General features: G+C 41.9%; 3 protein-coding genes across 4 annotated transcripts; 2 read left to right on the plus strand and 1 right to left on the minus strand.

Moving 5' to 3' along the window:
- Positions 1–246: 246 nt before the first annotated feature.
- si:ch73-264p11.1 (uncharacterized protein LOC100000923 homolog) lies at positions 247–26,667 on the plus strand. The gene is made up of 5 exons (XM_067992349.1): positions 247–347; positions 10,360–10,585; positions 19,048–19,111; positions 25,962–26,112; positions 26,627–26,667. Exons 2-5 carry the CDS (start codon positions 10,440–10,442, stop codon positions 26,665–26,667), a joined length of 402 nt encoding a protein of 133 aa, XP_067848450.1. The 5' UTR covers positions 247–347; positions 10,360–10,439.
- Positions 26,668–33,374: 6,707 nt separating this feature from the next.
- LOC137326973 (SH2 domain-containing protein 1A-like) lies at positions 33,375–40,701 on the minus strand. Its single transcript, XM_067992350.1, has 4 exons — positions 40,511–40,701; positions 39,164–39,227; positions 34,901–35,042; positions 33,375–33,929 (listed from the first exon to the last, which is right to left on the minus strand). The coding sequence occupies exons 1-4, from the start codon at positions 40,660–40,662 to the stop codon at positions 33,859–33,861; spliced, it is 429 nt and encodes a 142-aa protein (XP_067848451.1). The 5' UTR covers positions 40,663–40,701; the 3' UTR covers positions 33,375–33,858.
- Positions 40,702–51,599: 10,898 nt separating this feature from the next.
- cip2a (cellular inhibitor of PP2A) lies at positions 51,600–111,383 on the plus strand. 2 transcript variants are annotated; one of them, XM_067993054.1, is made up of 23 exons: positions 51,600–51,645; positions 56,604–56,656; positions 57,102–57,205; positions 60,091–60,238; positions 63,995–64,104; positions 67,904–67,998; positions 69,092–69,188; positions 71,668–71,790; positions 73,027–73,172; positions 74,912–74,987; positions 83,171–83,398; positions 84,803–84,962; positions 88,587–88,728; positions 89,875–89,974; positions 91,667–91,785; positions 95,284–95,464; positions 95,985–96,059; positions 100,647–100,757; positions 101,943–102,139; positions 102,878–102,991; positions 103,140–103,222; positions 109,585–109,724; positions 111,044–111,383. In XM_067993054.1, exons 3-23 carry the CDS (start codon positions 57,104–57,106, stop codon positions 111,212–111,214), a joined length of 2,718 nt encoding a protein of 905 aa, XP_067849155.1. In that variant the 5' UTR covers positions 51,600–51,645; positions 56,604–56,656; positions 57,102–57,103; the 3' UTR covers positions 111,215–111,383. The 2 variants fall into 2 exon arrangements, with proteins under 2 accessions (XP_067849155.1, XP_067849154.1); XM_067993053.1 differs by having other exon boundaries at positions 51,627–51,726.
- Positions 111,384–125,959: the final 14,576 nt, after the last annotated feature.

Consider the following 125,959-nt stretch of genomic DNA (forward strand, 5'->3'; position numbering starts at 1 on the left):
AACTATAAATATTTTAATGCTCTGTCAATTTCAAATGTAACACCGAGTTTACCAGTTTCTGCATGATAGTAATTTAGTGTACAAATTCAGATAAATTGGAAACACTCCCCCATCCAAAGTTACTGAAAGGATCCTGTGGTTTTTATACTTGCTCTACTCATTGTGCAATGTTGTTTGAACTTCCTGTTTGACCAACAGCTCAGAGTGCTTCATTCTATCAAAGCTTTTTCAAAGCAAATAGTTTATGTTCTATGAACTGAACATAACTTTTTGACCCTTCTATAAATTTGTATTGGTATCTTTTTAAAAAAGGGAAAACAGCAAGATTAGTTCTAACAGAAGACAAGGTAAGAGTTCCTCTTCAAATGACAAATATACATGATCAGGTTTAGTAAAGTTACGGAAGCAGGGAGGAAAGCCGTAAAATAACCTGCTTGGTAATTTCTACCTATACTTTGATACTTAAAATCCCAAATTGATTATGATGTATATTAACTTGTGAACCTTGCAGAGATTATTTTCAGGGTTTAAAGAAAAGGTCTGGTTACATATGTGAAAATATAATATACCATGTCTCTTCATGCAGTTAGATCTACATACGCAGTACTGCCGCTACAAGAATGTCTTGAGGAGACAGTAGCAGTTAACAGACAGCGTGATAAATGGCAGCCTTATAGTGAAAATGGCATGCATGTATAGTCTTAATGTGACCAATTTGCCAGTGATGTGCTGGCATATCTATACTTCATTTGGATTGTGAGCTTCTCATATGTGTTATCAGTAAGTAGTATTTATATTGCAAGCAACAAAATAAGCATCTGCTGGTAGCAATCACATTGGGCCAGATTTTGTTGTGAACTGTGAACGAATGGCGCCAGCATTCGTTAGACTTGCAATGCCCAAAGGATTTCTATGGGGTTTTGCACGGCAAGTTGCTGTCAACGGGACATCCAAATTGCGTGGTGCCCTCTATAGGGCATCTGGGACCTGTGTGAACAGGGCAAACAACTGTGTGTCTCCTTAACCGATCAGATTGAAGAATCGTTAATGAGCAGCGCAGAGTCTGAACCATGGAGTGTAAGTGAGAATAGTAAATTCAATGTTAAATCAGGTGCAGAAAGTGAAATAAAGAGAGGGAAAGAAAGAGTGGATTAAGCTAGAGAGATAAAAGAGATAGAAAGAAAAAGTAAAAATAAAATTTATTTAAATTTTTAAAAGAAATTTTATTTAAATTTTTTAAAAAAGTCTCCAACAAATATTAAAAGCTGAAGGAATGAGATTCCACACTTGTAAAAGTTAATTTTCAGTGCCAGAGTGGTTATTTGGCAGTAATTAAGACCTACCACCACATTAAAAGGGTGCTTAGACTGGAATGGACAAGCCTTAACTTTTGTGGCGAGTTTAGCCCGTATCTACGACCTCAGTACAGGAACTTCACGCCGCTCAGTACGTTTGGATGGGGAGCCAGACGATGAGATGCTGTTTTCGCGCAGCTTACGAAGGGGCAGCGCATCTTGGACAGCAACTGTACACGTGCGCTTGCCAGAAATTGCTGTCCGACTTGTGCATAAATAACGGTGAGCACTGTTAGGCTTACTGTTATTTTTACAGAAAAATCTGGCCCAATATGTTTCTTCACTATCTCTGAAGATCAATGTTAGTGAGCTGCCACCTGGGCTCAGACAGGGGAAGAGGTCAGGACAGTTCAGCTGACAAAGCCCATGTGTAGTTCTTTGTTTTGCTCCCTTTACTGAGAGCTTCCACCAGTAGAAGTTACATGCTATCAGACAGCATCAATGAAGCTGTTATTGTGGCGTGGAACCTTGTGCTGGTGAGATTGTACTTCAGTCCTGTATGATCAACAAAGTTATCTTAAATCTATCAAAGAGTTATAAAGAGCAGGAAAGTCCCAGATTTGAATGTTAGTCTGTGCTGAGCTAGCTGATCACAGACAGGGCAGCGGTAAAAGTGGTTAAAGTGGCATCAGTGTCTCACGGCTAAGAAGGAAAAGACTTTTGCATGACGTCTGCTACTGATCTATACTCATGCTGGCTCAGACAAGGTAAGGGGTCAGGACAGCTCTGCTGCTAAAGCTATACTAAGGTTAAATCTACAGCCCATGTAGATGCTCCCTTTTCAGAGCCTTTCCACCAACAGAGGTTACATGCTATCAGAGAACATCAATGCAGCCTTTATTTTGGTGTGGACCTCTGCGCTAGTGGGATTGTACTTCAGTCCTGTATGATTTTGTAACCAGGTGAAGCCAGAATCTGGCTTGGTTACGATGCCCTCCATGATGGAGTAGTGCACTGCCACTCCGCTATCTAGGCTCACATATGACAAACGTGCAATGTACTGGAAGATGACCAGCACTGATGGATGTAAGGAATCTTACAACACCAGGTTATAGTCCAACAGTTTTATTTGAAAATCACAAGCTTTCGGAGGCTTTCTCCTTCGTCAGGTGAGTGTCGGATTCCTTGAAAATTACCGCATATATAGTCACAGAACAATGCCTGGTGATCACATTTTCTGCTGGGACCCAAACAGGATAGCTTCAATTTTACAGTCTTGAATTGGAGAAAGTTCTGGCTTATCCATGATTTGATGTCAGACAGGCAGTTGGACAGGACAGCAGCAGTCATGGAGTCGAGGGTGGAGGTAGGGAGGTAAAGTTGGGTGTGTTATCATACATGTGAAAGCTATTCTCATATTTCTTCAGTGCTATTTACATTCATGATGTGAATTAAGAAGTGAGGCACAACTGAGCTGGCAGGTTGAGGTGGAGTGCTGCAACCTTGTTGAATTAGTCATGGCCTTGAATCATTAAACCCGGGGTCATGCAATGTTCCTGCAACAGTAAGAGCCATGTCCAACAATGCAGTTGCTTCCAGCATGTGCCTGCTCTCGTCATTTCCTCAATCTTTTGAGAGGCCTATTTGGATTGAGAGCATGTGTGGCACCTTAGCAGGAATCTGCCTTATTGGGCCATTCTTCTGTCATGCTTCCTATACTGGGCACCCTAACTGGATGCATCAGAGCAGTCCATATGGTATCTCTGATGTGGGTAAAGTTCACTGTCGCTCTTTCCAAATGATGTCCCATCCTGTCAAACCCAGGAGTATCAGATTGGGCAACTGGGTGTCCAAAGTCTCAATAGCACCATTCATAGTGTTATGAGACATTTGTTGCCTCACTGTTTTGGGGCTCTCATGCAGGTGGTTGCAAAGGTGCCACTCCTCCGTGGCATTTCCATAAATCCATCCCGTATGACTACAGTGATATCAGAGATGCAGTAAAAGGAACAGAAAGCAAGAACTTGCATTTATTCAGGGTCTTTTACAACCTCGGGACACCCCAAAGCGCTTTACAGCCAATGAAGTACTTTAGAAGTGTAGTCACTATTGTAATGCAGGAAATGCGGCAGCCAATTTGTGCACAGCAAGGCCTCACAAACAGCAATGAGATAAATGACCAGATAATCTGTTTTTTAGTGATGTTGATTGAGGGATAAATATTGACCATGATACTGGGAGAACTCCCCTGTTTTTCTTCAAATGGTGCCGTGGGATCTTTAACATCTACCTGCAAAGGTGGTTGTAGCTGTTCAAAGGATGTAGCAAATGCATTTTGCTCTTGCATTTACTCCGGCCTGAAGGAAGCCCCAGCAGGATATGAGTCCCTTGCCCATACAGTTGACTTACAGCGTGGGCTTGCAGCCTGGCTCGATCTTTCTTCTTCTTCTCCTACTACCTCCACTTGGTCCTTTTCATCTGTTGCTCCTTCCTCAAACTAATTTCTTATGTTCTCTAGGGTGCTAGGATCTGTGTTAATGATGATGGCAAGGGGTAGCTTGGTGCAATGTGCCAGGGCCTATGCTGCCAGTCTTGCCTCATCTTGGGAAGGACCTAGCTGAAAAGGAAATGGGAAAAGGTTTACAATGCATCTCCAAGACAATGCCTTCGAAGAGAGATAAGATCATAAGGGGCTTTAGGACCATGCCTTCCATGGAGAAAGAGAAAGCATGTATAATAAAGAGGGTACACTTGCCTCAGAACATTCCAGATACTAGCAAACTTCTTTCTCATTTGCTCCCAGGTACAATGGACCTGGAAGACTGCATTGACTTGCTCAATGACTTCCCTCCATGCTTCTTGTATCTCACCTTTCACAAAAGGATGGGCTTCTCCACCAAATAGCAGCAGGACCTCCAAAGTATTGTTAGGGAATGGGACCGTTTTGCCCACATTTCTCCTTGCAGCCATTTGCTTCTGTAGCAGAGGCTTTTTTTTTGCATCACAAAAACTGATCTCCTCTTTAATGTCCAGCAACAGCCTTTTAAGAGCTGTTTCCTGGCTGGATTTTCTAACTCTCAAGCCAATAGTGTTCCTATTTGGAGAAACAGTTTTAAATCTTAGGCAAGTGTTTTTTAAAATCTTTACTTGTAGGCTGAGACAAAGAAGGAACATTAAGAACAGGAGTAGGCCATTCAGCCCCTCAAGCCTGCTCCACCAAACACTTGAAACACTGAGCCTAACACTGTGAACAGGATTTGAACCTGCATAGGGAAACCCCGTTGGATTTTGAGTCCAAAAGGCCCATCAGACCATTTTGACCTCGTCCTCCCAGAATACAAACTGTGCTTCTCATTACAGCGTCCAGCTATTTTTTTAAATGAGTCCTGTTCAACTATTCGTTCTGGCAATGCTTTCAAGCTGTTAATCACCCTCAGTAAAGAAATACCTGGATGTTAACTCTAAACCTGCCCATCACAACTCTGAACCTGTGCCGTCTTGTCCTGCTTCAAAATTCAAACCGGTTGAGATTCCTGGAAGTACGTTGTTTACTTTTGCTCAGTCTAGTTCAATACCCACAGAATCTTACTCTGTATGTGAGATTCCAAAAAAAGGGAGGGGCAGTAATTAGAGCAGTGAGAACAACTGGTAAATAGGGAAGATAAGCTAGAGAGATAAGCATGACAGAGCATGGACAGTGAGTGATAAGCAGGACAGAAACTGTGAAAGCTGTCAGCAGGAGCAAGAGAGTTAAGCCAGGCTGAGCCAAGGAAGGATAGATCTAAGTGTACCAGAGTCCTAGAAATTTAGTGTGATTATCAAGGAAGTGAAGAGGAATAGTCGAGATACAAATTATACGTTTGATACTGCATACCAGATTTACTTCTGTAACATACATCTGTATAATTTCTTTATTTCCATATTCTTATATATAAAAGTAGATACAACAATGAGGAAGAAAACAGAAGCAAAGAGAATATTCTTGTGAGGTACTGAAAATCTGATTTGATTTGAATATGCTGTGTCACCGACTGATGAAATTGCCAAATGCTATTTATGTTCACTAGGTGGTTGCTGTTTTTGGAGTCAGAATACAGTGACTAAGAATGGTGTGAATTTCTATGATTCATTGATTGTATCGCATCTGTGACGTGAGCAACATCCATTTGATCTAGCTGCATATTGGAAACTAAACCAATTTGTCATGGAACCCAACCCTCCCACTACACTTATAGACAGAGGTCATTTGGGTAAGATGTGTGGGTGGTAATCACTTACTACTCTTTTGAAAGTATAATTTATATATTCATAACGGGGTACAAATCGCTCCCGAAATAACGGAGGAGCTCACCAACACTCTCCGTTGTTAGTGGCGAATTAAAAGAGCAAGTTCCGGCGTTGGCACATACGGAGTGAAACACGGAAATCCGGAACTCGGTCCTTGTGACACCTTCGAATTAAAGGGACATCGCACGCTGCAATCAGAGAAATCATTGAAAAAGCGCCAACTTGCTTATCTGCCCAGCTGGAAAGTAACTAATGACTGCCAAACAACTAAAAATTAACTTTTAAAAACGATGAGTCCTTATTTTAATAGTTTTTGGTCATTAAAAACATTTTTTTAAATTAAAAAATTAATTTTTTTTTACTTTTCCCTTCCATCTCTTTTATTTAATTCAATTATTTCTTTGGCTTTTTATAAAAAAATTAAAATTTTTATTTACAATTACACACAGAATACTAACTTTCAATAAATGAAGTCTGCTTGCCTCCTTGAGCAATGCAGCCTGAATCTGTGGCCGTGACTTCTCTTCCTAACAGACTTTGTGGGTGTGAATTCTCCTCTCACAGACTTTTTCACTGGACACAACCCACACTGGGCAGAGGCTGGGTTGATAGCGCACAATTTTTTTAAAGTTCAAATTCAAACAATTTGAAGCCACAGAGCCCGCAGTAAATAATTTTGCTAATTTAATTCGCAGGAGCGTTGGTGACCACTGTCTCACCATTCCGTGTGATTTCTGGCCCTTTATAAATAGACGCTGCATCTAGCACACTACACCAGGTATCACAGTTTCCATAGTTTCTTACAGAGATAAGTGGAAAGATTGTTTCCACTGGTTGGTGAAGTCATAAAAAGGGGCACAAACTCAGGGTTGAAATCATCTTTTTCCACCTCCCACAACCCTGGGTCTAACTGTCTAAAAGAGAAATGGATAAGTACCTGAAAAGAAGAATACAAAAGGCATTGGGGAAAGAGCAGAGAAATAGGATTAAAGTAGATAGTTCCATTTGAAGAGTTAACACCAGCAAAGATGGACCAAATAGCCTCCTTCTGCGCTGAGATTTCTACAATTCTATGAGATAAAAAAGCATATAAAATAATTTTTAATAATTGTACTAGCCTTTCCTCCCTGAATCCTCTCTCTGCATCAGGAAGAGTGACAAACATGATAACAAGCTTGTCACACCTCTTGCTACCACATAATAGGGCTGATTTTCCTGATCCTTGCCTCTGGGGAACACTCAGAAAGCGAAAGGCAGAAGAGGGGGCAGAGACATTGCTTTGGGTTTTCCAAGGCTTTAATAGGGGGCAAAGCTTGGCCTGTACCTGATCAGATGCAGTCCTGAGAAAACGATTTCAATGAGGCAGCTGGGGGCGTTACCAACCTCCAGCTTTATTTTCATAATGAAAGGCTTCCTGGATACTGTGGCCTGCCTCTGGACCACCTCCAACTGGAGGGTCTGCGGGAGTCTCGGGAACAGACTTGAAGGTAGGCCTCCCCCAAGACCTTCTGGCTGCCAATCTCCTTCAACAGCCAAAAGGACTCAATATCTCTGACTTTCCTCACACTACTGCTGACACTAGTTCCTGCCAGGACATGGGTCTGTGTCGGGAGTGCCCCAGGGCCTTGTAAATGACCCAGGGCAGGAAAGTCTTGATCTTGGAGCTGGACCAGGAACTTCTGTCTAATGTTGGAGTAGGGAGGAGGTGTGACTGGGAAAACTGACCTAATGTCTGGGAAATAGGTCATGTTGCAAGTGGGCAGAAACGCCCCTGCACTGAAAGTAGTGCCCTGATGGGACAGCAGAAGCATGTTTCATTTTAAAAAAATTGGATGCATCTGAGTTTTATTGATACCATTGTAATAGTGACAATTATGGTTGGGAATTTCTTTGGAGCTGCTCCTGCTGTGCCATTGCAACTTTACCAGAAGTGTGGTGGAAATGGGGTTTCCGTCGCACTTCCAGCGTTGTTATGTTGGCGGAACTGAAGCAGCTACGAGAAAATTAATAGAATACCATTAATAGAAGCAATTGAAATACATCAGCCTTCTAAAGTGCTACAGAGTATTACTACATTTTCTTGATAATGAAATGATGTGAATTGTGTCAAAAAACATAAAAAATCACTTGTGCTGGATGAAAATGTTACAGGGCTCTATTATGATCTGAGTTTCCCTCAACATTTTGTGTTCCAAGCAAAAAACTGGTTTCCATAAGCAGAAAGAGCTGCTAATGATCTGAAACTACCGCCGTTGTATATGCCATTTATGGGTAAGTGTGATTAAGAATGAATCCTTAAGAGGCCTACATCAGTGGCAATGGCTCCTGACTTTGGAACCTTTTGGCTGCTGTCCAAAGATAGCATTGAGCCTTGAGAATCCATGGGGGATCTGCAAAAAAAACGTACAACTAAGCTTCAGAGGCCACCCCAGCCTTACTGTGCCCTGCTCAGATCCACCAGATTAGACAACTTGGATTGCTCTTGTGGAAAACTTGGGGCAGATTTTCTGATTCTTTCCACCTGGGAAATCCCATTTCCTCAGACACAAAGGTCAGTAAAAAGGGATGGAGACCCTTTAAAGTTGCCCTGGGATTTCCATGGCTTTCCTGGGGGAAGGTGGGGAGGATGTAGAGCTTGCTCTGTGCCTGTAGTAGAGTCAGGCCAGATGATTTCATTCAAATGAGGTAGGGGAATATTCCCACCTGCCTTTTGTCCTGTCCTAATGTCAGCTGGGTACCTGAAGGATATGGTGCTGTGGCTTGCCCAGAATCTCTGCTGACCAGAGGGTCCACAGGGATCTGGAATCAGACTGGAGAATTGCAAAAAGAACTTCTCTTAAATTTTCTGCCGTCTCCATTTATGTCACTTAAATTGGGACATTCTGATTACCGACCTCCAAAAACCGCGGGAAGGTCCCAATGTCTGAGGCCCAAGACACAGCTGTGCCTCATTTTCCTGTCCCCTCCACTGGTGCAAGGACCTTCCAGAGGTAGAACTGTGCCAGGAAAGCTCCCAGAGGCCATCTAATGGCCTCGGACAGAAAATCCCAGCTATCCTGGGGCTGGACAGGAGCAGCATACTGTGGGTGCACTGCTACTTTCTAATGCTGGAGTGATGTGGAGGAGGAGCAGGAAAATCCACCTTCTTGTCTCCACTGCCTTCATTTTGAAATTTGGTAAGGGAAGATAACTTCCATTTCAACTTTAGCAATTTCAACACTATATGAAATCTCTTCAGATTGTTGCAAGATGTTGTACTTCTCCTTCTTGAAACAGACTAAAAAGATTTTCTTTATTCGTTCATGGGATGTGGGCGTTGTGGCAAGGCCAGCATTTATTGTCCATCCCTAATTGCCCTTGAGAAGGTGGTGGTGAGCCGCCTTCTTGAACCGCTGCAGTCCGTGTGGTGAAGGTTGTCCCACAGTGCTGTTAGGAAGGGAGTTCCAGGATTTTGACCCAGCGACGATGAAGGAACGGCGATATATTTCCAATTCGGGATGGTGTGTGACTTGGAGGGGAATGTGCAGGTGATGTTGTTCCCATGTACCTGCTGCTCTCATCCTTCTAAGTGGTAGAGGTCGCAGGTTTGGGAGGTGCTGTTGAAAAAGCCTTGGCGAGTTGCTACAGTACATCCTGTGGATGGTACACACTGAAGCCACAGTGCACCGGTGGTGAAGGGAGTGAATGTTTAGGGTGGTGGATGGGGTGCCAATCAAGCGGGCTGCTTTGTTCTGGATGGTGTCGAGCTTCTTGAGTGTTGTTGGAAATGCACTCATCCAAGCAAGTGGAAAGTATTCCATCACACTCCTGACTTTTGCCTTGTAGATGGTGGAAAGGCTTTGGGGAGTCAGGAGGTGAGTCACTCGCCGCAGAATACCCAGCCTCTGACCTGCTCTTGTAGCCACAGTATTTATATGGCTGGTCCAGTTAAGTTTTTGGTCAATGGTGACCCCAGGATGTTGATGGTGGGGGATTTGGCGATGGTAATGCCGTTGAATGTCAAGGGGAGGTGGTTAGACTCTCTCTTGTTGGAGATGGTCATTGCCTGGCATTTACCAAACACTAAGCTGAAGATCACAATAAAGAATGATGTAAGCATTATTTCCAGCACTTGACTGTTTCTCAGTGATCAGAGCTGAACACAGTACTCAAGGTATGATCTGACTAGAGCATGTCGAGTTTGATCAGAGCTTCCTCTGACTTACATTCAACAGTTTTGGCTATGCACTTCAATATTCTATTTTTAATTGCTGCTCTGCATTGACTGGACATATTGACCATTGAGTCTACTAAGTCTCCTAGGTCTCCTTCAACTTCATCTTTAGCTATTTCAAAGCCATTCATGAAGTATGTATGTTACCCATTTTTCTTCCTATGTGCAACACTTCCATCTGCCATTGTTTGGTCTACTCACACATTTCATTCAGTTCATTCTATAATTTCAGGTCTGTCTCCTAAAATTCCACTGTCCCACCTACTTTGATATCATCTGCAAATTTAATCAATTTACATCGAGTTTCAGATTCCAAGTCATTGATGTAGATTAGAAACTAGTGATCCCAACAGAGCCCTGGGGCACCCCATTCAGTATCTCTCTCTACCTTGACTTTACCCCTCTAACCAATACCTGTTGTTTTCTACATTTCATCCAGTGTTTTGATCCATACTCAAGCTTTGCTCCGAATCCCCAAAACTTTGAGCTTAATTAGTAGCCTTTCTTTTTGCTTGCTACTCAGAACAGAACAATGTAACATCCTCATTCTTTTTTATTCATCAGTTAATGCTGGGTTCTCAAGACGAAGAAACAAGATTTCAAATGTAAATTGGGGAGAAGATATGAGATAAAAGCCAAACTAAATGTCTGCTGCAACATCACTCCGGTATTTTCATGGAAACATCAGCAAAAAGGCCTGTGAAGTTTTATTTGCAGCAAAAGGGATAGATGGAAGTTATTTAGTGCGAGAGAGTGAGACAATCCCTGATGCTTTATGCCTCTGTGTCTAGTAAGTACTGATGTGATAAACATGTAGTTTGTTTACAGGTCCGATTTTTACTGAAAGTCAAAAAAAAACAGAAAGTCAAAACTTTTCTTTTAGCAAATCATTTCTCACTTCCAGAGATTTTGACAGAGGAGATTTATTTGTGCCTGCCAACTAGTGTCATCCAAAAATATTGCAAAATAGAGGAGAGATGCTTTGGGAAACATACAGTGGCCAAAGTACAACAAAGAGAAAGGAAGGAACTTGCATTATAAAGCCCCTTTCACAAACTCAGGATGTCCCAGCGATTTACAGCCAACGAAGTACTTTTGAAGTGTAGTCACTGGTGTAATGTAGGAAATATGGCAGCCAATTTTGCACAGAGCAAGGTCCCACAAAAAGCAATGTAATAATAACCAGATAATCTGTGTTTTTTTTAAATGATGTTGGTTGAGGGATGAATATTGACCATGACACTGGGGAGAACTCCATTGACTCAGACGTGAGAATGCTACCACTGAGCCACGACTGACAATCATAGAGTCATAGAGTCATAGAGTTATACAGCATGGATAGAGGCCCTTCGGCCCATCGTGTCCGCGCCGTCCATCAGCTCTGTCTACTCTAATCCCATATTCCAGCATTTGGTCCGTAGCCTTGTATGCTATGGCATTTCAAGTGCTCATCCAAATGCTTCTTGAATGTTGTGAGGGTTCCTGCCTCCACAACCCTTTCAGGCAGTGAGTTCCAGACTCCAACCACCCTCTGGGTGAAAAAGTTCTTTCTCAAATCCCCTCTAAACCTCCCGCCTTTTACCTTGAATCTATGTCCCCTTGTTATAGAACCCTCAACGAAGGGAAAAAGCTCCTTCGTATCCATCCTATCTGTGCCCCTCATAATTTTGTACACCTCAATCATGTCCCCCCTCAGCCTCCTCTGCTCCAAGGAAAACAAACCCAATCTTCCCAGTCTCTCTTCATAGCTGAAGCGCTCCAGCCCTGGTAACATCCTGGTGAATCTCCTCTGCACCCTCTCCAAAGCGATCACATCCTTCCTGTAGTGTGGCGACCAGAACTGCACACAGTACTCCAGCTGTGGCCTAACCAGTGTTTTATACAGCTCCATCATAACCTCCTTGCTCTTATATTCTATGCCTCGGCTAATAAAGGCAAGTATCCCATATGCCTTCTTTACCACCTTATCTACCTGTTCCGCCGCCTTCAGGGATCTGTGAACTTGCACACCAAGATCCCTCTGACCCTCTGTCTTGCCTAGGGTCCTCCCATTCATTGTGTATTCCCTTGCCTTGTTAGTCCCTCCAAAGTGCATCACCTCGCACTTTTCCGGGTTAAATTCCATTTGCCACTGTTCCGCCCATCTGACCAACCCATCTATATCGTCCTGCAGACTGAGGCTATCCTCCTCGCTATTTACCACCCTACCAATCTTTGTATCATCAGCGAACTTACTGATCATACCTTTTACATTCATATCCAAGTCGTTAATGTAGACCACAAACAGCAAGGGACCCAGCACCGATCACTGTGGTACCCTTCACCCTCTGCCTTCTGCCACTAAGCCAGTTTTGTATCCAAAGTGCCAAGGCACCCTGGATTCCATGGGCTCGTACCTTCTTGACCAGTCTCCTGTGGGGGACTTTATCGAAGGCCTTACTGAAATCCATGTATACCACATCCACTGCGTTACCCTCATCCACACGCCTAGTCACCCCCTCAAAAAATTCAATCAAATTAGTCAGACATGATCTTCCCTTGACAAAGCCATGTTGACTATCCCTGATTAATCCTTGCTTCTCCAAGTGGAGACTAATTTTGTCCTTCAGAATTTTTTCCAATAATTTTCCTACCACTGATGTTAGGCTCACTGGCCTGTAGTTCCCCGGTTTTTCCCTACTCCCCTTCTTGAATAATGGTATTACATTAGCGGTTCTCCAGTCCTCTGGCACATCCCCTGTGGCCAGAGAGATTCTGAATATATGTGTCAGAGCCCCCGCAATCTCCTCCTTTGCCTCACACAGTAGCCTGGGATACATTTCGTCCGGGCCTGGGGATTTATCCATTTTTAGGCCTGCTAAAACCGCCAATACCTCCTCCCGCTCGATGTTAATATGTTCGAGTATATCACAGTCCCCCTGCCGTATTTCTATGTCTACATCGTCCTTCTCCATAGTGAAAACAGATGCAAAAAATTCATTTAGAACCCCTCCTGCATCTGCCGGCTCCACACACAGATTGCCATTTTTGTCCCTAATGGGCCCTATTTTTTCCCTAGTCATCCTCTTACCCTTAATATACTTATAAAACATCTTAGGATTTTCCTTTATTTTGCTCGCCAGTGTTATTTCATGGCCCCTCCTTGATCTCCTAATTTCTTTTTTAAGTATCCCCCTGCACTTTTTGTACTCCTCTAGGGTTTCCTCCGTCTTTAGCCTTTTGTATCTGCCAAAAGCCCTCCTTTTTTTCCTAATCCATTCTCGTATATCCCCTGACATCCAAGGTTCCCTGGAGTTCTTGGAACCACCCTTGACCTTTACGGGAACATGTTGCCATTGTATGGTCTCAATCTCCCTTCTGAAAGACTCCCATTGCTCCGATGCGGATTTTCCTACAAGCAGCTGATCCCAGTCCATTTTGGCCAGATCCTGCCTTATCCTATTAAAATCAGCCTTCCCCCAATTTAGAACCTTTATTTCCGGCCCCTCCCTGTCCTTTTCCATGACCACCTTAAATCTCACCGAATTATGGTCACTGTCACCAAAGTGCTCACCTACTAGCACTTCTTCCACTTGGCCGGCCACATTCCCTAGAATTAGGTCCAGTACCTCCCCCTCTCTTGTAGGACTTTCTACATGCTGGCTCAAAAAGCTCTCCTGGATGCACGTTAAGAATTTTGTACCCTCTAAGCCTTTTACACTCTGAGTATCCCAGTTAATATTGGGGAAGTTGAAATCCCCCACTATTATTACCCTATTATTTGCACAATTTTCTGAGATTTGCCTACATATCTGTTCCTCTATCTCCCCCTGACTGTTTGGGGGCCTATAGTACACTCCCATCAAAGTGCTTGCCCCCTTTTTGTTTTTAAGCTCCACCCATATGGCCTCATTAGAGGAACCTGCTAATATATCATCCCTCCTTATGGCAGTAATTGATTCTTTAATTAATATTGCGACCCCCCCTCCTCTTATACCTCCCCCTCTGTCTCGCCTGAAGATTCTGTACCCCGAAATATTGAGCTGCCAGTCTTGCCCCTCCCTCAACCATGTCTCTGTGACAGCAACAATATCATACTCCCATGTGTTTATCAACACCTTCAGTTCATCCACCTTATTCGCAAGACTCCTTGCATTAAAATAGATGCCATCCAGCCTTGCCCTCACATATTTGCCCTGTCTTCCAAGCTGACTTGTTTTTTTCTCTATATATGGCTGCACATCACCCCCTATTGTAGCTCCACTCTGTATCCCATCCCCCTGCCAAGTTAGTTTAAACCCCCCCCAACAGTGCTAGCAAACCTCCCCGCAAGGATATTTGTCCCGCTCTGGTTCAGGTGCAACCCGTCCGACTTGTACAAGTCCCACCTTCCCCAGAAGCAGGCCCAGTGATCCAGGAAACTGAAACCCTCCCTCCTGCACCAACTCTTTAGCCACACATTCATCTGTTCTATCCTACTATTTCTATACTCACTAGCCCGTGGCACTGGGAGTAATCCAGAGATTACAACCTTTGAGGTCCTGCTCTTTAATCTGCTACCTAGCTCCCTAAATTCTTGATGCAGGACCTCATCTCCCTTCCTACCTATGTCGTTGGTCCGAATGTGGACCACGACCTCTGCCTGCTCACCCTCCCCCTTGAGAATGCCCTGTAGCCGCTCAGTGACATCCATGACCCTGGCACCAGGGAGGCAACAAACCATCCTGGAGTCACGTTTACGGCCACAGAAACGCCTGTCTGTTCCCCTTACGATAGAATCCCCTACCACTATAGCTCTTCCACTCTTTTTCCTCCCAGCCTGTGCAGCAGAGCTACCCCTGGTGCCAGGAAGTTGGCTGCTGCTGCCTTCCCCTGATAAGTCATCCCCCTCAACAATATCCAAAGCGGTATATTTGTTTGAGAGGGGGACGGCCACAGGGGACCCCTGCACTGCCTGCCTGCTCTTCTTACTCTGCCTGGTGGTCACCCAATTACTTCCTGCCTGTACAACCTTTACCTGCGGTGTGACCATCTCACTAAACGTGCTATCCACGACGTTCTCAGCATCGCGAATGCTCCTTAATGAATCCATCCGCAGCTCCAGTGCCGCAATGCGGTTTGTCAGTAGCTGCAGCTGGATACATTTCCCGCACACATGGTCGTCAGGGACACCGGAAGGGTCCCTGATTTCCCACATAGAGCAGGAAGAGCATAACACGGGGCTGGACTGTCCTGACATGACTTACCCTTTAACTAATTAATTCAAATTAAATGAATCCCACCAATTTCACTTCAATTAAAAAGGTATACTCAAGGGCCCTTGCTGAACAGCAGTCCCCCACTACACAACAGAGACCAGAGAATCCACAAACTCTAACCTTAGACAAATTCAGCAGGAAAATACTCACCAGCCAATCACTTACCTCTTCCTTGGTGACGTCCCACTTGGATTACTTTTTGCTTCTTATTTATCTTAGGTCCAGGAGTTGAGTGATGGTGAAACTCGGCAGAATACTTGAGTTTGTCTAAAAATTTCCTGAAGTTGAAATTTCTCTTGGCCTGACACCACTGCCATTGAGTTAATGATGAGCTGGCAGTTTGTTTTGTTACTTTGTACCACTGTTCCTATAACTGATAGAGCTAATATCTGAAACACCTCACCTGTTCAGATGAAACTATGTTGTGTCAAATTTAATAGAAAGAAATGGCTATTTGAAATTTGGAGAATTCTGACTATAACAGCAATTTTATTATAATAATAAATACATTGAAAAATCTGAAAGCAGTTCACACATTTAGAGTGCAGTGAGTGTTGTTTTGTGCAAAAGTGGCAGCCTTTTCTGTGCCAGCAACATTCCATAGAGAGCAATAAGATGAACGACCAATTATTCTGTTTTTTCAGTGGAATTGGTGGAGGAAGGAATGTTGGCCAGAATATAAGAAGAGCTCCTTGTTTTACTTTGGAAATGATCACAGGATCTTTAAGATAGGAACATATTAACGTACAAAGACGAAGGACAGCAATAGACGAACTGGTCCATCAAGCCTGTCCCATATTGCCATAGTGCAACTTATGCACACTATGACCCAAATCGCCTGACCTCACTAACCAACTAGCCCACACAATCTCCGGAGAGAGAAAAAAACCCACAAAAAACAAAAATGTAGGCCAATTTAGGGAGAAAAAATTTTTGAGAAATTCCCCTCTGACCTCCGACGGCGATCAAACAAGTTCCAAGTGACCACAGTGATTGGGAGACACATCGCCCAACACCCCACCTACCTTCTATATATAGTGATGTCGGCCACAATCAGAAACTCATCCAGCTCCCTTTTGAATGTTCACAGCAAATCCGCACTCACTGCACGAGCCGGCAACTTATTCCATAGTCGATGGCTCTCCATGACATGAAATACCCTCTGACATCTAATCTGATTCTATGCTTATGTAACTTATACTCATGGCCCCTGTTCCTCCCTAACCCACATGCCCATCAAATTGTCCTCCTTATGATTACACATTGCTTCCTCCTTCAGCTCATCGCAGAAATGAAAACCAACAACAAATACAAATTCATAACCACATTTATAGATTTACACTTGAAATGATTCGAGCAAACTGATGCTATTCACGCTTGTGCTTTCCCTTAGTGCCTGTTGTTCGTGTGCCTTTACCTTTCCTAATGCTTCTACAAGGTGCATCCCCAGTCACTGGAGCATGGGTGGTGGACGGCTGCTGACCTTCAATTGAAGAGTGTGCAGATGGCCGTGTAGGGCGACCTCGAGCAACTCTGGGCCGGGAGGGCTCGGCTTCAGACTGCACCATCTTGGCATGGGCTGCAGCAGTCTGGCCTGGCTAGTTGACAGGCAACAGCAAGGGCACTGGCGGAGTGGCAGGGTTGGGAGCAGGAATGCTGTCATCCTGAGAGAGGACAGTAGGTTCGTCTTCCATGGCGCTACTGCTACTCTCCCGGGGCAGCACCTCAGCAATCCTGGTGATCTGCTGAGAACAGATTGTTGTACTGCTGTGATGCCCTGGAAACCCTCTTCCACAGTGGAACCCAGAGCCATGATAGCAGCAGTCTGAGCTTCTAAGGCAGCAGTCAGACCTTGGATGGCAGATGTTTGTGCTGCAATGGAAGCTGTGACATTGGTCATCAGTCGTTGCATCATGGTGGGTTCCACAGGTGCGCTGATGGAGGTGACTACCCATTCCATGTGGGAAAGGATGGGCTCCAAGCTCTGTGCAAAGCCCTGTGCCACGTTGGAGCTGGGCTTCTCCATGCCTCTTGACATTATGCCCAGGCTTTCTGGCAGGCTTTCCAGTGCACCAAGCATTTGGTTATGTACGGCCATCAGCCTTCTTCTGTAGCCTGGTCCATCGAAGTCATCATCTGACTCCTCTGCAGCAGAACTAGTGAGCAACCTCGCCCTCTGGCCAGCTGGCACCTGCGGTATCTATTCCTCCATTCCCCCGCCCCAGCTCCTGCGCACTTGAGCCCAGTGTCTCACCATGTGCAGATCTCTCCTTTATCCTAGCCTCTAAAGTACGCGTAGTGTCAGCAGCTGGTGGCTGTGAGTGTAAGTTCGAGTGATGGTGTGTCTGCATCATCATTGTCATCTTCCTCTGCCTCCTCTGACTGTGCTGGTTCCAGTTCTTGGGTATCTGAAATGACAAAGGGACATGGGTTGGGTTGTGGTGCGGGAAGAGGAGAAAGTAAGACGTGCGTGTTTACGCCATCTGCAACAGTTGAGTCAGAAAAGATTGTGGGCTGAGGGAGAAGTGGGAAGCGAGAAGGAGGATTAGGTATGAGAGACCCTCATCATCTGCCAATGGCCATGGCCTCAGCGACAGGCCATCCAATGATAGACAGCACTGTCTCCTCCATAGGGTGAGGACGTGTAGGCTAGGCCTGTTCTCCCCCAGTTCTTTCCTGCTGCCTAGTGTTGTGCGCCACCTTCTCCTGCAAGAAAGAGGAAAGTGTATCACTAAGTATCCTGCAAGATGTTTGGGTGATGTGGTTGTCATTGTTGAATATCTGCCAGTGTGCGTGGACTGTGAGTTGTGGATATGCGGCTTGCAAGAGTGGTAATATGTGACGGGGAGATGCAGCATCTGACTGGAAGAGTTGTGCATTGATTGAAAGAGTTTGTTGGTAGGTGGGTGATGGGGGGTGTAGCACGTGGAGCAATTGGTGAGACTAGTGGTGCAGTTGACAGCATATGCCACGTGACAGTTGAACTCACTCACCTTGACCACTCGTGTCAAATCATTGAACTTCTCCCTGCACTGCATCCATATGCGTGGTGTGATGCTCCTGGCATTTACCTCATCCGTCACAGCCTCCCACCGCCTCGTCAGCATATGTCTGAAGGCCTTCCTGCCCCTCTGCGGATATAGGATGGCCCTCCATCTGTCCACCTCTTCCACCAAGGCCTCTAGTGCGAATCTTACATGCTGCCTGTATCGCAACCAATGGACATGGGTTATTCGCACACTGCGATCCCAGCACCTGTTTTCATGGGTTATCCAATATAACCCCCAATATGTTTTGTCACCTTTACCACATTCTAATATATTGGAAACAGTTCAATTTATTTGGTCTGTTACTCTGAAAAAAACTCAACATTCACTCATTACATTAGGCTTGTTGTGTGAATGGCTTAAGGCTGTAGCATGTAGAATTTACAACGGCTGCATGGAGTTTGTGGGATACCAGAGCTTCAGGAACCTTAGGCTACATTTAAACTATAACTGTAGTATTTGGTTAAAATGGCTTCACGAAAATTATAGTGCTAATGTGGACTAAATCTGAAGTCAGGACCTCACTTGACACCAAAACAAAGCGGAGTGAGACTCCCTGGATGAGAAAACCTCATTCCAATTCACCCTTGAGTCAGGTGGGGCCTCAACTCTGGATTTACAAGACACAAGGTTAGCATAAGCTTGTAAAGGTAGAAATTGTGAGGGTCTATTGCTTGTGTGGCAACTCACTAGGCACAAGCATGGGGTGTAGGATAAGGGCAACGGTTTTGTCATCCTATCTCCTGCCTGCACTTGTGTCTAGTGAGACTCTGTGCTGACAGCAGAGTCTCTGACAGCAATTTCTGCCTTGTAATGTTAATGCCCTCTTACAATTTTCAGGTACAGAAGCATATCTCTGTACAATTTACCCAACACCAGTTCTGTAATGGTGCTTATTTTGTAGTTTGGTTAGCAATTTAGGCATTGTCCAACGATGCTCACAGACAATATCTTTCATTTTTTTTTAGCTTTAAGAGAACTGTATATACTTACCGAATTTTTAAAAACCGTCGAGGACGTTTTATGGTTCAGGTAAGAATACAATTAAAGTTATTTGATCTACTACTGTGCTTTTCACTATATTATCTAGCACAGAAAATTATTTTTCAAAGACATGAGAGGCAATTTTCTGATTGTTCACCAGATTCACCCAAGGTGCACTTGAGGTGCAAGGTTAACTCCTGGGAGACCAAGGCTACCATCATGAGCCCTGGCTCATGACACTTCTCTGACTACTGCAAATAGCTGCCCATGCACATAAATAAAGTCTTGTCCCTGGTGTTAAAGGGACATCCCTGCTGGCATTTATATCAATGTGCCTCCTTTATCCTTGTGATAGTATTCTTTAGGGTTTGGTTTCTGAATCAATTGCTTTTTTCAGCTGTAAAAATGATAAAGTTTCATGATCAGTTCATTAAAAAGATCTGAGTCACTCTCCCCGGATATTGAAGAACTAATGTAATAAAAACAGTAAATGTAATAAATTAATGTTGCATCTTAATTTTATTCAGCAATAGATAAAAATATTTAGATATAGATTTGTACAATTTAACATGTTTGGTACACTTTAAAATTGAAACTTTTTAAATACTGAAACAACATAATGTGGTCAGTTTTGTTTAAATTTAAACTTTTCTTTGAATTGTCAGACATCAAACCACAAATGCTATGTGGTGTTGGACACCAATCTCTGATAAGAATCTACATTGGCTATCTATTGCTCTTTCCATACATGTGTGTATCTTTATCTTTAGCTTATGTATATCTGCAACTCTTTGACCCTTGTGTGCAGGCAAGCTGCTCTTTATGAGAACATAAGAAAATAAGGAATAGGAGCAGGAGTAGGCCATCCTGCCCCTCGAGCCTGTTCCGCCTTACAACAAGATCGTGGCTGATCTTCTACCTCAACGGCATTTTTCTGCACGATCCCCATACCCCTTGATGCCTTTAATATCTAGAAATCTATCAATCTCTGTTTTGAATGTACTCAATGACTGAGCCTCCACAGCCCTCTGGGGTAGAGAATTCCAGAGATTCACCACCCTCTGCGTGAAGAAATTTCTCCTCAACTCAGTCCTAAATGGCCTACCCCTTATTCTTAGACTGTGACCCCTGGTTCTAAACTCCCCAGCCAGGGGAAGCATCCTCGCTGCATCTACCCTGTTGAGCCCTGTAAGAATTTTGCATGTTTCAATTCGATCACCTCTCATTCTTCTAAACTCGAGAGAATACAGACCTAGTCTACTCAATCTCTCCTCATACGACAATTCCGCCAGCCCAGGAATCAGTCAGGTGAACCTTCGTTGCACTCCCTCTATGGCAAGTATATCTTTTCTTAAGTAAGGAGATCAAAATTGTACACAATACTCCAGGTGCGGTCTCATCAAGGCCCTATATAATTGCAGTAAGACATCTTTACTCCTGTACTCAAATCCTCTTGAAATAAAGGCCAACATACCATTTGCCTTCCTAATTGCTTGCTGCACCTGCATGTTTGCTTTCAGTGACTCATGTACAAGGACACCCAGGTCCCTTTGAACATCAACATTTCCCAATCACCATTTAAAAAATACTCTGCATTTCTGTTGTTCCTACCAAAGTGGATAACTTCACATTTTTCCACATTGTACTCCTTCTGCCATGTTTGTGCCCATTCACTTAGCCTTCCATATCCCCTTGAAATCTCTTTGCATCCTCCTCACAACTCACATTCCCACCCAGTTTTGTGTCATCAGCAAATTTGGAAATATTACATTTGATCCCCTCATCCAAATCATTGATATAGATTGTTAATAGCTGGGGCCCAAGCACCGATCCCTGCAGTACCCCACTAGTCACAGTCTGCCAACCTGAAAAAGACCTGTTTATTCCTACTCTCTGTTTTCTGTCTGTTAACCAATTCTCAATCCATGCCAGTATATTACCCCCAATTCCATGTGCTCTAACTTTGTTCACCAACCTCCTGTGTGGGACTTTATCGAAAGCCTTCTGAAAATCCAAAAACACCACATTCACTGGTTCCCCCTTATCTATTCTACTAGTAACATCTTCAAAGAATTCCAATAGGATTGTCAAACATGATTTCCCTTTCATAAATCCATGCCGACTCTGCCAAATCCTATTATTATTTTCTAAGTATCCTGTTATCACATCCTTTATAATAGATTGTAGCATTTTCCCTACTACTGATGTCAGGCTAACAGGTCGGTCGTTCCCTGTTTTCTCTCTCCCTCCTTTCTTAAATAGTGGGGTTACATTTGCTGCCCTCCAATCTGCAGGAACCGTTCCAGAATCCATAGAATTTTGGAAGATAACAACCAATGCATCCACTATCTCTATAGACACCTCTTTCAAAACGCTGGGATGTAGATCATCGGGTCCTTGGGATTTATTGACTTTCAGTCCCATTAATTTCTCTAGTACTATTTTTTTACTAATACTAATTTCTTTCAGTTCCTCATTCTTGCCAGACCCTTGGTTCTCTAATATTTCTGGGAGGTTTTTTGTGTCTTCTTCCGTGAAGACAGACAAAGGGGTCAATTTTAGGATGGCCGAGAGGGTGCGTTCGTGGCGGGGGGGCTCTGAAAATTCAGGATTCCCGGGGCGGGTCCGGAACCCGGCTCCAACCCGCCCACTTCCTGGTTCCCCAATGACGCACTTAGATGTGCGCACAGCCCCCGCATGCGGGACTTCCACCAGCAATTAAAGCCGGCGGGATTCCACTTAAATCAATTAATTTGATAGTTCAGGTCATTTGCAGACCTGATTGGGAGGATATTTTAGGAGGGGTGGGATTTTCATCTAAACTGAGCGTATTTCCCGTACTGGGGGAAACACTCCCAGTTGAAACAGACGTGGAGCTGCAAAGGTCCGTTTGACAGGTTGTGGGGGAAGACCCTCACTCATTGCAGGAGGCCACTCTGTCACTTTGGACAAAGTTTGGCCTCCACCATCCTCCTCCTAACACAAAAATTCACCAACTTGGAACCTCAACCCCAGTGTGCAGACACATTTACCTACCTTGCAGACCCCCTCAAACGTACATCTTCCGGATGGGGGCCGCCATAGCTGCAGTCATGACCTCCTCGGAGGACGAACAGCTTCACCAGCCTTGACGGCCAAGCTGTCCACCTCTGGCATGTGGAGCTCCACAATGCAGTGCTGTGACACATCCACCTGCACAGCAGGAGGGAGGGCAACCGCAGAGAGAGATGTGTCGCAGAAGGCACTACCCTTGCCATAGGGTCTACAGACCGAGGCTCAGCTTCGTGGACCTCTCTGAGCAGTAGTGCACACGGAGGCTCAGAGTCACTCGACATGTAGTCGTGGACATCTGCAGCCTCCTTGATGCCTAGCTGCTCCCGGCTGGCCCAAGCACCATCTTCTTACTTGTCAAAGTCACCACTGCCTCAACGACTTCTCCTCCGCATCCCTCCAGGGTGCCATCGGGGACATCGCTGGCGTCTCTCAGTCGTCTGCACAAAAGAGCCCTGCAAATACACCTACACCTACTCTGCAGTGACACAATGGGTGGCATCAGGTGTGGGTCTTCATGGTGATCCTCACGAAAGGGAATTATTGCACAAACCAGACAAGATTTGCAAAGACGTGGCAGTAGTGATGATAACAAATTTTAATGTGCTTGGCAAAACAAACAAAACTACATGAAAAACATGATATTCTGTCATACACCCTTGTGCATCCCCTTTGTGCTCACAAAACCTTAGCCGTACGTTTACGGGAACCCCTACGTGGTGCTACCCCTGTGGCTTCAGCAGAGGTAGTGGCAGGTTGCTCTTATCCATGCCCTGACCGATGAGATGCTTTGCGCGGGTGCCCTCTGGGTTTCGGTGCCTGTGAGGGCCCCTCCAAAGACTGCTCCACCTGCACCTATGCAGGGGCAGACTCGGCCACCTGGAGAGGAGGCAGCATTGCAGGTACTGGTTGAGAGGGGGGCAACGGGTGAGACATGGGAGTACTTTGAGTGGCGTCCCCACTTCCATGTCCCCTTTCGCCATCATCCCTCTCCTGGGCCTTCTGGCATCTCTTCTCCTATCAAGGCAAAACACAGAGAGGCGTGATTGAGTGATGGTTGCATAGTGACCCACTGCATGTGGGTGGGGGTGATCGTGAGGGAGATGCATGGGAGGGTGCGTGTGAGACATAGCCATGAGATTGTATGAGGATTGGGTTGCGTGGTAGTGTTCGAATGGGAACTGGGGCGGTGAGTAAGTGCAGGCAAGGTGAGGATGATGGTTGAGTGGATGTGAGGAGTGATGTGAGAGCATTGTGGTGGCAGTGCAGAAGGATATGTGTGGTGGTGGAGGTGATGTGGAAGATGGAGTGTGGGAGAATGCGTAAGTATACTCATTTTGGCTGACCTGGTTAGGTCATTAAAGCGCTTCCTGCACTGGACCCGGGTTCGGGAGATTTTACTGCTGATGCCGACCTCCTCTGTCACCTCGAGCCAGACCTTCTTGGTGGCAGAGGCAGGCCACTTCCTCCCGTCCGCTGGGAAAAACGTTTCCCTCCTCCTCCTGACCCCATCGAGCAGCACCTGGAGTGAGGAGTCTGAGAACCTTGGAGCAGCCTTGTCTCTGGGCTGCTCCATGTTGCCAATTTGGTTCTTTGCTGCAGGAGGAGCATTGGAGGACTGCCCCTTTAAATAGGGCTCCTCCTGCTGACAGCCTGTGATGCGGGTGCGCAGTGCGCCCGCTGCGCAGGTCTGGAACGGGAAACCCGGAAGCACGCGTACGTACCTTCAATTAGGCTGCGATTGCGTGCAGAGCACCCCGATTTCACTGCGCCCAGTCGACCCCCCGCCGCCAACCCACCTCCCTCCTACTATCGGGCCCAAAGTATTTGTTTAATTTCTCTGCTATTTCTTTATTCCCCATTATAAATTCTCCCGTCTCTGTTTGTAAGGGACCCACATTTGCCTTCGCCACTCTCTTCCTTTTTGCATACCGAAAGAAGCTTTTACAGTCCGTTTTTATGTTTCTCACTAGTTTTCTCTCATATTCTATTTACCGTTTCTATATCAATTTCTTGGTCCTCCTTTGCTGAATTCTAAAATGCTCCCAATCCTCAGGCTTACTGATTTTTCTAGCAACTTTATATGCCTATTTCTTTGATTTAATATTATCTTTGATTTCTCTTGTTAGCCACGGTTGGACGATTTTTCCTGTTGGGTTTTTGTGGCTTAAAGGAATATATATTTGTTGCAAATTATGTATTAATTCTTTAAATGCTAGCCATTGCCTGTCTACCATCATGCCTTTTAATGTAGTTCCCCAATCAACCACAGCCAACTTGGGCCTCATACCTTCGTAGTTTCCTTTGTTTAGAATTAAGACCCTAGTTTTGGATTGAACGACATCACTTTCAAACTTAATGAAGAATTCTATCATATTATGGTCACTCTTACCTAAGGGCTCCTTTACAACAAGATTATTAATTAACCCTTTCTCATTGCACAATACTAGATCTAAAATAGCCTGTTCCCTAGTTGGTTCCTCAACATACTGATCTAGAAAGCCATCTTGTGTATATTCCAGGAATTCATCCTCCACAGTATTAGTGCTAATTTGGTTTGCCCAATCTATATGTAGATTAAAGTCCCCCATGATTACTTGTTACATGCACTTCTAATTTCTTGCTTTATACTGTGCCCTCCATTACCACTACCGTTTGGTGGCCTATAAACAACTCCCACCAATGTTTTCTGCCCCTTACTGTTTCTTAGCTCCACCCAAACTAATTCTACATCTTGATCTTCTGAGCCTAGATCCTTTCTGACTGTTGTACTGATCTTATCCTTTATTAACAGCGCTACCCCACCTCCTTTTCCTTTTTGTCTGTCCTTCCTAAATGTTGAATACCCTTGAATATTCAGTTCCCAGTCTTGGTCACCCACTTGAGGTGGGTGCAAGGGGGACCACCCTGTTTGGCACTCCAAGACGACAGTGATGCAACATGTCTAGTTGTTGCTGGTGGTCAGGCTCAACTCTGTATATTGTACCAGTAGGACTTAGGACGCTGGTTCTGCACACGCACAATCAATGCAGCTGATCAGGAAATCTGCCCTCTTTCTCTTTCAGGTACTGACCAACCTGCTCTGCATTACCCATAATTTCTGTTTTTTTCAGGTTTCCAGCATTCATGATTTTTCTTTTTATTCCACCCAATTTGTATTGTTAAGGTACTAGCGATAATTGTTGAACTGTACACAAAGATGTTACTACTATTTTTTAAAATGTAGACTATTGGTCACAAACTAATGATAGATTATTTAATTTTTGAATCTTTATATTAGAGGACTGGGTGGTCCTTTAACCTCTAGGATGTGGACTAAACTATAGACCAGACTGATGGACCACAATATTCTTTTATTAGCCTGCTGCATGAGTACGAAGCAAAATGAATTGGGCGGTCTTAATTGAAATCCTAATGGGCGTGGACCCATAGCACCAAACTGTACCTAAATTGGGAGAGCTGGATATTAATACTGTATGCAAAAAGCAGAAACATATACCATTCCCCATCACTGACATTCCTCACCTCAACAAGCATTCACTGATTAAACGAAAACGAATCTTGAAATTGCAACAAGTACTTTTTTAATTTTTTTGTATATAAAGGACTGTACGAAGGGTTTTGTTACAAGGTAGGGGGAGTCATTATGTGAGTTTTCTACTAGTGAAAGAGGTGTATGAAAAGGTTGGGAAACTTATTTAGGAGACCTAATCTATTATTTCAATACAAAGCACTGTTAACTGTAGGTCCTAGTATGTGAATAACACTCTGGTAAGTTGACTATTCAGTGAACATGAATGGATTGTACTGGTTTTTAACAGGATGCATTGTTATTTTCATTGCCCAGACTGGATATGGAGTTAAAGAAAAGTTCTTCAGAAGCCTGAATGATTTAACTGCATACTATAAAAAACCTGGCAGAGGTCTAGTGACTCAATTATGTTGCCCTCTGGAAGAAAGCAATACTAAGAGTGAGGACAAAGATAACGTTTATGATGGTATGGAAAGATCTTCCAGTACTTTTACTAGTGTTTTTTTTATCCCAGTTTCTATGTATGCTATTAATCTGATGACAAAAATAAATGAGTGGGGTGGGGGGCAGGGGGCCACAAAACAGGTAATCACACTTTAATCAAGGCTAGCCATTGTCAGGTACTTTTCTTGCAGCCACTGCCAGACTTCTCATTCTTTTATCCTCTTTCTTTTGCAGAACTTAATTAATTTTTTTGAGGAATTTATGTCATTGATAAGTTATTAGAGGGAATGTTATCAGATGCATCACTTGAGCTGCTTTGAGGCTGATCTGCACTGCATTGACATTCACGTGCACCTACCCTCTGAGCTGTTGCAAGGGGCATGGGTTGCAGAGATCTAAAAAGAGGAAACAAAACAGAATAAAGTAGGGACACAAATAGTTTTGCCAGAAAGTAGGTAAAAGTAACTTTTAAATGATTTAAACACTCTTTCAATACAATTCCATATTTCATTATTCATTTATCTTTTATTTTGCAGAAGTTGATGATCCTGACTATGTAGAAGTCCTCCCTGAATGAAAATGTCTGAAATTATTGCACAGAAGAACATTCATTTTTTTTCTTAAAGGGGCATTGTCATCATAGAAAAAATATTTGGCAAGTTTATTTATTTGCCAAAAAAAAGTGACAAAATGTGTGTGTAAGTACATAATTGCATTGTAAAAATGTAATCACTTCATTTGCACACGATATGAACATAACATAAAGCACACAGATACCTCCAGCTCTTCTCTCCAGCAAACAAACTGCATTTAATGTAAATAGCTTTTAACATTCTAAGTAAATACAATTTGCTTAAGTAAAATGACTCCACCCCTTGTAAAGCGCTGGGCGTTTGAGTTGACAAGTTCTTCATAAATTATTCTATATTTGAAGCCGATGATACTGGTGGAAAATGTATAGAAAAAGGTCTTACTTTTTTTTTATTCGTTCATGGGATGTGGGCGTCACTGGCGAGGCCGGCATTTATTGCCCATCCCTAATTGCCCTTGAGAAGGTGGTGGTGAGCCGCCTTCTTGAACCGCTGCAGTCCGTGTGGTGAAGGTTGTCCCACAGTGCTGTTAGGAAGGGAGTTCCAGGATTTTGACCCAGCGACGATGAAGGAACGGCGATATATTTCCAAGTCAGGATAGTGTGTGAGTTGGAGGGGAATGTGCTGGTGGTGTTGTTCCCACGTGCTTGCTGCTCTTGTCCTTCTCGGTGGTGGAGGTCGCGGGTTTGGGAGGTGCTGTCGAAGAAGCCTTGGCGAGTTGCTGCAGTGCATCCTGTGGATGGTACACATTGAAGCCACAGTGCGCCGGTGGTGAAGGGAGTGAATGTTTAGGGTGGTGGATGGGGTGCCACTCAAGCGAGCTGCTTTGTCCTGGATGGTGTCGAGCTTCTTGAGTGTTGTTGGAGCTGCACTCATCCAGGCAAGTGGAGAGTATTCCATCACACTCCGGCCTCGCCAGCGATGCCCACATCCCATGAACGAATAAAAAAAAAATTCCCATTGACTTCAATTTTACTAGGGCTCCTTGGTACCACACTCGGTCAAATGCTGCCTTGATGTCAAGGGCAGTCACTCTCACCTCACCCCTGGAGTTCAGCTCTTTTGTCCATGTTTGGACCAAGGCTGTAATGAGGTCTGGAGCTGAGTGGTCCTGGCGGAACCCAAACTGAGCATCGGTGAGCAGGTTATTGGTGAGTAAGTGCCGTTTGATAGCACTGTCGACCACACCTTCCATCACTATTACTATTTCTATTTGTGCTTCTATGCAAACTTCCCAGTTATGAGTAAAGAAAATAAAGTCATCAAGCCCCAGTGCTCCATAGTCATCAAAAAATTATTACAGTCGTACCAGTTTATTTGCAACGCACTTAATTGTAATTCCCATTTTAATGCAACCATTTCTAAAGTCCCATTTTTACCCCTATACTTCCAATTGTGAAAAGTTTGTTTTATTCCAATTTCATTTATTGCATTTCCCGCTTATATGCAAGTGTGATGCACAGAAATCCGTCTTTAACAAGACTTTTTCACCTTTGAAGCTGAGGCTTTTCTCTCTCAATCTGATTGGGTTCAGTGGCCAACGTGCCTGAGAACCAGTTTGACCTGGTTTCCACCTGTTAGTGTCGTGTGAGTGAGGGAGGAATGGTAGTCGAATTTTCAGATGACTCAATGGAAAAAGCACCATGAATTGTTGCTGCATGAGCAAATAGATGTTTTGAACAGTTTGAAGGAATTGAGGATTCAAAAGCTAGTCGCATTTCTGAATCGCAGTTTTCTAGAATTCTGAAATGAAAGAAGATGCCTTGAAGGACTGGAAAAGAAATGAAAACCAGATAAGAAATGGAAGCATGTAATACGATGGCAGATATTGATGAAGTGCTGCTTAGGTGGTTTAATCACAAAAGAGCTCAGAAAATCCAACTTGACGGCTGCCTGTTGAAAACTAGTCAATAAACCAGTTATTAAGCTTGCCAAAGAACTTGATGTGGAAAGCTTTGAAGCATTAAATGGATTTCTATGCCGCTGGAAAGTGAGACACAACCTTATCTACAAAAAGCTGTGTGGTAAAAAAGTGGACAGTGACCAAACCGCTGCTGATGAATAGACTGAGGAAGTGTTGCCAGGTTTGTTAGCAGAATATCCACCCAACTGCATTTACAGTTGCGATCAGACTGAACTTTTCTATTGTGCTCTGCCTGATCAAACCTACGCAAAATGAGGTAAGTGGTGGCAAAATGGAAAAAGGGTGCTGTATTTTGTTGTTGTGCACCAACCAAATGGGCTCGGACAAGGTGAAACTGCTCGTGAGCAGGAAAAGCAAGAACCTTTGCTACTTTAAAAATATGAAAACTTTTCCAACTGATAATGAAAGCAGCACTAATGCTTGGATAATACAAACAATTTTTGGAAAGAGGCTGCGGTCTTGCAATGCCAGGATAAGAAAGCAGCGCAAGAAGGTGGTGCTTTTAATGGATAATATCACTTGCCATGATGTGGCTCAAGCTTTCACATGTGAGGGTCCAAGTTTTTCCATCTATCATCACTTCCATCATCGAGTCTCTGAAACAAGGTGTCATTCATAGCATGAAGCAACATGTAAGAATTCTGGGAATTCCACCTTTTCCCTGAGTATGTAAAACTTTGGCCATTGACCAAAATCCTAAGATGGAAGGATAGGTGAGAGGTCACCAGACGAATCAACAACACACACAGTGGAATGTGGGAGAATTACTGCTTCAGACACGTCTCTGTTTTAATGCAAAACCTACAGCAGGTGGTCAACAATCAGCATTAATTCGAGAGGCAGTCGGCCATTGAGAGATGCAACTGCTCCAGACATGACGGGATCATGCCTCGGGTCTGATGCAAAACCAATCGACACCTAGGACGTGGGACGAAAGGGAAGCCTTGTGTGGCAAGTGCTCAACAAATCGGAATGAACAATGGCCCATCGAGAGAAGCAATTGCAACATGATGAGAGACCATCAAAAGCCATCAAAGATTCTTAAGGACTTTGTAAGAACTGTTTAAACAGACGTGAAGTGCCTCATTTAAGTGACGAAGACCATTGTAAGAGAGGGGTATATAAGTGGAAGCTTGAAACCCCTCTCTCTCTTGTTCTGCTCTCTTGTTTTGCAGTCTTGCTTTTGCTGGCTCTTTTTCTGCTCTCTTGTTTTGCAGTCTTGCTTTTGCTCTCTCTTGTTCTGCTCTCTTGTTTTGCTCTCTCTTGTTCTGCTCTCTTGGTTTGCTCTCTTGCTTTTGCTGTCTTTGGTTCTTGCTTCTTATCTCTTTTCCAGCTCTCTCTCTCTCTCTCTTCCTCTTAGTTCCTGCTCTTCTTTCTTTTTTTTTCACCCGAGCTCTCCAGGGAGGAGAGCAGCTTCCAGCAAAACCAACGAACCCTATGTGAGAAAACCGGTCAGCCAGACCTGCAAGTGCAAAGGATTGGTGAGCCTCGACCATACGTGTGTGTGTGTGTGTGTGATAGGTGGCTCCAGGATCCCCACCAACCTCTTAGTTTAGCGGGATAAAGTACTGTAGTGAGTGTGTGTAACTCAATGTTCTGTGTAGGACCATTTGTATCGTTATTTTCTTCGTGTTGACGGTATAATAAAACCAACATTCCAATTCAATTCAAACACCGAGTTTGTGTGTTCTCTGTGCTATTCAGCTACGTGATCCATCACCGGGTGCGTTAGCATAAGTCCCATTTTCCTGAACCCCCCGATCCTGAGGTGTAAGTGTTCATTGGCTAGACCGGGGAACCAGCTATCTGCACCGATGAATAGGGTGAGAACAACCCCAAAACACCCTACAAACACTACACCTGTGCAAGATGGTTTCTGTTTCAGATTCCACTGAGGAAACAGGTGTTTCACAGGTTATGAAAAACTATAGTGTGTTGGATGTTATGCACTTGTCCAGTAGAACTTGGAGTTTATGCACCGGAAGGGAAAGTACAGAGGTTGATGACTTCTAATTTCTACCAAAAAAAAATCACAGAATTCTTTGCAGCAAAGAAAACTCACAAGAAAAGAGCATTTTTCTTTAATTTTTAAAATGTTAGACTGTATTCACCTGTTGTAAGAGTTGTACAAAATTTAGGCAAATAAAGCTTTTGCTCCAGACCAGCCTTGATTTCTGTTGCTTTGTTGCTTCCTGCTATATAGAAATTCCTGTTTCACCACAATTTGCGAGGTTGTCCCCAGTGGTCCCACTGTACTTAACACTGGTTATAGGTAGAAAATGAGGAAATATTTAAAATGTTTTCTTCTCAATTTCATTTGTCTTAAGGACATTCAAGTTCTTCCTGGGGAGAGAAGGTCTTCCTTAGAGGAGAGATACAGGTGGGCCTCTTTGAAAGAGCAACAGTAGGGGGGAGCACCACTAGTTAACAGAGACAGTTTGGGCAAATAGACAAAAGGAGTTAGGCACATTGATTAGAAGTGAGCATACGAACATATGAATTAAGAGCAGGAGTAGGCCATTCGGCCCCTCGAGCCTGCACTGCAATTTGATAAGATCATAGCTGATCTGATTGTGACCTCAAACCTACTTTCCTGTCTACCTTTGACTCCCTTGTTAATCAGGAATCTATCTAACTCAGCCTTAAAAATATTCAATGACCCTGCCTCCACCGCTCTCTGGGGAAGGGAGTTCCACAGAATCACGACCCTCTGAGAGAAAAAATGTCTCCTCGTCTGTCTTAAAAGGGAGACCTCTTATTTTAAAACTGTGGCCCCTAGTTCTAGTCTCTCCCACAAGGGGAAACATCCTCTCAGCATCTACCCCTTCTAGTCCCCTCAGGATCTTATATGTTTCAATAAGATCACCTCTCATTCTTCCAAACTCCAGTGTATACAGGCCCAACTTGTCCAACCTTTCCTCATAAGATAACCCCCTCATCCCAGGAATCAGTCAGAAGAGTCAGAAACAATAATATTTCCCAGGGTCGCTGTTATAAATTAGATTTCCCTTTAGCACATCAGTACATGGTCGAGAATACTCAGCAGCAAGGCTTGTGTTTGTGAGAAAACTTCTGAAGTTTGATACATTTTTCAATAGTGTGGCAGAAGTCACTTATAAAACCTATAATGGATATGGAACATAAGTAAATAAAGCAATTTTTGAGAGAATCTTTAACTGAAAAATGTATTTTTAATTCCACTGTTGTGAGTTCTTTAACACTCAGAATGTCGAGAACTTGACACTGACCAAAACACCGTATATAAACCACAGGTCTCTACTCAGTTGTGTGGTATCAGTGTATATCCGGCAAACAGAAATCAAATTTTGCTGCAAATGTCGTTTAGTATATACTGTAAAAGGGTTCACACGGTTGCAGCTTTAAGTGCTAATGTCTGAAAATACTGCTGCTCAAAAATCATTGATACTGATAAAGTACCAAATGCTTAGTTACTGATCTGCACGTCCAATGTTTTCCAGGGGAAACACATTTCTGCAAGTCTCAGGCATTTTTGGTACCTGCTTTGTTGTTCTAATGATAAAATTTATTTTAATAATAATTTAAAATTTTGGAAATAAAATGGCAATTTTGAAGAAAAAGTGGAAATTTCTGTGCCAACTTCCAGAAACATTAGTCATAATAATCTGTCTCATTAACCCTTCCTGCACTGTGGATTAGTCACCCTGTGCAGATGAGATAACTTGTATTGCAAAGGTAGCTCTCTGACACCTTAAAATCGGCAAGATAATCAGTATACTCTGGCACCTGATCGACTGAAAAAAAGGGCCTTTGGAGCTTTGATTACAGATCACTTGTTTCCAGTGATTGAAGGGTCCAAAAGCGTTTTTTATACAGACCACTGGCAGGAGGCCATCACCGGGGACCATCTTTGGGTCCCTGGCGATGGCCTCCTGCCACCCAAAATTCTGCTCCTGTCTGCAGGCCAGCTACTGCTTCCCATCAGGTTTGGGCAGGATGGTTTGCCATCCACTAAGGCCCTTGCCTGCATGACTCCCGGCCAGGAGTTAAAATTGGGGCTTTTGCATTCGTTTACAATGTCACCACAAATAGAAACAAGAGGAAATCATCCTCACAGGTTGATTGAATCAATTCTGGGCTTTTGAGTATGGCTGTCTGCTTCCATTTAAGTCCCTAAATTCACCAATAGCTCAGCTACAATCTGTGCATGAACAGCCCATTAATACTTACATATTAGTTTGTCAAATTAAAGGAGAAAGAGAACAGAAACTCAGATATATGAGAGTTATGTATTTTCGTGCAAAACGAAAGATGTGATGCTCAGCGAGCTTGTGGGAGACCATCAGAGTTAAACATAAATATTTTGAGAATTAAGCTGAATATTCACAAATACTACATTTACATCATTTTTGTTCCTTCTTAACTCCAATACACTGTTCTTTCTTCCTACATCCTCACTGTGGTGACATCAAGACTTGTCACACAATCTTCCACCTAACTCATTAATTCCCAGGAATCCAACACTGTGAAACTCCTGACTTCCCTTGGTCTTCCCTTCCTCCAATAATCCTCAAGCTTCTAGAATCCAAGCCTTGTATTGCCTGATCACTAAATTTTTATTTACCTTGTCTAATCTTTTATTCTTTTCACCTTTGATGGTGTTGTCCATATGGACCGTGGCCCTTTACCTTGGTCTCACTTTTTTAAAAAGTCACTAAATGAACAGGTCAACAGCTTTCTGCAGGTGTATTTATTTACAAAGAGTAAAAATAAATCAATAAATACTGTGATCTTTAAACAAATAAAATACATGCAGTTCAATTAATTGTCACACTTCAGATATTGCACCACACATTGTCACTCTGTTACAGATGCAAAGACATCTTTTAACAAGTATAAGAACAAAGCCAGTCATTCCCTGCTGTTTTTTCTGACCTTGGTAAAGAGCTAGAGATTTGCAAACAGATCTACAGAGAAATTGGTACCCTCTAAATTATCTCAAATGTGCTTAAGAGGAATTAGTCTGCAATGGAGCTCCTGGTTCCATATTTACACCAATTAGACCTTAAAGGAGGACAATGCCACCTTATCATTGGAAAAATATATTATGCATTACTTGGTATAGTGCTTCTGTCCTAATCTTGAGTTACAATGAGCAACGCCATGGGAGGTCTGGTATTGATATAATAATTTTCACAGCGTTGAAGTCTTATTCAGTGATTTTCATATATAATGTTAAATTCAGACTATGCTGAGAGAATAATAGAAAGAATTTTCATGGTCCTGGTATCATCATTTTCGGGGGTGGGAGGGGGATGACGGTTATATAACCATTCCTTTGGTCTTCTGAAAAGAAAAGTAAATAAGTCAGTATTGCACTTTGTGGAATCTGCATAGCATAGAGCTAAGAAACTAAAGGAACTCTATATTGTTTCCTGGAAATATTTGTTTAATAAGAAACAGATGGAAGACTGCATTGTTAAAATTCATTGTACACTATACTCTTATACATTTCCCATGTACCTGCAGAAGATCCTGTTCATTGGCAATTAGCAATTTACTATAAATTTATCATTTGATGCTTGGTGAATAGCCACAGTGCTACTCATTAAACTGATATTCCAGCAAACAAACAGAAATGATATGATAAATACCATTTTAATCACATGCAGGTGACCATTCCATATTATCTTAACTATCATGCTAATTTGTACACCTCAAGAAAATATTTGAAGACCAGCAACAAAGAAGACTGAGGTGGGATTTGAGTTTCCAATCTTTTAGGTGAAGAATTGATCACAGGCTATGCATCTCCCCACAGAGAAAATTAAACATTCTACAACAAAACAAATTCACTGCTCTTCACAAGATTTTTAGAATTTTACAAGCCTGGTGCCCACTTCCCCCTGAGTATAGAGGAATAACAAATTTAATGAAATTATGTAAACATGAGCAACGACTGGATTAAATACAGCAGAAAAACATCAATGTCAATAAAGTTTGTACAAAGTTGATAAAAATAATTCAATGGTATTTTTTCAGATTGTGAATCAGACTACAGCATAAACGTATTCTCCATTAAATATACAAGAGATTCTTGTTTGCAATATTCATGTATGAATATTTAACACCTTCATTAAAATAGCAGATAGAAAAATGCTGTACAAAAGTGCTAAATGCCCATACACTAATATAAATTCTAGGCCAAATTGGCTTTTTTTCATATGGGTTCATGGTAATGCATGCAGTATAATCAAATGAAAATTGAGCAAATTCCATCTCAAAAGATACTTCTAAAAATAAGAATATTTTCATACCTTGGTCTCTTTCCTGTGCTGAGAAAATGATTTTTTCCATGGGGAAACGTAAAGGAGCCACTAAACCTTGGCCGAGTTTATGGTAGTTAGCAATTATATCAAAAAGATTTTGAAAGTATTGCTCTTCAGAACTAGGCAAAGTCTATACAAGGAGAAAACCAATACCAGGTTGTCAAACTGCAATGCCATCAAATCATATTGATCTAAAAATCTGTTTACAACAAATCAGATTCACTTATCAGGAATTGATATTCAACATTAGTAGACATATATTGTTGTATAATTGGTACGTTCTGAACTAAAATATAAAGGGGGTGATATTGGACCTCGTCGTGCCAATTTGCCAAGCGAGCGGGTACAAAGAGGTCCAATTTAGAAGGCCAAACAGTGTTGCAAACACGTCCAATGCCATATTAGTTCAGGCATTGTTGAGGCTTCCCTGGTAGCCATATAAAGCAGGCATTAGGCCCTTGAATAGGCTAATAAGGGGCCTAACACCTATTTTACTTTGTCGACGTGTGGCCTAACCAGCAACCCTTAAAGGGACCGCTGGAGGCCACCACCAAAAAGGTTAGTTCAAAAAAAAACTTATCTGACCGTGGAGCAGGGAGGAGCAGGAATGGTCCTCGCGGCTCCACATTAGAACCGGGGCCGTTGCAGCCACCGCTTGCCCCCTCCCGATTCCCTTGGCTGGCGTCCCAACCAGCAAATTCACTCCCTCCCGTGAGCTGCTTCTGGGGCCGTGACTGGCGCCTGCAGCTTGCCGGTACTACCCTAATGAGGCTGGTAGACCAATTTGCTGTGGTCCTGCCGCAGGCCTCATTAAGCATATGCAGCGTGTGCTGCACCGGGATCGCGCCAAGATTCAGACACAATCCAATTTCTAGGCAATCTAATCAATTTCCTTTTTTAAATTAATACTGTAATATTTTTCTGCATGTATTTTTCCCTCTCCTTTCCATAGCATGGTTCATGAGTGCCAGCCATCCAAATGGCCATTTATCAAGTATAAGCCTAAACAGTGAATGTTGACAGACAACAGCAGGTCTATGTGGAGAATCACTCCAACAACAACAACTTGCATATATATAGCACCGTTAACATAGAAAAACATCCCTAGTTGCTTCGCAGAGGCATAATCAGACAAAAATGGACATCTGATTTGGTCAGATCCCAATCCTGTCCTCGCATGACATACACACAATGCACACTTTCTAGTATCGATCACTGGACAGCAGTCAGGTGCAGGAATCCTTGCCAATTTTCCTCTTCTTATCTCAGAGGTGCTGAGGCTAATTGTAACAATGCTACTGACAGGACAGCCAGCTCAGCATAGACCAGAAATCAGGTTTGGGATCCACATAGTCAATTTGGCTTAGCTACTCATTGCTTAAACCACCTGAACTGTTGGGGAGGTCTTGTCCTGCATTTTTACCTACATCTTCTTTCCTGCCTCCAGAAAGTGGGATGATCTAGGTTGCTGACAGTGCTTATTATTAACAATGCAGTGCTTAGCTGGGTGATAACATACATGCTTTAAGTGGGGTGAGTTGTTGACATTAAATTTTCTCTCTCCCCAACATCAATCATCATATTGTTGCATGACCCATCCTGTAGTCCAGGTAACAACTAGTCAAACCCTGGCCTAGCCAACAGCAGCTGACTTTGAATTACAGGCAGCCCTAAGATTTAAACCAATAATCGAGTGGGAGTTAGCGTGGTATCAGCAGGTTTTTTATTAACTTTTCACAACAGGACATGTAGGAAAAAATGTGAGTAAATGTGATTTATGGTGAAACCACTGTTCATTGTGATTTTCTTTGGGGGGAGGGGAGATCTGTTCACCTAATAGAGGTCTACAGTTTGGAGTACTCTGAATAAGCTTTTATTCTTAATTCGAAATGTTTATTTTAATTCTAGCCATTCAATTCAACAGGATTTCACTCAATAGGACAAGATTAATAATAATTTCAATACGGTTTGAGATTTTCAATTTCGATCTATTTATATTCACGAGAAAGTTTGGACTGTTTTCTTTCCAAATGAACTAAAATATAAATATTCTTAAAAACATTTTTATTATTGTAGTATTTTTCTTCCTGTAATCTTCCCTTTCCTTGCTGTGGTACAGTTCGTAGGTGTCAATCACCCAAGTGGCCATTTATCAAGTATGGGCCTAAACAGTGAGTGTTGGCAGCCGACGGCAAAATGTTTCACAGAGGCATAATCAGACAAAAATGAACAATGGGGCAGTGGTTTGATCCCAATTGAACCACCACGAGGAAGCACTGAAAAGGGAATAGAACTTCATCACAGGGAGAACTCAAATGGTGACTAAGTCTGGTCTGCTTTCTAAGCCTAGGGGTCATTTATAAAATGACACTGATTGAGACTTGGATTAGGTTGCCTGTCTGCCCTCTCATCTTCACTAATTGATAAGATGTACAGGATGATTATATAGATACTGGGCTTAATTTAACATTTCCTGAGCATAGACATGAATTTAGATCATGTTCCTCAAAGTTGAGTTTGGGCTAGAAAATGTAATTTCATACCAGTAGTACATAGTGTTATATATAGAAATAAATTAATAACCTTTCAAAACTAACAGATGTCAAGAAACAATGTCAAGATGGGATGTACAGACTATCTGCTGAAAACTGTGTTTATTTTCCAGTCCAGGACAGGAGCCTATTTTCAAATTGTCCTTGTTTTTCTAAAAAATAATTTAGTGGCAAAGCACAAGGCTAAGTCAGCAGTATTCAGCTTTTCTACCGTCATTACTGAAACTCTCTTCAAAGACTTTCAAAAGATTAAGCAGGGATACTTTTCAGCTGACAAAGTCCATTAAGTAATAATATTAAATATCTAGGCACGTTTATCAGAACATGTCTCAATAATGAACTAGTGCGGGTTTAAAAAAATATTACTTCAATTAATTGACTTAGCGACACTTTATAGATGTAAACAAGTCAGAATCTTGAAGGCATCACCATACTGAATGCTGTGTCATGACAACTGTGAGATCTGGTTCAAAATACAATGGAGATGTCAAGTAAAAAAGAAAGTCTCACTAGAAAGAAAAACAAACCAAACAAAATAAACTCATAAAAAGCATTGAATACTTCTGGGATGGGGTGTATGAAGTTACTGCGACTGATGTCTCTTAAATGATTGGCTTAATAGAGGAAGTTGAGCCCTTCCTGTTTTCCCCCTACCCCTGGAATGTGTACAAATATCTTTTTCAAAGTTTAAAGATGGCCTCCTTTTGAAAGGGCCCACAGGGCCACCTAAATGTTACTTTGGCAATAGAGGACTCAGCATTATCCCACGCTCCACCCCCTGCCCCCAAATTCATTGGCTGGACTTCCAGGTCTCTTCTGTGGGTAGGGGAAGCATCACAAATGTGCTCATATCCCCCCCTGATTCCGCAAACTTTAGCAGGGTCAGCGGTGAAGTTCAGGGTTGCCTCATCTCAGCACTCACGCCAAGATGCCCCTTCCCTATGGGCTTTCGGGGTCAACTTAATTTTGCTGTAATCGCCAAACCTTATGATGGCATTGATCACATCATTGCAATTGTAGTTAAATAAAGTAGTGTTACTAGTACACCTCTGTTCCCCTCGGTCTTTTGATGTCTCTGGCAGGTACGAGTTAAGTTGCACTTCACAGTATTGTACTGCGGGTCCTGCTGTTGAATGATCTAGTTTGGTCAATAATCAATAACTTTCAGACTGGGTGATGAATCGGTCACAGATGAATCAATTTAGGCATTGTAAATAGAGTGCTAGGCACAAAATGATGCATCCTAATCTAATTCTTGAACATGCGTATATTATTAGGAGAGGAGGAGATTCGTCTGTGGGAGAACCTTCACCACACGGACTGCAGCGGTTCAAGAAGGCAGCTCACCACCACCTTCTCAAGGGCAATTAGGGATGGGCAATAAATGCTGGCCTTGCCAGTGACGCCCACATCCCATGAACGAATAAAAAAAAACTACCCTTCCATTACTACAGGCTACAGAGATTTTTTCAATACAATACATGCTATATACTGGGGGTTTTGTGCGTATATTCTATGTGAGTAAAACCATTTTGATGTGTGGTTTATATGCTGCAAAGTCAAAAAGGAATGGCATTGTTTTTAATTAAAATAAATATTACTAAGTTCTTGCCTAGAAAGCAGCATTGAATATCAGCAAATCATTTTATCAGATAAATACGATGAACACAGCAACAAATCTAATCAATTTGGTCCTTACCTGAATCAAGCAATATCCCGAAGTGACCTGCAGAATCCGATAAGTATGCACAGCATTCCGAAAGCTAAAGAAGAGCATTAATCAGCATCAACATTGAATTAATTTCAATAATTACCGCAGTTCAAGATAATGGTTAGTTCCATGCTTTTGTACACTGATAAAAATCTACAAGAATTTGTAGAGAGAAATACAAAGATAGTTTCAGAGCTCATTATGGTTTGATAAAACTCTCACAAGTAGAATGACATATGTGAAGATGAGCATTCCGAATAGAAAGCTAACTTAATTTGTATTAATACTTTCAATAAGGTTGGTTTTATTCTAAAGAAATGATCTAGAATCAGTTTGAATTGAGATGGGTTGGTGAATTAGGTAAGGCATTGGGGGACCAAAAATGTATAGGCTTTTGATCCTGGTGTAAGTGCCAGGATTGGTCAGCGAGGAACCTCTGCCGATGACCCTGCCAAAGTATCCTGGGTCAGGAGGAAAAGTTCCTTCATTTAAATAATCCTGGCAGGTGCCTGTATAACTTGGGGTGATTCTTGGGCTATGGTTGGTCCAGAGAGGCTGTCTGCTCCATGATGTTGTGGTGGAGGTCCTCCCCTCCCGCTCCCCTCCCCCCCACTTCAGAAACATGCCATAAGGGGGCCAAGAAAAATTTACCGAATAAAATAAAATCTTTGAGGTTTAGACCATGGCACAGGCCTGGATCCCCAGGTGGGCACTACTTGTGTCCCTGCAAAGGCTGGTGCATCTTCTTTGACTGTGCATATCATCTGCTGCTATTCCATCAGGCTGGAGATGAGGAAGCTCCCAGCCTGCGAGTCCCTTTCCATGGTCACATTCGTTCTTTGTTTGGGTAAATGGAGGTTTTGCTCCAAACAAGGCTCTGCAGAAACTAGCCGGCATGGATGGGACCTGGTGTATCCGGGTACTGGCCTAATTTCTAGCCTTTCTGCTGCACTTTCATTGAACTTATGATGGGAGTGCATAGAATTGCTGTGAATTTTCAGTCCCTGGTTGTTTCATTCACATAGTGTAGCCATCTACTCCATGTGGTCTTATATTCCTTGCTAAAATTTGGTGCAGCACCAGTTTGGCAACTTTACCTTGTACGACACCTGAAATTGGTTGTGAAATGAAAAGAGATCTTTAACAGTTACCATTGACTTAATTTTAACTTCAAAGAAACTTTGAGCCATGTTAATGTCAACAGTTGATCTTCTGTGCGATTGCTCATTGACAGGAATGTAAAAAAGTGGTATCTCTATCTGCATGTAACTGTCGCTCTGCCATTTCCCATCTCTAATTTCTATCCTGCCATAATGTTACTGTGTTGGTACTTACACTAGACAAAGACACAAAGCTCCAGGGATCATCTTACTGTCTCGCAATAAATAAGTTCCATCCTCTACCTCTTCTAACAATTCTGCAGCAGTCTCACTGCTGATAGTCCCATGATAAAATGGCAGTAGCTTTGCAGCAAACTTCATATCCATCTGTATAATCCGATGTCTTCTTTTTTAAAATCTTTTTTCTCTAGAGTCACTGCCAAAAGACGAATAAAAGAATGAAGTTGAGACACTGAAAGCAGGTATAAGTTAGTGACAAAAGCAAGAAAATAGATTTGATTCGTATTCATCATAAACAACGTTTTTGCGGGATTTTCACCATTTTTGATTATCATCTTTCTTGGATGATCTGTACATTAAATTCATGTTTGCTATAATTCTACTGGTCAGATTTGTATAGTTATTATATAGGACAGAAAAAAATTGCTGCTCAGGTAAATGATATATCGTCCTTGTGGAAAACACAAACAAGAGGAGACAAGTTTCAACTAGTCTTCCACATGTAACAGTGAGAATACTTGAGAGTACTTTCCATGCCTCCAGACTATCTAATCTGGACAAATCAGGTAAACATTAATGCATTATTGAAACTGAGCTGAGAGGCATCTATACCATAACTTCAAATTTCTGTATATCCATGTGATGATGTAAATTTGTTAAATATTCTCACATTTCATTGAAGCATTATTGTGAAAAGAATTATTTTAGTAATTTCACTGGAACCGTTGCACACTGAAGCATCATGACTCACTCATGACTTTGTTTTTTGATAATTATTGTCACACTGGATCCTCATAATGTACTGTCATGTCTACTCACTAACATTTTGTGGAGAAGCACATTACAAACACTCCCTTATTTCATTAAAAGCCTGGCCCTAGTAACATTTCGGAGCTAGCAGGTTGTGAACAGAGATCCAGAGACACACTGAGCAGCATGTTTGCTAAGGGCCACAAGTGAGTGGAGTGACTAATAATTGGACCATACTATGAATTCCACCCATAATCATTTCTACATAATCTTAAAAACAGTACTATCAGCAGTACCTCTATCAAGTTACATAATAGTAGGTAGCCTTTTTGGAAAAAATAATTATTCTGCTTAATCTAGTTCTAGGAAATCTAAAATCCATTCATCATATATATCTAATATAAAACACACACAATTTTAGTCAAAAATGTAACACAGTTAAAACATCTGTACAAAATACTAAACAAGTGTTTAAGATGGTTAAAGGATTTGATAGGGTAGAGAGAACATTTCAAAACTAAGATTGATAGATTTTTGTTAGGCAAGGGTATTAAGGGTTACGGAACCAAGACGGGTAGATGGAGTCAAGGTACATATCAGCCATGATCTAAATGAATGGCAGAACAGGCTCGAGAGGCTGAATGGCCTACTCCTGTTCCTATGTTCCTAATAATGCATCAGTTTTCTTTTTTACATCACTAATAAATATTAGAGTCATTTTAAAGACATTTTAATACATTACTTTTTTGTTCAAGAGGGATACTTGCCTTATTTTAATGGTAGAAGGAAATTTGCTAATTCTTTTCCTACAATAATCAAAAGCGGTCCTCTGTTGGGAGAAGTAAATTTTCTTGGTAACAGATTTGAACATTCAACTGCTTATGGAGTAGCAAGAGCTGCATGGCACTGTCATACAGGAAGTTTTAAAACATTCATATTAAAACCAGAAGTGGTCAATTACTAATGTGATCAGATGGCACATCTTAACTTGATGATCCAATCAACAGTGTATGAATCCAAATTTTTCCCAAATCAGTTCCTAATTTTTCTGCATTCCTCACCTCCATTTTTGAAGTTATAGTAGAATTCTGTACAGTGATCGATTTGTTTAGGAGCCAAAAATGATCACTGTAACTGACTGATTAGTATATTAAAAGGATTCTGAATGTGTACTACTGATCTCACGACCTACGACATATGCTGTCTCGTGAGCAGCACTGCTGTACATTCACCAGCACTTTACCATTAAATAGCTGTTCAGTCTCTCATTCCATCCGATATGCCGTTCAGAATGTTACTGCTATAAGAATGTTAGCACTTTTTAATTTGTTGACCAAAAACAGCGTCCTGGGTAGAGCACTGCTCAGCTATTTAAAATGCTGGTGATTGTTAAGCAGCACTGCTCAGCAGGCATTCATTGAATAATTCTTAGGATCCTTTTCAGTTAACTAGTTTATGCCAATAAACAAACTATTAGTAACATTGGCCCCAAAAATCAAGAGGCCTTGCGTAAGTCGGCTGGGAGTGCAATGCTTTGGGTGGAAAATTGGCCGGAACCAGCTCCCGGTCTCCACTCCCAGTTTCTGGAGGGGCCTGTTTGGGGCAGAACCTGTGTCCATTGCAAAATTGAGCCAATGTCAGATGGGACATGTTCAGCAGATGCATTTCTGATGCTGGAATTTTGCTCGTCCCCAACCATGCTTTCTGCTACGCAGTCAGAATCAACCAGGCATAGCAGCAGTCAGAGGAGTGTAAATGAGGGGTCCAGGATCAACCAGGCATAGCAGCAGTCAGAGGAGTGTAAATGAGGGGTCCAGGCATGGACATTGAAAAAAATTTGCCGGTTGTTCTTTGAAGTGTGCCTCCTTGTAAAGGGGCTGATTGACCCTTCCAAAAGTACCAGTGGTGCCGGCAGTGTAGGGAAAATATCCTGTAACTTGCCTGAAATATGTTCTCAAAATGGAGTTTTAGCTGAAAGATGTCCACACAAAATAGAGTCAGTAGTTATACAGAATGCTGGGAAATGGCTGTGAAAGTGAAACTAACTAAAACCATGAAAGTTCCTAAATCCACTATAGCCATAAAGACTTGTGTATATAAACAAAATATTCCTTACAAGTGACAGAAACCCCATTTGGAAGTACAGGTCCAGAGATAGCTGCTAAGGGATATATAAATAAGTAATTTTTTTTCATTCATGGGATGTGGGCATCGCTGGCAAGGCTAGAATTTATTGCCCATCCCTAATTTCACTTGAGATGGTGGTGGTGAGCCGCCGCCTTGAACCGCTGCAGTCCGTGTGGTGAAGGTTCTCCCACAGTGCTGTTAGGAAGGGAGTTCCAAGGATTTTGATCCAGCGACGATGAAGGAACGGTGATATATTTCCAAGTCAGGATGTTGTGTGACTTGGAGGCGAACGTGTAGGTAGTGTTGTTCCCATGTGCCTGCTGCCCTTATCCTTCTAGGTGGTAGAAGTCACGGGTTTGAGAGATGCTGTCAAAGAAGCCTTGGCGAATTTCTGCAGTGCAACATGTGGATGGTACATACTGTAGCCACTGTACGCTGGTGGTGAAGGGAGTGAATGTTTAGGATGGTAGAAGGGATGCCAATCAAGTGGGCTGCTTTGTCCTGGATAGTGTCAAGCTTCTTAAGTGCTGTTGGAGCTGCACTCATCCAGGCAAGTGGAGAGTATTCCATCACACTCCTGACTTGTGCCTTGTAGATAGTGGAAAGGCTTTGGGGAGTCAGGAGGTGAGTCACTCGCTGCAGAATACCCAGCCTCTGACCTACTCTTGTAGCCACAGTATTTATGTGGCTAGTGCACTGAAGGTTCTGGTCAATGGTGACCCCAAGGATGTTGATGGTGGGGAATTTGGCGATGGTAATGCTGTTGAATGTCAAGGAGATGTGGTTAGACTCTCTCTTGTTGGAGATGGTCATTGCCTGGCACTTGTCTGGCGCGAATGTTACTTACCACTTACCAGCCCAAGCCTGGATGTTGTTCAGGTCTTGCTGCATGCGGGTACGGACTGCTTCATTATCTGAGGGGTTGCGAATGGAACTGAACACTGTGCAATCATCAGCGAACATCCCCATTTCGGACCTTATGATGGTGGGCAGGTCATTGATGAAGCAGCTGAAGATGGTTGGGCCTAGGACACTGCCCTGAGGAACTCCTGCAGCAATGTCCTGGGGCTGAGATAATTGGCCTCTAACAACCACTATCATCTTCCTTTGTGCTCGGTATGACTCCAGCCACTGGAGAGTTTTCCCCTAATTCCCATTGACTTCAATTTTACTAGCGCTCCTTGATGCCACATTGGGTCAAATGCTGCCTCGATGTCAAGGGCAGTCACTCTCACCTCACCTCTGGAATTCAGCTCTTTTGTCCATGTTTGGACCAAGGCTGTAATGAGGTCTGGAGCCGAGTGGTCCTGGCAGAACCCAAAATGAGCATCGGTAAGCAGGTTATTGGTGAGTAAGTGCCATTTGATAGCACTGTCGACGACACCTTACATCACTTTGCTGATGATTGAGAGTTGACTGATGAGGTGGTAATTGGCCGGATTGAATTTATCCTTCTTTTAGTGGACAGGATATACCTGGGCAATTTTCCACATTGTCGGGTAGATGCCAATGTTGTAGCTGCACTGGAACAGCTTGGCTAGAGGCACGGCTAATTCTGGAGCACAAGTCTTCAGCACTACAGCCGGGATGTTATCGGGGCCCATAGCCTTTGTTGTATCCAGTGCACTCAGCCATTTCTTGATATCACGTGGAGTGAATCGAATTGGCTGGAGACTGGCTTCTGTGATGGTGGGGATAACAGGAAGAGGCCGAGATGGATTATCCACTCGGCATTTCTGGTTGAAGATGGTTGCAAACGCTGCAACTTTGTCTTTTGCACTCACGTGCTGGACTCTGCCATCATTGAGAATGTGGATGTTTACAGAGCCTCTTCCTCCCGTTAGTTGTTTAATTGTTCACCACTATTCACGACTGGATGTGGCAGGACTGCAGAGCTTTGATGTGATCCGTTGGTTGTGGAATTGTTTAGCTCTGTCTGTAGCATGTTGCTTCCGCTGTTTAGCATGCATTTAGTCTTGTGTTGTAGCATCACCAGGTTGGCACCTCATTTTTAGGTACGCTTGGCACGCTCTTCAACACTCCTCATTGAACCAGGGTTGATCCCCTGGCTTGTAGGTAACGGTAGAGTGAGGAATATGCCGGGCCATGAGGTTACAGATTCTGTTGGAATACAATTCTGCTGCTGCTGATGACCCACAGTGCCTTATGAATGCCCAGTTTTCAGCTAGATCTGTTCTGAATCTATCCCTTTCAGCACGGTGGTAGTGTCACACAACACATTGGATGGTGTCCTCAGTGTGAAGACGGGACTTCATCTCCACAAGGACTGTGTGGTAGTCGCTCCTACCAATACTGTCATGGACAGATGCATCCGCCACAGGTAGATTGGTGAGGACGAGGTCAAGTAGGTTTTTCCCTCATGTTGGATCACTCACCACCTGCTGAAGGCCCAGTCTGGCAGCTATGTCCTGCAGGACTCAGCCAGCTCAGTCAGTAGTGGTGTACCGAGCCACTCTTGGTGATGGATATTGAAGTCCCCCACCCAGAGTACTTTCCGTGCCCTTGCTACCCTCAGTGCTTCCTCCAAATAGTGTTCAACATCAAAGAGGACTGATTCATCAGCTGAGAGAGGGCAGTAGGTGGTAATCAGCAGGAGGTTTCTTTGCCCATGTTTGGCCTGATGCCATGAGATTTCATGGGGTCCAGAGTCAGTGTTAAGGATTCCCAGGGCCACTCCCTCCTGACTCCGTGTCACTGTACCGCCACCTCTGGTGGGTCTGTCCTGCCGGTGGGACAGGACATACCCAGGGATGGTGATGGAAGAGTCTGGGACATTGGCTGAAAAGTATGATTCTGTGAGTATGGCTATGTCGGCCTATTGCTTGAGTAGTCTGTGGGACAGCTGTCCCAATTTTGGCACAAGTCCCCAGATGTTAGTGAGGAGGACTTTGCAGGGTCGACTGGGCTTGGTTTGCCTTTGTTGTGTCCGGTGCCTAGTGGTCCAATGCCGGATGGTCCATCCGGTTTTATTCTTGTTATGACATTTTGTAGCAGGACTGTACAACTGAGTGGCTTGCTGGGCCATTTCAGTGGGCGATTAAGAATCAACCACGTTGCTATGGGTCTGGAGTCACGTATAGAAACATAGAAACATAGAAAATAGGAGCAGGAGTAGGCCATTCGGCTTTTCGAGCTTGCTCTGCCATTCAATATAATCATGGCTGATCCTCTATCTCAATACCATATTCCTGCTCTCTCCCCATACCCCTTGATGCCTTTTGTGTCTAGAAATCTATCTAGCTCCTTCTTAAATATATTCAGTGACTTGGCCTCCACAGAGATTTCCACAGGTTCACCACCCTCTGAGTGAAGAAATTTCTCCTCATCCCAGTCCTAAATGTCCTACCCCGTATCCTGAGACTGTGACCCCTCGTTCTGGACCCCCCAGCCAGGGGAAACATCCTCCCTGCATCCAGTCTGTCTAGCCCTGTCAGAATTTTATATGTTTCAATGAGCTCCCCGCTCATTCTTCTAAACTCGAGTGAATACAGGCCAAGTCGACCCAATCTCTCCTCATACAACAGTCCTGCCATCCCAGGGATCAGTCTGGTGAACCTTCGCTGCACTCCCTCTATGGCAAGTATATCCTTTCTTAGGTAAGGAGACCAAAACTACACACAATACTCCAGGCGTGGTCTCACCAAGGCCCTGTATAACTGCAGTAAGATATCCTTGCTCCTGTACTCAAATCGTCTTGCAATGAAGGCCAACATACAGTTGCCTTCCTAACTGCTTGCTGCACCTGCATGTTTGCTTTCAGTGGCTGGTGTACAAGGACACCCACGTCTCTTTGTACATCAACATTCCCCAATCTATCACCATTTAAATAATACTCTGCCTTTCTGTTTTTCCTTCCGAAGTGGATAACTTCACATATGATCAGCCATGATCATATTGAATGGCGGAGCAGGCTCGAAGGACCGAATGGCCTAGTACTGCTCCTATTTTCTATGTTTCTATGATACTGCATTTGCCATGTATTTGCCCACTCACTCAACTTGTCTAAATCGCCTTCAGGCCTCTTTGCATCCTCCTCACAACTCACGATCCCACCTAGTTTTGTGTCATCAGCAAACTTGGAAACATTACATTTGGTTCCCTCATCCAAATCATTGATATATATTGTGAATAGCTGGGGCCCAAGCACTGATCCCTGCAGTACCCCAATAGTCACTGCCTGCCACCCCGAAAAAGACCCATTTATTCCTATTCTCTGTTTCCTGTCTGTTAACTAATTTTCAATCTATGCCACTATAATACCCCCAATCCCATGTGCTTTAATTTTGCACACTAACCTCTTAAGTGGGACTTTATCAAAGGCCTTCTGAAAATCCAAATAAACCACATCCACTGGTTTTCCCTTATCTATTCTACTAGTTACATCCTCTTAAAACTCCAGTAGGTTTGTCAAACATGATTTCCCTTTCATAAATCCATGTTGACTTTGTCTAATCCCGTTGATATTTTCTAAGTGTCCTGTTATCACATCGTTCATAATAGACTCTAGTATTTCCCCTACTACTGATGTTAGGCTAACCGGTCTGTAGTTCCCTGTTTTCTCTCTCCCTCCTTTTTTAAATAGTGGGGTTACATTTGCCACCCTCCATTCTGCAGGAACTGTTCCATAATTTATAGAATTTTGGAAGATGACAACTAATGTAGGCCAGACCGGGTAAGGACGGCAGGTTTCCTTCTCTAAAGGACATCAGTGAACCAGATGGGTTTTTACGACAATCCAGTAGTTTCATGGCCACCATTACTGATACTAGTTTTTTTTATTCCAGATTTTATTTAATTAATTGAATTTAAATTCCCCAGCTGCCGTGGTGGGATTTGAACTCATGACTCCGGATTATTAGTCCATGCCTAATCTAGTCCTCTATGGGACTCTGTTAAAGGGACTGAGAGAAAAGGGGTTATAAAATGGCGCCAGGCTTGTCTAGTTATCCATTCTTCATTACTTGACGTCTTCCAGGACTCTTACTGAATGTTAGAGGTGATTAACACCGGAACAAGGAATCCTTCCACCACCTGTGCCAGCCAGACTAGTCAAATGGATGAAAGGGGTTTTTCTTTGAATTTGATGCACATAAGAAGGTGCCTGGCAGATTCTTTTAGATTCTCAAAGATTCTCTTTGTCTTCGTTAAATTTATTTTCTTTTGTTAAGTAGAAGAAAATTTTCTTTGTTTTCTCTAATCTTCTGTAGTAATCTTTACTTAGCAGATGTAGAAGGGCACCTTCCCAAGTACAAATTATATTCAGCTTAGAGACTAAGAGCAGATTGCATGGCTATACTAGCCAGTTACAGGCAGGGATAATTGTGTCACTTAATTGTACAAGTTGCCTGAGATCAAGGAAAGTGTAAGTTAAGTCAGCCATCTGAGGTACAGCCACTTGTGCATATGAGGGATTCAGCAGCAGAGGATCTGAGTGGAACAATTAACCCCACCACCAAAGGGGCTCATCAACTCAACATCCCAGAAGCTAATGCTGTCGTCCCAGGGGAGGAAGATTAACTCTACCATGCTGCTCATAAGGACAAGGTCATATAAGCTCTGGAAACATTGCTAACCACCAGAACCTGGACTTTAAACTATTTAATAGACTGGCTATCCAAAGCTGTTAACTTGTCAGTTATCTGAGGTACTCCTAGAGTAATCTCACCAATTGCTAGTCATCTCAGATGCTGGTCTCAGCTAGAATTTAATAGTCAGCAATCCAATTAATGCTGAAATACAGTGATACACTGAACAACCTTTATAAGCTCTGTTATTCATTTTGTTAAATAATTCTATTAATTATTTGTTACTCAAACTACTAGGTGATCCTGTCTACAACTATTTATATCTACTAATTGTATGTACACTCAATGTTTCAGTTTAATAGTAATAATTAGGATCTTGTAGCCAATAAACAATTGCTAGCGCAATACTTGTTGTCTGACTTCTTCTTTGATGATTTGTCAAGGAATGGTTAATTTATTTACTCGGTGGCTTGTGGTTTTGTAAGGTGAAGTCAAATTCAATCCAAACTGGGTGATATAAGACAGTTTGGTGTGCTAAACTTAGTCATTATTCACTTCTAGACCTAAGCTGGGCAGTAAACCCCAGACGGTTCCTTAGTGAAGAGTTAAGTGAGAGGGTTAACGATTCGTCTGGTTCCTTGACATATTTGTCAGGACACCTAAACCCATTGTTCTTACACTGCCCAGTGTTGCATTTCCCACCCGCACCTCTAATGGCAGACTTCCAAAATGCACCCATAGTGACGTGGGAACCCACCTGGATTATTAAAATAAGATGACCATCTCCTGACCTCAGGTTCACCAGGGTCAGGAGCAGAAGTCACCAGTGGGCACTCCCCGTCACTTACTCTGGCAGAGTGGTCCTGGGATTTTTAGTGCTGTCAATGTTTTGACAGTGTGTGCTTGACGTGCTCAGAAACCCATCACCATGTTTAAAAATCCCCAAACTAAGCTACTAGGAAGTCAACACAGGTAGAGTTTGTATTTGCCTCATATTGAGGCACCTAAATCATTACCTAAGTCCAGAGAGTTTATAGCAGCTCAAGAGACCCCACTTACCCCAGCCAAGGGGATAGTCACAGTTGTTTAATAGGCAACTGACAAGTGTGGGTTTGAGCCTTCATTAGGAAGACAGCAGGTTCCTGCAGCCTCAAATTAGTAATATCATTACCCACTTATATGCGAGGTTATGCAGACAAAAAGACGTTAAGATTGAGGCAATTGTCTTTTGACAATGGGGAAATGTTACTAAAGTGATCATTAATGAACCAAATTGCATTGATCACAAAAGAAATGCAATAACACAGTATTAAATGAGTTGCGGTTTGGTTCATTCTAAGCAATTAATTACTACAAACTGTATCTACCTTCCTACCATGGTGTACCCCGCTTTTTTCATTTACTTTCTCCTTTGCAAGTCACCCCTGGGACATTTCCAACGGGAACGATTGTCATCCTGAATTCAGGTCACCACCAATACTAGGACTGCCAAGAGTCATGCAAAAGTGCAATAGTTGAGACTCCAAACATTTTACTTTGCCCACTGCAAGAAGACATCTAGCTTTTATGTAATTCCCCCCCGCCCAAGATAATGACTTCTGATTAATATACTCAAAGTACAAGGGTAATAGAGAGGACAACAGAAAATAGCTTTAGCCACTGGGTAACAAAATAGCATGCATGATGACTGAGCACTCCCGGTATTCATTTTTTCCTCCCCCACCTATTTAGTTTAAATGAGTCATTAGAAAGAGGAAGGCAATCCCAAGGGATAGTAGCCACGAAGGCAATCTGTTCAAATGGCGGAGGTTAGAGGAGGGATCTCGGGGTGGGGGGGGGGAAGAAGCATTGAATAACGTGGCTCAGTGCTGGGACCACTACTGTTTCTAGTTTACATAGAACACTACATTTAAATTAGCTCTGGATCCAGAAACTCAATTCAGAAGTCAAATTTGCAGATGGTACCAAACTAGGGGGCAGTGGAATTGGCAGAGGCAGTTTTAGAAATTGAGTTGAAATATATAAGTGGGCAGATTGATGGCAGATGAAATTTAATGCAGAGAAGTGTGAAGTGCTACACATAAGAAGGAAACATAGACGACATTCATTGTGTTGAAATAGCTAAGGATGAAACTGAAAGAGACCTAGGACATGTCCAACCAGTGCAGAGTAATAATCAACAAAGCTAATAGGATATTGAACTATCTAGCCAAAAGAGACTCTGGTGGATGAGGCTCTCTGGATGAATGAACAAAGATTAGACAAATGTCCTTCCTTGTCCGAAATTATGTTGCGACCTTAAAGGGAGATTGTTCCTTTTGTGATTTTCCCAGGAATGTGACTGAGTACTTGCTCAGTTCAGCTATACTTGAAGGATGAAGAAATACATATTCAAAACGTAAATAACCTGTCTTTTCTCCTTACAGATGCTGCCTGATCTGCTGTGCATTTCCAGCATTTTCTGTTTTAATTTCATATTTCCAGCAACTGCTGTTCCATTTTATGTTTGTTTCTTAGAAGAAAGACGAAGATTGTACTAAAGACAGCCAATCGGTCTATCTCCGCCATCACGTGGTCAGGGAGGAAAACCCCCAGCTGCCGTTCAGAAATCTTTGCATTGTGACGTCAGGGAACTGTTCGTGACACGAGTGCAATCTCGTGCGCATGCGTCCCATGGCAAAAACTTCAAGATGGTCGAACCTGTAACGTAAGAGGAGGCGACTATACGTCTCTTAAGAGATTTCCTGTCGCGGTATATAGGTATTCGAGCAGCAAAATATTCCCGGAGGTTAGGAATCCAACTTTAAAGCTGAGCCGTGATTGTAGCGATGCACTCAATTCGAATTAAGTATCTGCCAAAACGCTCCACTTGGAGTCTGTTGTTGGGAAGTTAAACCGTTGGATGTTGTAAATTGTGTGTGTTGGCCGGGGGGCGGGAGGGGAGAGAGTGGTGGTGAGTTCGGGAACACCCACCATGTTGACGAGCTTTCTTGATTGTAACAACACATTTGCTGGATTAATAGCATCAGAGCGTCGATAGTTGCAGCAGTTCTAGTTGTTGATTAGTATTGTAGGGGGTTGGTGGCTACATTGGCCTGCTCTGATTTCCCCCTGGCGCCGCAGTGGTAGGTGCCGGCGATTTAAACTGGGAGCGCGAACTGCTGCTGGGTGGAAGGCGCGCGTTACGGCCGTTATCGGCCCGTGATCGCGAGAATCTGCTTCAGATCTCCCCGGTCCCCGAGGAGGGGTGAGAGCGAGCCGGGTCCGCAGGAGCGCGCTTTCTGGGTCTCCCCACCCCGGGGCTGTTACATTGAGCCTCGGTCCCCGAGGAGGGGTGAGAGCGAGCCGGGTCTGCAGGAGCGCGCTCTCTGGGTCTCCCCACCCCGGGGCTGTTACATTGAGCCTCGGTCCCCGAGGAGGGGTGAGAGCGAGCCGGGTCCGCAGGAGCGCGCTCTCTGGGTCTCCCCACCCCGGGGCTGTTACATTGAGCCTCGGTCCCCAAGAGGGGTGAGAGCGAGCCGGGTCCGCAGGAGCGCGCTCTCTGGGTCTCCTCACCCCGGGGCTGTTACATTGAGCCTCGGTCCCCAGGAGGGGTGAGAGCGAGCCGGGTCCGCAGGAGCGCGCTCTCTGGGTCTCCTCACCCCGGGGCTGTTACATTGAGCCTCGGTCCCCAGGAGGGGTGAGAGCGAGCCGGGTCCGCAGGAGCGCGCTCTCTGGGTCTCCCCACCCCGGGGCTGTTACATTGAGCCTCGGTCCCCAGGCCTTTTAGAATCATAGAAAGGTTACAGCACGGAAGGAGGCCATTCGGCCCATCGAGTCCGCGCCCGCTCTGAGGGAGGGGAGGAGTGAGTTTAAAAAGAACACAAACATTACCGAATATGGTACACGGATAGCAGAAGGTCGTAGAATAGTTACAGCACAGACGGAGGCCATTCGGTCCATCGAGCCCGTGCCGGCTCATTGTAACAGCAGTCCAGTTAGTCCCATTCCCCCGCTCTTTTCCCCCAGCCCTGCAATTTTTTTTCCCCTTCAAATATTTATCCAATTCCTTTTTGAAAGCCACGATTGAATCTGCTTCCGCCACCTTTTCAGGCAGCACGTTCCAGATCATAACTGCTGCCTGTGTTTAAAAAAAAGTTTTTCCTCCCGTTGCCTTTGCTTCTTCTGCCAATCACCTTAAATCAATATCCTCTAGTTCTTGACCCTTCCACCAATGGGAACAGTTTCTCTTTATTTACTTTATCTAAACCAGTCATGATTTTGAACACTTCTATTAAATCTCCTCTCAACCTTCTCTGCTCTAAGGAGAACAACCGCAGCTTCTCCAGTCTATCCACATAACTGAAGTCCCTCATCCCTGGAACCATTCTAAGGCCTTCACATCCTAAAGTTTGGTGACCAGAATTGAACACTATACTCCAGTTTGGCCGAACCAGTGTTTTAAAAAAATTCAACATGACTTCCTTGCTTTTGTACTCTATACCTCTGTAAAGCCCAGGATCCGATATGCTTTTTTAACTGCTTTCCCAACCTGTCCTGCCACCTTCAAAGATTTGTGCACATATACTCACAGGTCTCTGTTCCTGCACCCCCTTTAGAATTGTACCATTTAGTTTATTTTGCCTCTCCTCATTCTTCCTGCCAAAGTGTATCTCTTTGCATTAATTTTCATCTGCCATGTGTTTGTTCATTCCACCAGCCTGTCCCTGCCCTCTTGAAGTCAATTGTACTGTAGACACCAACAATATGGTGTTGGCTTCCCAAGTTACACCGTGGGCGTTCACAATTAATTTCAGTTTATAATGATGGTGCTAGAATGATAAATATAGTCACAGGCACATTTCTGATATGCACATAACAGTACCTCCTCAGACACTGCCCCCTCCCCTTCAAATCTGCTGTCATCACCTCCCTTCTCAAAAAAAACACTCTTGACCTCTCTGTCTTTGCAAACTACCGCCCCATCTCCAACCTCCCTTTCCTCTCCAAAGTCCTTGAACATGTTGTCTCCTCCCAAATCTGTGCCCACCTTTCCCGCAACTCCGTGTTTGAATCCCTCCAATCAGGTTTCCGCCCCTGCCATAGTACTGAAATGGCGCTTATCAAAGTCACACATGACATCCTATGTGACTGTGATCTTGGTTAAACTATCCCTCCTCGTCCTTCTCGACCTGTCTGCAGCCTTTGACACGGTTAACCATACCATCCTCCTCCAATACCTACTCTCCGTCGCCAAGCTGGGTGGGACTACCTCCTCTGGTTCCATTCTCATCTATCCAATCATAGCCAGAGAATCATCTGCAATGGCTTCTCTTCCCACTCTTGCAATGTTACTTCTGGAGGCCCCCAAGGATCTATCCTTGGCCCTCTCCTGGTTCTCATCTACATGCTGCCCCTCGGCGACATCATCCGAGAACACGCTGTCAGGTTCCACATGTAAAGTGATGACACCCAACTCTACCTGACCACCACCTCCCTCGACCCCCTCCACTGTTTCTGATTTGTCACGCTGCTTGTCCGACATCCAGTATTGGATGAGCAGAAATTTCCTCCAACTAAATATTGGGAAGACCGAAGCCACTGTTTTCGGTCCCTGCCACAAACTCCGTTCCTTAGCCACCAATTTCATCCCTCTCCCGGCCACTGTCTGAGGCTGAACCAGACCGTTCGCAACCTTGGCGTCCTATTTGACCCTGAGATGAGCTTCCGACCACATATCCACTCCCATCACCAAGACCGCCCACTTCACCTCTAACATCGCCGTCTCCACCCTTGCCTCAGCTCATCTGCTGCTGAAACCCTCATCCATGCCTTTGTTACCACTACATTTGACTATTTCAATGCTCTCCTGGCCGGCCTCCCATCTTCAACCCTCCATAAACTTGAGCTCATCGGTAACTGCTGCCCATATCCTAACTCGCCCCAAGTCCCATTCACCCATCACCTTTGTGCTCACTGACCTACATTGCATTCCCAAACTGGGAATGCATCGATTTTAAAATTCTCGTCCTTGTTTTCAAATCCTTCCATGGCCTAGAACCTCCCTATCTCTGTAACCTCTTCCAGCCCTACAACCCTCCGAATTCTCTGCACTCCTCCAGTTCTTGCCTCTTGCACATCCCTGATTTTAATCGCTCCACCATTGGCAGCTGTGCCTTCAGCTGCCTAGGCCCCAAGCTCTGTAATTCCTCTCCGCCTCTCTACCCCTCTCTCCTCCTTTTAAGACTCCATAAAACCTACCTCTCTGACACCTGTGTAATATCTCCTTAGGTGGCTCGGTGACCAATTTTGTTTGAAAATCGTTCCTCTGGAGCGCCTTGGGACATTTTACTACATTAAAGGCGCTATGTAAATGCAAGTTGTCAGTTTTGCAAGTTACTGCAGCTGTCAGACCTTCCACCCTGAGAATCCTTTTGTGAGAGTGAATATTCAGTCAGGTACCAAAGGCGACACATTGGCTGGGGATACAGAAACTGCTTCAAGCCCCCAGAAATTTTGAGTTGTCGCTTTATTCGTCTTGATTTTAAAAAAGTGCCAATAAACAAAGTAATAAGATAAATATATATATGAAAGTTTATTTATAGACTGAGTAGGAACATAACTGCATAGACTAATTCATTAAGGTCAGTTAAAACTGAAGAGAGACCAAAGTGTAATGTTTTCTTCCATTCCCCCCCCTGCCTTTGCTGAAGGCATTGATTTGTACTAGGGAATGATTCCACTGGCACTGCAGTCTACTGATACTGTACACAAGTGGCTAATATGTGAGTGACAGTGGGTCATTTAATTATTCAGGGCATAACAGTGAGTTCAAGTCTGCTTTCACCTGCTACCCAGACACTTGCATTGCCGTGCATGATTGAGCTTGGCATCACTGAAGCCAGATGTGCTCCAAAAGAGATTGTCTTGCTCAGCTCAGACCAGAGATTAAACATGGTACCTTCCCAGTGTGCATGGTTCAGCAACTTTCTACAATTACCCATAGAGCAAGTTTTACATATATGGCTATGTCATTTGCAAATGCAGGGACATAGATATTATGTTAAATGAGGAGGGAGGACAATAAATGTTCATTGTCTTGTGTTTATTGCATAGAGTGACTTGCAGAAATCTTGATTGACTTTTTTCTAAACAAATGCTAATTTTCTTATCCATTGGGAGACACATTAGGCAACCCTATGATGCCACTGACAGGAACTGTCTCAGATTGGCTCTAGTTTTTTTTTAAAACAGACCTGTGATTTAGGACTGGTCTGAGAGCAGGTCTCAAGCTGCAGAATGTCAGAAAAACCATGCTACTGATGAGGGTCAATGAGATTATCTCAGATTGGTCTAAATTTCAGCCCCTACTGTTACTAATGGAGTTTTTTCAGAAATACCAAGGGGTGTGTACCAGCTGATGTCACAGTGTGTCCAAACAGGGAGGGATAACTGACTTACCTTGTCTCATCTCTTCTTTCCTCAGACTTGCCTTCCCCTTTAATAGAATTGGCTTGATTGCCCATTTTGTCTAATTGTTCTGCATTTTGAATTACAATTTTTACATTTCAGTGTTGTACAGTACAATATGCCCCTACTAAAAAAGAGAAATTTAATGAATATGCCAAAGTTATTTTAAATGTCCTTGACCTGGTAATTGAAATCTGACTTTGGATTTCCTTGCAGGGAGCTTGATACTTTTTGACAGACTCCAAACAAACCCACAGCTGATGTTGATGGTTAGTATGTTGGTACGGAACTTCATAGAATGAGCAGTGTTTGAATACTTTTGGGTCTTAGATAAAATTCCTCGGATGCCTATTTTTTTCAAATTAGTAATTGAACAGGTAATACTGTATACTTTAGGAAGTACTTTGCACAGGAAACAATACTCAAAGCAAGTTCAACATATAAATTCTATACTGGAATAGGCAATGGATGTGATTAAAGTATGACTAGAAAGAGCAAATTGAAGTCTGCAGTCTCCTGGGTACAACTGAATTTGAGAGTAGCTACATTGTAGCCAATGTGCCATTTGATAAGGAGTCTCTTTTTAAGAATGTACAGTTTTTACATTTACAATGAGCTTAAAAGGTAGGACTTTATTAGAGGTTCTTTGCCAGTAATGCCATTGAAATCGTGAAATCTATTAATCTGCTTTAAATTTACTTTTTTTGTACCTAGAAATGGATCTAACTACTTCCATGAAATCTCTGCTACTGGCTATCACCCAGTATAAAAATGTCAAATCTGAAAACAATGCTTTACAAGTCCAGAGGCAATTGGATGTAAGTACAGCAACTAGTGTATGAAAAAAAACATTCAAATATATTTAGTTATGACTATATATTAATGCTTACAAAAAGCAATTAATTCATTGGCTGTGGAGTGCATTCGGCACTATAAAATATAACTTCATTCATTTGTTCTTTTGTCTCCCTCTCCCATTCTCTTTTTCTCCTTCTCCCATTCTTTTTTTCTCCCTCCCATCCTCCCCTTCTTGCCGCTGTTTTTTTCTTTCTCTCTCAGCGTGGCACATTGTTCCTGTCCTTAGTTTTGGCTCCTGTAACATTTTTTATGTCAATATTTATAATGGAACCCTCCTATGTCAACATTTATAATGGGGAAACCCTTGTCTAAATGTGTCAATTTTATAATTGGGCAATTGTACTTGGAGGGAGCTTTAGGGCCCAGGATTATTTGAGAGGGATAGGGTATGAAACTCGGGTGGAAGTTTCGAATGTGGTTATGTTTGGGGGACTGGTAATATAATATAACATGGCTTCTGGTTCATTTTTGAAAAAAATCTGTGTCATTTTTTCTCAATAACTGAAATTTCCTATGTCCAAAATAAGGTTACATACAAAATAAAGCATTGAAAAAAAATGGATATTTCACAATAACATGATTTAATTTATCAATTTCAATTATTTTGAGTTTTTTAATACCTTCATTAAAGTTTCTGCTTGATAGCCTCAACCTCTCCCAAAAGTCTGAGCTTAGATTGCATATTTTTGCACTAAAGAGGTGACTGTATTAGATGAGGGCAGATCCTGCAGACTGATTATGTACAGTGTGAATAATTGTCCAGAATGCTGTAGTAACAATTATGTTAGCTAGATGATGGAATACCTTTATCTAAGTTTCAGCGGAAGGGTTTTATCGACTCCCACAACCCATATGATGAGGAGGGGCCACCCCACAGTGGGGTAAAATGACAGTCTACTGATTATCATACATTTTTTTTTTACTGATTGCAGAGATCTCTTCGTAAGTTACCAGCCAGTGCTATCAAGTATACAACCATACAAAATTGATGGGCAGGAAAAGACCAGCTGTCCCATCAAGCCTGCCCCACACCTCATGGTAGCTGGAGCACTTCCACTAAACACTCCTCCCCCCCTCCCCCCCTCCCCCCTCCTCCCCCCTCCCCCCTCCCCCCCCCTCCCCCCTCCCCCTCCCCCACCTCCCCCCTCCCCCACCTCCCTCCCTCCCCCCCCCCCTCCCCCTCTCCCTCCCCCCGTATATTCTTGGGAGAGGCAAAAATGGGATGCCCCACTCCTACAGAATGCTTTCAGGCCCATGTCTTCTCCCTCCCCTCACTGCTGACGGACACCAGGAATCCATTATTGAGTCAAACACTGTATTTGGTGGCCACCACCACTCCTCCAGTTCTGACACACCTCAAGCTCCCCCTCCACAATTCTGCAAAATCCCATGCACCCTTCCACAATGATGATAGATCAATGGATTGCCCCCACCCCCCTCGCCCCAATGCTGAAAAACCTCGGCAGCCTCCACACCAAGGTCTGCCAAAGTCTAGGGGTGTTAAGTGCAGTACTGGCTCTAGTGCAGCTGAACCCCACTCCACCTACCCAGTACTACTAAATACTGGGGCCTCAAAATTCCTGGGAGCTTGCTCCATTGCCGTAGGTGTGGCAGAGTGGAACCCTCGCCCAAGACCAGAGTCACTTATGTAGCCAGGACAGCTCACAGATGCCTGCAAGGACGCATCGGCAGCAGCGGCCCTGGCCTGATCCATCCGTTCTTCTAAGACAGAGTAGAGCCCACATAACTCTAAATGAGCCAAAGAGATTTTTTTTTTCTTTTAAGTCTTTGGCTCCCAGTGAAGCCATTCCAACTAGAGGTCATTGATCCATTGCAGAAAGGTTTGGGGCCTTCAAAAGACTTCAAGGGAACTAATGGTGGGTCTTGATTGATTTAAGTTCTGCTGAGGCCTTTCAAGGGAGGAACTGCCTGGGAACTCCTCAAGATGGCCCTTTGATATGCAGTCTTGAGTGCATGGCCCACAACTTGAATTTCAAGTTCTAGTCAGAAGAGGGCAGAATCTCAGTGTGCCTATAATCCAGACCACACTCTCAGTGTAAATGGGACTTGTGCCCTCTCCAGCTCCAGGAACTCTGGGGCCTAGTTATCTAACTGTAACTAGAACTTCTTGCATACTGTATTGCTTTGTATTCTCAGCTTTAAAACTGGTGAAGGATAAAAATTAAATACGTAGGTAAAGGAGTAATTTCTATAAAATTAAGGCCACTGATTTACAGCTGTCACAGGATAATGGAATCATGGGGGTTTTGATCCCCAAAGAATCAGCAAAAATTCCAGAGTACCATTTGATATCAAAGGAATTTGACTTATTTAGCCACTCTGTCAGTGGCCCTGATGTTATCTCCTACATGGTTTAAATATCCCTATTGTTATAAAACAGTATATCTTTCAACTCTGAGCAATGTAATAATGCTGGTGAAAATTCCAATGATCGCAGAAGTATATAATATTGGCTTTGTAAAGTCATTGGTGAAATATTTCCATTGAATTGGAGGAATACAATATATGCAATAATGCACCACAAACACATCAATATTCACTGCAGGGTTTCAACCTTCAGGATGGCTAAATCCTGTTCTTGTTCAATAGACAATTTAAAGTGCTGTAATTTGTTATCATATTCCTGATGAACAGCAAAATAATGGAGTTAAAGCAATGGAGAATAATAACTAAAACATCAATTGATTTCGAAGCTTTTGGTTAAGTAGATTGGAAGGGCCAATGACTATGTTCAGCACACTGTTCTTGACACTAAATGAAATCTTTTCTAGTCTAGAAATATATAGGAAACAAATTTTGAAATATTCTTTTCTTATTTTTCTAGGTAATTAGTGGAATGAAAGCAGTAATGGTGTTTGCAACAAATCAAAGTTTACCAAGTGAATGTCTGAACAGCCTTGTGGAACTTGTTGGTGATCCTAACATAAAAGTGTCACTGACTCTGAAAATTATTGGATTGCTCACACAATTAGGTATGATTTTATTTTGCTAGATTAAGTTGAATGCTCTGACTCAATTACAACCATCTACATTTTCTTTTTATGTTTTGTTTTATTTTCAGATATAATAGAATACAGCACCAATGCAGACTTTATACTGTAATATTAATATTGGCCTGGGGTTTAACATATTTATGTGTACAAGTATAATTACAGCCATGTACTTATACAGATCTGTAAAAGGTAAAGAGTGAGAAACCTTAATATTCTCAACCTTCTCCAAAAACATTAAAAAAAAATTAAATTTACCAATACCTAATCATGGAAACACTTGAGGCTCAAAAGTTAAAAATATAACTGCTTTATAAGTTAAATCACTTCTTTTGGGTTTCTGTATTACTGCATTGAAGGGGTGCACAATGCCAAATTTGATCTCTCCTGGGTCTCCTTTAGAGAATAATTTATGCCACTGGTTCATAAACTGAAGTGCATCTACTGATGGGATGCAAGATGTATCCAGGTGGGATGGGGTGATGTGATGAGTCACAATCAGAATTAAACTGATAGCATTAGTGGAATGTGAAGGAAAGGGAAGGAGCATAATTGCAGAGAAGTGAAACATCAACTGGGACTTTGAAAGTAGAAGTCTGAAGGGGATAAAACTCAAAAAGGGGATGGTAACTAGCAAGGGACACGAAAACCAGAACAGGAGTAATTAGTATAAAATAACTTTAGCGGAGCAGAAAGAGCTATATGAGATTTTTTTTGCCAGCGGCCTGGCCTGATAAAGTTTGAGAACCACTAGTTTATATTGTTTGCTGAATGAAGGTGAATATTGCTTCAGAAATAAATGTTGTTCCTTCTTGGTCATTAACAGTAATATCCATTATTTTAAAGGGAATGGTATGCAAGGGAGGGGAGAAGAGTTGTCATTTCTTCTCCCCGGAAAAGAAAGGGAGGGGAGAAAATTCAAGAGAACCCCATGGTTCCCTGTTTTTTATTTCCACAATTGTTATCTGGGATTGGGAAAGGATCATCCCTGTTTACTTTAATGGCAGTTGGATGAATCCAGGTCTGTCACATAAGAATATAAGAAATGGGAGCAGGAGTAGTCCTTATGGCCCCTCAAGCCTGCTCGGCCATTCAATAAGACTATGGCTGATCTTCTACCTCAGCTCCACTTTCTCACCCTATCCCCATATCCCTTGATTCCCCTAGTGTCCAAATATCCATCGATCTTAGTCTTGAATATACTCAACGACTGAGCATCCACAGCCTTCTGGGGTAGAAAATTCCAAAGATTCACAACCTGCTGAGTGAAGAAATTTTTCCTCATCTTGGTCCTGAACAGCTGACCCCTTATCCTGAGACTATGCCCCCTAGTTCTAGACTCTTCTGCCAGGGGAAACAGCCCCTCAGCATCTACCCTTGTCGAGCCCTCTCAGAATTTTATACCTTTCAATGCGATCATCTCATTCTTCTAAACTCCAGAGAATATAGACCCATTCTTGTCAATCTCTCCTCATAGGACAACCCTCTCATCCCAGGAATCAATCTAGTGAAACTTCGTTGCACCCCCTCTAAGGCAAATATATCCTTCCTTAGGTAAGGAGACTAAAACTCTATGCAGTACTCCAGGTGTAGTCTCACCAGAGCCCTATATAATTGCAGCAAGACCTCCTTACTCTTATATTCCAACCCCCCCTTGCAATAAAGGCTAACATACCATTTGCCTTCCTAATTGCTTGCTGTACCTGCATGTTAACTTTCTTTGATTCGTGTACAAGGACACCCAAATCCTTCTGACTACCAACATTACTTAGTCTCTCACCTTTTAAAAAATATTCTGCTTTTCTATTCTTCCTACCAAAGTGGATAATTTCACATTTCCCCACATTATGCTCCATCTGCCACTTTCTCGCCCACTCACTCAACTGTCAATATCCCTCTACAGCCTCTTTGCATCCTCCTCACAGCTTACTTTCCCACCTAGCTTTGTATCATCAGCAAACTTGGATACATTACACTGTGTCCCCTCATCTAAGTCATTGATATATATTGTAAACAGCTGAGGCCCAAGCACCGATCCTTGCGGCACCCCACTAGTTGCAACCTGCCAACCCGAAATTACCTGTTTATTCCTATTCTCTGTTTTCTGTTCATTAACCAATCCTCAATCCATGCTAATATATTGCCCCCAACCCATGAGCCCTAATCTTGTGTAACAACCTCTTGTGTGGCACCTTATCAAATGCCTTTTGAAAATCCAAATATATTACATCCACTGGTTCCCCTTATCTCCCTCAAGATAAATGATCTGAACAGGCCTCCCTTGAAGCTGCTTTTTGGCAGAAGACTGAAAGAGGAGACTGTGACAAAAAGTGAGTATTATTGTCTAATTTTGGCTGTGGCTATCACTTTAAATCCATTCACAATACATAAGGAATTTAAAAGCTAGCCATAGTTAAAATCCATATCCCAGCTACACTCAAATAAATACAAACTGACGTTTGTTCAGTTATGTGGATGGCAGCTGGTTATTTTTGAATGTTGTAGGCAGTTATCCAATACAGCAGGCTGGGGAGTATTTAAGGCACTATTTGACTAGAGAGAGACAGAGACATGGTTTGGAACTTTCAAGAGATTTAGTTCAGACTAGCTCCCACAGTGCTAAGAATTACTAGAAACTAAATATTCTACAAAAGAATAGCTGATTGATTGATTGCTACCTTTCATTGTTTTTCCTTTGAAGAGCTAGATAATGGAATTTCTGCTGCAAATATTTATGTATCTTGTTGCTATTATGTATTTGCTTGTTCCTGGTTTGTTTAATAAATTTAAACCGAAAACAAGGCTTGATGTTGTGATACTCTACTGCTTATCAAGAATGGAAGAATCCTGAGGAGGTATAAGATAACTTATAGCAGTTAATGCAATTAAAAGGTTGTGGTATGTTTTATCCTGAGTAGGTTACTAAGAGCTACTTGGATATCAGGACTAATGGAGATATTTTTGAGGTTGTAGGGAGTTGGGACTCACCTATGTAAATAATCTAAATTGCAAATGTTGCAAAATCTAGAGCAAGTGGAGTAGAAAGATCCAAAAAGATGAGAGATTCTCTTCCCTGTGTTTCTGGGGTGAGGGAGTGCATTCTTAAATTAAAAATTATCCTTCCCTGACTTTTTTGAATATTCCTTTAAATTTCTGAATACAAAGCTGATTTTGTGACTTTCAGTTTAACACAAGCCACAGTCTGCAAATACCAGATGAGACTTTTTGTTCCAAGTTCATGAAATCTAATATGAACTAAGTTGTTCATTGTGCTTTATAGATAAATAATACTTTGTTTTACAGTCATATAAAATTCATTACCTATAGTTTTTAAAAAAAATAACACTTTAAAAATATTTTGTTAAGCTATTTATTTTCTACCTTTTCTCTAGATTTTCACAACCTAGTAGGGTAGGCAGGCAGCCCGTTCCCAAACCTCCTTGGCTCTACAACCAGTCATTGACGGGTGTGTGTGAGGACGAGCCATGGTGATTCCCTTCATGTGTGGAAGTATCTGATCTCACCTTGGTGTCTCCCTATGACGAAAATTGAGATCAGGGCCTCCTTGTGAGGGAGATCACTGTTATAAAGTGTGTTGATAGTTTAGTGTGGTGCATTGCCATTCTATTGCACCTATAATTGCAGATGTGGACATTTCTGACATGGAACTATTTCCCATTATTAGACCTTAGATCAGTATCTTTTTTTTCAATATTTTCTTTTATGTTTCTATTCCAGCATCAGACAGTGAGAGCAGAGAGGCTTTACACACTTACAACCTTATCAGTGCACTTGCAGCAGTGGTTCAACATAACAGTGCAACTCCCAATGAGCAGGTTGTACTGCAGGTATGAATCCGATATAATTGACAATCTACCTTTTGTAGTTTTGGGGTGGGGTGCAGAGAGGATTATTTTTAAAACTACTTTCTATATCAGACCAAAATCTTCCCGTCAACTGCCCTTCTATGGAATTTAAAGGTTCAACAGCTCATCAAACCAGCATAAGTATTATTGTATCCTTCTTTCCTTCTATTAAAGTAGTGTAAAGCAGGATAGAGGTTTTTGGATTTTCTAATCTTTTAAATATCAACCTGCTTAACAAAGGTGTTACTTTGCCAGTTGTGAAGTTTATTTATTAGCTTACATTACATAAAATTACATAGAATGTACAGCACAGGAACAGGCCATTCAGCCCAACAGGTCCACGCCAGTGTTTATGCTCCCCCAAGCCGCCCCTCACCCTTCTTCTAACCCTATCAACATATTTGTTTAAGGTGATTAGCAAAAGAACCAAAGGCGACATGAGGAACAACTTTTTTACGCAGCAAGTGGTTATGATCTGAAATGTGCTGCTTGAAAGGGTGGTAGAAGCAGATTCAATCGTGGCTTTCAAAAAGAAATTGGATAAATACATAAAGGGAAAAAATTTGCAGGGCTACAGGGGAGTAGGACTAACTGGATTGCTCTTATAAAGAGCCGAGATGGGCTTGATGGGCTGAATGACCTCCTTTTGTGTTGTAACCATTCTGTGTTTCTATGATATCCTTCTATTCCTTTCTCCCTCGTGTTTATCTACCTTCCCCTTAAACACATCTATGCTAATTGCCTCAACTAGTCCTTGTGGTAGCGAGTTCCACATTCTAACCACTCTTCTAAAGTTTCTCCTGAATTCCCTATTGGATTTATTAGTGACTATTTTATATTTATGGCCTCTAATTCTGGTCTCCCCCACAAGTGGAAACATCTTCTCTACCTCCACCCTATCAAACCCTTTCATAATCAAGTAACCCCCTACTCTTCTCTTTTTCTAGAGAAAAGAGCCTCAGCCAGCTCAATCTTTCCTGATGGGTAAAACCTTTCAGTTCTGGTATCATCCTAGTAAATCCTTTTTGCACCTTCTTCAGTGCCTCGATATCCTTTTTTATAATATGGAGACCAGAACTATGCACAGTACTCCAAATGTGGTCTAACCAAAGTTCTATATAAAAGTTTAACATAACTTCCCTGCTTTTCAATTCTATCCCTCTAGAAATGAACCCCAGTGCTTGGTTTGCCTTTTTATAGCCTTATTAACCTGTGATGCTACTTTTAGTGATTTGTATATCTGTACCCCCAGATCCCTCTGTTCCTCTACCCTGTTTAAACTCTTATTCTCCAAGGAGCATGTGGCCCCCTTATTCTACCAAAATGTACCACTTCACACTCTCACATTTATTTATATTGAAATTCATTTGCCATTAACACGCCCATTCTGCAAGTTTATTAATGTCTTCCTGTATTTTTTCACAGTCCTCCTCAGTATCAACTGTACCCCCCAATTTGGTGTCATCTGCAAATTTTGAAATTGTATTTCTGTTTCACAAGTCCAAATCGTTCATGTAAATGGTGAACAACAGTGGTCCCAGCACCGATCCTTATGGAACTTTAACCCCATCTCTTTCTGTTTTGTAGCCAACTTGCTATCCATTCTGCTACTTGTCCCCTGACTCCACATGCTCTGACCTTGGTCATCAGTCTACTATGTGGTATCTTATCAAAGGCCTTTGGAAAATCCAAACATATATCCACTGCATTAGCCTTGTCTACTCTTTCTGTTACTTCTTCAAAGAATTCAATAAGGTTGGTCAGGCATGACCTTCCCTTTTGAAATCCATGCTGACTATTCTTTATTAGATTTTCTGTTTTTTAGATGTTTTTCTGTTACATCTTTGACGATTCCACTATCTTTCCTGCCACCTACATTAAGCTAACTGGTCTATAGTTCCCTGGACTTGGTCTATCTCCATTTTTAAATATAGGAATCACGTTAGCTGTCCGCCAGTCCTCTGGCAGTATTCCCTTTTCTAATGAATTTTTATATATATGTAATAGTGCCTCTGCTATCTCGTCCCTAACTACTTTTAATATGCACAGATGCAATCCATCCAGACCAGGGGTTTTATCCTCTCTAAGTGTGATTAGTTTACCAATTATCTCCCCCTCTTTCTCCCCGCCCCCCGCCCCCCGCTTCCCCCGCTTTCTATCTTAAATGTCTTTATCTCTTCTTCTAATGTTATACCCTCCATGTTAGTCTCCCTGATAAATACTAAGGCAAAGTAATTATTTAATATTTCTGCTATTTCGCTGTCATTACCTGTGAGTTTATCGCATGTATCCCTTATAGGCCCTATCCATATTATGATCTTTCTTTTGTTATTTGTGTCTGTAGAATACTTTACTATTTCTTTTTATATTCCTTGATAATTTAATTTTGTACCTTCTCTTTGCCTTCCTAATTTGTTTTTGACTTCTTTCCTAGCCTTTTCATATTCCCTTTTATCATCCTCTTTGTTGCCTATGTACATAGTGTATGCATTTTTCTTCAGTTTCAATTTGCCCTTTTTTCTTTACTTATCCATGGTGTATCATTACTGGCTAGTTTGTTCTTGCTTTTTATTGGGATACATTCCTCCTGGACACTCTGGATCACCGTTTTATATGTTTCCCACTGCTGTTCTAATTCTTTGTTTGTCAGTAAATTTTTCCAGTTTATCTTCTCTAGTTCCATTCTCAGCCCCTTAAAATCAGCTTTTTTCCAATTTATTATTTTTGTCTTTCTTATGTCCTTCTTAGTCTTTATCTTAAACCTTATTATGTTATGATCGCTATTGCCTAGATGCTCCCCTATGCTTACTTCCCTTATCTGTTTTGGTTCTTTTCCCATTACTAGATCCAGCAGTGCTTCCTCTCGTTGGGCTTTTTACATTCTGGGTAAGAAAGGAGTCCTGCACACATTGTAAAAACTCCATTCCCTGTACCCCTTTACTTACCTCTTGCCAGTTTATTTGGGGGTAGTTAAAATCTCCCATGATTATTATTCTAATTCCTTTACTCATTTCACATATTTGCTTTCATATTTCTTCCTCCACCTCCTTTCCACTATTGGGTGGTCTATAGTGTACCCCTATTAGTGTGATCGATCCCTCATCTTTTATTTCAATCCCTATGGATTTTGTTTCTATCCTTCTGTTAGTTGTGTCCCTTTTTCTAATGCCATTACATTATCTCTAATTAGTGCAGCTCCTCCACCCTCCCTTCTTCCTTCCCTATCCTTTCTGATTGTTATACCCTGCAATATTAAGTTGCCAGTCTTGTTCTTTATGTAGCCATGTTTCAGTTATTCCTACTATATCTAGTTCCTCGCTACTGATTATTGCCTCCAGATCTCCCGTTTTATTTTGGACGCTGTGTACATTGCTGTACAGGCAGTTTAATTTGTCTTTAATAGTTTTTCCTTTTACTTCATTTTTACTATTCCTTTTATACTTCTGTTCTAAAGCTGTATTTGTTCCTCGACCGTTCATGATATCTTTATTCCTTACCCTGGCCTGACTGCTAGACTCATCTCCCGTTTCTTTTATCTTTTAGGCTTTTGTTATTGCTACCAGATCCCTCCCCCTGTCAAAGAACCTTTCTTAAAACAAGTGTCAAATAAATATAATGAAACCTTTTCTAACCCATAGTTCTATGGCCAGATTTTTCTTGCCCTTGAAAGTAATTATATAAAAATTTTAGCACCAGAGATTTATGTTTAATTACTTTTAAGGTCACTGTTGATTTCAGAATTTTGAATTTTAATAAATTACTTCTATTTCTTTTTCAACAGAGCATGCAGCTTCTACAGAAAACAACTTACAATGCCAGAGTTTTTCATTGCAGTGGAAATATTGATGAACTGATTGCATTTCTGGTGAAACATATGTAAGTTTGTAATAACTTTATTGCTGTTAACAACCTGAATTGAACAAGTCTAGTGTATTATGCAGCTTTGATATTGCCATACAATTAAAATTCGGTAAACTCTTGTTGGCCATCTTGAACGTCTCAATTACTGACGGGCCATTTCCAATTACTTCCATATTTCTGGCCCCTTGAAACCCACCACCTGGTTTCTCATCCCCCAGCTGCCCCACCCCTCAACAACCAAATTGCTGTCTATCCAACTTCCCCTTCTTGGCCAGTACAATCAACCTCTCCCTTTTGCATTATTGTTTTCAACCTTTTCAAAACTACTATAATCACTGTTAAATCCTCCCCCAATCCTATACCTCCAACTGAATGTTATAATCACTCAATTGCATGCTCACCTCCCTCACGCACGCTGTTTAAGTCCCTCGAACTGATTTTCAATCTACCTAAAGCACTAAGTCTACACTCGTCAGAGTTGCTGAAAACACCTTGTGTGACTATGATTCTCACTTGTTGTTCTATCTCGTCCTCCTTAACCTTTCACACCATTGAGCACTCTGTTCTCGACTATCTTTGTCTTTTTAAGATTGGGACATTACCTCATGCATGGTCAGGTCATTCTCTGGTCATCCTGTATCTTCCATTTCATATTCCAAATGTTAATTTTCTACCATGACACATTATTCCACATTTTAGTTATAGCAAAATAAGCATCCATTTTCAGTATTTTCAATAAGTCATAGTGTTGTCATGATATGGTTGTATACTATCAACTACTTAATTGCACCAAATGTAAGCAAGTCAGGGATCTTATGAGGTAACTCTGATTGAATTTATCATCAACATTTTAAGCCAGTTCTGTTTCTCTAAGGGAATTAGAGTTCTGCTATACAATATATACACTTATGCAGACCAGATGTTGCATAGCCAAATGACTACCAGCTCTAATTTGTTCCTTACATTGCGGTGATATAACCAGTCCTTTTATTTGCAGGTTTAATTTTTAGCACCTTATTGCAGATAGCAAGATGCCACTTTAATGTAAACTATCTTCAGTGGATTAATTCCAGATGAGCTAATTAATTTGAATTCTGTTCCAATATAGTCAAGCCCCAGAAGATGAGCTAACTATGCCATGTCTAGGGTTGATGGCAAACCTGTGTCGTCACAACCTTTCTGTTCAAGCCTATATAAAATCTTTGGTAAGAACTTTATTTACTCATTAATGTAATTTTTTTTCTGTTTGGAAAGCATCTAAACTGAAATGATGACTGCAGTAAATCTGATTGTAGAGTCTATTCCTATTAATTCAAAATTCTGTTCTCAAAAAAAATTCAAATTGTCCAGTACTTTGAATTGAACAATTTTAATGAAACAGTACAGGAACACTTAAAATACCATTGAACACCAAGCCAACTAATGAAATGCATATAATCAAAACTTGAGCACAATACAAGCTGTTTTCAATGCAAAGTTCAATCATTTCATAATTGTGGTTTACTTGTTGCACATTTGTCCACAAAATGGTCCATTTTATTTAGCACAGAGAATGGTTCAATTAGAACATCTGGCTTAATTGTCAGCCACTTCCTCAATAATTGCACAGAATTGGATGCCATTGCTGTGGGGGGAGGAAGGGAGAGACTGATTCCTTTACCTCATCTGCTTGCTGGACCCACCTGCTTGACCTTTACCTCATCCTCACACCCTATAGTAGCAGAATTCTCATGAACTGCATCAGTAGCTTTTGTATCGGTCAGGATCAAACAGCAGGACTTCATTATCAACACTGACTGGATTCAAAATAGATGGCAGTTGCAAAAGCAAACGTGTGCGCTCAGAGGTTTGCCGCTTCGGCATTGGCCGTCGGTGCTTTTGTGGAACATAGGAACAGGAGTAGACAATTCAGTCCCTCGAGCTTGTTCTGTCCACCATTTAATTAGATCATGGCTTATCTGTATCTCGACCCCATTTACCTGCCTTTGTTCCATATCCCTTGATACCCATACCTAACAAAAATCTATCGATCTCAGTCTTAAGTTTCAATTGACCCAGCATCCACAGCCTTTTGGAGGAGAGAGTTCCTGATTTTACTCCTGTATGGCCTGGCTCTAATTTTAAGATTATGCCCCTTTGTTCTGGATTTCCCTACCAGAGGAAGTAGTTTTTGTGTATCTAAGTTATCAAAACAAAAGCAGTTGGCTGTGGATTCTGCTTTCAGCTCCTCCCATAATGAATGGGTTATGTGTATTGCCTGTAGAGTGTCCAACATAAACAGCATGCCAACTTTATGCACGGTAATCATTGTTTGCAGCAAACACTTGTGTTGTTTCATCACACAAATCGCACCAGAACCCATTGGCTGGATCACAGATGTCCTATTTGGCAGTAGAAACTTTAGCCGCACCACATTTCGACACAGGCACTTCATGTGATACCCATAGTCATTGATTCCTCAAAGACCACCATTCATTCATGCCATTTTGTTATTTCTGTAGGTTACAGGCAGAATAACACTACCATAAAATCATTGGTGGGGGGGGGTTGGAATTCCTGATCACCAACAGCTTTTTTTTCCCCCACTGCCCCCCTCTCCCAAATTATGTTAGGGTAAACCATGATGGTAATTCACTGTTTGGCTTTTTTCCCCACCTGTGTAGTTTTCATTGTTAGCTCGCAAGGTTGGACCTTGTAAAAATAAAAGACCAGTTTCATCAGCATTAAGGATGTTTTCAGGCATGTAATGAGATAAATTCTAGAATGTTATCATGCATCCAGCTGTTGATAGTTTCTAGAAGAAGATTGCTTGCACTGATGAGTGTTTTTTTGAAGTGGCTGATCCACAATGTAGAAACTGTGTTGGTTCCAAATTCTTCATTGAATTTATTCATCTTTTCTGGCAAGACAAGGTAGTTTAGCTTAGGAAAGTTAGTTGTTCTGGCCTGCTTGAACTAGCTCAGCAAAACTGATTTAGGCACTGGGACAAGCTGATGTGTGCATCCTTTCCTTTTGGTTGGAAAATTCTGTTGGTAATCAGTGGTGATTCTCTGTATTTTCCAGTAAGTTAAGAGAATGGTGGGAGGGTGTTAAATTTCTGTGCTACAACTCTTATTTCTCCAGGTTGTTCCTCTATATATTTGATCTATTATTTTTCCTGAATCTTTCGTACTTCTGGCTAGCGATTCGCTCGAACTGCTCCTGAAACTGCTGTCTCCACTCAGTGATTCACTGTACTTAGATGGGAAAGGCTGCCACACCTAGGGACCTGCTATTTATCACTGTGTTAAACTTAAATTATGATGTGGAGATGCTGGTGATGGACTGGGGTGTACAAATGTAAGGAATCTTACAACACCAGGTTATAGTCCAACAGTTTTATTTGAAAATCACAAGCTTTTGGAGGCTTTCTCCTTCATCACCTGACGAAGGAGAAAGCCTCCGAAAGCTTGTGATTTTCAAATAAAACTGTTGGACTATAACCTGGTGTTGTAAGATTCCTTAAACTTAAATTAAGCAGCAGATTTTACAGGACCCATTTGAGGTGGGAATTTGAATTAAGTAATGAAATTTAAATGAGTTTTTTTGCACAGTTTCAATTTGAATTAACAGATATGGCACTTGATTAGCAACTGAATAAATACTCATTTGAATTTTCTCACTTTTATGTTGTCATTTCCACAGACCTACATAAAAGGATTTTATCGGTCTCTTATTAGATTCTTAGCTCACAGTAGTTTGACTGTGGTGGTTTTTGCACTTTCTATACTGGCAAGCCTAACTCTCAACGAAGAGGTTGGAGAGAAGGTAAGACCTGAAATGCCTTTTATCGATCAAGTTCTTGACCCTTCATCAAAAAAAATCTATATAGCTATACATTGTACTGCTAACTATTAACGAAGAAGCATTTTATGGACTAATCATTGAGTAATATTGCACTACTGTATGTTTGCTTAGGTTTGTTTTCATTTTTTGGTGAATAAGCTCATGAACATATTAAATGCTAAGGTCAGGGATGAAATGTAGGCCTATTCAGTCCTTTTTGAAAGTATCGGGTTTTGTTTTTTAAAACTGAGCTTTGTTTTGGTCATTTTCTTTTGTCGGTCCGAGTTCACCTTTACTGCTCATGATCATACTGGCTCAACACTAGTAACACGTCATGTATTTCAGCTATTCTGGTGATCAATTAGGATCTTTTACAATTCCACTTACAGTGGGCATACTCAAATAATTTTTGTGTGCCATCTAATCTTGAAAGTACAATTGCACAAATGAAGTGAGAAAAATGTAAACATACATTTATATAGCGCCTTTAATGTAATAAAACGTCCCAAGGCATTTCATGGGAATGTAATCAGACAAAAATTGACACCAAGCCAGACGGAGCATTGAGGACAGATGATCAAAAGCTTCGTAAAAGTGGTATGTTTTAAGAAGTGGCTTAAAGGAGAAGAGAGAGGTGGAGAGGCAGGGAATTTTAGGGAGGGAGTTCCAGAGCTTAGACGACTGAAGGCATGGCCGCCAATGATGGGGTGAAGGAAGTGGGGGATGCACAAGAGACCAGAGTTGGACGAACACAGAGTTCCTGGAGGGTTGTAGGGCTGGAGGAAGTTGCAGAGAGGGGGAGGGGGAGGGGTGAGGCCATAGAGAGATCTGAACATGAGGATGAGAATTTCAAAATCGAGGCATTGGTGGTCTAGGAGCCAATGTAGGTCAGCGAGCACAGGGGTGATAGGTGAATGGCACTTAGTGCAAGTTAGGATGCAGGCAGCAGAGTTTTGGATGAGCATAACTGTATGGAGGGTGAAATATGAGAGGCCAATGGGAGCATTTGACTCTAGCATTGTGGTAGAGGTAAATACTCAATGACCTGCTAGTATACAGAGCTTCCTTAAGTGCGTTTAGAAAGATGTTGCATGGTAGAAGCAATGTGATCTATTCAAATTATTGTATGTAAAGAATTTGTCAATAGAATGAGATACCAGGTTATTCATTCTCTAATTCTGATTTTCTCCCTTAATGCTTCTTTGTTTTTAAACATAGCTGTTTCATGCCAGGAACATCCACCAGACTTTTCAGCTGATATTTAACATTTTGGTCAATGGAGATGGCACACTGACCCGAAAATATGCTGTAGACCTGCTGGTGGATCTCATTAAGAACCCCAAGATTGCAGATTTCCTCCATAGGTAGAGTATTCTTTGCTGGCATTGTTGTATGGGACTTTCACCTGTGAATTTCTGGTCAGGCAGCAGATTATGTCAGGTACTCTTAGGTTCCACCTCCAAACTGTATTTTTTGAACCATTAGCTATGGATCTACTTTTGCAGTCATAAATTAAAAATGTTGGTAACTACCCATATCCTTGGTAGCTAGATATTTTAATAATCTAAATTTCTCCCATCTCCTTGGTAATGGCTGCAGATCTACAATTCCTAAATGGGAAAGAAAGTCTCGGAAAAATACTGTCTGTTCAAAATGCCAGCCTAATCTCTGCAAAATACAATTGCAAAAATGTGTCACATGCTTAAAAATGTAATTCTTTTGGATTCATAGAGATCAGCCATTTCAGATCTCTTCCATCCTCAGCCATTTGAAGTAACATAATTTACTTAAGTGGGACCGAAGAGGAGCACTTCAGACTGATCCAGAAGTGCCTGACAGCTGGCTGTGTGTACAGCACTAACCAGCTGGTACGCTTTTCAGACTTCTCTGTGCTTTCAGCAATTGTTAACTCAAACTCCTGAGATATCTATCTTTGTTGCCTCTGAATCAGAACGTTGTAGGTTCGAACCCCACTCCAGACTTGAGTACATAATCTGGACTGATACTCAATGCAGCACTCCCTCGGTACTGCATTGGTCAGCTGTGATGTCTTGCAGATTGGACATTAAAGAGCGGCTTTGTCTACCTGTTCAGGTGGATGTAAAAGATCGCATGGTACTATCCAAGGGAAGAGTAGGTGGTTCTCCTAGTGTTCTGGCCAACATTCATCCTTTCACCAACACCACCAAAATAGATTAACTGATCATTTATCTCACTTGCTGTTTATAGAAAATTTTTCCTGAGATTGGCGGCCGCATTTTTCTTATTAACATACACTTCAAAAGTAATTTATTGGCTGGGATGTCCTGGGATGTGGAAAAGGCTATATAAATACAAGTTCGTTCTTTGTATTTGACTGCACTTAGGAAAATTAATTGGTAGGCTAAATTATGTTTAGTTTGTGTTTAACAATACCAGTATTTATTGTGGAACTGTCAAAATACTACGATAAAACTATTATGGAATCTAAAAAGCCTTGGCTCAGTGGTAACGTTCTCGCCTCTGAGTCAGAAGGTTGTGGGTTTAAGTTGCACATAATCTAGGCTGACACATCAGCGCAGTACTAAGCAGTTAAACTGAGGTCCTCTCAGAATGACGTAAAAGACCCCATGGCCCTATTTGAAGAAGAGCAGGGGTGTCCTGGCCAGTGTTTATCCCTCAACCAACATCACTAAAACAGATTATCTGGTCATTATCTCAATGCTGTTTGTGGGACCTTGCTGTGTGCAAATTGGCTGCCGCGTTTCCTGTATTATAGTGACTACACTTTTTTAAAAGTACTTAATTGGCTTAAAGGACTTCGGGCCGTCCTGAGGTTGTGAAAGGCGCTATATAAATGCAAGTTCTTTCTTTCTAAACATGATTTTCCTTTGGGAAATCTAAATTCAGATATGCAGATCTGAAGTTCAGACTTGGATTTCCCCTAATTGTACTGTACTCTTAAAGTGGTAACTGTCGTCATTTGAGTCAGCTTTTTTGAAAAGTTGGCAGGGAATTTTGGTGGTCTCTGTGTGTAAGTTTGTATTGGTTCTTTGAGGATGGTACACAGTGGATGTTGAAAAAGCGACTTGATGTTCAAACTCTTTTTTTTCTCTCGTCTTAGGTATGAACACTTCAAATCATGCCTATGTCAAGTACTAGGTCTTCTGCGTGGTAAGGACTCAGATTCAGCAGCCAAGGTTTGTGATATTTAATTCTCAAGTGTATCACAAATATAACCATAAATGTTTCATTCTTATTTAATTTAGAAAGGGATTTGGAGTCTGGAATGTTCTCTTTTGAAAGTGGTTTTACTCATTCTGTTCTTGTTACAGTATGGTGTTTACTTTGTAGTCTGCATAACATAACTGAACAACTTACAAAATTTTCTCTCCCTATTCAAAGGAAGGAATGTATATGATTTTACTTTTTCTCTTTCCAACTCGTCTTTTTCTCCCAACATGTGGTACTATTATGTTGAAAGTATTTCATCTCGAGGCTCAACCTTTAACAGGGGAGCTCCTACCCAGCTGCACAACTTGCAGCGTATTCAGAATGCTGAAAGCTGTGTCCTTATCCACACTTCTGTCGCCTTCATTCTTCCCAAGCTCCATTAGCTCCCTGTGCCCCTGCAAATTGATTTGAAGGTCCTGATCATCTCTTTCAAATCTCCATATCCATTCCCACCCTACCTCAGCAATCTCTTCCAGTTATACATCCCTGTGCATACCTTCTACTTCTCTGAAACCAGGTTGCACTTTATCCCCCACTTCCTCTGCACCACCATTGGTATCTATTCATTCAACCACTACATACCAGTCCTCTAGAACTGCTTTCCTAGTTCAGCTTACCTTGCTGCCTCTTTCCCTGCTTTCAAAAACTTCTCTAAGACTCTCTTTCTCTTCTTTTGGACTTTGCCTGTGGTCCCCCCAACCTAACCAACTCCATTTTCACACTTCTCACATGCTCAACATCCACTGCACCTCCTTAATATAAAGTCTTTTGAGATATCTTCCTGCATGTGAATAGTGCTATAGAAATGGCTGCATTGGTGGTTGTTCACTGCACATTGGTGGCCCCTGTATCGGTCACTATACTCTGATACTCTGTCCATCGGTCTAAATCCCTCCATTTTTCCATTTATTTCCCGACTTTCAAAAGCATCTTCAAAACTCTTCTCTTGACCCCATAACTTTTCTGTTTTCCTTATTTTCCTCCCAGTTGGTGTCCTATGTTTTCCTCTCATTTTAATATGTCATTTTAAAATAACATCTCTCATTTTTGAAACCTCTTTCTGTTTGTGAGGAACACTATAGACCTATGAGGTGGTGGTTGCTTGAGTCTGGAATTTATTTGGGGTACTCCAGAGCTACCATTGTCAAGTTATTGGGTTTGGACCACACAAGCATCCAAATGGCAGTTTCATTTTTAATGTTGGTGATAAGACAGCTGGGTCTTTGCCCGAATTTTAAGTGAAGTTTTTAAAACATTTGGTTAGCACTGGAGGCACTTAGCTTTGCATTTATCCTGTTAGTAACAACCATAAAAGAGCTGCCAATCTATAATATTTGGGTGATTGGTGTTGCAAAATTAAGCACTATAGATTTGTTGCTACACTATATCCTATTTGCACAGGAAGGAAAACCTGTGTCAGTATATCTTCAGTGCAAACATGCATCATGTGAGAGTGTGAATTTATTTATCCAAAAGTTTTTAACTTTGGGTTTATTTTCGTGGCTGCCCTCAATGCTGCAACATAAAGTGCTAGTTTAAATTTATTCCTATTGGTACCTGAGTGTCAGAGTAAAATTTAAAATAGAACAGCAATGGACTTTGCATCAACAGAAAATGATTGTAACAAGCACGTAAATCTGGACACGAGTAGTTTTGGGTGACCTGCTTCTGAATTTTCTTAGTGTGTGAGAATGCTCCAAGGTTTCATTTGATGTCTCAAGTGATTGGATTGCTGCCTTTTTTTAATTAGACTGATAAAGGTGGGACCGGACAAAGAATTAATATTGCAAGTACCCCCTTTAAGAGGGCACCATTAAAAATAATTTAACTGGTTCTAATCAAACTAATAGAGACTTAACCTAAATCATTATTTCATTATATCTATCAACTATGTAACAAATGTCCTGCAGTGCCTACCGGTCGCGTACGGCTTCAATACTGGTGGATACCGCATTCTCCCTCCCCAGAGCAACCCAGGCGGGGCCAGGACCGCAGAAGAAAGGCAAGCAGCCAGAGCAATGCTCCCTGCGGGTCACACTCCTCCTGGTTCTGTGATTGACTGTCTTTGCCAGGCCGAGGACCAGATCTACAAATAAGTCCTCCGACTTTTCCGTACCGGGTGGCCAAAGATCAGGAACATGGGGCCGAAGTTAAGCCAAACGTTGCGCAGTCTCCTTGGATAGTAAAACGGGCTGCAACCTCTCGCACTCTACATATGCGAAACATGGTTTCCTCGAGGCTGTAGAAATTGCATTTGATGCCATTGCTCCATGCAACACTCTCCACTCCAGAGTCCCAATGGTGTAGGGAAAGATCCCCCAGAGAGAGCCTTACATTAGGGGCCGCCACCTTTACCAGACAGTAAGATGGAATGCCAGGACGTGCCTGGGCCGTAGACAAGAGCGAGTGGAGAGTGTGCAGGAGCAATCCATAAATAAAATCCCTCCATGCAGAATGGAATGACACGGAGGGAATTTTTGATAGGTGGCTGAAGTTGTGAGGCGGAGATTCCCGAGGGAGGTTTTGTGGCCTCACGCTGATAAGAAATTCTGCCCGAACAGGAGTGAGATCGAACAAGATTGCTCCACACGCTTGAGCCTCCTCAATACACCTGGTGGAGTCGGGGCTGAGTGCGACGTTCAGCGCCTGGATGGCTTTGACCAGAGGCCAGACATAGCACCTGGATGGCTTTGACCAGAGGCCAGACATAGCGCCTGTCCATCCAGGCTGCTAATACCTCTGGCAAAATCCAATGTGCTCCGCCGCCATTAAGTACATTCCTGACTCTGCTTTCTTTCGCAGCCAGGGCCTTCCTCTTCCCTAGCTATGTGTCGCCAAATTTGACCAAGCGGAAGTATGGACTTTGAAGCAGCGGCTCCGTCAGAATAGCCGCGACCTCTGACTGGCGTGAGCTGCTGCTGGAGGCAACCATATCCCAGACTCTGATCAGGTCCCAATAAAAGACTGGCAGCCACTACAAGGACACACGTATTCAATCTAACTTTATGAAAAGGAGCTGCCTATCATAGTTCAGTCTGTGCATCCGGCATCCGTTACCAGAGCACATCATTTGGGAGAATCCACTACATACAGGATTTAGAGTCATAGAGTTATACAGCACGGATAGAGGCCCTTCGGCCCATCGTGTCCGCGCCGGCCATCAAGCCCTGTCTACTCTAATCCCATATTCCAGCATTTGGTCCGTAGCCTTGTATGCTATGGCATTTCAAGTGCTCATCCAAATGCTTCTTGAATGTTGTGAGGGTTCCTGCCTCCACAACCCTTTCAGGCAGTGAGTTCCAGACTCCAACCACCCTCTGGGTGAAAAAGTTCTTTCTCAAATCCCCTCTAAACCTACCGCCTTTTACCTTGAATCTATGCCCCCTTGTTATAGAACCCTCAACGAAGGGAAAAAGCTCCTTCGTATCCATCCTATCTGTGCCCCTCATAATTTTGTACACCTCAATCATGTCCCCCCTCAGCCTCCTCTGCTCCAAGGAAAACAAACCCAATCTTCCCAGTCTCTCATCATAGCTGAAGCGCTCCAGCCCTGGTAACATCCTGGTGAATCTCCTCTGCACCCTCTCCAAAGCGATCACATCCTTCCTGTAGTGTGGCGACCAGAACTGCACACAGTACTCCAGCTGTGGCCTAACCAGTGTTTTATACAGCTCCATCATAACCTCCTTGCTCTTATATTCTATGCCTCGGCTAATAAAGGCAAGTATCCCATATGCCTTCTTTACCACCTTATCTACCTGTTCCGCCGCCTTCAGCGATCTGTGAACTTGCACACCAAGATCCCTCTGACCCTCTGTCTTGCCTAGGGTCCTCCCATTCATTGTGTATTCCCTTGCCTTGTTAGTCCCTCCAAAGTGCATCACCTCGCACTTTTCCGGGTTAAATTCCATTTGCCACTGTTCCGCCCATCTGACCAACACATCTATATCGTCCTGCAGACTGAGGCTATCCTCCTCGCTATTTACCACCCTACCAATTTTTGTATCATCAGCGAACTTACTGATCATACCTTTTACATTCATATCCCAGTCATTAATGTAGACCACAAACAGCAAGGGACCCAGCACCGATCCCTGTGGTACCCCACTGGCCACAGGCTTCCAGTCACAAAAACAACCTTCGACCATCACCCTCTGCCTTCTGCCACTAAGCCAGTTTTGTATCCAAAGTGCCAAGGAACCCTGGATTCCAGGGGCTCGTACCTTCTTGACCAGTCTCCTGTGGGGGACTTTATCGAAGGCCTTACTGAAATCCATGTATACCACATCCACTGCGTTACCCTCATCCACACGCCTAGTCACCCCCTCAAAAAATTCAATCAAGTTAGTCAGACATGATCTTCCCTTGACAAAGCCATGTTGACTATCCCTGATTAATCCTTGCTTCTCCAAGTGGAGACTAATTTTGTCCTTCAGAATTTTTTCCAATAATTTTCCTACCACTGATGTTAGGCTCACTGGCCTGTAGTTCCCCGGTTTTTCCCTACTCCCCTTCTTGAATAATGGTACTACATTAGCGGTTCTCCAGTCCTCTGGCACATCCCCTGTGGCCAGAGAGGTTCTGAATGTATGTGTTAGAGCCCCCACAATCTCCTCCTTTGCCTCACACAGTAGCCTGGGATACATTTCGTCCGGGCCTGGGGATTTATCCATTTTTATGCCTGCTAAAACCGCCAATACCTCCTCCCGCTCGATGTTAATATGTTCGAGTATATCACAGTCCCCTTGCCATATTTCTATGTCTACATCGTCCTTCTCCATAGTGAAAACAGATGCAAAAAATTCATTTAGAACCCCTCCTACATCTGCCAGCTCCACACACAGATTGCCATTTTTGTCCCTAATGGGCCCTATTTTTTCCCTAGTCATCCTCTTACCCATAATATACTTATAAAACATCTTAGGATTTTCCTTTATTTTGCTCGCCAGTGTTATTTCATGGCCCCTCCTTGATCTCCTAATTTCTTTTTTAAGTATCCCCCTGCACTTTTTGTACTCCTCTAGGGCTTCCTCCGTCTTTAGCTTTTTGTATCTGCCAAAAGCCCTCCTTTTTTTCCTAATCCATTCTCGTATATCCCCTGACATCCAAGGTTCCCTGGAGTTCTTGGAACCACCCTTGACCTTTACGGGAACATGTTGCCATTGTATGGTCTCAATCTCCCTTCTGAAAGACTCCCATTGCTCCGATGCGGATTTTCCTACAAGCAGCTGATCCCAGTCCATTTTGGCCAGATCCTGCCTTATCCTATTAAAATCGGCCTTCCCCCAATTTAGAACCTTTATTTCCGGCCCCTCCCTGTCCTTTTCCATGACCACCTTAAATCTCACCGAATTATGGTCACTGTCACCAAAGTGCTCACCTACTAGCACTTCTTCCACTTGGCCGGCCACATTCCCTAGAATTAGGTCCAGTACCGCCCCCTCTCTTGTAGGACTTTCTGCATGCTGGCTCAAAAAGCTCTCCTGGATGCACGTTAAGAATTTTGTACCCTCTAAGCCTTTTACACTCTGAGTATCCCAGTTAATATCAGGGAAGTTGAAATCCCCCACTATTATTACCCTATTATTTGCACAATTTTCTGAGATTTGCCTACATATCTGTTCCTCTATCTCCCCCTGACTGTTTGGGGGCCTATAGTACACTCCCATCAAAGTGCTTGCCCCCTTTTTGTTTTTAAGCTCCACCCATATGGCCTCATTGGAGGAACCTGCTAATATATCATCCCTCCTTATGGCAGTAATTGATTCTTTAATTAATATTGCGACCCCCCCTCCTCTTATACCTCCCCCTCTGTCTCGCCTGAAGATTCTGTACCCTGGAATATTGAGCTGCCAGTCTTGCCCCTCCCTCAACCATGTCTCTGTGACAGCAACAATATCATACTCCCATGTGTTTATCAACACCTTCAGTTCATCCACCTTATTCGCAAGACTCCTTGCATTAAAATAGATGCCATCCAGCCTTGCTCTTACATATTTGCCCTGTCTCCCAAGCTGACTTGTTTTTTTCTCTATATTTGGCTGCACATCACCCCCTATTGTAGCTCCACTCTGTATCCCATCCCCCTGCCAAGTTAGTTTAAACCCCCCCCAACAGTGGTGGCGGAAAGTTGCAACCTAGATGCAAATGCACATCAGTGCCTCACAATCCTCCCTAAGTGGGAGATTCATTGCTTTCTTTGTCCCAGAAGAAGTCATTAAGTTTGCTCTCTATCTTGGCGACAAACTCAGGGAGGGATCACAGTGACCAGCTGGTACCTTAACTGTACTACTGTGATTTTGAACTAGTTGTGTGGTGAACTATGACTCTAAATCAGTGTACTGTCAGTCCATAAAAGTTAGTGCATGAACATGCTTTTATTTTCATGCATTTCTCTGATTCTGTGTTCATTTATTTCAAAAATATACTCTTGGGGGTATGAACAGGAGTAGACCATTCAGCACCTCAAGCCTGTTCTGCCATTCTATTAGATCATGGCTAATCTGTACCTCAACTCCATTTACCCTTGATTGCTCCATATCCATTGATACCCCTGTCCAACAAACATCTATTGATTTCAGTCTTGAAAATTTCAATTGACTCAGCATCTACAGCCTTTTGGGGGAATGAGTTCCAGATTTCACTACCTTTTGTGTGAAAGGTTGTTTTATGATTTCACTCCTAAGTGGCCTAGCTCTAATTAAGATTATGCCTCCTTTTTCTGGATTACCCCACCAGAAGAAATAGTTTCTTTGTACCTACCCTATTGAATCCCTTAATCATTTTAAACACGTTGATTCGATTACCCCTCGACCTGCTAAACTGAACGGACTGCAGCCAAGTTTATACAACCTGTCCTCATAATTTAACACTTTAAGCTCTGTTGTCATTCTGGTGAATCTGCACGGTACTCCCTTCAAGGCTAGTATATCTTTCCTGAGGTTCGGTGCCCAAAACTGAACATTCTCCAAATAGGGTCTGACCAAGACTGTGCACAACTGAAGCATTGCTTCCTCATTTCTGAACTCCACCGCCTTTCAGATAAGGCTAACATCCCACGAACCGTTTTGACTACTTTTTGTATCTGTTCACTAGCTTTTAGTGGTTTGAATACATGAACACCTAAATCCCTTTGCTCCTCCACAGCTGCTAGTCTCTCACCGTTAAGAAAATATTCTGATTTGTCTTTCTCTGATCCAAAGTGGCTGGCCTCACTTCCCGACAAGGATGGGAACATAGGAACAGGAGTAGGCCATTCAGCCCCACGTGCCTGCTCTGCCATTTGATAAGATCATGGCTGATCTGTGAACTAGCTCCATATACCTGCCTTTGGCCCATATCCCTTAATACCTTTGGTTGCCAAAAAGCTATCTATCTCACATTTAAATTTAGCAATTGAGCTAGTATCAATTGCCGTTTGTGGAAGAGAGTTCCAAACTTCTACCACTCTTTGTGTGTAGAAATGTTTTCTCATCTCGCTCCTGAAAGGTCTGGCTCTAATTTTTAGACTCTGCCCCCTACTCCTAAAATCCCCAACCAGCGGAAATAGTTTCTCTCTATCCACCCTATCTGTTCCCCTTAATATCTTATAAACTTCGATCAGATCACCCCTTAACCTTCGAAACTCTAGAGAATACAACCCCAATTTGTGTAATCTCTCCTCATAACGTAACCCTTGAAGTAGCGCCATCAGAGTCTATACACTTAATAAGCCTACTGTTGAAGTTTTATCTCTTGTACCTGACAGTTCAAAGATTTTGATGAATCTTCTCTCTTGGATCTCTTGTGTTTCAACAAATTTGTACTTTCAACAAATGGAGTGAAACAATTCCCTTTATTTGGTTAGTATTAGTAGATCCAAGTTGATGTTTCAGTAAGGTGCAGGCCCTAGCAACAGCACTGAACAGGTGTAGTACAGACAATGTTGGTCTTTCTCTGCTACAATCAACCAAATCTAAAAGGTGAAGCACAGCTGTAATGGAATGCAGCCAGAAGCCGTTTGATGGTCTTCAGTGATGTGTAGCTAATAGTGTACTGATGGATACAGAAAAAGGAAGGCTAAAGTTGAGCTGGCACTACATTGATTCAATATCTCATGATTGAAGCCTGTATTCAAATTTATTCTTTAATGTAACTTTTCTTCCCACAGATCCTTGAATTACTTGTTGCTTTCTGTTCAGTGAGCAGTCTCAGGAGAATATTGTGTCATGCAATGTTTGGAACTTCCTCTGAGCAACGAGTTACAGCAGCTAAACTCAAATCACAAGTTAAACCTTCAGAGCCGATTGTTACTCTTATCCACTGGTCAAGCCAACCAGTAGAGAACCCGGAGAGGTGTTCGTTGCTGGCTCTAGGTCTTCTAAAGGAGCTGTTTGAGGTATACGGTCTTTTAACACTCCTAAATGAATAAGCAAAGGAGGGAGGAAGAACTATTTAACTATATTTAAGATGCCTAATGACCAGTAATATAGCAGACCTTGAGCAGTATTGGACAGTTATTGGCCAGTTAGACCAGTGTGACTTAGGCATACACTCTGTCTAGAAATTGTAGTTCTGCAGAATAAAGTTTAGCAATCACACATTATAATACCCCACTTCATACCTGTACTTGCAGCAACATTTACATAAGAATAGACTAGAAAAGATCAACAAGCGTTCTTTCCTAACATTTAAAAGTAAAGTTTGTGGGGGTGGGGTGGGGGATAGGGAGAGGAAAGAGAGAACAAACATCTAACTTTACTTTGAGAACTGGACCTCTAGATCTGGTGGTGTGTGTCTGGCTAGATAAATGAGCCCATTTGACAATAAACTAATGAATTATCAGTGTTGGAGTAATAATCTCACCTTTCTCAGGTGCCCATTAATTCTGCTCATCGTGTTATCTTTTCCACAGGCAGTAGTGTTTAAATCTCTAAGCTGAGTGGAAAATCCAGTTCAGTACATTTGTTCTTGCCTCTCTCCCAGACTCTACTCATTGAATGTACCTATGCTACAGTTATCTATGTTAGGTAGAGGATAGCAATGAAAAATAAGAGTCACACTTTAGTCACCTCCCTTTTAAATTTAGACATTCTGCACATGGAGTTTTCCTCTTCATTTATCATTTGTCTGGATTATTGTATGAAATTTCTCCCTATTTTCACTGTTACCATAGCTTGTTTAATGTTTAGAAAATTTCTATTAATTATATTGCGTCCTGCTAGCAAGGAGGCTAAATAATGCACATTTAAAAAAAAACCTTGGGCTGTCAACAGCAACAAGGAAGTAACAGTCTCTGAACAAGATGATTGCTTATATTTTCAGCATATTTTTATGCTGCAATGATGAAATGAATGCTAATGTAGTAACAAAATGCTTTTAGATAGTGAATGCCTTTATTACTGTAACATTAAACTAGTAAAATAATTACTTAAATTCAATTTAATTCTAATTTCAGCACTTTGATTCTGCTCATCATGTTATCTTTTCCACATTCTCTCGTGCTTTTTATTCTTTAACTTTTTGGGCAAGTTTGGTTTGATGGGAATGTGACAGGCAGTTGAACGGATGGCCTCAATCTTAGTGATAAATAAGTCCATGAACTCCTCACACTTGTTGGAAGTAAGGATGGAAGGGACAGGGGCGAGGGATTTAAGGAGACTGTTGGTAGCGGAGAAAAGAAACTGGAGATTATCAATGCGTTCCAGAATGATCCAGAAATATTGAGCAGTTTAATGAAATAATTTATCCCTGGCTTGATTTTATTCTGTGACTAAACCTTATTTTCTGTAACCCTGTCCAGGAAATAATGGAATGTGCCCTTTGGACAACAGTTGAGCCATTTTTGGAGCTGCTTTTTCCAGTTATCTTGGAGCAGTTACAGACTCCAGACCATGCTCAAGAGGAGACGCTGGTGAAAAAGAAATATGAACGAATTGCAAAGGCTCTTGACGTCCTATTAGATATCCTTTTTGATTAGATACTGTTATCTAAAGTATAATCACTTAAATTAATACAAGTAGTGGGGGAATTGAAAATCCCAAACTATTTCTATATTTTCTCGTAATTGAAATTTACCCTTGTTAATTGAATTATATTACAGTTCAAAGTGGGAAAAATATCTCTACAAAATACAGCATAAAGTACTAATGGATGTGAATCATTTTCAGTCTGGAAACTGTCAACAGACAAAATGTTCCTCAAAACCTGATGAGCAATACTCTTCCTCATTCTTTCAGCCCCCACATACAAATAAATAGACTTCCATCCAAATAAGGGAAATCATTGAGACAATGGGCTCGATTTTCAGACGTCCGAGATGGCGGGTTCGTGGCGGGGGGGGGGCTCCGAAAATCGGGGATTCCTGGGGCGGGTCCGGAGCCCGGTTCCCTAGTGACGTGCTTAGATGTGCGCGCAGCCCCCACATGTGGGACTCCCACTGGCAATTAAAGCCGGCGGGGTCCCACTTAAACCAATTAATTAGATAGTTCAGGTCGTTTGCAGACCTGATTTGTAGGATATTTTAGGAGGGGTGTGATTTTCAACTCAACTGAGCGTGTTTCCTGTACTGGGGGAAACACTCCCAGTTGAAATGGACATGTTGCAGCCACCAGCCTGTGGCAGCTGCAAAGTTCCATTTGACAGGTGTGGGGGAGGTGGAGGCGCTTACCCATTGCAGGAGGCCACTCTGTCGCTTTGGACAAGGTTTGGCCTCCACCACCTTCCTAACAATAAAATTCACAAACTTGCAACCTCAACCCCGGTGTGCAGACACATTTACCTACCTTGCGGACCCCCTCAAACGTACATCTTCCGGATGAGGGCCGCCATAGCTGCAGTCATGACCTCCTCGGAGGACGAACAGCATCACCAGCCTCGCCGGGCAAGCCGTCCACCTCTGACACGTGGAGCTCCGCAACATAGTGCTGTGACGCATCCAACTGCACAGCAGGAGGGAGGGCAACCGCAGAGAGAGTTGTGTCGCAGAAGTTACTACCCTCGCCACAGGGTCTCCAGACTGAGGCTCAGCTTCCTCGACCATCTGAGCAGCAGTGCACACGGAGGCTCAGAGTCACTCGACATGTAGTCGTGGACATCTGCAGCCTCCTTGATGCTGAGCTGCTCCTGGCTGGCCCGAGCACCATCTTCTTACCTGTCGCTGTCAAAGTCACCACTGCCCTCAAAAACTTCTCCTCTGCATCCTTCCAGGGTGCCACCGGGGACATTGCCGACATCTCTGTCTGCACAAAAGAGCCCTACAAATACACCTACACCCATTCTGCAGTGACCCAATGGGTGGCATCAGTTGTGGGTCTTCATAGTGATCCTCAGGAAAGGGCATTATTGCACAAACCAGACAAGATTTGCAAAGACGTGGCAGTAGTGGTGACAATATAATATGTAATGTGAATTGATCAGAAATCAAATATAAGTAAAAACCATGACAAACCCTCAAACACCCTTGTGCATCCCCTTCATGCTCACGACACATTTGCCTTACGCTTCCTACTACACATATGATGCATGCCCTGTGGCTGCAGCATAGGTAGTGACAGGTTGGGTGAGGCTGACCGTGAAAGAGATGCATGAGAGGGTGAGTATGAGACGGAGCCATGAGATTGTATGAGGATTGGGTTGGGTTGAGTGGTAGTGGTGGGATGAGTACTGGCGAGGTGAGTAAGTGCAGGTAAGATGAGGATGAGCTTTGAGTGGGTGTGAGGAGTGATGTGACAGAGTAGTGTTGGCAGTGCAGAAGGAGATGTGGGGTGGGGGCAGTGATGTGGCAGACAGAATGTAGGGGAATGAGTAAGTGTACTCGCTTCGGCTGACCTGGTTCCGTCATTGAAGCGCCTCCTGCACTGTATGCAGGTGCGTGATATGTTGATGGTGCTGGTGACCTCCTCTGCCACCTCAAGCCAGGCCTTCGTGGTGGCAGAGGCAGGCCCGGGCTGCTCCAAGCTGTAAGTTTGGCTCCTTTCTGTAGCATCAGTCAGTGGAGGACTGCCCCTCCAGCTGACAGCCTATGATGCAGGTGCGCAGTCCGCCCGCTGCGCAGCTTTCCAGCGCGAAACCCGGAAGCCAAGGTAAGTGCCTTCAATTACGCTGCGATCATGTGCAGAGCACCCCAAATTCATTGGGTGCGGTACCCACGCCTCCTAAAATCGAGCCCAATGTCCATTTAAAGGTGTGGATATGATGGGATGCATCTAATCGTGTGATTACCCACAATACATGCTGCAAACAGGGCGTAGTTCTGATTTCACAGCTCAGTTCTTTTTCTCTTAGCAGCAGTTACATCATACCACAAAAGGTTCTTGAAACTTTGTTTTATTCAGTTCTCTCTGCTGTTCCACAAATCATTAAAACAAAAGCAAAATACTGCAGATGCCGGAAATCTGAAATAAAAACAGAAAATGCTGGAGACACTCAACAGGTCAGGCAGCATCTGTGGAGAAAGAAACAGTTAACAGCCCTGATATTAACGGAGAGTGCGGGGGAGCCCGTAATCGGGCGAAGAACCCGGCAAGGCCGGGGATGCAGAGGTTCTGCTGATCCTAATGGCAGGGCCTCATTAGAATATTGTTGGGCCGCCTCCTGCTCGGCAGCTGGACAAATTGACGGCCTGGCTGGCAGGAGGGAAACCTAACGGCAGGAGGCCGCAGACAGGGACCCACGGGGACAGTCCCCGGCACTCGGAAAGAAGCATCAAATCTGGGCTACGATCTGTTGGGAGGGTGGAGGGGAAGAGGAGAAGCTGGAAACTCGAGATTGGGTGGGAGGGGTGGCTCAACTCGGACAGCAACTTTTGGGTATTAGTATTTAATCAAGAACTTGCCCCTTGCAAGAAGTTGCTATACCATTTATGCTTAAATGACAGTGAGCACAATTAGCGTCACCGTTATTTTGACAGCAAAACCTGGGCCACTATATTTCTCAGGTCCTGGAACTGAGGGCTGAAAAAATGTGATCATCAGCTATTCATTTGAATCTATTGAGTGCTCGTATGTACACATTAAAAATTTTTAAAAAGTTGTTTTTATACTTCCCTAATTTGTTGCTTCCTAATTGAATGTAAGGCTTGACTGTTGCAGACTTTTTAGATTCTGCCAATCTGGTATCATGTTATCTGTGAGATACACTTGGATGGTGTTCCAGAACTCCTTGTTTTTTGCTGCCTTTGTAGCATTTGACATGTTATGTTGTGCTATTGTGAGCTGCTTTGTCTTGTAATAACAGCCAAGCTTGATACGGAGTTGTTCCTGTCATCAAGCTGTTCCTTCTAGCACTTTGCCAAGAGCTGGTGAAGCACCTTGTATGGAGAATAATCAAATTCAATTGAGGTTGAGTGACAACATAATTCCCTGGTGCTAAAACTATGGGTGTCACTTAATGAATACTAAGAATTGGCAATCTTTTTTGGATCATTACAATTCTGTATTCTTACCTGACTGAAGGACAACCTAATGACATGAGAACCAATTTCAGGCTATTAAGACTGGAGAATGTGAAGCTGAACTGTATTCGATAAAGGGAGGAGAAGGAGGAAGTGAACAAAAGCTTTGTCCTTTTCTTTAACTATATTTTACTGCTTTGTGGAGATGATAAAATGAAGTTGCAAGTTGCTAAGGTTCTCACTGCCATAAACTGTGTCTCAATTCTTGAATATCAGTTCACGTACAATAGGATGGAAATTGGCTACAGGAGCAAGATAGCAGATGTGGAGCTATGGTAAGCGAAGTGTTTTACAAGGTTTTTAAAAAAAAATCAAGTAAAATTTAAAATGAGAAATAGAGATGGTTGTTTTGAATAAATACTCTAAGGAAAAGTTCCACAATGGCCTAATGCTGAGATATTTATTCACTACCTTACGAGAAATTGTTTTGGACAGTCTGATGTGCATTGGCTATGGGTTCATGTAAAAATTGATCAGAGCTTCACTAACTAGCACTAATTGAGCAAATTTGCAGAAGAGTGGTTGGAGTGAGGCCTAATGATCACAGTAGTGCTTGATACTGATACAAAGTGGAAAGGTATTTCATTTCCTACACTCCTTTATCAATCCAAAAACACCATCAATGTAAATGGAAATAATAGTGTGTTTGTAAATGGAAGAGGGTATAGTGGTTAAGTGCCTTAAATGTATCCTCATCTTTTAATTCCCTCATGGCCTTACCTCATCCTATCGCCACAATTTTTTCCAGCCCTATATTTCCCCTGAACACGCTATTCCTCTTGCTCTGGCCTCTTGTACATCCTCTTCTCCCCACCCCACCGCCCACCCCCCCCACCGCCCCAAAACCGCCACCTCCACAATCTCCAGAATCTACCTCATCATCAATGGCTGGGCCTTCAATCACCTAGTTCTTAATGTCTGGAATTCCATGCCTAAAACTTTCCCCTCACTCCTTTAAAAATCTCCTCAAAACCGTCTCTTCAGCCAAGCTTTTGGTCTCCCCTCTTAACCTTTGGTTCTCGGGCTCACCATCAGTTTTCCGTGAGCTTATTCTATGAAGTGCCTTTAGGATACTTTTTACATTAAAGTGCTATATAAATGGAAGTTGTTAGTTAATTGTAAGTTCTATAAATAAATTGAGTAACAACCCTCTTCTAGCAATGTTTATGCTTTTTTTTAAGCTGGTAGAAGATAGAGATGTGAACTGTCGTGGAGTTTCAGCTTTATTTTTATTATTTGATAGAGGAATTGCATTGGTGAGGATCAAACTGTCTAAATTGCTTCATGGAGTGCTGATTTGTTTATGCTTATCAGGAAGAGAATTTGAGGCCAAATTATGATAAGTGTTCATAGTCTAAAATTAGCTTGCAATTAACATCTTTCTAAACTTGTGTTTTTGCTCCACATGCTGCACTGGACAGTAAAGTAGGTGCTGATGTTGTCTTGAAGACTCTTAGCCTTATGAACAGAGTCAAACAGCTGGTGCCAAACATGGAAGCAAGCTTTTATAAGATTTTGCAGGTAAAACTTATGACTGGGTTTAAAACCAACTTTTTTGACATGTCTTTTTCTCACTACTTCATTAACCAAACCAGAAATAAAAATAAGCTATTGCTTTTAACGTTGATTCTTGAGCTGTCTAGAAAAATGTTGAGATTATGTTGCACGGGAAAAGATATTGTAAATTAATTGTGGAGGATAGCAAATTCAAGAAAGGAACCAGTAATGGATTTTTTTTTTGTTAAAAGTTGAATAGACAAATAGAGGAAACAAAAATCATGAAAAACAAATCTGAAATCTGTTCCGTCTTTGGCCTTTAGTAGCTAGCTTAACACTTAAATGGTGCAATTTCTAGGTGGTGCAGGAACAGAGAGACCTGGGGGTTCACGTACACAAATCCGTGAAGGTGGCAGGATAAGTTGATACGGCTATTAAAGCATACGGGATCCTTGAATTTATAAATGGAGGCATAGTGTACAAAAAGAAGGAAGTTTTTCTACAACTTTATAAATCCAGCCTCAGCTGGAGTATTGTCTCCAATTTTGGGCACCCCACTTTAGGAAGGATGTCAAGGCCTTGGAGAGGATGCAGAGGAGATTTACCAAAATGATACCAGAGATGAGGGACTTCAGTTATGTGGAGAGACCAGAGAAGCTGTGATTGTTCTCTTTAGAGCAGTGAAGGTTAAGAGGAGATTTAATAGAGGTGTTCAAAATTATGAAGGGTTTTGATAAATAAGGAGAAACTGTTTCCACTGGCAAGATGGTTGGTAACCAGAGGATACAGTTTAAGATAATAGGCAAAAGAACTAGACTGGATAGGAGGAGAAATTCTTTTATGCAGTGAGTTATGATCTGGAATGCGCTGTCTGAAAGGATGGTGGAAGCAAATTCAATAGTACCTTTCAAAAGGGAATTGGATATATACTTGAAAATGAAAAATTTGCAGAGCATGGGGAAAAAGCAGTCGAGTGGGACTAATTGGATAGCTCTTTCAAAGAGCCTACGCAGGCACGATGGTTTGAATGTCATCCTGTGCTGTATGATTCTATGACTTGATTAACAATGGGTATCTGGGTAGACTACAGAATAAAATAATAGAAGGTCTCAATTATTGCTATTGGAAGAAAAAGCTTACCAATGCAGCTTATCATTACAACTTTGATGTGGTAGAGATGGCTATGGAAACAGGGATAAAACTTGTCCTTAAAGTATTTTCTCTATAAAGGTTTGTATATATGTGGAATAAGCTTCATAATGTTTCTAAAGTACCATGATATTTAAAAATAATAATTTCTGTTGGTCTGTACCTCATAATAACATATTTAAAGCAGAAGAAGCCACAAGTTCCTCACATCTGCCCATCTATTTATCCGTCTTCTTTCCTGTGAGATCTTTTGTTAATCACTTATAAAATATAATATTCATGAATCTGTTCAGATGTCAGGATCTTTTCTATTTTCGTTTTGAAACCCCTTTACTTTTCCTGTTCAGCCACCCGCTGTGGTAGCCTGTTGAACATGTTAGTCACCTTTGTAAAGAAATTCTCTTTAAATTGTCTATTATGTTTAGTTTTCATCATCCTGAATCTTTGCCATCCCCTCCTCTGACTCCCTTCAGGAGGGAAGGGAGAAAATTAAAAATTATACACCTAAATTAGTTTACAAAGCATTGGCTGTATTGCTTTTTACAGTTTTTAAAAATGTTTTCCCAGGACCAGCGACTCACTTCACCTTTGTCATTTGCTTTGACATCCGAACACAGAGAGCATGTACAGTTTGCATTAAAGATTCTGTTTGAGGCGGCACCTTTGCCTGATTTTCCTGCTATAATGTAAGTGTTAAAGGTGTCTGGTTTGCTTTTTCTGTCAGCTGCTTAGAATGATCACTGTGACTGAAGCAACCATGTTGTATACAACTATGCACCATCAGTTTTGATAACTCTAAATCAATAAAAAATACATATTGTTACAATTAATTGCATTGCCTCAGCTAAAATAATGGACAGAGGAATGACATGCAAGCGAGCTAAACATTCATCTGTTGATATTGCCAACAGTAATTTTCAGGCTTATATTTTGACGATCTGTAACTTTTGCTGTTGGTGTTGCTGTCTTGTTACTATCAAATGAGTAACTGGTTTGTATGAATTTTTGTATGAATAACTTTTAAGAGCTACATTGCTTTACAAAACATGGAGACAAAATTTTGATTCATCTTGTAATAAAGTACACACACAAAATGTAATTTAGCTACAAACTGTGCACTATGCTGTGGTTACAGCCAATGGACATTTTAAAATAAGTCCTTTTAAAAGTACAAAAATGTTGGCAGTTTTTGTACCATGTCCTACGGTATCAATTCTGATTTTTGAATCACAAGTGCACCACAGTTCCCAGAGATCATTGGCATTCCAAAATGCCACCTGTTGCACTAAAGGAGAGCTTCTGGAATTATGGCTTAAGGGTTTACTTTAAATTAGGTGGTATTAATAAATTGTCTTTTTTTTAAGTGGAACAATATAATACATGGGGTGTATTCTATAGGCCACCAACTAGTGGGAAGGATAAAGAGGAGCAAATTTGCAGGGATATTAGAGAGATGCAAGAACTGTAGAGTGGTGATAATGGGGGACTTCAATTATCCTAATATAGACTGGGATAGTAATTGTGTAAAGGGCAAAGAGGGGAGGAATTTCTGAAGTGTGCTCAGGAGAACTTTCTTGATCAGTATGTTTCCGGCCCAATGAGGAAGGAGGCATTGCTGGATCTAGTTCTGGGGAATGAGGTGGGTCAAGTGGAGCAAGTGTCAGTGGGGGATCATTTAGGGAACAGTGATAATAGTATAAGGTTTAGATTAGTAATGAAAAAGGACAAGGAGCAATCTAGAGTAAAAATACTTAATTGGAGGAGGGCCATTTTCAGTGGGTTGAGAACAGATCTGGCCCAGGTAAATTGGAATCAAAGATTGATAGGCAAAATTGTAATCGAACAATAGATGGCCTTTAAAGAGGAGATGGTTCGGGTACAGTCTAGATACACTCCCACGAGGGGCCAAAGCCAGAGCTCCCTGGATGACGAAAGAGAGAGAATAAGATGAAGCAGAAAAAGGGGGTGTATGACCATGTCAGGTTGCTAATACAAATGAGAACCAGGCTGAATATAGAAAGTACAGAGCAGAAGTGAAAAAAGACATGAGAGGCAAAGAGATAGTATGAGAATAGACTGATGGTTAACATACAGGCATATACATAGTAAACGGGTAATAAGAGGAGGGGTGGGGCCGATTGGGGACCAAAAAGGAGATCTACCATGGAGCCAGAGGGCATGGCTGAGTTACCAAATGAGTACTTTGCATCTGTCTTTACCAAGGAAGAAGATGCTGCCAAAGTCACAATAAAAGAGGAGGTATGGGCTAAAAATTGATAGAGGAGATACTAGAAAGGATGGCTGTACTTAAAGTAGATAAGTCACCCGGTCCTGATGGGATGCTGAGGGAAGTAAAGGTGGAAGTTGCAGAGATGCTGGGCCATAATCTTCCAATCCTCCTCAGATATGGGGGTGATGCCAGGGAACTGAAGAATTGTAAATTGTTATATCCTTGTTCAAAAAAGGATGTAAAGATAAACCCAGCAACTACAGGCCAGTCGGTTTAACCTCGGTGGTGGGGAAGCTTTTAGAAATGATAATCCGGGACAAAATTAATAGCACGGATTTGTTAAAGGCAAATCGTGTTTAACTAACTTGATTGAGTTTTTTGATGAGATAACAGAGGGTTGATGAGGGCAGTGCAGTTGATGTGTTGTGTACGGACTTTCAAAAGGCATTTGATAAAGTGCCATAGAATAGGCTTGTCAGCAAAATTGAAGCCCATGGAATAAAAGGGGCAATGGCAGCATGGATATGAAAGTGGCCAAGTGACAGGAAACAGAGTAGTAGTGAATGGTTGTTTTTTGGACTGGAGGAAGGTATACAGTGGTGTTCCCCAGAGGTCTGTACTAGGACCACTGCTTTTTTTTTTGAGATATATTAATGACTTGGACGTACAGGGTACTATTTCAAAATTTGCAGATGTCACAAAACTTGGAAGTGTAGTGAACAGTGAAGAGGATAGTAATAGACTTCAATAGACAAGATGGCCCAGCATCTCAGCGGTTTCCACCCTTACTTCCCTCGGCAGCTTACGATGCATCCTGTTATGAGCGGACACTTGGCAGACGAAATTTAACGCAGAGAAGTGCGAAGTGATACATTTTGGCAGGAAGAACGAGGAGAGGCAATGTAAACTAAATGGTACAGTTCTAAAGGGAGTGCAGGAACGGAGCCCTGGGGATATATGTGCACAAATCTTTGAAGGTGGCAGGACAGGTTGAGAAAGTGGTTAAAAAAGCTTACAGGATCCTGGATTTTATAAATAGAGCATAGAGTACAAAAGCAAGGAAGTTATGTTGAATCTTTATAATGTATTGGTTCGGCCACAGCTGGAGTATTGTGTCCAATTCTGGGCACCGCACTTTAGGAAGGATGTGAAGGCCTTAGAGAGGGTGCAGAAAAGATGTACTAAAATGGTTCCAGGGATGAGGGACTTCAGTTATGTGGATAGACTGGAGAAGCTGCGGTTGTTCTCCTTTAAGCAGAGATTTGATAGAAGTATTCAAAATCACTGAAGAGTTTAGATAAGGTAAATAGAGAAACTGTTCCCATTGGCAGAAGGGTCGAGAACCAGAGGACACATATTTAAGGTGATTGGCGAAAGAATCAAAGGCAACATGAGGAAAAACATTTTTACGCAGTGTGTAGTTATGATCTGAAATGCGCTGCCTGAAAGGGTGGCGGAAGCAGATTCAATCGTGGCTTTCAAAAAGGAATTGGATAAATACTTGAAGGGAAAAAATTTGCAGGGCTACGGGGAAAGAGCGGGGGAGTGGGACTAACTGGATTGCCCTTACAAAGAGCCGGCATGGGCTCGATGGGCTAAATGGCCTCCTGTGTTGTAACCATTGTATGATTCTACAAAAACTCAACACTTTTGGAGGTTGAATTACATTGTTTTAAAAAGTTTATATCAGCTGACCAGTGACCAACATCGGCATAAATTTTTCAGTATACCTTGCTTTCAACATTTTCCCTAATATATTGGAGTATTCCAACTCTTAGTAGATTTTGGGTGTTGAAACTTTTATGTAACAAACCATATGAATTTCACAGCTCTGCAACAAAACTCATGTGGTGTCAATTCTCTCGTGCTTTCTCATTCTGTTTAGGTATGTACTGTCCTAAACTTAGGGTAGTGGGGGAAAAGTTTTACATTGATGCTGCTTTTTTCTTTCCAGGCTTGGAGAAAGCATTGCTGCCAATAATGCCTGTAAACAACAGCACATTGACCATGTAATGAAAAAAATTCCTGTCCAGCAGCATTCAACAAACTTCGTAACTTCAAAATGTTCAAGTACAGCCAGTGCTACCAGATCCAATATTCATGAGTTGATTGATAAATTGCAATTAGGAATGGAGGTTTGTACTGCATGTTGATTGGGTTTTCAGGTTATTTGTTTATATGATTATATATAATAGTATGTATTTTATGTATGTAATATTGCACTCATATTTCTGGTTTCTATTGACACTTTTTCGGAGGCCCTATGAATACTATTGAGCCACGATGTACCTCACTAATCTGTTCAACTGCTAACTTAATTCAGTAGACTAATGAGGAAAGTGGAGCAGTATAAAATGGTTTATATTGATTACTGAGTTTCATTAAGAAACTTAACTGTCAGACTTGTGTGGCAAAAGTGAGGGTTTATTTTAATTGTAACAGTTTCCTGAATTTGTATATCTTGAAAGCTGGCCAAATAGCACAAATGTGTTGAGGTTCTTTTATCTGCTATGTGGTCATAAGTTATATCCTAGGGATAGTTTTGTTGCCAACTGTTTCATGTAAATCATGAACATCTGTAAAATGTTGATTTTTTTTTTTAGTTTTCTGCTGCGAATCATGATCATTTAACAACATGAATTTATCTTTTCACAGCTGAAGGAACAAGTCAAGGATGTGAGGCTTTCAGATGTGATGGATGTATATGAACAGAAACTTTCATCTCTTGCAGTAAGTATGACTTGAAATTGATTGTAAATTCTTTTTAAAGGGGTAAAACTGGTGAAAGTTGGTAAAACTAATATGCTATTACTTCGAAGAAGCTGATTTTTAAATTAAGAAGCAATAAAGAAATCTTGAACACATTTTAAGATTTCCTCTCGATTGGCTTCAGTGGGGTTTCTTTTGCAGGTGTATGTGAATAATGTGATGATTCGTCTGTACTTTTGCAGACTCTTTAGTAATTATATTTTGTGACAACAGAAGTCCAGCATGATAGTGGGATTTTTAAACTATTTTTTGATTGAGTATTCAAGGATATTTTCTCTAATGCAGCAGTTGCACTGTAGTATTGGGTAACATGAGCTGCAATTTTTTAAAGCACTTCGGACAAGAAATTGGGCTGTCTAGCGCCCGTTGTTTCGGCACTACGCGGCCTCTCGAAGTGCCAAGATGATGTCTTAACAGCGCATGCACGTTTCTAGCGTGATGTGCGCTGGACGCCATCTTGTTATAGGTATTAGCGCATACGCAAAGAGTGAACGCTGGCAGCATGTAAAGTAAGGAGAAAGTGTATACAATCAGTGTGCAACACTGATTTAAAGTGATAGACATCATTTTGGAACTTAACGCTTCACTCAACGCACAGTCTTAACCACGACCACCTGAACGTGTCTTAGAGTGCCTGGAGGAGCCCCCACTAGCGCTATTTAAAGGGACAATGCAGGATTTACAGGTTAGTTGCTGGATTATTGCTTCTGGCTGCCGATGCATTTGTAACTGTTTGGAGATCTCCTATACTTGAATACTAGGACGAGAGGACATAGCCTAACATTTAGAGCTAGGATGTGCAGGAGTGAAGTTAGGAAACACTTCTACACGCAAAGGATGAGAGACGTTTGGAACGCTCTTCTGCAAATGGCAGTTGATGCTAGCTCAATTGTGAACTTTAAATCTGAGATTGATAGATTTCTGTGAACCAAGGGTATTAAGGGATATGGGGCTAAGGTGGGTATATGGAGTTTGATCACAGATCAGCCATGATCTCATTGAATGGTGGAACAGGCTCGAGGGGCTAAATGCCACTGCCACTTGCTGCCTCCTATTATGCACCACCTTCTCCTGCAAGAAAGTAGGACATGTATCTGAGTGATGTGCCTGTCATGGTTGAATAGCTGCCAGTGTGTGTGGCCTGTGAGTTGTGGGTGGGCGGCTTGCAACAGTGGTAATGTGTAGGGTGAGAGGAAGCATCTGATTGGCAGAGTTGAGTACTGATGGAAAGAGTATGTGGGTGATGGGGGGTGTAATGCATGGAGCAGTGAATGCGGCTAGTGGTGCAGTTGGTAGGAGATTCCACTTCACAGTTGACCTCACTCACTTGACTACTCGTGTCAAAGCAATGAACTTCTTCCTGCACTGCATCCACATTCGTGGTACTATGCGCCAGGCATTGACTTCGTCCCCCGTTCCCCCCCCACTGCCTTTTGAGCATATGTCTGGAGGGCCTCTTGCGAATATAGGATGTCCCTCCTTCTGTCCACCTCTTGCACCAAGGCCTCTAATGCATCAGCGGAGAACCTTTGTGCACACACTCTCGCAGGCCTGGTACAAGCTCAGATTGGTGAGGTCCGGCATGCAGATTGGAGGATGTGGGATTTAGTAGTGCGCAACCTTTATTCAATGTTTTAACGTAACTCATCAGTTTGTAAACATAGGGACGGGACCCGCATCTGTGTTTTACGTGTACAATGTCTGATCTCCATTCAGACTCTGTGCAGACAGCAGACTGTTATTTTTCGCAAGTAACAGGTACCGGCTACCTTTTAAGAGATTTTAAGAAACATCCTCCCTCTGAGAGTTGGGCACACCCTGCTGGTGGAAAGTGCGCATTTTCTGGAATCCTCATGTCAGGCCTGGTTTTTAATGCTGCTGTCAGGTAAGTACTTAGGCAGGACAAATATCTCGTCCTGCCTGCGCACGAAGCTACCCACACCCAATTATTGGCCTTGTCCAATTTAACCCCCTACAAGTTTAAAGTAAGGTTCTTAATGTGATGATGCACTAAGTAACATTTTTGCAATTGGGCTAATAATCTACCTCACTGCTCATATAGCCATGCCTGTTGTTAGTCTGATGATTTGGTGTTCTTTCACGAGTGTGAAAAACAAATTGAATAAAAGTTGTAAAGAGCTTTTTAACTGTGTGACAGAATTGTCTGGAGTTGTAATCTTGTAAATATGTGTACCTCAATTCATTTTTGAACAACTACATTCATTTATATAGCGCCTTTAACGTAGTAAAACATCCCAATGTGCTTTGCTGGAATGTTAGCAGACAAAATTTGACACCGACCACATAAGGAGATATTAGGACAGCTTGGTCAAAGAGATAGGCTTTAAGAAGCGTCTTAAAGGAGGGGAGAGAGGTGGAGAGATTTAGGGAGGGAATTGCAGAGCTCAGGGCCCGGACAGAACTACTGTTGGCTGTGATGCTATTAGATTTTATAGTTACACTGGTTTGGGGAAGTGAGGGAAAAAGGGACCTTTCTTTCATTATTTTGCTTTACAACTGCTGAATTTTCTAAAATGTAGTACACAGTTTAATTGTAATGTTGGTTAACTGCAGGGCGGAGCCCAGATGAAGTACACAGCTTCCTGGGAAAAAAAGGGGCAAGCCACATGTGCAATCAAATGCAGTGTGTACTGAAGGCAATGACAATCTCCAAAAAGAGAGTGTCTAACCACCTCCCCTTGACATTCAACGGCATTACCATCACCGAATCCCCCGCCATCAACATCCTGGGGGTCACCATTGACCAGAAACTTAACTGGACCAGCCACATAAATACTGTGGCTACAAGAGCAGGTCAGAGGCTGGGTATTCTGCGGCAAGTGAGTCACCTCCTGACTCCCCAAAGCCTTTCCACCATCTACAAGGCACAAGTCAGGAGTGTGATGGAATACTCTCCACTTGCCTGGATGAGTGCAGCTCCAACAACACTCAAGAAGCTCGACACCATCCAGGACAAAGCAGCTCGCTTGATTGGCACCCCATCCACCACCCTAAACATTCACTCCCTTCACCTCCGGCGCACTGTGGCTTCAGTGTGTACCATCCACAGGATGCACTGCAGCAACTCGCCAAGGCTTCTTTGACAGCACCTCCCAAACCCGCGATCTCTACCACCTAGAAGGACAAGAGCAGCAGGCACATGGGAACAACACCACCTGCACGTTCCCCTCCAAGTCACACACCATCCTGACTTGGAAAGATATCGCCTTTCCTTCATCGTCACTGGATCAAATTTTTAGTTTGTTATTGACTTACTGTTACTCTACTCTTGCCATTGCAGCACGGGTGCGTTTTCTGGCGAAGTTTTTATAAGTAGCTAATCAATGTAACATTAATTATTCTTGGTGAGAGTTTACTCTGCAAATGCCTCCCAGTGGGGGCATAGGAAGCGTTTATGCTAAAGAAGTTCTGAAGTTTTGGGCTGAAGTACGCAGCAGTCCTAGTTGGTTTGACCTCTGATCAGTTTCACCACTACAGCAGATAAATGTTTGTAAGTAGCAATCGCAGCAGTTCTATGGGCCACGGGTGAATGAAGGCGGCGAGGTTGCCTGAAAGGACTTAATGACAGGAAATCGCACTTTAAAGAGATTCGAACGGCTGGTTGAACTGCCCAGAATAGCTAGGCCGCTTAATTCTGTTTAAGCGGCACCTTTGTAATTGACACCTATGGTAATGACAAATGGTCAGTACCATCTACCCAATATAGGCGGCTGTCCAGGATAAACAGGGACGGTGTAAGTGGTGGGGAATGCACCTCAATTAGATCACCCCTCAACCATGTAAAGTCAAGGGAACAATTTCCACAAAACATCTGAAGGGGAGCATATCAAAATTTCCAATTGCAGCCAATTTCAGAAAAGATTGGGGGAAACGAAGAAGGAATGTGCAGAAGAAAAGTTGCAAGGTTATAAATTTAGAAACTTAATTGGAAAGAAACTCCATAATATTGAAGAAAAAGTCTTGGGTAGAAAATAAGAAATCAATACAGACAGATTTGGGAAGGAGAGGGAGAGAAGGAAGATGAGAAAACAATTGCCTTATGTTGCTAAATCACTGAAATAACATTCAAGGTGTTAGGCTTGGACTGTTTTAGTCCAACCGCCATCTCATAAAAAGTCACTGATTGATAGATGAAATTATAAAGCCTCTTACAGAAAAGGTTTTTTTTCCACATAAGCCCAAAATTGTGTTTTTTTAGTCTTTTCTCTTATTACACACAAGTTTCAAATCTTTCTCTATTGGGCATATAAGACTTCAAATTTATCCATTCTTGCTTCAAAGATCACATTACTAGGAATTGTTGAGGGTCATGTGGTGGTGGTTTTCCCCTCATTTATTCCTTCATACACCTCCCCCCACTGATACAACAGCATTTAAATAGAGTGGGATCTTACCCATCCTTCCTTCATGGTGCTGAGCATTAGCTTTCCACATTTTACTATACCACGCATCTTTTTTGAAATGTGCTTCAATATTAACATTAATGTTTAACATTAATATAATTAAATAATTTCTTTTTTTGTTTAGTCCAAAGAAAACCGTTTACAGGACTTGTTGGAAGCCAAGGCACTGGCCCTGGCACAGGCTGATCGTTTGATTGCCCAGTACCGCTGTCAGAGAGCCCATGCAGAAGCAGAGGTATGTTGAATATATCTTGAGATAAATAACTTCACAAGATACAATCTCTTAATTCAGTCATTTAATTCAAATTATCGTTTGATTTGCAATGTTATTCACATTGCATAATCCAAATGATAAGATAATTCAATTTTTTTAGTGCAAAAATTGACTTTGAATTGTCCGGGATAGGCTAACTCCCAAGGTTGCAAGTTTCTAGCTGTATGGAGTTTCAAAATGTAGCAGGGCAAGGTACAGTTTGGTGGTTTCACTGTACCAGTGTCTATTATGGGTAAGGTAAAAATGGCTGTTCTTATCAAATGTGAAGTATCAAAAGTATGGCAATCTATTTCGCAGCTACAATTATATTTTATTCTTTGGAATCAAGGGACAAAAATAAATAATGGTTAAACATTTTTGTGATTACTTTAGTGTGTGATTAAACAGAAAATCGTATGGGGTTTATGAAATAATTTTGTGAGAGAATTGCATTGCTTATGAGTTACCCAGTCACTTTGGCTGGGAAGAATGCTAGAAACCACAGTAAATGAAAACATTTCCTTTTCATTTTGCTAGTGTTGAAATTCTGATCAGGCGTCAGATCTCTAACGTCAACTGTTGTTCACTGTTCTTCCTAGTTATTAACCATACCTATTCAAACACTAGCATTTTAATTGGTCTATTGGTCTGGAGTTTTGATCGAGCCAGTTTAACCTGGCACCAGTTTTAATTGGAATCATTGGTGATATTAGGATGTGTAACTTATTTGTCTGATAGAAAGGCATACCAGAATGTCTAGTTTGGTCTTTTTTTAAAACTGAGTGTTTTCCAGAATTGATTAAAATACCCCCTTCATTACCTGCATGCTGCTCCTCAAGAAATATCATCTGCAAGCATGGAGTCAACTTTCACATATACACTGATGATAGCAAACTCTACCTGTTTGCCACCATAATTGACTCCAGGACTGCTGTTGAAATAATGTTTGATTTCCTGTCTAATATCGCTTGTCACTGGGCACTTGTTACTGGTGACATCTAGTGGTTAGCAGGAACAGGTGTATTCCCTGACAATTTTTAATGCCTCATGCGTTGGATTTTCAAATAAGTTTTCATAATGTGTGGTAATGTAGCTGCAATATCGTGTCTATACATTTATTCTGAATTGTTACATTTAGTAAATTATTAGGCATTTTTTGAGTTGTAGGCACGACAGTTGGCTTCACTTCTGATGGATGCAGAGAGAAAAAATGAAGAACTTGATGGCGTGCTAAAGACCCAACTGCTAGAATCTGAGTGTGCCAAGACTGATATTGAAGAGCTTTATCAGCACAATCGTAAACTACAGGCCATTGCTGAAGAACATGAATCCTTAAAAGTTACTTCACAAAGTCTTGCTCAAAAGTAAAGTTTGGTGATTTTTGCTAACTTTTTGCTGCCATTTTCAAAATAAATTGTAGTAACCGCATTATGGTACATGTACAACAATGAAGAATTGATTTTGTGTATGGCATATAGCAGTTTGTGGCCTCAATTATTCTCACCGTTCCTAATTTTAGCTGTGCTATCATGTGGAGGCCAAGCACTTGCCTGTAAGAAATGAAAATGCGAGGGGGACTTATCCCAGGCCACTGTTGTACATCTCCTCGAGCCTTATTTCATAGTGGCATTAATAGATACATGGGGTAGTATGCAAGAAAAGATGACTTGGGGTAGTGAAGGGATTGCAGGAGAGGAAGAGAATGCAAGGAGAGAATGTACTTCATGGGGAGGGCTTAACGAGCTACAGATCTGTAGAGGGAAGGCATTGAACGAGGAGTGAAAGAGGCACCAGTACTGAGACAGAATTACTTAAAGGGATTATCACATAAGAGGTTTACTAACGGTTGATCTTGACCAACTTGTTAAATTGTATCTTTCTTCAAAATTTTCACTGTACTACAAGATTGTAGTTTTTGATAAGCTATTGTTTCCAATCAAATTAGGGTTTTAGTAAAGGTTTGGCATTTGACACAAGTATAATTGCACCTATGTAACTTTTTTTTATAGGTTACATAATTTGTTTTTTCCACTGACTATCTTGAATGTGTAATCCATAAATCTAGTTCCAGATTTGTATGTTTACATGAATTTTCTTTTTAGCCTCGAGATTGTTGAAAGGCAACTTAAGGAACTTCAGACTGAGCGTAACTCCTTAAGCAAACAAACTGAAATGTTCAAAAAGCAAATTGACTCCCTTAAGCAACAGAATGATAGGTAAGTCCATCTTCTGACTTGTGATTAGATGTGGTATTTATAGATTCCAATTCAGTCACAATGGTTTGAAGTCATGTGTTTGTCAAGTGCAAATTTTTTTTTAAAAAAAGCAAAATATCTTGTCTTTGCTTTCTCTTTTGAATCTTAGATGCCTTGCTCAGTTGGCAGAGTTAGAAGGGCAGAAAAATGATTTGTGCATTCAGTTACAGGAAAAGGATAATAAATTATTGGGTAAGTCTTTGATTTGTGACTCACATAGCTCTTTGCCTGCTTTAAAATGTATTAAAAAGCACTTTGAACACCAATGCATGAGAGCTAAAATCTTAAAATAATATTTTTTCTTTTTAAAAATTGGGAATGAGAAATACAGTGGCATAGAATGATGGGACGAGGCATTAGAGGCTTAAGGTTTTATTTTGTTCTCTGAAATGAGCCATCCAGAAGCTTTTTTTCCGTCTTCTACCTCTCTTCTCCCCTGCCACCATATGGGCTGTTTTACTCTTGAGGAATTTTTCCTATTGTCTTCACTAGCAGGTTTCTAGACTTACAGAAACTGGACTGTATAGATTGTAAGACTGGACATGCATTGTGTTTTGTGCCCTCTACTTCCAATCCACAGAGATTAAAATGTTATTGTTTGAACAGAAGAGTGAGGTACAAAACATGACCGGACAGATGGTCTGAGAAAGCAGGGCAAAGACCAAGGGAAGTCTAGATTAAACTGCATTTCAATGCAAGAAGTCTGATGGGCAAGGCAGATGAACTCGGGGCATGGATGGGCACATGGGACTGGGATGTTATAGCTATTACTGAAACATGGCTAAGGGAGGGGCAGGACTGGCAGCTCAATGTTCCAGGGTACAGATGCTATAGGAAAGATAGAGCAGGAGGTAAGAGAGGAGGGGGAGTTGCGTTCTTGGTTAGGGAGAACATCACAGCAGTAGTGAGAGAGGATATATCCGAGGGTTCGCCCAAGGAGTCTATATGGGTAGAACTGAAAAATAAGAAGGGAGAGATCACGTTGATAGGATTGTACTACAGACCCCCAAATAGTCAACAGGAAATTGAGGAGCAAATATGTAAGGAGATTACAGACAGCTGCAAGAAAAATAGGGTGGTAATAGTAGGGGACTTTAACTTTCCCAACATTGACTGGGACAGCCATAGCATTAGGGGCTTGGATGGAGAGAAATTTGTTGAGTGTATTCAGGAGGAATTTCTCATTCAGTATGTGGATGGCCCGACTAGAGAGGGGGCAAAACTTGACCTCCTCTTGGGAAATAAGGAAGGGCAGGTGACAGAAGTGTTAGTGAGGGATCACTTTGGGACCAGTGATCATAATTCCATTAGTTTTAGGATAGCTATGGAGAATGATAGGTCTGGCCCAGAAGTTAAAATTCTAAATTGGGGAAAGGCCAATTTTGATGGTATTAGACAGGAACTTTCAGAAGTTGATTGGGAGAGTCTGTTGGCAGGCAAAGGGACGTCTGGTAAGTGGGAGGCCTTCAAAAGTGTGTTAACCAGGGTTCAGGGTAAGCACATTCCTTATAAAGTGAAGGGCAAGGCTGGTAGAAGTAGGGAACCTTGGATGACTCTGGAGATTGAGGCCCTAGTCAGAAAGAAGAAGGAGGCATATGACATGCATAGGCAGCTGGGATCAAGTGGATCCCTTGAAGAGTATAGAGATTGCCGGAGTAGAGTTAAGAGAGAAATCAGGAGGGCAAAAAGGGGATATGAGATTGCTTTGGCAGATCAGGCAAAGGTGAATCCAAAGAGCTTCTACAAATACATAAAGGGCAAAAGAGTAACTAGGGAGAGAGTAGGGCCACTTAAGGATCAACAAGGTCATCTATGTGCAGAACCACTAGAGATGGGTGAGATCCTAAATGACTATTTCGTATCGGTATTTACGGTTGAGAAAGGCATGGATGTTAGGGAACTTGGGGAAATAAATAGTGATGTCTTGAGGAGTGTACATATTACCGAGAGGGAGGTGCTGGAAGTCTTAACGCGCATCAAGGTAGATAAATCTCCAGGACCTGATGAAATGTATCCCAGGACATTATGGGAGGTTAGGGAGGAAATTGCGGGTCCCCTAGCAGAGATATTTCAATCATCGACAGCTACAGGTGAGGTGCCTGAAGATTGGAGGGTAGCAAATGTTGTGCCTTTGTTTAAGAAGGGCGGCAGGGAAAAGCCTGGGAACTACAGACCGGTGAGCCTGACATCTGTAGTGGGTAAGTTGTTAGAGGGTATTCTGAGAGACAGGATCTACGGGCATTTGGAGAGGCAGGGACTGATTAGGAACAGTCAGCATGGTTTTGTGAGAGGAAAATCATGTCTCACAAATTTGATTGAGTTTTTTGAAGGGGTAACCAAGAAGATAGATGAGGGCTGTGCAGTAGACGTGGTCTACATGGACTTTAGCAAAGCCTTTGACAAGGTACCGCATGGTAGGTTGTTACATAAAGTTAAATCTCACGGGATCCAAGGTGAGGTAGCCAATTGGATACAAAATTGGCTTGACGGCAGAAGACAGAGGGTGGTTGTAGAGGGTTGTTTTTCAAACTGGAGGCCTGTGACCAGCGGTGTGCCTCAGGGATCGGTGCTGGGTCCGCTGTTATTTGTTATTTATATTAATGATTTGGATGAGAATTTAGGAGGCATGGTTAGTAAGTTTGCAGATGACACCAAGATTGGTGGCATTGTGGACAGTGAAGAAGGTTATCTAGGATTGCAACGGGATCTTGATAAATTGGGCCAGTGGGCCGATGAATGGCAGATGGAGTTTAATTTAGATAAATGTGAGGTGATGCATTTTGGTAGATCAAATCGGGCCAGGACCTACTCCGTTAATGGTAGGGCGTTGGGGAGAGTTATAGAACAAAGAGATCTAGGAGTACAGGTTCATAGCTCCTTGAAAGTGGAGTCACAGGTGGATAGGGTGGTGAAGAAGGCATTCAGCATGCTTGGTTTCATTGGTCAGAACATTGAATATTGGAGTTGGGATGTCTTGTTGAAGTTGTACAAGACATTAGTTCGGCCACACTTGGAATACTGTGTACAGTTCTGGTCACCCTATTATAGAAAGGATATTATTAAACTAGAAAGAGTGCAGAAATGATTTACTAGGATGCTACCGGGACTTGATGGTTTGACTTCAAGGGAGAGGTTGGATAGGCTGAGACTTTTTTCCCTGGAGAGTAGGAGGTTTCGGGGTGATCTTATAGAAGTCTATAAAATAATGAGGGGCATAGATAAGGTAGATAGTCAAAATCTTTTCCCAAAGGTAGGGGAGTCTATAACGAGGGAGCATAGATTTAATGTGAGAGGGGAGAGATACAAAAGGGTCCAGAGGGGCAATTTTTTCACTCAAAGGGTGGTGAGTGTCTGGAACGAGCTGCCAGAGGCAGTAGTAGAGGCGGGTACAATTTTGTCTTTTAAAAAGCATTTGGACAGTTACATGGGTAAGATGGGTATAGAGGGATATGGGCCAAGTGCAGGCAATTGGGACTAGCTTAGTGGTATAAACTGGGCGACATGGACATGTTGGGCCGAAGGGCCTGTTTCCATGTTGTAAACTTCTATGATTCTATACCTTGTTTCAGCAAGGTCTGTGGACACTTACACTTGGGTAACTGGCTTCTATACAGGAAGACTTCCTTCAGATCATTCCTCTACAACTGCTCACCTTTTGAGGTCCTTGAGGACAAGAGAAATTACCAGAGTACCCATTGTAACACATAGGCATGCTGTATAAATCTGGTCAGTTAATAAGAACATAAGAAATAGGAGCAGGAGTAGGCTATTTGGCCCCTTGAGCCTACTCCGCCATTCAATCAGATCATGGCTGATCTTCCACCTCAATTCCACTTTTCCGCCTGATCCCAATATCCCTTGATTTCCCCTAGAGTCCAAACATTTATCTATCTTAGCCTTGAACATATTCAGCGACTGAGCTTCCACAGCCCTCTGGGGTAGAGAATTCCAAAGATTCACAACCCTCTGAGTAAAGAAATTCCTCCTCATCTCTGTCTTAAATGGCCAACCCCTTATCCTGAGACTATGCCCCCTGGTTCTAGACTCTCCAGCCAGGGGAAACAACCTCTCAGCATCTACCCTGTTAAGCCCCCTGAGATCACCTCTCACTCATCTAAACTCCAGAGAGTATAGGCCCATTCTACTTGATCTCTCCTCATAGGACGACCCTCTCATCCCAGAAATCAATCTAGTGACCCTTTGTTGCACCATCTCTAAGGCAAGTATATCCTTCCTTAGATAAGGAGACCAAAACTGTACGTAGTACTCCAGGTGTGGTCTCACTAAAGCCCTGTACAGTTGTAGTAAGACTTCCTCACTCTTGTACTCCAACCCCCTTGTAACAAAGGCCAACATGCCATTTGCCTTCCTAATTGCTTGCTTGTACCTGCATGCTAACTTTTTGTGTTTCTTGTACGAGGACACCCAAATCTCTCTGGACACCAACATGTAATAATTTCTCACCATTTAAATAATATTCTGTTTTTCTATTCATCCTATCAAAGTGAATAACCTCACATTGCCCCACATTATACTCCATCTGCCACTTTCGTGCCCACTCACCTGACCTGTCTATGTCCCTTTGCATATTCTTTGTGCCCTCCTCACAGCTTACTTTCCCACCTAGCTTTGTATCATCAGCAAACTTGGATACATTACACTCGGTCCCTTCATCTAAGTCATTAATATTGATTATAAATGTAAGGAATCTTACAACACCAGGTTATAGTCCAGGTTACAACACCAGGTTATTGGACTATAACCTGGTGTTGTAAGATTCCTTACATTTGTCCACCCCAGTCCATCACCGGCATCTCCACATCTTGATTATAAACAGCTGAGGCCCAAGCACTGATCCTTGCGGCACTCCACTAGTTATAGCCTGCCAAGCAGGAAATGACCCGTTTATCCCCACTCTGTTTTCTGTCCGTTAACTAATCCTGTATCCATACTAATATATTACCCCCAACCCCATGAGCCTTTATCTTGCGTAACAACCTTTTAAGGGCACCTTATCGAATGCCTTTTGAAAATCCCCTTTATCGACCCTGCTAGCTACTTCCTCACAAAACTCTAATAGAATTGTCAAACACGATTTCCCTTTCATAAAACCATGTTGACTCTGCCTAATCATATTATGATTTTCTAAGTGCCGTTACCACTTACTTAATAATGAATTCCAGCATTTTCCTGGTGACTGATGTCAGGCTAACTGGCCTGTAGTTCCCTGTTTTCTCTCTCCTTCCTTTCTTGAATAGCGGGGTTACATTTGCTACCTACTAATTCGCTGGGACCATTCCAGAATCTAGGGAATTTTGGAAGATCAGAACCAATGCATTCACTATCTCTGCAGCCACCTCTTTTAGAACCCTAGGATGTAGGCCATCAGGTCCAGGAAATTTATCAGATTTTAGTTCCATTAGTTTCTCCAATACTTTTTCTCTACTGATATTAATTACTTTAAGTTGCTCACTCATATTAGCCCCTTAGTTCCCCACTATTTCTGGTATGCTTTTTGTGTCTTCTACTGTGAAGACAGATGCAAAATATTTGTTCAACGACTCTGCCATTTCCTTATTCTCCATTATGATTTCTCCTGTCTCAGCCCCTAAGGGACCAACATTTACTTTTACTACTCTCTTCCTTTTTACATTCTTGTAGAAGCCCTTCAACTTGTTTTCATATTTCTTGCTAGTTTACTATCATTTTCTATTTTCTTCCTTTTCATCAATTTCTTGGTCATCATTTGCTGGTTTCCAAAACTCTCCCAATCCTCAGGCTTACTACTCTTCTTCGCAACATTATAGGCCTCTTCTTTTAATCTAATACTTTCCTTAACTTCTTTAGCCACAGATGAATCACTTTTCCCATGGAGTTTATATTTCTCAATGGAATGTATATTTGTTGAGAATTTTGAAATATTTCTTTAAATGTTGCCATTGCTTATCTACTGTCTGACATTTTAATCTAATTTCCCTAATCTACCTTAGCCAACTCGCCCCTCATACCTATGTAATTGGCTTTATTTAAGTTTAAGACTCTATTTTCAGACTTAAGTTGTACAGTCACTGAAGCTGCATAATTCACTGCTAACTGTTAAGTTATTTTTACTACCATCTGAAAGCAGCTTGGGGATGGGTAGGGAAGCCACTGAGTGACTAGGCTTGGATCTGGATCAGTATTGGGGCTCAAACTTGAAATAATGAAAAGTCTTAACGAGTGCACAGCCCCAGGGAAGGAGGGGACAAAAACTGAACTGTATCGCAGAATTGCTCATGCGACTTCTACAGTCTAATTGAAAGGTTGCAATTTCAGCTATTTCAGCAGTTTGGCAAAACCATCCTGATGGGCTGGAAAATCTCAAGCACCAGGTTAATTCCCTGACATCTTGTGGAAGTTGAAAATATTGCATAAACAGTAAAAAGCAGGATGGAATGGCAAAAGAACACTTGATTATAACAGTTGTGATAATAACAGTTGTGATAATTCTGCTCTCTGCATGTTGGTCTTGAACCACTAATTAAATTTAATTTTTTTCTGTAAACAATTGCTAGGTTTGGAACAGAATCTCCACGTACAGCAAGAAAAAACAAAAGCAACAGAGAAGGAGAAAGAGGACATGGAAGAAACTATTGACGTTCTCCGAAAGGAGCTGAGCAAGACTGAGTTAGCAAGGAAAGAGCTCAGCATTAAGGTAAATGATGCATTTAAAATTGTTTCACTAAATTGTTAAGCAGTCTGCCTTTCAGAACATTGTAGAAGCACATGTGAGGATCACGATACAGTTCGTTGCTACCTCCTCGCCCTATTGTGTGACTAGATATTCAAAAGTAAACTCCTGATTACAAGGGATGCAAGTCCACTTACTGTGACTCTAACCTGGGAGACTATCTGGGGCAGACTCGACATTTGCAACAGAAATCTAATTGGGGAAATGAAGCAAATGCGTAGAACAGTGGGTTCAAAAACTGCCCTTTCCCTCTAGATTGGGATATATCCGAAGGGAAAGACAGTTTCCTGACCCACTGCTTTGAATCCAGCACAGAGTAATTTGATGAAATTTCTCTTTCTGTTGTTTTGGATAGGAGTCCCTTTCCAAGTAGGCGCACACTCATGGTTAGAAGCTGTCCATAATTTTGCATAAATTGGCACTCACACTTAGAAGCCTTAATAATGGCTGACGTAGGAAAAGGAGAAATTCATTGTTCGTGCAATATGGAATGCTCTTCTGAGTTTGGGATTAAGCCAAAATATAAGGAGCTTTGCATTTACGTTGACTGTGTCCAGATTGCCAGGCGGTCAAACTTTTCCGATAACATCTTTTTCCTTATGAGCACAGAAGTTCACCAAAAGAAATGAACCTAACAGAGGCAGTATATATTTGGGGTTTGCTGAAATCATAGTGGGAAATAATTGCACTAGTGTCCACACATTGCTATTTTTCATTGATGTGAAATAGTACATCAAATTTTTACAGTCAGCTTGCTCTTGCTTTTTGAATAAAGAAAAAAAAAATTGCTTATGAACTAATTGACTTGTCTGAAATTGTAATTTGACTTCATTTCTGTTAAGCTTTTAAAAAAACATTTTTCACATTTGCATACACTCAGGAATTCTCCACTGAAGGTTACTTTATGCAATTTCTTGCATGCTTTTAGTTGTAATGTTTCATTCTGTTTTAATTTGTTGTGACGTTCTGGGGCACATGACTAATTTGGGCTATATTCTGTATAAATATATTGATTTGATGAAATTGCTAAAATAGTTCAATTTCACAAATGGATGCAGTAGGTTTAGATAGAGTATTTTGGGATTTTCAATTTCTATTCACTTAGAACTATTATCTGGCATTATGTGCCATTTTGGTTATTTATGTTTCCTAAATATAGGAATAAGGAAATGATTTATGTTCTCGAAAAAATTTTTAGTAATTAGTTTTGTTTTACATTAATAAATTTTTTGTTCCACAGTCCCGCCTAATATGTATGTTTATTTTATCTCTTGCCGCCGCAGTTGTCATCCCTAGAAGTACAGAAGTCCCAGTTAGAGGCACGGTTGCAACAAAAAGAAGCCCTTGTCCAAGCCCAACAGGATGAACTCGGCAAGCATTCTCAGATGATAGCAATGATTCACAGTCTGAGTAGTGGCAAACTACCATCAAATACTGTAAATCTCAGTCTGTAGCCCTTGCTTCTTGTTGTGATTTTAATATTGAAAGAAACAGGGATTGACTCAGGTGTTAGCTTGTAGTCCTTGCAGCTGATGGATTAGATATTCACCCTATGGGATTAAAGCTACAAATTATTTTTAACTAAGGATTGGTAACCATTAAATATTAGCAGTATTTTAAAAATGTTTGCTTCAGAAGTGAGTGTTTGATGTTGAAGTGCTGAATTGCACTGTTATGAGCAACACTACTTGCAAGAACTTAGTGACATACATTGTAGTCCATAAATTTGGTGTAATGATTCAAAATCATATTTTTGTTTGACTGCATTGTCAGCCTCAACGTGTAACACATTACTGACTTTAACCATAAATTGACTAACTGCATAGATAGTTCAGGTCAAACCATGTACTATTTGGTTAGTACTTTATATTTTGAGTAGATGTCACTTTGGAATTGGGAGATAGCTATTTCATACTTGAGCAACTCTGTATCCCAGTGATAAGAGTACAATACTAGAATTCTCCAATTATATTAATACTAGATGTAATTCTGACTTTGAAGAGTACCGTCCTGGATCCCCGATACATTAGAGCTACAATTATTCTAGAAGCAATCTATTTTATCGCAGTATTTATAATGAGTAAAATTATCTTAATCGTGCTATTCATCAGCCTATGCGCAATGTAAATGTATGCAAATTTTGTATGTTTTTATGACTGTCTCTGACCAAATTGAAAAAGCACTGCTCTAAAAACAGAGAAAATCAGCTTACAGATTTTGGGTTTAAAGTAACCAACATTATTCTACTAAAGCTACATAGAAATAATTGACCATGCGCTCTCCTGTCACTTGTTTGATTCCTGTTCACCGTTGTAGTGAATCTTGATAGTGTCTTGAATCTATGGTATCTTCTTTATATGTACTGTCTCATTTTCATTTGGTAGTGTATAACCAAACATTAATTATGGTACATCTTCACTTTTCCTCCTTTCTCCCCACTGAGGAAATAAACTTTTTTTTAAATTAAAAATGTGCTTAAAATTGAGTGCAAACTATGGTTTATACCATACTTATGAATACAGGACAGTAGATACAAAATATTGTTTTTACACATAAGGCCAGTGTATATGTTTTTAAATTTTGGGTGAAATTTGTGCTAATCCAGGTAAAGCTACTAATGTATTGTTCAAGATCCTGCACCAAATATTGAATCGCAAGTTTCATGCGGCTGACTAATCCGAAACTAAACTTGCCAGTATTTCTTAAGCAGGTGACCAGAGAGACCCTATAAATCTAGCACAGGTCTTGGATTAATATAAAAAATGCTTATAATATAACAGCAGAAAATGATTGGAAGCTTAATTTTCCTGGTTGCTTAACTTGTGTAAATATGTGCAACCATGGAGTCCTTTGATTAGTCCTGTCATTGCTGGTTTCAGCCAGACTGCTGAACTCAATGTAGGCAACCAAGTATAAGCCCAAAATTGGATGCTCTTGGCTAGAGCTGTACACAAAGAATCTTAGCATTGGCCTTACCCCTCTTGCAGACCTGACTCATCTTCACTTCAGATACAGTTATCAATCAAATCTACTACTTTAAAAAGATGCTTAGTTTGTCAATCATGTGGGATGTTTAATTGAATGGCTTGACCCCTTTCTGAAAAATCCATTAATCTGTTCCAACCAATTTGATCAACCTGTGACTGCAAGAATTAATACTTGTCCATTCAACCAGCAGGAAAGCTGCTGAACAGGATGATACTAATGGCTCTGCACACAACAGACATTAGCATATTTAACTACCCACTGGTGGAACAACTTAAATATGCTTAACAAATCTACAGGAGTTTTTTGAGGATGTAACTAGTAGAATAGATAGGGGTGAACCAGTGGATGTGGTGTATTTGGATTTTCAGAAGGCTTTTGATAAGGTCCCACACAGGTTAGTGTGCAAAATTAAAGCACATGGGATTGGGGGGAATATACTGGCATGGATTGAGAATTGGTCGACAGACAGAAGTCAGAGTAGGAATAAACGGGTCTTTTTCCAGGTGGCAGGCAGTGATTAGTGGGGTACCGCAGGAATCAGTGCTTGGGCCACAGCTATTCACAGTATATATCAATGATTTGGATGAGGGAACTAAATGTAACATTTCCAAGTTTGCAGATGACACAAAACTGGGGTGGAATGTGAGCTGTGAGGAGGATGCAAAGAGGCTCCAATGTGATTTAGACAAGTTGGGTGAGTGGGCAAGAACATGGCAGATGCAGTATAACGTGGATAAATGTGAGGTTACCCACTTTGGTTGTAAAAACAGAAAGGCAGATTATTATCTGAATGGTGATAGATTGGGAAAGAGGGAGGTGCAACGAGACTTGTACACCAGTCGCTGAAAGCGAGCATTCAGGTGCAGCAAGCAGTTAGGAAGGCGAGTGGTATGTTGGCCTTCATTGCAAGAGGATTTGAGTGCAGGAGCAGGGATGTTTTACTGCAGTTAAACAGGGCCTTGGTGAGACCACATCTGGGGTATTGTGTGGAGTTTTGGTCTCCTTACCTGAGGAAGGATGTCCTTTCCATGGAGGGAGTGCAACGAAGGTTTACCAGACTGATACCTGGGATGGCAGGACTGACGTATGAGGAGAGATTGGGTCGACTAGACCTATATTCACTCGAGTTTAGAAGCAAGAGGTGATCTCATCGAAACATAATAAAATTCTAATAGGACTAGACAGACTAGATGCAGGGAGGATGTTCCTGACGGCTGGGGAGTCCAGTACCAGGGGTCACAGTCTCAGGATACGGGGTATGCCATTTAGAACCGAGATGAGGAGAAATTTCTTCACTCAGAGGGTGGTGAACCTGTGGAATTCTCTACCACAGAAGGCAGTGGCGGCCAAGTCATTAGATGTATTCAAGAAGGAGATAGGTATATTTCTTAACGCTAAAGGGATCAAGGGATATGGGGAAAAAGCGGGAACAGGGTACTGAGTTAGACATCAGCCATGATCTTTTTGAATGGCGGAGAAGGGCCGAATGGCCTATTCTTGCTCCTATTTTCTATGTTTCTATGTTTAATATGTATTTTAATGCTTTGTCATACCAGACCATATTGTATATTCTCTACAACTTGCAGAAACAAATAGGAGCCAATTTTAACTTTGTCTGTGCTGTGACTGACGAGAAAGAATCCAATAAATAATCCATCATAGACAAAAATACTTAATTTTTGTCAAAGAAATAGTGTAATATTCAGAAACAGAATTTTTTGATAAAATTTACATGCAAAGTTCAATAGAGGAGTCAAATTTCACTTTGAAAGAGAATCCACATAGGTTTGGAGATATATATGAAGTTGTTCTTGGTTTGATGCATTCACTCTTCTGATTCAGTTCAAGCTCTATCAATTTAATATAGAGTCTTCTTCGCAGGTCTGTTGTTTTCACAGTTTAGTAAGTTGTCTTTCAAATGAAAAGGCAACAAAATCAGACAGTCCTATATTTAACCCAGGAATGTTGAGAAAATGCACGAGTTTGACAAACAAAGATCCCTTCCTAATGCCACAAAATCATCACATGAACCTGCTATTAGGTATTGAATCCAGCTGCATGATCAACAAAAAGTACTCTCTGAATTTCACTTTATAAACTGTAATGATGTCAAATATTCTTGTGATAATATTCAGTATGTGATTGTCCAAAATGCCTGTAAGTATATATACATGCCCCTCTTTCTCCTTGAATCCCCCTACTGCCAAGGTATTCCACTGAGGTGGGTGGGGGAGAAAAAGTTGGCAGAATCATTACAACCTCACAGAAGTATATGCCCCTTTGGATGATTAGGGGAATAGCATTCAGAGTGGCTTCATAATACTTGAAGTGCAGTCATCATTTATTATAGCTGAACTATAGGGCAGTCTGAGTCAGCTCCCATAAAAATAAGACATGGCTAGTTAAAGAAGCATCTGACTGCTGTCTAATATAAAAACCTCAAATGTATGTCTATAAACAACTTTTAACAGCCCAATGGCAAAGATTGGATAATTTGTTGGTTTGTGGACATATACTTTGAATAGAGTGGATTATGTGCTGGCTGTGATGTCAATGTATGGGGAGTCTGAATTCGCTGAATGTTTGAATTCTTTATTCTGATTTTGAAAAGCTGCTGTCACAGATGTCTACATATGTGTACTTCCAGCAGGGGTCACTGGATAGTGATCAGAAGCCAGTACCTTAAGTGATTTTCTCCTATCCAATCCAGGAGCTCTAAGTTGATTGCAGTGTACCCCTCCCCAGCTGAGACCATCTAGCTCAGTACAGATCAAACCTGAGACCTGGTCAGATGGCTCAGCTACTCATCAGATAAACTTGCTGAGTCAGTTAGGGAGCTGGATAATTTATGTGGTTTGACCACTTTCCCAGCACATTTCCTGCAGCTCTCAGGATGGTACTTGGATCTAACTAATGCATGCTTGGAGGGGAAGGGGGGGTTCAGAGGCAAAAAGTAGGAGGAATAATCAGGCATGGGGATGTGGGAGTGTAGCTCAAGCATAAGTAACTAAAGCCACTCCAGGATTCTGTGCCAGCCTTGTAATATGTTACCGGAACAGTTCTTTTCACCGTAATGAGAAATTAGCACTTCGTATTGACTTGGGCAGCTGGCCAGATGCCTAGCCCTGAAAATCTCATCAGTTGAATATGCAACAGTATCCAGATGGTGCTGATTTTGGCCTGAGCTAGGTGGCTTTAAATCAGCCCCCTGGTTGTTTGGTACAACTGTTCCATTAAAGTAAATAAATTACTTTCAGGGCCCTAATATGTACCACCTGGAGAGGGAAGTCGCAACTCAAATCTTTGGTTTTATTGAACTGCTATGAAGCCTGTCGTAATCTAATTTTTTTATGTATATATGTATGTGTGTGTATATATATATATATATATATATATATATATAAATATATATATAGTTTTTAGGAGTACTCCTTCCCTGGACTTTCTTCCCCCTTTAATGTACATCAATGTACATAGCCCATTTATTTTTACATACTATGACTTATATGTAAACTTTTACGACTCAATAAAAATTGTACATAGCAGGCATGTTCAGGTGTAAGTACACTAATGGCACTGTAGAGAGCAAGACACTGGTATGGCTTTATTTGCATTTCTACTACTATGAATTTGTTTGTGACTTCTGCCTATGACACACTAGTACAAAGTAGTAAAGAGCAATCGTTACAAGCACTGCAACCATAGCAGCAATTATTCCAAAACGTCTTCTCTTTTGGCTTTCCTCATGAGTTGACTCTGAAATTTGAACAAAGTACATTTTAGCAAACTTCACAGAATTTGAACATATAGTACAACTGTAAGTTTAAAACTAAACAAATACAATGAATAAGCAATTTAAATAAAAAATAAATAAATCTGGAACAAAAACAGAAAATGCTGCAAGCACACAGTTTAGGTGACTGCTTTTCTCAAGACAGTTATAATAATACTCAAAAGAAGGAAAAATGGGTGAGGCATGTACTCCATAAATGATGTTGAAATAGCTAAGATGTCATCAAAAGAGACCTAGGATTCTTAGTAGACTTACTGTGTAATATGTCCAACCAATGCAGAACAGCAATCAATTAAGTAAATAGAATGCTAAACTAGATAGTGAAAACAATGGAATAGAAATCACAGGAAATCATACTCAAACTGTGTGGTTTGACTCTGGTTAAACTACTCTTTTGAGTGCTGTGACCAGTTCTGTCCACTGAGAGACATTCAAACACTGGAGGCAATGTAGAAAAGAGCCATGAGGCTGATCCCTAGTGTTTGAGGTCTGAGTTATCAGAAAAGACCGGATAAACATTGCCTGGAAATCACCTGTTGGCTGAGAGGTGATCTTATTGAGGTATACAAGATAGTAAATAGTATTTTTTTAAAAAAAGGTAAATCTGGAAAATTACTTCAAACTAAATTGTGAGAGTAAGACAAGGGCAACAATGGTTCAAACTAGGAAAAGGCAAATTTAGGAAAATATCAGAAAGTTCTTCATACAAAGAGTAATCAATACATGGAATGGGCTTCTGGATAGAATAGTGAAGGCAAAAATATTGGAATCATTTAAGGGACAATTCATTACTGCAACAATTATGGGCTCTTACTAGATGGACTGAGTGTCCTTCCTGATCCTCAAATATCTTGTGATACGTTTTTTGAAGTATTCACTCGAGAAGACTACAGAAACACAACCTACTGTGATGAAAGTAATCTATGCAGACTCAACATCAACAAGATGAAGTTTCTAAGCAGACTTTGCTACAAATTGGCATCTCAGAATAAAAGGGAGGATAAAATTCTTTATGAAAATATGAGGATATGTGAAAACAGGAAGGCTATATAGGGAATTTCATCCACCAAATATATCCCAATTGGGATAACTGGCCTTTTTCATCTGTATATATCTCATGATCTGATGAGCACACAATTCTCTTTTCTAACTCAGTATTGTTCCATCGCGTCACGTCACATCTACAGCACAGAAACAGGCCATTTGGCGTTTATGCTACATATGAGCCTCCTCCCTCCCTACTTCATCTTTATCAGCATACCCATCTATTCCTTTCTCCTTTGTGTGCTTATCTAGCTTCCCCTTAAATGCATCTATGCTATTTGTCTCAACTACGTGTGGTGGTATGTTCCACATTTATACCACTCTTTGGGTAAAGCGGTTTCTCCTGAATTCCCTATTAGATTTATTAGCGACTATCTTATATTGATGATACCTAGTTTTGGACTCCCCCACAAGTGGAAACATTTTCTCTATGTCTACTTTATCAAACTCTATCATTATCTTAAAGACCTCTATCAGGTCACTCCTCAGCCTTCTCTTTGCTAGAGAAAAGAGCTGCAGCCTGTTCAGTCTTTCCTGATAAGTATATCCTCTCAGTTCTGGTATCGTCCTTGTGAATCTTTTTTGCATCTTCTCCAATGCCTCTATATCCTTTTTATAATAGAGACCTGAACTGTGCACAGTACTCCATGTGTGGTCTAACCAAGGTTCCGTACAAATTTAACATAACTTGTCGGCGTTTCAATTCCTGTAGAAATGAATCCCTGTGCTTGGTTTGCCTTTTTTATGGCCTTATTAACCTGAGTCGCTACTTGTAGTGATTTGTGTAGTTGTACCCGCAATCCCTTTGCTCCTATACACCGTTTAGACTCTTATTATCCAAGCAATATGTGGCCTCCTTATTCTTCCTACCCAAATGCACCACCTCTCACTTATGTATATTGAAATTCATTTGCCAATTACACGCCCATTCTGAAAGTTTATTAATGTCTTCTTACATTTTAACACAATCTTCTTTTGTTTTAACTACACTCTCCAATTTAATGTCTCCTGCAAATTTTGAAATTGTACTTCCAATTCCCGAGTCCAAATCGTTGATGTAAATTGTGAACAACGGTGGTCCTAGCATTGATCCCGGTGGTACACCACTTCCAATACAGTATTTGTAGAAATAGAATACAAAATTGGGGGTTGTTGGTTTACAGAAAATAGGGTACTTACTTTGTAGCTGTCATAATGTATTTCCACTTGTTTAAGTCATGCAGCCACTACTCCTTGGTACTTTTCTTAAACTACTGCTCTGTACTCCAAATTACATTAAAACATACTTCAAGTTGATTTAGTGTCATTCCATTACCTAGTATAAAAATTGAGAATGGATGACGATTGCTGCTGACTCCATCTCCCTCCCTGGCCATTGTCTCAGGCTGAGGCAGGCTGTTCACAACCTTGGTGTCCTTTTCAACCCTAAGCTGAGTTTCCAACCCTATATCTTCTCCATCACGCAGGCTGCTTACTCCTACCTCTGAAATATTTCCTACCTCAACACATCTGCTGCTGAAACCTCGTTCATGTCTGGATCCCTTCCTGACTCTACGGCCCTGATATTTACGGGGAGGCAGGGAGGGTGCGGGGGAAAACCCAGCAAGGCTGGGGATGCGAAGGTCCTGCCGAATTTAACAGCAGGACTTCATTATAATTTTTTCTTCCGTTTCCCACTCGGCAACCTGGCTGTCTGCTGAGCTGGAAAACCAGAGGCAGGAGGCCGCAGCCGGGAAGCCTTGGGAACGGTGGAAAGCTGGAGATCGGAGATTGGAGGGGGGAAGAGAGAGGCCATCACGGAAGCGGGGTAGGCCAGAGATCGGTGCTTGTGGGGGGGGGGGGGGGAAGGTCTGCACCCTTGGCAGTGGGGAGAGAGAGGCCACGATTGGCAGAGGAGAGGCTGAAGGCTTCCTTGAGAGGCAGGGGGAAATATCCTGCTCCTCCTAGCCCACAAGGAGTGCTATAAAAAGCACTTACCTTCTGGAGCCGGCAGCTCCTGCTTTCCTTTCGCTGCCGGTTTTCCCGAGCCCTGGGCAACCCGCGCATCAACTGTTAAATTTAAATCATGCTCCCAATTGCACTGCGGGAGCTTGATTTAAATATGTTAATGAAGTGTCCCGCCTTTCCACAGGTTAAATTGTGTTCCCCGTTTTTTCATTATTAACCCCCCCCCCCAACCCTCTCCTGCCCATCATGGGGGGTTAATATCGAGGCCATATTAGTCCAATGGGCCAACCTTCCTTCATCCACCCTCTTAACCAAATCTCTGCTACCTGCAACCTATCTGGTACCAAGTTCCGCTCACCCATCACTCTGTCCTTACTGACCTACATTGGTTCCCAGACCCCCAGTGCCTTCAGTTTAAAATTCTCACCCTCATGTTTAAATCCTTTCATGGCCTCGCCCCATCTTATCTCTGTAACTTCTTCCAGCCCAACAACACCACTCTCAAATTCGCCATTCCTCTGACTCTGGACTCTTGTGCATCTTCCCATTTCACCCCATGTTCTGGAATTGCCTTCCTAAAACCTTCTGCCTATCCATCTAACCCTTTTCCTTTAAGACCTTCTTTAAAACCTACCCTCTTCTTTGCCTTGGTGTCTGTTTTTCCTTAGGCCTCTGTAAAGTGCCTTGCGATGTTTTACTTCATTAAAAGCACTATGCAAATGCAAGTTATTATTGAGTCATAAAACGGCCACAGGAGAGCTGAGCAGAAATAGTTTGCAGGGCGTAAGTGCTTGTTAAGTGTAGGAAAAACAGAAAGGCAGTGTATTATTTAAATGGTGATAGATTGGGAAATGTTGATGTACAAAGGGACCTGGGTGACATTGTACACCAGTCACTGAAAGCAAACATTCAGGTGCAGCAAGCAGTTAGGAAGGCATTTAGTATGTTGGCCTTCATTGCAAGAGGATTTGAGTTTAGGAGCAAGGATGTCTTACTGCAGTTATACAGGGCCTTGGTGAGACCACACCTGGAGTATTGTGTGCAGTTTTGGTCTCCTTACCTAAGAAAGGATATACTTACCATAGAGGGAGTGCAGCGAAGGTTCACCAGACTGATTCCTGGAATGGCAGGACTGTCGTATGAGGAGAGATTGGGTCGACTCGGCCTGTATTCATTCGAGTTTAGATAAATGAGAGGGGATCTCATTGAAACATATAAAATTCTGACAGGGCTAGACAGTCTGGATGCAGGGAGGATGTTTCCCCTGGCTGGGGGGGTCCAAAACAAGGGGTCACAGTCTTAGGGTACAGGGTGGGACATTTAGGACGGAGATGAAGAGAAATTTCCTCACTCAGAGGGTGGTGAACCTGTGGAATTCTCTACCACAGAAGGCTATGGAGGCCAAGTCACTGAATATATTTAAGGAGATAGATTTCTAGACACAAAAGGCATCAGAGGGTATGGGGAGAGAGAGGGAATATGGTATTGAGATAGAGGATCAGCCATGATCATATTGAATGGTGGAGCAGGCTCGAAGGGCCGAATGGCCTACTCCTGCTCCTATTTTCTATATTCCACGTTACTTGCTGCTAATGGAGCTGCAACCTTTGTGACCTCCTGAAAATTGGTCTTATAGTCTTTTGTTTCTCAAAAGCTTAAAGCAATATGCATAATAGAGGAAGTGAGAAAATGACAGATCTTGTTACCAGGCATCTAATTTATAGAATTGTACCTTATAGAATTAGACACAAAAGAAATTGAAGATATCAGTAAGAAAAGATATCTCTCCGTTATTTCATCTATCCTGACAACCTGTTTGTCATTGTATTTTGTCTGGATACGGGAAGCATTTGGGCTGTGTAAAGTTGTCTTTACTAGACTAAAACAATATTGTATTTCCTATTTTCCAGGGCAACTAGTTTTTTGCTTTCACTTCCTTATCTATTAATTTACATTTTACCCGCTAACATAATCAGTTGTATGGTGAAAATCTGCATGTTTGCATCGGTATTCAGATCTCTACTTTCCAGTGAAGTCAATGGAAAGTAAAGTCAGATGGGATGTGAAACTGGCAGCTGATCCGATCCCCTAAACTTTGCAAATCAAATAAAACCAAAATTGGGGGAAGGAGAAGCTTACAATCTTTTAGACACTGGCCTTTCATCTCTGGGTTCAAATCTAGCCCAGACTGATAGGATGGAAGTCTGCTCTGTTTGTAAGGGTTCAATGTGAAATGAGTTTGGGCAATCTCAATTCAAATCCTGGTGGCATAGGCCTACAGCACGAGACTGTACCTGATTCTGCACTATCACTCAGAGAGGCTAGAGTATGGTTAGTGTGGGAAGTGCAACAAATGGTCTTCTGAAGTTGGGGATGAGGAACATTGTTGGAGCTAAAATGAGACAAGTTCCACTCCCCAGCACTAAAATTTCTCCTTTTGAAGAGCACAAATTTAAGAAATAAAAAAGAAAACAATAATCCAATTGGATATCTTGATTCTAAAAGGCAGGTTTACTGCTCCTGGGTTCTGGTAAGCTCCATATGCTATCAATAACTTTTAAGATATTAAATTCATGGGCTCCTTGGATGGCTCAATTCCTCAGAATGGTACTGAGGGATTCAGATTAGGAATGTTCCAAGTTTGACCTCTGTTCTAGGCTGATCTTTCTGATCTCAGCTGGTGAGATGTTACAGGTGCTACAGCTGGCCTCAGCCAGGGATCCCAGTGCTAATCTCTATTCAGTAACTCCTACTGGAAAATGCATGTGTTGGGCATTGCATGAGGTCAAAGTGAAGCACAGTAAATGAGTCTGCCAAGGTATTGCAAGCCTCACACATGAAGAATAATAAGTGCATGAGTTTCCAATCTCTCCTCCCTCTCCAAGTCCGGCTTCAGTTTCCCTTTTCTCTTTAGACCTGCCATTTGATAAATGTTGCTCCATCTCCCACTTTTGTGTGAAACCGTTATGTGATTTATCAATTTAGTTTGATTATAGTGCTTTCACTTGCATAAAGGAGAATGAAACAACTCTGCTTCCTTGTACCATTAACCTATCTTGCTAGGAATGAGACTGATGCTCATTGGAAATAGACTTAGATAGGGAATGGAGAATCAGAGACAAGCCTAAGACAGAGGGTCAGTGACCTGGAATTGGTGGCTGGTCTCAAATGTATTTGCTATATAATCCCAACCTCATTCTGGAATAGGTAAAGATTACACATGATCGAGGCAAATACTGATGAAGTCTTAGAAACTTAATATTAACAAAACAAATTTAAACAACGGCATCCTATATTTGGTTACAAAAAAACAGTAAGTTGGCACCTCCACCAGAAATAATGATTTTGAAAGAAAATCAAAATATGATGGACTTCACATTTATAATAAGTACTTGCATAGCCCATGGGTGACTTAAGAAATTACACAATTAATTTTCTCACACATTTTCTCTTCTTCAAGTCACTCACCAGCACTGTGCTCTAGCGACTGTGGCAACAAGTGACCTCAAAGGCAAGGAGACTTACTTTGGCCTTCTACACTGTCCTTTCTTTCAAGGAGCTGGGTTCAAGTTCAGCACAGATTGATAGGATGAAAGTCTTTCCTCAATCTGCCTGTTGTAATGGTCGTATCCAAAATGAATTTAGATAGTCTCTACCCAGTTCCTGGTCGGCAAGAGTCTACAGCACAAAACTGCCCACAAATTGGCATTCTGACCCAGACAGGTTATAAGAATGGCACCTCATCTACCACCCTAAACATTCACTCCCTTTACCACCAGCACACAGTGGCTGCAGTGTGTACCATCCACAGGATGCACTGCAGCAACTCGCCAAGGCTTTTTCGACAGCACCTCCCAAACCCACGACCTCTACCACCTAGAAGGACAAGGGTAGCAGACACATGGGAACAACGCCACCTGGCACGCTCCCCTCCAAGTCACACACCATCCCAATTTGGAAATATATCGCCATTCCTTCATCGTCGCTGGGTTAAAATCCTGGAACTCCCTACCTAACAGCATTGTGGGAGAACCTTCACCACACAGACTGCAGCAGTTCAAGAAGGGGGCTCACCACCACCTTCTCAAGGGCAATTAGGGATGGGCAATAAATGCCGGCCTTGCCAGCGACACCCACATCCCATGAACAAATAAAAAAAAATGGCAGCTGTAAGAAATTAAATTTTTTACCTGGGACACTTTCACATTACAGTACACAGATGCTTTAGTTCAAGCAAAGGTTAAAGTGTAGTAATTTTAATTTTAATTTGTAACCACACAAATTATGGTCAGCTTACCTATTTTTAGAATGTTGGTGAAGACTTGCATTGTATCTTCGGTTCTGATTTCACAGATATATTCTCCTGCATCTTCCAAAGTTACATGGTACAGCACAAGTGATGAAGCATTCTGGTTGTTTAACATTTCTGATTGTTTCTTCGTACAATTTGTGTGTACATCGCCATATTGCTGCCATGATTTACAGATTATCGCTAAAGGGGAGGTTTCTATTCTTCTAAACTTCCATGTAATTGTCAAATATTGATCATTATTAGAGGAATAATTGCAAGGAATTACAATGGTTTGGCTCTCTTTTTCTTTTCGCGTGCCTTAAAAATAACAAAAAAAATTAATGTGTAGCATAAAACAAACATATATTTACTTTATTTTTTTATTATTTCTTTGTTTCTTATGTGCTGAGGAATGGACTGTTCCCATTTTGGGTACTCAGTGTCAATATCCCAAGCTCAGTGTAAAATATTCAGGAAACAAGGGAAAGAGGGATAAATTCTCAATGTGGGAAAACTACTTTTTTTTTGGTATCCACATATCATGGCTGATTTTATTGCCCGAGAACTGACTAAATGTGCCCTACTCCAATAAGCCTGACCCATTCGGGTTCAGGTCATTTACATGTTGTGGGCGTGTGCTGGGTGTGTGTAAAAGGCTGCAGAGGACAAACCACTGCCAACTCCTTCCATGACTAGCATCCACATGCTACACAATTTTTTCTTCACAATAGCTTCAGAGACCACCCCCGACATGTGGGTGTAAAGAGATGCCATGCCACCAAATGGCAGTTAGACAGTGCATGCTTCTGCTGTTAAAGGAGACGGCAGCACAGAACAAAAGGGAGAGGGTGAATTCCGTAGGTGGCCCAGCCACCAAATCCAGGCATGGAATTTAGATGAGATAGCATGAGATGGAGTACCAAAAATCATGGTCCAGGTGTGGGATTTGTATAACACTTAAAAAGATAAACTGCACATGCTATAAACCTAACATAAAACCAGAAAATGCTGAAATTACACAACAAACCAGTCAACATCTGTAAAGAGAAAAGACATTATGTCATTTTAAGTGTGATTGGCACTTTGAGACTCAACTCGAATTGCATGTGAGGCACAAACGGGGTGGAAGTCATGCACAAGGAATTTCAGTTCCTTTTCCCACAGTGTTACAACCTGGAAATAAGTGCGTACATGGTGCAATGCAGGTGAAAATTGGTCCCACCATGTTTTTTGCGTATGTTACCCACAAAGACATAGTCAAGCTGGTTGATGCTCCAGCCAGCACTATGAAGGGCCTCACTGGATGTAGTCCCGTGGAAAAAATTTAGTATCAAAACAATCCGGAGACCAGACCCATCTGGCTGGGGATTTCTACTTTTGCGTATGATTTTTGATCCTTTCACTTCAATGGACAGAAAATTGCGGGTTGACACAGAGCACAAAACCTCGGCCAGAATCTCATCATCAGCACTCCTTTTAAAAGACCCCAGTGGGACTGGCTTGGGGCTATTTCTGTGCCAAAACATGTGATGGAGCCAAAGCAAACAGTGTTACTGATTTTATATATAATATATATAAATATAAAATATACATATCACAGCTGGTGTGACAACAGATGCAGCTGAAGACAACTATGATAAGGAAAGGTGCTTCACAAATTTGACCCTGGAAGTATAGAAAGAAATTATACCAGCACCTTCACTTAAGTTGACAGAGAGGGACATATGAACCACAGAAAATGCTGTAATTCCAAGCACTGTTTAATCGTCAACTTATACCCAATTCAAGTTAAAAATTTTACATGCTTTTGGAAAAAGATACATGAGGTATTCTATAGGTTATTAATTAAGTGTTACCTTGCATTCTCCAAGATGCAGTCCATGACTGTAGCAAGCGTTCATTCTTAATAATACATCTGTAGGTTGTATTTGATGTTTGATCAATCTTCAGAATGCTTATAATGTTGTAAAGTCCATCTTGATCAATTGATACAGTTTCATTTTTGTCATTAGTTAGGTCAGTCCCATTCTCATCCTGCCATAATAATGATGGCATTGGATAAGCACCAGATGCAGAACAGAAAATATCTACAACCTCGGTCCCGGCAGACAGCATACTTGAAGAATATAGTGCCAA

Source organism: Heptranchias perlo, chromosome 11 (genome assembly GCF_035084215.1).
Source record: "Heptranchias perlo isolate sHepPer1 chromosome 11, sHepPer1.hap1, whole genome shotgun sequence".
NCBI lineage: Eukaryota > Metazoa > Chordata > Chondrichthyes > Hexanchiformes > Hexanchidae > Heptranchias > Heptranchias perlo.

Coding starts and splice junctions, on each gene's coding strand:
- si:ch73-264p11.1 (XM_067992349.1), top strand. CDS start 10,440: ATGTCTGCTGCAACATCACTCCGGTATTTTCATGGAAACATCAGCAAA. Junction 10,586..19,047: donor GCTTTATGCCTCTGTGTCTA/GTAAGTACTGAT, acceptor ATTTTTTTTTAG/CTTTAAGAGAACTGTATATA. Junction 19,112..25,961: donor GAGGACGTTTTATGGTTCAG/GTAAGAATACAA, acceptor TTCATTGCCCAG/ACTGGATATGGAGTTAAAGA.
- LOC137326973 (XM_067992350.1), bottom strand. CDS start 40,662: ATGGATATGAAGTTTGCTGCAAAGCTACTGCCATTTTATCATGGGACT. Junction 39,228..40,510: donor GCTTTGTGTCTTTGTCTAGT/GTAAGTACCAAC, acceptor GCTCTTCTTTAG/CTTTCGGAATGCTGTGCATA. Junction 33,930..34,900: donor AGCACAGGAAAGAGACCAAG/GTATGAAAATAT, acceptor TTTTCTTTTCAG/AAGACCAAAGGAATGGTTAT.
- cip2a (XM_067993054.1), top strand. CDS start 57,104: ATGGATCTAACTACTTCCATGAAATCTCTGCTACTGGCTATCACCCAG. Junction 64,105..67,903: donor ATGAGCAGGTTGTACTGCAG/GTATGAATCCGA, acceptor CTTTTTCAACAG/AGCATGCAGCTTCTACAGAA. Junction 95,465..95,984: donor AATTGCAATTAGGAATGGAG/GTTTGTACTGCA, acceptor ATCTTTTCACAG/CTGAAGGAACAAGTCAAGGA.